The sequence below is a fragment of the Ceratosolen solmsi genome, unplaced genomic scaffold (assembly GCF_000503995.2).
Source record: "Ceratosolen solmsi marchali unplaced genomic scaffold, CerSol_1.0 scaffold19, whole genome shotgun sequence".
In the NCBI taxonomy this organism is placed as follows: Eukaryota; Metazoa; Arthropoda; class Insecta; order Hymenoptera; family Agaonidae; genus Ceratosolen; species Ceratosolen solmsi.
In genome coordinates this window covers 1,715,832-1,841,309 of record NW_011948443.1, presented here as the reverse complement: position 1 = coordinate 1,841,309, position 125,478 = coordinate 1,715,832, and the positions used below count along the sequence as shown (strand labels likewise).

General features: G+C 27.5%; 4 protein-coding genes and 1 long non-coding RNA gene across 6 annotated transcripts in view; 1 reads left to right on the top strand and 4 right to left on the bottom strand.

Moving 5' to 3' along the window:
* Window positions 1–18,798: 18,798 nt before the first annotated feature.
* Mob4 (MOB kinase activator 4) lies at window positions 18,799–20,181 on the bottom strand. Of its 2 annotated transcripts, none has more exons than XM_011504237.1 (4): window positions 19,988–20,181; window positions 19,276–19,649; window positions 19,077–19,211; window positions 18,799–18,969 (listed from the first exon to the last, which is right to left on the bottom strand). In XM_011504237.1, exons 1-4 carry the CDS (start codon window positions 20,120–20,122, stop codon window positions 18,867–18,869), a joined length of 747 nt encoding a protein of 248 aa, XP_011502539.1. In that variant the 5' UTR covers window positions 20,123–20,181; the 3' UTR covers window positions 18,799–18,866. The 2 variants fall into 2 exon arrangements, with proteins under 2 accessions (XP_011502539.1, XP_011502540.1); XM_011504238.1 differs by having other exon boundaries at window positions 18,937–18,969; window positions 19,081–19,211.
* Window positions 20,182–25,318: 5,137 nt separating this feature from the next.
* LOC105365942 (uncharacterized) lies at window positions 25,319–36,885 on the bottom strand. Its single transcript, XR_912988.1, has 3 exons — window positions 36,777–36,885; window positions 31,419–31,583; window positions 25,319–25,534 (listed from the first exon to the last, which is right to left on the bottom strand). It is a non-coding gene; the product is annotated as an uncharacterized LOC105365942 (long non-coding RNA).
* Window positions 36,886–41,069: 4,184 nt separating this feature from the next.
* Window positions 41,070–74,696, bottom strand: LOC105365981 (monocarboxylate transporter 10). The gene is made up of 7 exons (XM_011504281.1): window positions 74,656–74,696; window positions 60,860–61,090; window positions 54,781–54,888; window positions 52,051–52,224; window positions 45,527–45,695; window positions 45,172–45,336; window positions 41,070–41,364 (listed from the first exon to the last, which is right to left on the bottom strand). The coding sequence occupies exons 2-7, from the start codon at window positions 61,002–61,004 to the stop codon at window positions 41,070–41,072; spliced, it is 1,056 nt and encodes a 351-aa protein (XP_011502583.1). The 5' UTR covers window positions 61,005–61,090; window positions 74,656–74,696.
* Window positions 74,697–88,217: 13,521 nt separating this feature from the next.
* Window positions 88,218–103,365, bottom strand: LOC105365980 (cytochrome b5 reductase 4). Its single transcript, XM_011504280.1, has 11 exons — window positions 103,219–103,365; window positions 101,245–101,544; window positions 100,066–100,236; window positions 95,461–95,561; window positions 95,287–95,395; window positions 94,928–95,187; window positions 94,270–94,492; window positions 91,717–92,014; window positions 90,516–90,602; window positions 89,399–89,557; window positions 88,218–88,330 (listed from the first exon to the last, which is right to left on the bottom strand). Exons 2-11 carry the CDS (start codon window positions 101,528–101,530, stop codon window positions 88,276–88,278), a joined length of 1,749 nt encoding a protein of 582 aa, XP_011502582.1. The 5' UTR covers window positions 101,531–101,544; window positions 103,219–103,365; the 3' UTR covers window positions 88,218–88,275.
* A 16,619-nt stretch (window positions 103,366–119,984) lies between these two features.
* Window positions 119,985–125,478, top strand: part of LOC105365979 (androgen-dependent TFPI-regulating protein) — a 6,524-nt gene continuing 1,030 nt past the window's right edge. Inside the window, exons 1-2 of the mRNA XM_011504279.1 lie at window positions 119,985–120,147; window positions 122,215–122,352. Of these exons, the coding sequence (XP_011502581.1) occupies window positions 119,986–120,147; window positions 122,215–122,352 (300 nt within the window). The 5' untranslated portion in view covers window position 119,985. The remainder of the gene's footprint in view (window positions 120,148–122,214; window positions 122,353–125,478) is intronic.

The following is a 125,478-nucleotide window of genomic DNA, read 5'->3' as shown; positions in this document are numbered from 1 at the left end:
CCACTGAACTATTGAATGGGTAGTTCGAGCCATAAGCTAACCCCTTTAAAATCGAACACTTGTTTGTGTCGTAATCTTAACACGTGTTGCAATTGCCTCTGAATAGTGGGCCGTATGAGTAAACACGTTCCTAAGATAGTGGTTAGAAGAAATGTGTGCCACTGTATGGCGCGAATTGCTGGTCTTGAGTAGTGAGCATGCGCAGGAAGCTTCTGTGGTCGGATAGCTTGCGCTCCGTTTTTATAGTAAACCGTGAGGTGAAGAATCAACATTAGTGTTAAGGATTACTTGGAAATTGTAGTGTGATAATTTCGGTTTCTCCTCACAGGCTTGATAAAAAGTATTCATGCACGAACTGATTGCACTTGAACTTTTCCTTGTTCCTTTTGCTGAGATGACGAGAATCTCAGTACATGTGTTATTAGAGCTCGATGAGACTAAAGGTTACTGGATATCGAATCACAACGGTAGAAAGATATTTTACAAGACTCAGCTGATCGACTTTCCTCTGGTCCTCTCCATGAGAATAAGTCGTGACTTATCTGATAAGAATAAATGGTGGTACATTTCAATTAACCTTCTTAAATAGATTACTGACTCTGTTCCCTTCTTCTTTCTTGTATCCAATTAGAGTGCGACTTTGGGCGGCATGATTAATCATGCACGCCTTCATTTCCACTTCCTTCCGGGTTTAGTTTTGAATGTGCTAGAATCGGGAAAGTACCTAAAGGGGGAGGGGCGTCTTCTATTCGTCTTCTCTCCCTTCTCTGGGTAGTATCGATAAGGGAGGTCCTCTGGGAGCGCTGTTGATGGGCTAGCGCGATCGGCAAGATTCGGCGTGTTTGAGAACAATGAAAGTATTATCTTAAAATGCCGATGCGCTCATTCGCCGATTGCCCGATATTGCACGTGCTGGGGTTTTGGGTTGCAGTGAAATTTAGGAAACGTTTTTTATGGTCAAGAGTTTACGTACATCTGATACTTCCAATTGTTCTAGTACAAGCAGAGCCGATGCGTTCGTACCAGTAAACAGTTAGGTTATAAACGCGTCAGACAATGAACGTATTGGCAATACGAAGTAACTAGTATGACTCATTTTCCAGGTTTTCCAGATGTACTGACATTTCCGTGTCTCCGCTGTCAATGAGAATATTTTATTTAGGCTTTATGATTGAGTGCAATAAGTTTAATGACATTCTAGATTGATACAATGAGCAGGAATTTTACCGAAGACTAACTATAATTTAATGATGTTTTGCCAGATGTTTTATTGCATTGAAAAAGGTCTCGCAATCTCGAATATATATATATATATATATATATATATATATATATATATTATCACCATCTACAAAGATATTTTTAATATATTTTATTAATATCCATTGTCCAGAGTATTAGAAAATCAGCACTATATGAAAATAAATGATTAGATATGTAGCTATATTCACTTTAGTACATTTGATTGTTAAAAGTCCAAATTTAGAGTTAAAAATATGAAATATGTTTGGCATAGAGTTAATTTCTTTTATTTTACTGATAATATATTACATTGAATTAAATGTGCTATTAAATATATAACAATACAATGTAAATTAGATTTTCCATGCTGAGATTTAAATTCAACAAAGTGACATGGCGTAAAATCAGATTATTTTTATCTTTTCTGATCAAACGAATACTGATTGACGAATTTATATTGATTTTCAAAAAGTCAGTTGTAATTTTTTATTACACAATTTAATGAATATATTATATATTTTTATATAGATTTCTATCAGAAAATGTATACTTAATAATATTTCAAGTATGTACATATATTCCTTTTATGATCTTTTTATTGTATATATCGTAAATAGTTTCGTCTTTTGTAGCTATATAATTGTTTTTTTTATTAACTAATAAATTTATAAGTTTATTGTTTATGATAACATGTAATCGTGGTATTTAATACAATTAAGTTAATTAATTATAGCACATACTATTAATAACAGTTTGTTCAGAATTGGAACATTGTCCAAGATCGTAGGCTATCAGAAATGTATAAGCGTTCTAACTCTCTAATTTTGTAAACATTTGATTCCGAGAATTCTCGAATATTCCAAAGCTTTACCTTCGACAGTTCTATAATGTTTATCTGGTCTCCGCATAGGAACGTCGGTTGGAATTCTCCTACCTTCTAAAGTTTTAGTTTCCCGGAATTCTTGAAACTTCTGAAGCATTAGACTCGAACGTTCAATAATGTTTTCTGCATAGCAACACCTATACATTGTTGCCAGCTAAGTAAGCTGCCGTGTGGATATTTAAAGCAAGCACACTACGAAGCGGCGCTTATAATTACTCAGCCAGTAATCCAGTCAGTCATACTAGTCAGCCAGCAAGCTATTATCCATACACTCTCAAATTACTTACTCAAGGTGAGGCCACCGAGGAAGGAAGATGTGTTTATTCTCCTGTGCTGCAAGGTAAAGGTGTTGACATTCCCTCTCTTCAAATCAAGAAAGTATCAGATTACAACCACAGTTAATTCATCCACACGGATCTGAAATGGTGAAACTAATCATCTACACAGAGTATTCGGGATGGTAAAACAATTCATCCACACGGAGCATCCAGCATGGTGAAAGATTCAACACAGAACAGGTCAAGGCTACTGTTTCTCTCTGAGTAAACCAAGTCTAAGCTATAAATAATTGCTAATCCACACAAAATTAACACGATGCTATTATTAATATATTAATAATATATATAACCATACTCACTAATAAGAGTATGCATAATTTGTTGCTGATTTTTACAAAATGAACAACATCATCAAGGGACATCTCGTGCAGGTAAAGTATTCGCTACAGAGTCATTTCAAGCAACTGAATTATCGTGATTGAACACAGTATATACCCTTCAACTACATAATTCCAACACAACAATAATGTAATTGTACATACACTTTAATAAATCATATTAAACGAAGAAGCGCAGACTGTATTAATGTAGACCCCTTCCACTTGACTCCTTCCCAAGCATCCGCAAGGGCGGGTGGCAAATCGTAATAAGCTATCAAACTTGGCAGTTTGAGCATGAAAATCACACACCTTCGAACATTTGATCCTTCAGCCAGATCAGTACAATTTTCTAACACTTTATATCGAACACGCATCTTTTACTACTTTTTCTATTATAATTTTAATTTTTTTAATTTTAAACTGATTTTAAATTAAAAGGGAAGCTCTTTTAATGCTTTTAATTTTAGATTTACATTTAAACGTGTATCATACTATTTTTTAGTCATCTATTTTTTCATTGATTTTCTGAACTTATTTAAATATTACAAATTTGCATTCACCTTCGTGCTGTATTAATATCACGGTAATATTTGAGATTTAGTTCCTTCATAGTTATATTCTATCATGGGAGCTGATCCACAATACACTATTCCTTGACGTTATTTTACATGAAACAGTTTCGTTGATATTATATTAAATATTCTAACGGTTTAATTTTTTTATGTTTTTATAAATTTTGTATGTTTAATAGAAATTACTTACTTTGCATGGAGTACTTTATTATAATTATTTCTTTTTTTTACTTTTATTCAATATTAGAATCACTTGAAAAGACTTGTGATTCATTCGCAATTTATCTCTTTTCATTAATTGCCTCGAATATAGAATCTACATGGATTAATTCGTTTAATATAATTAGTTTTCGTCTTCTTAAATAAATAGATGAAAGAACATCACCGTTGATACTTTTTGTGTCTAGTACTTGTATTTATAAAATAATTACGAATAAAATGAATATTATTTATTATACTATTTACTATATATGCCAATAATTTTGTTTTAAGTTCACCATCATTTGAAAATAAATTCGTTATTTCTAACATTCACATACAATTAGTAGATATTTATTACAGAGGTATAATTATGTTGTGATATTATTTCATCTAATTGACTCCTACAAAATACAACATTCAATTGGTAGATATTTATATGTTTTGACCTTGAAATAATTAATTAATTCTACGAATACCTTGAAATAGTTAAATAGACTGTATAAACATTATTTTTTAGATTTTGTAGAACAAAAAATATTTGTTATTGTAATTTTTTATTCAACAGAATTCATATTTGTATACTGGAGTTCTTACTTCAAAATTTTTTAAACTTTTATATAATTATGAACATATATGAATTTTATCTCTAAGTTTTTAATATTAAATATTAAATAAGATAAATATTTGAAATTAAAAGATTACGTATATATAAATTTCAAATATTTACATAATTCTGAGAAAGTATATTATTTGTCACATTTATATTTTTGAAAATATGCTACAAATATAATAGATATCTGGGATCAGGCTAAAAACCCTCCCTTTGACGGTGGGTGGATGGGTTGCTGTTAAGTAGAAGGGGCAATGCATTTATTCAATACTACAAGCAGTCGTTTTTGTCTTTCCTTTATTAAATATAATAATATAATAGATAATTAATTATCATAAGCGTATGAATGAGGGTGTGAATTAATAAATTGGGAAAGTTCTTCAATTGTGTTACGTGCTGAGGAGAGTGTGTGTACTCTCCTTGGTGTGTGGAATGACTCCTTCCTTGTCGAGAAATGCCGCTGTAGTATACATGAGAGTCGCCGCTGTCGTATCGAAGCTTTCTAAAGCGGACCGGTTTGCTGCTGCCTTAGTCGTCGGTGTGATTTGTTAATATGTATAGAATGATTTCGATTATTCACTCTCAATTATGTTAGCACTAGCACTTTATTAGTTTAAGTTTGGTTAACGGATACGGATAATGCGACGTCACTATTATATTGTTAGATTGCTTATTGTTTGAGTATTACATACGTGTATCGCTACAGTGAGTGATGACTGTAGAGAGGAAGTTTGAAGATTGAATAGTGAGCCCGTCGTTTTGACTGCGTAATTGTTACGCAGTAACAACAGTAACAGTGTTCTGTACCTACTTTTTTTTTCATTAAATATTTATAAATTACTAAGATGTAAATTGATATACAGGGTTTCATCACATAATTTAAATGCGTGGACTTCTTTATTAATTTAAGCAAGTTCACGTCATTTTTCTTATAAATAAGAGCACATGGCATAATTAAAAAAATTTATGTTATACAAATTATACCATATTTGTCTAGTCAATTTAAGTTTCATCATCTGTTCTTATTTAAATTTGTTTTATTCTTATATTTTTCATTTATAATATTAATTTTAAAATCTAATGTTTTTGTTAAAATTTTAATATAAATTAAAGTTATTATTATATACTGATATTCTTTCTTTTCCGATCTGAACAGTTTTAATATATATATGTGCCGTGAATGAATGTATTTGAATTTTTTCACCATTTTATTAAAACTTCAATTACTAATATTGACAAATAAATACAACCCATTCATTTTTTATTTCTAGTTAAATGCTGAAATTATTTTATGACTTTTTGTAACTTTTAATGTGAAATTATCTAAAAATTGAGTTTTTGCATTAAAACGTTTTTAAAATATTGCATTTTGGTGTTTTATATATATGATTTTTTTTTAATGCGTCTTTCAATAAATTTTAAGTTTTGAAAATTTACAATATTTCACATATAATCTGTTTTTTAAACTATATTATCTAATAAATTTAATCTGTTGATAAAAAATTTATTAAAATAATTTTCATGATTACTTTTAATATTAAAATTTTATTTTATACGTTGCCATTCTATAGAATAATTGTATTTAGCATCTACCTACATTACACATAAACATACTAAATTGTCCTTAGAGTCACTTATGAGAATATTGATTTATTCCAAAATTGGTTTACCTGATTTACTCATTGACTCTTCAATACTTTAATTTAAATGACTTTTTTTTATAAAATCCTAGCTTACTCGCATTATCTTTTTGCTTAAATAACAGAATTGAATGCTTTATAAAATTTTGTATTCACTTACATTTTTATACTATTACATATCGTTAAATTATATACATTTGAAACTATATATGTAAAGACGTCGAACAAAATTATAACAAAATTATATGAATTTTATTGATAAATTAATATTTAAAAAACTGTAGTAATATTTTATCACATAAGATAATACCAAATTTAATACATAAATTAATTATAAAAATATATTTTAATGCCTGATATTTTTATTTGTGTATCAGTAAGAAAAGCACTTCTGATTTTATAGAAAACGAAATTTTAATTATAACATCTATGAAATAGATGTTTGTTCGAAATATATAGTGTGTAATTCTTGGCTCGAACTGCCAATGCTTCAATAGCTTAATTTGCCGCCTGCCCTAGCAGACGCCCGAAAAAGAGTTAGGTGGAAGGGCTGTACAAGAGTTGTGAGAGTTATTTAATTATACATTTATTATATAATTTATTACATAATTTACATATGGGTGGTTTTGAATCTTCTTGAATCTAATGTGAAGATACGCTTCTTGAACGGCTTCTTGTTTAGGAGGTGTCACTACACAAGATGCTCTTGAAATCGTTTAATTATGACGTTGTGCCGATCATTGCCATTGGCGAGCAAGAATAATGAAGTTGCGCAGACAATATCACAGTGATGCAGTATCTTGATCTGATCCTGGGTTGAGTAATTTACCACAAAGCACGCAGCAAACACAAACGTGCGTGGTCGTTCTTCCCTTCGACGGTTTATCACAAAACACGCGGCAAACACAAATGTGCATGATCGACCTTCCGTCAGCGATTGAAGACTGCGGTTGATGTATCTTTTTATTGTCAGTGGATCTCCGCAAGTACTTGGTTACTAGTTTACCAATTCGTACGGGTGCGTAAAGTTCCCTGCTGACCTGCCTTCTCTTCCGGATAGCCCTTTTCTATTGACTTTTCTTTCGAAACAGTCCTTGGCTGCCCACGCGGTCAGCGTGTTCCAATTGTCCCCCGCGAACAGCGACTTTTCGCTGCCTTGTTTTCACCTTTAAGGCCTCTTGCCATGAGTCCCCACTCAAGGAGCTTCTGGTCTTAGTTTTCCAATCAGGGCGCGCCGCTTTTCGGCGGCATGATGAATGTGCACGCGCTTTTCCATTTCATAAGAAATTAGATTTAGACAATGAGAATATCGAAGGAGTATCTCTGGCGACAGTGTGTAAAGTGGAAGATTTGCACCTCTCCCGGAACTCATCGTGGTGGGGGTGAATTTTGGTCAAGAGCTTGGCCTATGCGAGCAAGCAATATTTGCCGAGGTCTTGGAAAGGAATAAGGCCATAAAAGTAGGGCCAAGAAAGCGGAGGAAACTGTCCGCAGAGATAAATAAAAAAAAGGCTCGAGTGAGCAGTATAGGGCTATCTTAAGAAAAGTCAAGTAATAGAAATTAATTGTCCATAGAAGCCAAGTCTAAAAATCACTCAACGCAGAAATAAGTGTTAGTAATTCAGAGCAAGGCTACTGCATCCTGGTGAGTATAAGTCACGCCGCACGCGCTAGGTTTGCCGCACGCGCTAGGTTTGCCGCACGCAATTGTGTCCAACGCACCGTCGGATCAGATCAAGATTATTGCATCCTTGTGAGTATAAGAGTCACACCGCACGCAGTTGCTTTGCCGCGCGCAATTGTGCCCAACTCACCGCCAGATCAGATCAAGATTATTGCATCATTGTAAGTATAAGAGTCACGCCGCACGTGCTAGCTATGCCGCGTGCAATTGTGTCCAAATCACCGCGGGATCAGATTTACGCTAATACACTTTATCTATTCAATTATTGTCAGCCGGCAACAGAACCGGCATAAGACAACCATCAACATTATCTCACACTCTCTGACAAGAAGCGTGCAGTAATTATTTACCTGTGCAATTTTCATCAATTCAACGAATTCAAAGCATCTTGTGTAGTGATTCATCCTATATAAGAAGCCGTTCAAGAAATCGTATCTTCATATAAGATTTAAGAAGATTCGACACACCCATATGTAAATTGTGTAATAAATTGTATAATAAATATAAAATTAACCAATTCTCACAACTCTTTTACAGCCCCTACATCTCATCACTTTCCGAGCGTCTGCTAGGGCGGCCGGCAAACTAAGCTATTGAAGCATTGGCAGTACGAGCCAAGAATTACATCACTATAATTTCGAACAAATTTGATTAATAAAATGATAGTAGATTATTTCAGTATTGATACTTTGATCTGATGTTCAATCTTCAAATCCAAAATTATTATCTTTGAAACATTCTATCGCTTTGAATGATTTTATATAATATAATATTCATGTTTTTTCTTAAGACGTTATAAAAATTTTAAATTAAAACTTAAAAATACTAGATTTCCTTGAAAATAAAATTTTGTTAAATAGTCATAAAAATATTATATCGTAGTTGTTCGGATTTAAAGGGTTAGCTTATGGATTCAATAGTTCAGTGGATTAGTCTCTCGGCAGGGTAATTTTTAAGGAAATCAATAACGGACAAGGCTGAAAAATATAATATATTTATTAAAAACAAGGTTAATGATTGTAAACAATTATTATAATATTGCACTGTTGTGTAGAAATAAATAATTCTGTTGGATTATTCAAAATATGTGTTCTTGTGATTTTTCTGCTATAAAGGCTTCTTTGGATATTGCTGTGTTGCTTTGAGGTTATGCTGATGTTGTCAATGTCAGCTGATGTCGTCAGTCAATCATGCTTGTGAGGCAGCATGAGAAGATGGTAGTTGAATCTAGTATGCTTGATTGATGAATAGCTATACTTGATGAGTTGTTAGATCTTAAATGGAATTTATTATGTAATCAATTATGTCTTTAATTATGTAAAGGGGGCAGCAGTAGAATCTAGTCACAGGAAAAACAATTAGAAGTAGTATTTCTAATTCGTGGAGGATTTGATAATCCGTATCTGTAGAGTCTATTAGTCGATCTGTGTTGGTCTTGTGTAACCAATGTGTGTGAACCACAGTGACTCTTGCGTCAGCTGTTCAGGGCCTGCACGGCTCCGAAGTGTTCTTCGGACGAGTGCTCGTGTGCCCTGTTTGTGCTAGCGGGCCTGTACGATGTCGAACGGTTAGTTCGAGAGAGCGTAAGTGTGCCCGATCGACAATAGCGAGAGATGTGACTTGTTTATTTATTAATATAAAGATGTACCTGGTGAACTGCAGGTTGGATGTATTCGATGCTGTGTATGTAATGGTCCCCTTGATTACAATTCCATTGGCTTCACTGTAATCACTTATTAAAGAATTGCCGATTATCTTTTCTATTCACGCGGGTACTCTTTACTATGCTGCCGAAAATGTGGCCACGCGGCGTCTTTACAGTATACTTGCACTGACCGGCAGTTACGCTTGATGGAGAGCGAAGTGATTGTACGAATGAGCCTATGTTGCCGAAAATGTGGCCACGCGGCGTCTTTACAGTATACTTGCACTGACCGGCGGGTTACGCTTGATGAAGAGCGAAGTGATTTTACGAATGAGCGTCGCCTCATGGCGCGTTGCGTTTAAATGTGCATGCGGCGTCTTCAACGCCGGCAACAGTGTCGATGCGCGTCCCTTCCAGAAATTTTCCTTTGGCGTGAGAAAACGAAGCTTCTAGAAGTTACGCAGGCGTCCCTTTTTTGTGAGTGCTGACAGTAAATTATATTTCAAATCGTAAACTTGTTCGGACTTGCCGAGTTTTGTTTGTAAACATTTTCTCGAGTGCCCGCCTCGGTCCGCATGTGCGGATCAGCCTAGGCGCACGTGGTGGCCAGCCTTGCTGCACGCGCGGTCAGTCTAGGCGCACATGCGGTACGCCGGGCTGCGTAAATGACCTTTCTTTTGTTTGAAATTCATGGGACTGCTTCAATCCCGAACAGTAGCACTATATAGTTATTTAATATACAATTCATTATTACATTATTTCATTATTCAAATATAATCACTGCAACTATTATTTGCAACTATCAATGTGTTGATTAATAATTTAAGTTTGATAACGGAGAACAATAGAGTTCTACATGTTTCTAGATCACTCAAACGTAGTACAATAAAAAATATATTTTATTTTTTCAGATAATTGTTTGTTTTTTTATTTTGTCAAAAACTTTTAAAGGTAATTCCAATTAAAATATTCAAAAAATTCTTAACATTTAAAATGAACACTAGATTAGATCAATCAGTAACTGAGTCAAATTTATTCTAAAATACTGTTAAATAATTTAAACTTATAAATATTTCAATAAAATATTTAACTTTGGGAAATTTTTGCTTTACTATGAAAATACAAGTTATACAGATTATTAATATCTAATAATTTTTAGGAATAAGCATAAATAGTATCAAAAATACAGTAAGAAAACTTAAAATATATACAGTATTTTGAAATAACTAATTTTTCGAGATTCAGAGAATATGGTTTTAATGTTATCTTCTGTTAGTTTCTGGCTCGAACTGCCAAATTAAATTGTTTAGTCTCTCGCTATAGCGATGCTTAAGAAATGACAGACCTGTTATTTTGCTCCTATGCTCAGTTCTTGTAGGAGAGAAGGAACTATTCTATTACAATGATGTGGTTGCTCGTTAGTGATGGTGGTAATGTCGTTGATGATGTTATGGGGATCAGCAATGGATTTTGGATTTTCCCTGAAGGGGAATATGGCTTGTTGGGTTCTATGCTAGCGTAAGGATCGGCAAGAACAGTCGACCATCCTCATCAGGTAAGCATGGGAAGGTGATAGTAGTAAGTATCAAGGACAGTCGGCGATACTCATAAGAGAAGCATGGGAGTATCTGTGTGCTACTTATTCTCAATAAAGACAGATGATATACCTTCGAGTGTAGAAGGGCCAGATACTAAGCTTTGTGTAGTCGACTATTTTCTAGAACAGCAATCAGCCCTTGGCGGATTATAGTCTGTGTGCACTGGAGAAGTGAACCATCGTTCCTTGTAATTGCTGCTCTGAGAGAACGTATGTTGCGAGACCTTCTCCTTGTTGTAAACTCCGTGTGATAGCGTGGCTTGTGCGTATATGACTGGCTATACTAGAAAGTGATCACCAAATGTCTTTAATCGCAAATTCACTATCATCAGGAAATAGTGTAAGCCGAAATTGTATTACTGTTCCGCAATCAACTCACACTACAGTTCCAAGGTTTGGTATAAATACATCAGCTTCACAGCCTGGTACATCTTTACAGCATAAACTATTATCTAAAAAGCATGGTCAACATCCTTATCAATTAGTTGGAATACATAAACCTAAACCAACCAAAAATAGCTTGCCGAGTAATCACTCAAATCCAATTAAAAGCGTTTCTACACCTTATAAAACTACAAACTCCTCCATTGCTTCGTTCGATCCAACAACTTTACATTCAACAAAATGTATAAAATTACATCCTTGTTTAGAAAAATCTATAAATACAAATGTTGCTGAGGTACCTATTTTGACGAATAGTTTTAAAAATACTATCAAAGATAGTAATACATTATCTACTCTTTCTCAATTACAACAATTGACAACAATGTATGCGTTATGTCTCGTGCAATTGAAGGCACACGTGTGCAGATATTGCTCGATGTCGCATGAACTGGGTTTCTAGCTACAATGATTTTTAGGAAGTGTTTTCGACTCGATTGTTTTCATATGTCTGACACACAAACAGCCCCGCGGCGTCCTTAGTAGGTGATAACAAAGGACCGTTTATTGAGCTAGAAACAATGAGCGCGTCTGTAGTGCGAAGAATAATAGAAGTGATTGTCCACGTGTGGCATTTCAAAAGTACTGACCTTTCTAAACCTCCAACGATCGTTGGAGAGTTTTCTTAGAAATTATGACCGATGAGTAATTTCCTTAAAGTGATAGCCTTTGGTAGTTTTAACCAAAATAATCATATACGAGATATTCTCTCAAACTTACAGTTTCGTAATCATACTGACTCGTAGCTTTCATTTTAATTCCAATCATAACAATTGCAAGTTTCACAATATTTTTATTTAAGAAACCTGTTATTTTATCTTTATTGTTATATAATTTCACTAACGTAGTCCGTAATAATTGAACTTAATATACAACTGAATTTATAAATTAAAAATACGTTGAAATTATTTAAATTGATAAAATAACTCACATGAATTAAGTATTTATACTTTTGTTTTGATTAATATTTAGGTTTTTATATACATTGTAGTTTCAATAAATATCAGTTAGAATTTTTTATTTATAAATAAAAAATTCTAACTGATATTTATTGAAACTACAATGTATATAAAAACCTAAATATTAATCAAAACAAAAGTATAAATACTTAATTCATGTGAGTTATTTTATCAATTTAAATAATTTCAACGTATTTTTAATTTATAAATTCAGTTGTATATTAAGTTCAATTATTACGGACTACGTTAGTGAAATTATATAACAATAAAGATAAAATAACAGGTTTCTTAAATAAAAATATTGTGAAACTTGCAATTGTTATGATTGGAATTAAAATGAAAGCTACGAGTCAGTATGATTACGAAACTGTAAGTTTGAGAGAATATCTCGTATATGATTATTTTGGTTAAAACTACCAAAGGCTATCACTTTAAGGAAATTACTCATCGGTCATAATTTCTAAGAAAACTCTCCAACGATCGTTGGAGGTTTAGAAAGGTCAGTACTTTTGAAATGCCACACGTGGACAATCACTTCTATTATTCTTCGCACTACAGACGCGCTCATTGTTTCTAGCTCAATAAACGGTCCTTTGTTATCACCTACTAAGGACGCCGCGGGGCTGTTTGTGTGTCAGACATATGAAAACAATCGAGTCGAAAACACTTCCTAAAAATCATTGTAGCTAGAAACCCAGTTCATGCGACATCGAGCAATATCTGCACACGTGTGCCTTCAATTGCACGAGACATAACGCATACATTGTTGTCAAGTACGCCACATGTTGCCGCTTGTACAAGCCAAGCGGCAACACTTGATCAGCTCCCCGCATCGCGAAGTCCAGGAGAAGGATGAGTCTCCCAATTAAAGGCGATGCCGTCAGAGGCGCTCCTTTCGATGTTGTCATTGTCAAAACCTAATTCCTTCTGAAGTGGGAAAAGAGGCGTGCACGCTCAGTCGTGCTGCCCAGCGCGGCGCACTCTAATTGGAAAAACTAAAGCATAGGAGCTCCTTGAATGGGGATTCATTGCGAGAGACCTTAAAAGTGGGAACGACGTAGATACAAGACGCTGTCTAAGGAGAGAAGCCAAGAACAAGGTATCAGTAGTTAACTTACTAGAAAATGCGGTTACGATAAGGAAATACGAATGAACACCACATTGCCATCTCCAGCCCTTTCGAGACAGAGATGCCACAAGACGACGAATAATATACGATATTCTCATCACCAGCCCTTTTGAGACTGAGAGTCGCAAGACGACACATAAGACCTACATCACTGTGAGTACATAATTTCGTATTGCCATAGCCAGTCCGTGTGACACTGGGATGACGCAATCATTAAACGATATAGAACACTCGCCGAAGGGAAGTGTGTCACTCAATTGCTGATCCTTACAAAATCAATAGTAAATCATAGAATACAAGAAGCATCTTATATAGTGAAACATCCATTACAAAAAACGTTCCAAGAAATCGAATATTTATAATTATATAACAAAAATGTAATTGTATATAAATTGTAAAATAAACCATATATTCCTCAAAACGCACGATATTTCTACAGCCCTTCCACTTAACTCCTTCCCGAACATTTGCTAGGGCGAGCGTTAAATATAAGCTATTGAAGCATTGGCAGTTCGAGCCAGTAAACTACAACTTTCGAACAGTAAGTAATACTGTAATGGATTAAATAAATGTCTATTACATTAAAAAAAATATTAATTATAATTTTAAGTTTGCTAACATAGATGGGACAACAGCATTCAGTAAAAAAGTTTGTTTATTTATATAATATTTCTAAAACTTATGTTTCAATATTATTTTTTTATTAATATTTTTGTATCCATATACAATTTTATTTATACTTTATGATAAATATTACTTACTTCTTTTATTACATGTCAATTTTATCATTTAATATAATTTGCCATATAACCTAAAACTCTATAAAACTGTTATGTTACACTTTAACATTAAAATCTATAAGAATGTATTTATTTATCACACAATTTATAAATTCTTTAAAATTTTATACATAAGTAAATCAGTGGTAAATATGTGAATTTGTGTATATGCATTAACAATAAGTGAATTTTGTATATTTAAATTTATTAGTTTTCTAAAAAATAACTACATCTATATGCATTCATTCTTTTACTATTATCCTTATTTACAAACATCAATTGTTACAAATTACCTATACTCATTAGATGAATGTATTATACGTTATACTAATATTTTTAATTATAACTAATTATATACCAATAAATCGTTTGATTTTTAAATTCTAAACAGTTTTATAAGATCATCAAATAAACAACCTTTCGATATTTTAGTGATTTATATTATTAATATCAGTAAAATTATTATTAATTAGAAATATATTTTTTTAACTTACGTTCTAGACTAAATTAGTATCACTCTTTGTTGATTACGTATTGTAACTTCGTGAACTCATTAAAAAATTTTTAAATTATTTTTGTAAAAATATCGATAAAAATTAACAATATATTTCATACAATATTAGTCGTTTATATTTGTTTGGAATTCCAGCCACCAGATTGACCGCAGAGCAAGGTGGATGGATTAGACCCCACTACCGGTTTAATGGCGATGGGTGGGGGGAATGAGTGAGAGGTTAATGCATGAATTTAGTGTAAACACAATTATTTCTAGTGACTTTTATCTAAAGTTATATTACAGTGTTAGTTGGTGTTAGCGATCTTAGTTGAGAAGTTTTGAGCTCGTCGTGATTAGACAGTTGACCATGAGTTATAAAGCGTCGTCCACAGGCTAGAGGTGTGTTGGTAGTACTGGGCACGCAGTTTAGTCCCTACCTTGAAGGAGCATCTTCGACTTGCGAATCCGTAGGCAATTGATTCGGCAATGGCACAAGGCAAGAGCCTTGTCGGGTTTGCGACCAAGTCGCAGAGGCGTGACCGATAATATCGACGCTGTGCCGCAGTAATTAGTGTGTCGCGGGAGCCACCAGATAGTATCGGCGCCCTCTTTAGCGATCTGATAATAATCAAGTTGCAAGGGCCTGACTGATAGTGTTAGCGCTGAGCCGCAAAGTATAATATGTAATATCGAGAAATGGCTGGAGATGCCAGTCTATGTCGTCACCCTTAATGCGATATGACTATTGTCCCGTAGCACCAATAGCTGGCCAGCAATGTAGAATAAATAATGTAAATAATGAGTATATCTTGCACGGATTCCCTTAGACGTGTATAACTTTCACTGCTATGACTGGCACTAATTTCACTTGATTTACTCAACAAGACTGATTTTCTTCGTCGTCTCGTGCTCCTTATATATTATAGCGTTGTAATTCTTGGAAGCTCTGATGAATTCTCAGAAAGCAAGCTTCAGTAGATTCGAGATTCTTCCTTTGCTGCTATCCGAATATAGCAAGAGGCTTAAATTTACATCGAGAATTTTCGTAACGAATAATTTAAATATTACGCCTTAATATAGATATAATGTATCAGAATCATATTATAATAAACAACAAATTTTTTATTGTTGGGTAGTTCAATCCTGAACAATATTATATACCAATTTTGTTAATAATTTAATATTTATTGTAATATTTTTAAATAACTACCGTTTATAATTCTTTTAATTTTGTGTAGCCTTTAAATAAGTACATTTTTCTTATTAGAATTTACACCAACAATTAAGGTAATATTAAGTTTTTATCTTAATATTGATGAATGAACATTTGCTAGGACGGGCGGCAAATATAAGCTATTGAAGCATTGGTGGTTCGAGCCAAGAAAATTACAACTTTCGAAGACTAGTTTATCAAGATTTCTATTAATTAGATTTATGTTTATATACAAATGTATTCATGAATTAGAACTTAATTTAAATACTCAGATGTAAAAAATTGACATTAACAATTAAGTTTTATTTAATACTTTTAATGTTCTTTTGTTAAATATTGGACATTAAAGTCGAAATTTCTTAAATCTTTATTCCTTCCAACAATGTCTATATCAAGTATATCATGTATGTCAAGTATCTATTACACTATATAAATAATCGATCCACTCTTTAGTTATATCAATAAATAAATATTTGTTACACATAAACAAATCAAGTTATAATAAAAAAAATTGAAAACAATTTATTTGAAAGGTTAATATAAAAGGTTGAATTTTCTTTTCTTTGAAATGTAATTTTTAATTAATAGTTCATGATGCATAATAAATTTTATATCAATACTCAAACAAAGAAAATACAGTACTTTTCATAAATTAACACTCATCGAAAAAATATAGAAGACTGTATTAGTATAAAGTCACTGTTACACAAAGCATTAGTTTAATAATTTCAAGTGATATATCTAAATTTACGAAAATGTTACTGTTTGAGAATGCGAGACCCTTTTTCAATACAATAAAACATCTGGCAAGCAACATCGTAAAATTCATATTAGGACTTCAAAACTTTCCTGCTCATAATTATTTCGCACTCGTGTCATAAAACATCTGGAAAACTCCAGTGAAACGTGCCTTTGCTTTCCAACACAGTGGAACTAATGGGTATATTACCGGGAAAAACCCTAAAGTAGATTCCGAACGAATATCAACCGATACATGAAGTATCGAGTACAAAACATTTCTTAAATTCATTGCAACCCAAAAATCTCGCACGTGCTACAACTTGCAATAGCCACACATCCGCTTACACCCTTCAAGACAATTCTTCTTGCATTGTTTTCTGTTTGAGTCACATCTGGTCGGTCGCGTCCGAAAATGACCACGCCCAAGAGGACCCTTCATCTATCCAAGTCCTAGAGAAGGGATAAGCGATCAAGAAGAGGTGACCAATAGCAAAAACTCCCGACTTCCGACACTTCTCTGATTAGCATATTTGGAAATAAGCTCGGAAGGAAGTGGAGATGAAGGTGTGCATAATCTATTGTGCTGCCTTAGAACGACCTCTGATTGGTTAATTAATAGAAGAAGGAGTTCCTAGCGGAGTGGGACCAGTGAAGCGTTTAAAATAGAAAAATGTAATGTACCACCACTTATTCTTTTCTAACACTTCGCGCACAATTGAAGGAAAAGTCACGACTTACTCTCACGGAGGAGGACCGGAGACACAAGTCGTTTAGCTGAATTTTAATAAGAAGTTCTTTCTAGGAGAGAAGATGCTCTAGGACAAGACCAGCTACAGACGGCACAGTGGCTTTTCAATCCCTCCAACTATAAGTTGTTCCCGCCACAGGTGGCGCACAACTTCGCATAACCTCTATTTAGGCTCTCTTACGACCTATATTTAGAGGCAACTGCAGTGTTGAGATAAAACACAATAATATTGCAGTGTTCAATCAGAGCACTACAATAACCATAACCTCAAGTGATAATATTCAATACATTATAACCTACTTCTTTTTATAGTAAAGCATAATCTCACCAGTTAGATGCAGCAAATAAGAAATTAATTATCCTCTAGTTCTCCAATAAATAGATATATATTAACACCACAAGATTATCAAGAAATATAAAAGTTTGTTTGTAATTTCACCTTAGTTAATTATTCCCACTTAAAAATGAAGTAAAATAATTGAAATAAACAGCAATAATAACGATATGTGTTAATTATTAAATCAGTGCATTAACCCTTTACTTGCCCAGCAACCCCACACATCCAGTGGATTTTTGTTCTAAGTTGATTTTTGCACGTTTGGCTGACGATTCAGATTGTGGAATTATTTTCTGAACAGTTACATTAAATACAAAACTAAAGATAATAAATATGAATATATTCTACCGTTTCTATTAAATAAAAACTAATGAATAATTAGTAACATTCATTTTTAATTACTAATAACAAAAATATAATAAAATTATTTAACACAATAAGATATTAATATATAAATTACAAAGTATGGTTAATTTTTAAAAAGTTTATATGTAAAAATGAATAGAATTTATCATATAGTTACTTAGAAATGCTTAATTTTTCCAAATATAAATCAACTAATTAAAAAGTAAACAAAATTATTAAGTATCAGAGAAAAAATTTTAATTTCTTAGTATTATTTATTTCTGTAATAGTTATCAATTATTGTACATATAATTTAGTGTAGTTTTTTTTAGTATTTTTCTTAAATATTAAATGGTATGATGGATTTCTCAATAACTCAACCTAATGCAAGAATAGCTGGTACCCTTAAAACTGCTACTTTAAATAATATAATCTTGTATATGCAGTTTTTTTTCATTTTATATCTAATTATATCTATATTTAACTGCTTTAACACATTTATTATCATTTAATTATTTGTAAATCTTTAAATATAGATAAATGTATAAATATTTTCAATACATGTATAAGTATTAAATAAATTTATAATAGTGAAAAAAAAATTAATATACAAATTAAGAATTTATTAATTATTAGAAACTAAATTGTTTCCATATGAAATTAAAAATAAATGTATTCTTTTATTTAAATCACACATAAAATGTAAACTAAATTGAAATATTAATTTAGTAGTGGTAATCATAAATTAAATGCTTTCTATGTAAATACATATACACAATTAATTCATATTTTTATAATTGTAAAAAATAATGGCACATTTTTACCATTTTATTGAAAATTTGAATATTTTATAAATTTGGTAATGTTATACATTAATTTTTTAATCTAACATTTAATTGTTGTTAATTCATTTGTAATTATAGTTACGTGTTTAAGAACTTATCATTTAATCAAAAATTAAATCTTCAAAATTTCCTTCTAATTCTATAATTGGTACTATTAAATTATCTTTTGACATTAGGCTATATTTTGTTACAAAAGCTGTAAATCTGAAAATTATAGTAATGTAAATAAATTTTTTTCGAAGGTTGTAAATCTGTAAATTATAGTCATGTAAATAAATTGCATAAATAATTAATTTAGAATTTATAGCTACCTACGACAGAGACGAGTTTCATGTTCAAATTCGTCAAATATTGCTCGATGATGAAAAAAAGTATGTGAAAAAATCCTATATACTCTTCTACAAACTGATCCAAGCTTTGCAACTGATGATTCTTTAATACTAACCCTATAAATATTTACATTAATATAAATATACAAAAATCAATTTTCATAAATACTTAAATAATTACCTGCTTGGAAAATATTTATTGCTATTTAATAAACACGCAGCACCATCTAACGTATGTCTAGTATAATCAATAGCAGGACATTCTTTTGGAGTTTTGTGTGCAGCACATAAAAAAATCCATTGTTCCGTTGCTGTCATCTGTGAGCATGTTTCAGGATGACATTCATCTTGCAATCGTACTGCTAAACCATTTAATTCCATACAAAATTGTCTAAGATGTTCATACTTCCAAACACCTTCATCCTGTCCTTCTGGCATATTCAGTATAAGTTTAACATTTGCTGCATCACTTCTAATTGTTTGTTGAATATACTGTTGAACAACTAAAACACTTTCCATTTGCTCGAAGGGTTCATCCGGCCATCTATTAAAATCCTACAAGTTATTATTTCTATTAAATATACATAATATATTTCATTAAATAAAAACTTTATAATTTTCAAATATTAATATCATTAATATTTTTTAATTGCTTAATTGAAATTTTCATTTATTTAAAACATATGTACATATATACATTATGTTCTAATGTAGCAATAAATACTTATGTTATTACTCTTATTTAATAATTTTTATCATAATTGTCTTATTATTACTCGAATCAATGTTCATTCTATGTATTTGGCATAATGTATATCGTTATAATGTTTTAATTTATAATTAATTTATACTGAATTTTAAAAGACGTTTAATTATTAATTATATTTAACAACCTCTGCTTTTGTTCCAGGTCTAGTTCTTCTTACAATCATATCTTCTGCCAACTTCATTTTTTGAAGTACATCTAAATCCACCACATTAATAAGAACAAACCATAAAGCATAAATGTCAAAAAGCCATGCATACATTTTTTTAGATTCTGCGTACTAATAATTTCATGATGATTGGTTATAAAATATGCAGCATTATTATTCTATTCTTATTTTAGGATAATAAATAATTTTTAAAAAATGATGACCAATCAAAACATAGCTCTGTGCAGATATTAGCAAACTTATTAATTTAGTATAATTCTGAAATGGTGTATTTAATTGTAAATAAAATGTAATTTGTAAAAAAACCGTTCATTTAATTTTTTCAAACTCATTTTTCAAACTTATATAATAGCAAAATCAAATAAAAAATCAATAATATTACATTAACAAAATATATTGTATATATATATATATATATATATATATATAGTTATAGATTTTTGTATTGGCGCGAACAATTTAAATTATAATATATATATATATTATGCGCGCGCAATATATATAATAATATATATATATATATATATATATATATATATATATATATATATATATATATATAGCTTATGTAGTATAGTATATGTTATAATAAATTTTGTTTATTTTTGCTTAATATATATTTTCCTGTATAATCTACACAACATATATATTATATATATTCTATATTAAAATATTGTGATATATTATTTTATATTACTAATAAATTTATTTATATTCAGGGAATATTAATATTTTTTTAATTATTATTATTAATTCTTTTTCATTGTATATAGTTTACGTATTATACTGAATCACCAGTGCATTCTACTGTATTTATTATTTTTTGTATGTTTTTTAGTTATAAATTAATTTAGATATTAGATTTTAATATCTACTATTATTATATTTCTATTAAGCAAATTCGTTATTATATTACACATTATTTCATTTTATTTATTATTTTCATAAATTTTTTTAAATACGTTATTTCAATTAAAATTATTTGTATTATATACAATTTTACCATGCATATTTTTTTTTTTATATTTAATGTTAGCGTGATCTCCAAATATATTATTTGTTTTATTTCTTTTTCTGTCTTATAGTGGTTATTTTTAATTTTAATGTAATATTACTTTTTTTAACATTTTTAACATCAGTTTCAACATACTGATATGTATAATTTTAATTTATTCTTTATTATTTTTGTTATTACAATTTTCATTATTATTTTCATTTTTTCTCATTATTTTTCAGAAATTTTTGATTATTCTCTAAGTGGTAATAATCATCCAAACTGGGTGCATTTTTGGATTCATTTTTCTCTTTTGATAAATTTTGATAATAGTTTTATTACTTTACTTTTTTACAAATTTACCATTTTGTTTTGTATTGTTCTCTTAATAGGTAAATGTTTATTAAGTTGTATAGTTTTGCATTAAGACCTACGTCATATATTTTATTATGTAATAATTAACCGAGTACCAAAAATTCCAGATGATTTTTATATTTCATATATTTTCTTCTATTTATATAAACACAATTGTATTATTTATTAGGTACTTATAAATACATAATTATGAATATAGATAATCATATATACATAATTGTAAAAAAATATTAGAAATATTTATTAATCTTTTATTTTTGCATTAACTTTAATAAACCTCAGTTATTTTAATGTTGCTTAAACTATAGATTTACAAATAAAGGTCACGAAAGGAATGCATCGAGTTTAAAATTTTCGTTCTAGTAATTTATATGATTGATTTCGTTTAGAAGTTTCTAAATATTTTTTTGTTATGTAATAGATTTAATATGTTATATATTTTGATGGATTGTGAGAAAATTATATTCAATTTATTATTATTTACCATTATTGAATACTATTATTTAATATTATTCATATATATATAACGAACAATAATGAAATAGTAAGATTTTTTATAACATGATATTCTAGCGAATTTATATATATATATATATATATATATTTAATTAATAAAGTTTTGTGAATGCATGTTTCATACTTATATTTTAGTTCATAAGTTTCTATTAATTTTTTTATCTTGCTGGCAAATTAATAGTCACGTTTTAATTGAAATATCATTTCTATTTGTGTTTCTTTAAGTTGGAAATAAATATTTATAATTTAATCGAAAAATTGGAAAAGATGATTCGGTGGATAAAATATAAGCTAAAGTATTTTACATTAATAATGAAACAAATCTTTAACGTAGATATTATATAACAATTAAAAAAAAGAATTAAAATACATGTATATATCATATCTACTGTGATACATGATTTTGATAAAAACAATATTTTTATAGAAATAGTTACTTTTATAGTTATTTTTATATGATGTATAGTGTACAATTTATGTATTCATGTAGTACATAGGGAAAGGATTAACATATAACTAAAAAGAATAAATTCTTAAATACATAAATTTGATTGTAAAATTTAAAATCTTAATTTTTATATATAAATATAATTTTTTAGTACTGCTTCGAATAAGTCAATCAATGGAAAATACATGTAAATACGTAAATGTTTTAATTGATAGAAATTATTACTTCAGTTTTATGACAAATCTTCTCAAATGATAAGCCTTATAAACAAATTCCACTATTATAAAAGACAATCATATACTGTAATATCAATTGCTGTATTTAAATAATATATTCCTTGAAAATTTATACATATGATTATTACGTATATTTTACACTATTAAATAATTTTTATTAAGATTAAATGCAAATATTAATATTTTAAATATTTATAACACTGTATTAAAATAATTCAAGTTATTTTCCAAAATAACTTTAAGGTTATATTTGATATAACCTATATATATAAATATGATTTAATATCATATAGTGCACTGAAGACTCAAATATTAATAATACAATATTTGACACAATCTTATTCCTCAAGATGAAATATAAATAAAATATTTTCATTTATAATCGATAAAATAAAAGATTTTAAAGTTTAATATCAAACCAATAATCAATTAAGATTCTTATGTAGATTTATTTATGTAGCTAATAAAAATTTTCTTGATGAAATAGTTTTATTTATATTTTGATCATACCGTTAATGCTATATAAATCAATTTATTAATGAAGTCTAGTTTACTAAATTGTTAATCTAGGCGGTAGGTCTTCACTCTTATATAAAAAATTAAAAATAATCAGTATAACTGATTATATCGACATTATCTTGTAGTAAGAATGAATTCAAATGTTGTATAAACTCCATGTGAAAGGAGCTATAATTATGCTTAAACTGTAATAAAATAAATTTTCATAAAAATAAACTTATTTGAAAAAGTTTTCTGTTAAAAAATTACAATTTGTTATAAATAAAGTAATTTTGTACGAATACATCTATGACTTTTCACATATATATATTTTTTATCAATTCAACTTACATTAAAATATCGTTCATTTTAAAGTTTATTAATTCAACATAAAAAATATTGATAATGTTGAATGTTTCTACAAATCTACAGGAGTATCTTAAAATAGTAGATAGTGATTTGAATAATAGTCTTATACTTTATAATTTTAATAACATTATGAATTGAAATTTGGTCTTGCTATTTTTAACGGTAAAAGGAGATATTTTTATTAATGAGTGTAAACACAACATATTTATTCCATTACAAATGAAGAATTTATTTATCAATCGTAGATTAAAAATATTGCCTTCATTTATTAAGAATTTGTGGATGCGGCGATGTTGATAGTAATTTTAACCACGTCTATCTCTTATTTATTAATTATTTATTATCGTAACGAAACATACTTTCTGAATATTCTTATGTTGGAAATAAATTTGAACATGCAATTTCTTACTGTTTCAATCCATACATTTTATAATTCTAAATTAATGCTTTTGTGATTAAAAAAATTACATTGATCATTATTAAGTCTACTTCTCCATTTACATTTTTTCATGTTAGGCCTTGTTAATTCATATATTAGTTGTTAATAAGTTAATCATATTCTTGGCATAAATAATGTTACTTGAGAAATAGATTGCTTACCAAACTACAATACTTACTTTTTAACAGAAATACTAAATATTATAAATCACTGATATCGAGTACTATTGAATTATTATTCATATGCTTATCAAATATTTAATACGATTATTTTGAATATATGCACAAATAAATAATTTCTCTTGATAAAATAAAAATATTGAGTTTTATTCCTTCAGTCTTGAAACTATGTGCAATAAGTTAAATTAAAAAAAAAAGTATATTTCATAGAATAGCTAGTCTTATTATTATTTACTTTAGAATTACATTTATTATTTTCCTTACCTTGTTTGCTCACAACAAATTTTCGTGATTCTAAACTGCCATTTATAGCAACTAAAATAACGTAGAACTAATAATGAATTAAAAGCATATAATCTATATTAATGGTAACAAATTTTAGTACTTGTGCCTTAATAAAAACAGTAAAAATAGAAACTATCTCAATTACTGTTTCAGACTTCTTTAAAAAAATGATTATTTATAAGGTAACTAAATGTAATTAAAATTATATATATATAGTATGAACAACTGAAAAATCAATAAATCAAAGAAAAAATGTTGTATTAACACTTAATAAATATACCTAAAATGGCACTTTACTTAATGTTATTTATTTATGATATATCCCCTTATTTAATGATTTGTAATATGTATTAAAATATATTAATAATAATGTTACATATTTTTAAACACATGTCAATATTTTATTACTGTACTAAAGTTATATTTCCTTTTTCATCCAATTTTTTTTATAAAAGAACTAAAAATTGATACTATATTGTTCACGTGAGATTTATATCTCGACACATTTTAAAAAATCTGCTTATATAATAGAAATATAGAAAAATTTTAATTATATATAGCGTATTAACGAATATAAAGTGATAACAGTGAAAAATTTAAGATATATATTAAAGATAAATAATTATCAGTTTTATTGCATCGAAAATTTCATTAATATATATTAATAAATTTTACTTTGTGGATACAATGTACATTAAGCTACAGTCAAAACCTTAATATCATTTTAAACTAGACTTTTCAAATACTACAAATACAAAAAATTATATACTTATTAAAAATTATTAAAACAAAACATCGATATTTTTAATTGTAGAAAACGTAAATAATATTATACAAAATTATCAATTATTATAATTTATTTCAATTGTAATCTATTAATTATAATTGGTTTTGGCCTTATACGAAAAATTATTTTTTGTCTAATTATTGTACTTAAAATATAGTATGGTTTATCACTGGAGAAATCATTGATTTTTTTTTGTAATATCACTATTGGTTTATCTAATAATATTTGTCGTCCTTCTAAAATGTTACTGCCAATTATTAAAATTACTTCATTATTATTTTTAAAGCACATTTCACCAATTGTGAAAGTTTTAATATTCTTTACGGATTGTAATTTTCCATGAAGTTCAATGGCTACCAAATTTATTGCTCCGTTCGACCTATAAAACCATTTATTAATATTGTAATAATATAAACAATTTTATATTTAAAACATTCATTTGTAAAATAAAAATATTTATTTATTTCATTGTTGCATCAGTTATGAAAATTAGTATTTCTTTACAATTTATTTTTTAATAGTTTTCTTAAATCATTTTAAATATTTGATGATTATTATATTAAATGTTGAAATAAAAATAATTTGTTTTATGCAATATACAAATAAAATATTCATTATTATTATCTATATATTTTCAGTTAAAATGGGAATTTTAATTAATGTATTTACCATTTTTATATGCAAATTGATAGATTACTATAATTTAAAAATTCTGATGACGATAAGCAATTAAATATAAAAGGCAATTATATATAATAATTGAATGGATGATTACATGAACAATAAGAATATAAATGTTTGTTTATTAAAAACAGGACTATTGATTTACCTGGTAAACTGTTTTTGGTAATCTTTTGGGAAGTTTGTATGTAGTGTAAAAAGTATAAACTGGAAAACATTTAATTTAGAAATTTTTAGAATGAAATATTTACTTTAATAAATTATTAAAAAATTGGTTTATGTGATTCGCTCTAGTGTATAAGGCTAACATTGATTATAATAATGATTATGGTATAAGTGTACTTGAGATACATAACAAGGATTTAAATAACAAATAAGGACAATATATAGATGGAATTGATGTTGATATACTATTCGAATAATTACATATAAATAAAATGAGAAATTACCACATTGGATAAACATTTGTTAGCAATATAAATTAAAAAAATTGGATGCAACGCTTAAATTCATTTATAATGATGCATCTAAATGTTTTGCTTCAAACTGAAAATATTTCTTGATTATATTATAGGTATACAAATTTTAGATAAGAACTCATTCTCAAAAAATATTTCAATATTTATAAAAAGGTATCTGATTACTTATATATTACTATTATGTTCAAATAAAATTTATTTTATATAATTCATTGCTTTTAAATTATTACACTATGAGAAAAAATAATTAAAATAGAAAATTTAAAAAAGATTAGAATCCATTAGCAAAAATTTCACGACAAAAGTACTGCAAATGATTGTATTCAATTAATTTTAATTGTGTAACTATTAGCTGTTTATGCTTTATATGAAACTTTTTACTCAAATAATGAATCGTACCATTAAAACATTACAATTTATATTAGTAGAGCAATCAAATAACAAAATATAAAAGTATAATATTAAAAAAAAAACCAATACTTTAAATATTTAATGATTTACTGAATATATAAAAGGCAAACATGCAAAATATAGCATAATTTAATCAACTTTTACTTATAAATTATAAATACTTAAATAAAAATACTATACAAATTAGTAAAAGTGAAATACATAATTTTTTAATAAATAATATTTATAACAAAAATTATAAGAATTATAAGAAAAGAAAAGTAATAATAGGAATTTTTATTATAGTAAAATATTATTTTAGTATTAATAATGATTTGTTTGGAATTATTAAAATTCTTTTCAAGATTAATTTTAAATAACTATTAATCTATCATATTTCTATCAAACTGAAAATGTTATTTTATAAAAAAAATACAATATACCAAGGAAACTATAATTTAATGAATTTAATTTAAAAAAATGTATACAATTCATAATATCGACACCAACAATTATTAAATATAATAATATAAATTTCTATATCACAAAAAGTATATGAAGTAGAAATTATCACAATTTTGTTATTATTTATAACTTTTAATATAATTTCAACATTTGTAATTATGTTAAGTTATATTGGATATCATAATAATTCTAAAATTTCTCACATTTACAAAAAAAATATTAAAACATTATTAATATGATATCAAATTAGAAATACCCAATATTTTTACCAACATTTTAAAATTTATAATCATTGTAAAATCCAATCCATTAACTTGTTTTTCACTTAGTATAGGTTTAGTTGTAAATAATATTCATTTACTATTTACAGTATACAGAATTGACTATCTTTACGAAATATAATTTATGAAATGTTTTCAAAATTAAATTTAATATGCTTCATAATAAAATGTGATAATATTTATAAATTTTTATAATTAATACAAAAATCGATTCCAGCCGTAAATATTTTGCACATGCGTAAATAACTGGGATCTATATACTTCTTAAATAATAAAATCATAAACAATTAATAAGCAATATTACATTCAATTTAGGTCTAGTATATTAAGCTCATATTTATTTTAATTTAATTTTAATTCTAATAATTAATTTTTATCATTTATTTACAAAGCTTTAATATGACATTATACTTAAATTCGTTTTTATAAAAATATATGTTTTAATCTTCAGAAAAGGTAGTACTGTTTTAATAAGATTTTTTCTAAATAAATTTTTTACTATTAACTTTTACAAAATATTTTGCATTATATTAAAATCTACCTACTATGTGCAAAATAATAGAAATTCCAACGATTAGTAAAATATAATAAACTTTATAAATTTTAATTTAATTAATTTTTCTCCTGAAGCAAAGTAAATATTTCCATGGTTGTAATTCAATTTAGATTTTATGCTCAGTCCAATTATTTACCAATGCCATTAATTATGAGAAGAAAGAATAACAATTATGGACTGGTGAAGTACTGGAGTTCTGCTTCTGTTATCTGAAAGACATTTAGTAACCAACATTCTTCATTTATAAAAATTATAAATAATTTAAAAAATGACTATACGTTGTATAAAATTCATAATTCGAATTAAAATTAATAACTTAGTTTATCTAATGTTTTAAACTAAAATTACTGCTAACTTATATGATACTGTTACTCTTTCCGCTCTTAATTAAAATCTATGATTTAACAGTTAAGTTTACATATTTTTTAAAAATTAAAGAAATTTAATATACATCATTTTCTATTCTTATTTTGTCAAAGAATTCTACTACCAAATCGATAATTTTTATTATTTTAAATAAGTTTACAAATTTGCTGATTCGCGATAAACAGAATTAAAAACTAAATCAATAATTTCTTAATTGTACCTAGATTTTGAATTAGCGAATTTATGCTTTAGCTACTCTTTATACATGATAGTTAGTTGGAAACTGAAAATAGATTTATACTTAATACTGAAATTCATTCAAATCGCACACAATTATGTATTATTTAAAACACAGAGTTTAATTATCGATTACTAAAAAACTCCATTTGCCTGTATTATTTAATTTAAATATATAATTGTGTTGTCAAACTTGCCTCAATAAATTTTTTATTTCTAAGAAATAAAATAAAAATTCCAGCTGTTGAATTTTAGTTATCAAAGAAAGTAAATATTTTCAATATTTCAAAAAGATATATTTGAATTAAAACAATGAATAGTTTAATAATTAATAATTAATACATAGTATACATTGTTTCCATAATCATTAGATCAAAAATATTTGTATGTAGTTTATATTTCAAGGTACAAATTAGAATTAAGCTATTTTAACTCATATTTGAGACACCTAAATGGGATTAAAATCTCGTAACCAATTTTTCTTAAGAATTTGAAGTCGGTTATGGATTTCAGACAACAGACTTGTAAGTTCTTCAAACGTAATCAGCATTTCTCCAATTGTGCGTCTCAAATGGAATTTCGTAGACTTCACTACTGCTTCCCATTTTACCCCCATGTGGGGTGCAGCTGGTGGGTTAAATTCCCATCGAACATTGTCTTGTGTTATCAGTGCTGCAAATTTATAACGTTCCTCTGAGCTTTGGGAGATTAATCTTTTTAGTTCCTTGTTCGCTCCTGCAAAGGTGGTACCACAATTTGAATGCAATGTGTGGCGGATGCCTATGCGGGAAGAGAATCTCTGATAAGTGGTGATGAATCCTTCTGTTAAGTAGTCGCTGGCCACGTCAAGGTGTACAGCAGATGTGGCAAAACATACAAAAACACAAATCCCAGTCTTTTGGGTCTTTACACCTCAGCTCTTCCATGTTTTCAATGTTAGAGGACCAGCATAATCTATACCCGTGTATGCAAATGGTTTTGATGGTGTTACTCGCAACACCGGTAATTGTCCCATCAACTGTTGAGCACGGATTCCCTTTTGTCGTGCATATGTAGTGTATCACAGAATGTGAGATTTTACAGCTTGTCGTTCTCCGATGTTGTTTTGCCAGATGTTTTATTGGCAAGAACCGTTCGTACAATCTCGAACAAATATACTTCCATAATTAAAGACTTTCCAATATTCAAATTCTAAAATAGTTTTACTATAGGTTAAAGAACATATTTTTTACTGTATTGAATATTGTATGAATATTATATAAATTGATATATAATTGAATCTCGGTCAATTACTTTATCACCAAAATAATGATATATAGAGTATCTTTTAAATAAACAGTAATAAAGTACGACTGAATTAAATCAAAATTTTATTTCATTTCAAAATAGTAAAAAGATTTGATATTAGTGTTTCTGTGCTTAACTGCTATAGTTTTTATTAATAATTATTCTTATTTAAGCAATAATGAAAAGTATAGAGCTTTTCAATTAGTCAAAGAATCAGATATTTTATATTTATGATTAATTAAAATGCTTTAACCTGGTCATATTGATCGTAAAACTACATTTCTAATATTTGTTATTTAAATTAATTATACGTTTTTGTTCGATTTTAAAGGTTTAGTTTATGGCTCGAACTGCCAATTGAATAGTTCAGTGAATTAGTTTTTCTTTAAGATAGCTTAAAAGGAAATAACAATTGGAAGGGTTGAAAAATATTATGTATTATGTAAAAATAATGTTTATTATTTGTTAACTTTAATAATATTGCAATGTTGTTGAGAGAGAAGATTATTTTATTGCAGTAATGCGGGTGTTTCTTTGTGTTCTTGATTATTGTAGATTATATGGATATTACTGTGTATCTTGAAAGTGGAGGTTATGTTGATGTAAACATTAGCCTATGTAGTTAATCATGCTTCTGAAGTAGCATGAGAAGATAGTGTTTGAATCAAGAATGCTTGATAGATGGACTCGTTGAGTTGTGTTTATAAACATTTGCCCGAGCGCGCGTGCCGTGCGCCGTACAGCGCGTGTGCCCTTCTTTGTCTTAAATTTGTGGAAACTGTGGCAATTCCGAACAGTTTTTAAAAAAGTTATCCAGATTCTGTTAAAACTCAGATAATCATAAACTTAGACAAATTAATATTATCAACACGATCACAATTCTCCTAAAAATGCGTTGTAGCATTATATTCTATGTAACTCACAATATAATTAAATATAAAGAATATTATTTATTACAAATTATATGTAATATAACTTATTTACGACAAACTACATGCATAAGAAATTATTTCATAAAAGTTTAATGTTCACGTCAAGTTGAAATGGCTAATAACATTATTAATTATAAGAACACTCATTTTACATGTAAAATATTTAAATTATTAGTCACAATATTGTTATGAATATTAGAAAAAAAAAATATGTGTATATATATGCATTGTGATGTATTTTGTCCATTAAGTAATTAATTTTTTTATGTATAGAATATTTATTTTTTATTTAAAGTTTTTAAATCTAAAAGATCCGAAGAGTTTTTTTTTATTTAATATTCAGAATATATACAATTAAATTGCTTTCAATATTATACATTATTTTCATCACCTATATATATTTCAATATTTTAATTACTTTCATGAGAGAATATTCAATTAATCTTGAATGAACTTCTATGATTGTATTTACAAAATTCATAGAAATTATTGATAAATAAAATTAGTTATAGGATAATTTTAATCATTTATATCATTTCATTATGGATATTCGTTATTTAGTATGTCTATTAATTTATCATCGACTTACCTAAAAATGTTGTACATGGGGAACTGTATATTAAATAATCCTTATTGGAACACCAAGCTGGAAATTCATTTTGTTGTAATGCTTTGGTAGAATGGTTGTCTTCCTCTCTTTTCCATGGTAAAACTGTTTCTGTGGCAGTAGGTGTTGAAACTTTACTCACTTCACCTGTAAAGAAATAAATATGAGTTGTTAAAGTTTTAATATAAAACTATTAAAATATTTTTTCTGAATGTGATGAGCATGTATTTTTATAACCCGTATATTAGACAATAATTAATAAATAAGTATTTACAAATGTATAAAAGAAATGTGAAAGAAGGTGAAAGGAGTTAATATTTGATGCATAAAATAAATAAATATTACGTAATATAAAAATTGGTTATGAAACGTAAACATTGAGATGAATTACTATCCCATGATTATTTTTAGATCGTAGATGTAATTAATATGGGTATATTACTAAATGTATGACATAAACAATAATTACAACAAAAAATAAAACTATTTGTCAAAAAAAAATGTATACATTATTTTTCAATTAGAAAGTTTATACATTAAATACAACCTTTTAATTTTAGGTATTTTTTTTAATTCCTTTTTTACAATTTTTAAGATAATAAATTTTGGAAAAAAAATAATTAAGAAATTCATTTTACATACAGTAACTACAAATTGAAGGAAACGGTACGATCAGACATGTTAATTGTATCCAAAATGAATTAAAATAGACAAAATTAAAATAACTGGACTAAAAAAACAATTCATCTAATTTTAGTTTTAATACTTAGTATAATCGTAGGTGTATATATTTGTGAAATACTCTTACTGTCTGGGATCAGACTAAAGGCTTCCCTGAGATGATGAAGGGAGGCTTACTGGCAAGTGGAATGGACAAGCAATAATTCAATACTGCCTTTGTATGAGTTGGTTTTCCTTTTATTGAATATAATGATATAATAAATAATCAGTGGTCGATTGAGGTGAGATTGAATGAATGATACACTGAATAGGTGAGAGTTTCTTCAAGTAGTATGAGTGATAATAATCTTGTAAGTGTATTCTTTATGTGACGCGTAATTATCCTACTCGTGGTTAGGACTCGTAGTGGTAGTGGGAGATGCGCTGATGAAGGGTAATGATGCCGTGAAGAGTGTCACGGTGTGAAAGGGGAGTGTTGACGCCGCCGATTGCCGCTACCGATAAGCTGGAGAGGCCTAAGTGGGGCACTGGTGCGTGACGTCACTGTTGAGGAGAATTGATGCTGCCGTGGTGGCGTTGATGTGTGACGTCAATGATGAAGGGCAATGATGATGCCGTGGTCTTGGTATTGCTGCTTATTTAACTCACAGAGCCGTGTGTTATTGATTCGTAAGAACGTGTGTAATAGCGTGACTTACGTGTAGTGAGGTCGATCTGTGTGGTGGTAGTAAGCTGAATGTGTATAGCTTACATGTTAGTTGGAGACAATCTGTGTGTATTGGAGGTGATTTCTGTGTAAGTGGTGTTGACTTGTAGGACGGCGATCCGATCTTGATGACTGCTTGATTGAACTAATAAGAGGACGAGGGCGTCAAGTACAGCTCCTTAAATATTCTCGTACGAACTTGCTGCGCCGATAGCACATCGGTGGCTGTTGCTATGCCGATATTTGTCGTGACGTCAACAGGGCATAGCATTGTAGGGTTCATTTGTTATTACTTTTCGGAATTATAGTCGTATATTCGAGTTTTTCGGTTAGAAGCATTCTTCGAGTCCGTTAGCCATTTGTTTACAAAACAAATGTTCGCGCGCTCATACCTCTCCCACTTTTATTCTGCTTAAAAATGCTGCAATCCGTAACACTTACACAACGGTATTCGTGAAATAATCTAAATAATATTTAATTAAACATGTTTTTCTGTATAAGTTTGTGGCCAGTATATTTAAATAAACCAGCTCTCTGATTATTCAAATTCAGAATTATAAGTATTATGATAGCTAGACTTATAAAATGTTAACATTTTAAAAATATTTTATATACACAGATATGATACAGAAATTATATGTTTATATGTAAGATTTTTCAATAAGATAACGCCTAAATTTTCTAAATATTCATTAGAATATTCTTTTAAGTATAAATGTTGAGAATTCCAGTCATCCAGTAGTCGAAGGACCAGGATGGTTATATTAGACTATGACCACTAGTTGTCTGATGGGGGAAAGAAGTGCGGGCAAATTGAAAAGATAGCACATTTATTTAAGAATTACATACATTTGCCTATCGTGCTGTTTATTGTATTTTATTTTTCAAACCACATAATAATGATTCTAAGATGGCGTTAAGAATCGTTGAGATCTTGCAGTTCCGTTCTAGCTGCCACGTGGCGTTAACACACACTACATGTAGATGTAGATAGTTCGAAATTCAGATCCTCTTGATGTAGTGTCCTTGGTGGTAAATTATTATTATACTGAAAAGTAAGAGGTCGTAAATCTCTGGTACTTCTGCATGTAGTACTACGTGATGGTAAGGCGTTGAGATCTCCTCACAGGAAAAACTTGGTTGGCTACATGTGATGTCTTATTTCCTTATAAAAGGGCCTTGTTGGCCTTTCTTGGTCGCACGTTGTGTCTTATTGCCATGTGCTAGTTGCACATTAGTAGGAGGGCTGGATCCTGTTTTGAGTGCCTAGATATTGAGCTTCTTGTAGTTGTGTCCGTTCTTGTAATGCAGTCAACACTCTTGACAGCTATTAATTATTGCGCACTTGAGAATTGAACGTGTATTGAACATAATGACTTCACTGTATTGGCGTAACTGAGTAACTAGCTGATGTAATTATAATAAGCCTGCAAGTCTGTTGAATACGCACACAAAACTGAAGGCTTGCTTGTTCTGAGCAGCTCTGCTGAGCGATCCCGACTGTTACATGGCGGTCCTGCTAAGAAAAACCGTGATCCGTGTCATGGAATCTTCACTGTGAAAGCAAGGCTCGACGTGTGCTTACTTTAAATATCCGCGCGGCAGTTTACTTAGCTGGCAACAATACATAGGTATTGCTATGTCGAAAGTCTTGCATGACGTTAGAGACTGAAGTTCTAGAACTTTCGAGAATTCCAGAAAAGCAAAGCTTTAGAGGTAGGACAATTCCAGCCGACGTAGCTATGCGGAAAATATTGTGAACAGTCGAAAATAAAGCTTAGAATATTCGAGAATTCGCGAAGTAAATGATTACAAACACGAGAATTAGAAGGCTTATATTTCTCCAATTTTCAGCCTTGAAAAATGCTCAAATTCCGAATAATAAATATGATATATAATTAAATATATTTAAATAGTTAGATGGTTATCATATAATATTAAGTAAATATGTTTATTTAATATAAAACTGTTATTATGCCAAATTTTAAATATTTATAAATGCTTTGGCAGCTGTATACATTTAAAGCTATCTCTTACTAGGAACGCCGTAGAGAACAAGCTCAGGATCAGTATCAGTAAACAAAGTCATAAACATTGCTAATCCTTACAAAACTAGGGAAAGCTATTATTAACATAGCCCAAGCCATACTCCTTACCAATGAGTGTGCACAATTCATTGCTGATCCTTACAAGATCAGCAACATCTTCGTTATCAAAAAGAGCATCTCGCGTTGGTGAACTATTCACCACAGAATCGGTTTATAGCAACTACATCGTTGTGATTGAACATAATATACACTCTTCCATCACGTAAATCCAACATATTAATAATGTAATTGTAAATAAACTATTATAAACCATACTTATCGAAGAAGCACATACTCTATTTCTACAGCCCTTACGCTTGACTCCTTCCCAAATATCTGCTAGGGCGGGCAGCAATTCTTGTAAAGCTATCGAAGCATTGGCAGTTTAAGCTACGAAATCAAAAATTTCCAAACACTATTCATTATGAATATTGTCAACTATAACATTTGTATACTCCAAATGTATAAAATAACTTAATTAATATCTTTAAGTAATTAAATTAACAGTTACTTGAAGTTGTCGTATGATGCTCCCAGTTTCTCCTCACAGGTTTGATGAGAAGTTTCCATACACTAATTGCTGCACTTGAACTCTTCCTTGTCCCTTTTGCTGAGATGACGAGAATCTCAGTACATATGCTATTAGAGCTTGATGAGACTAAGGGTAACTGGATATTGAATCACAGCCGTAGTAAGATATTTTACAAGGCTCAGCTGATCGACCTTTTCCTTGCTCCTCCTTCTCGGGAGTAGTCGTGACTTTTCTGACGAGAATAAGAATAAGTTTGACTTATCTGTGAGACTAAGTATAAGTTTCACTTATCTGTTAGATTAAGAATATGTGTCGGTACATTGCATTGTGCTTCTTAAATAGTTCACTGACTCGGTTCCACTAGGGACCCGGGACTTCTTCTTTCCTGTATCCAATCAGAGCTTGACTTTGGCAGCATGATGGATCATGCACACATTCATTTCCACTTCCTTCCGGGTTTTAGTCTAGAAAGTGCTAAATCAGGATAGTGTCGGAAAGGGGAGAGCTTTTACTATTGGTCGTCTCTCCCTCCTCTGGAACTTAGCGATATGAGGGATCCTCTTGGGCGTGGTTGGTTATCTAAGGCGATCGACAAGATGCAGCGTAGTTAAGAATAATTTAAACATTGTCTTAAGATGTCGAGTGTGCACGTACGCCTATTGCTTGTTGTCGCACGTGCAGAATTTGGATTGCAGTGAAATTTAGGAAATGTTGAACTTGATAGTTTATGTATATCTGATACTCTTTCAGAATCTACGTCTTCTTGGCAGTAAACAACAAGATCGTTTAACTGCACCGAAAAATCATGAGCATGTTTTTTGATAAGCGAGAATAAACTATAAGCTAACTATTCACGGGTGTTTTCCAGATGTATTGACCGTTTCGATTGTGCAACGACCGTGGGAAGTCGTGGCAATAAATGGTTTTCGCAATCTCGAACAGTATGTATATGATAAAACAATCATTGCATATTACATTATCATTTTACCAATTGTTATATTCTCTTAGCATATATAGAATATATAATTGTGTAGACTTCGCATAATTTAGTATTTTTTATAATCGATGTGTTGTAGATGGTTTTTATTGAATTTATTGAGTTTAAACGCTTGAATTTCATTATTTATTAATTTTTATATGACAATAAATGAAATCGTACTTATTGTAGGTAGGTAAACTAATGTATAATTTAACATATATTTACTTTTTATGATGGCATTTTTAAAATTCATAATACATTGCTATAAATCATTAAATAGGATATTGAAAAAAAATTAATCTAAAAGAATTAATCTAAAATTATACAAAATATTTATATTTATACATGATGTTACCTGTAGTTCGTGCAGTAAAAGTTATTCCAGTATCCCAATCATCTTTATTGGGAAAAAGAAATCTATCTTCAATATCAGAATCTGATTCGACGTAATTGAAGACATCTATAATAATATATTTTTAATTTGTAATAAATACATTATATTATAAATAATTTAAAAATTTTATTAAAATATTCATAACTATAACGGCAAAAATTTGTATGTAACATGTAATATTACAATGTAATATGTACATTTTATGTTAATTAAAAAAGAAAGGATAAAGATAAATATTTTTATACCAAATAAAATAGACTATCATTATAAATTAAATTCTGAACTATTCTTATTTATAAATTCTCTATATTTTAGCAAATATTTTGTTCTTCCTAAATAATGTCTATCAATATAATTTCATTTTTTCAAAGATTTTAATCGACCCTTTATAAAATCAAAATAAAAGCATGATTCTAAATATGTTACAGCATTACAAACAATTGAAGTTAATTTTATGGATATAAGCTTCTTATAAAAAACTAATTTCTGGAATAGAAATTATTGTTCCTTTGATAGTTAAAAAATGTGTTTTTAGCAAATAAATTATCCTTTTACCTTACGTAATCCTTCTTCACTATAACTATTATTACATAAAAAATGTTAATCATAAAAATTCATATTACATATTATAAATAAAGTTTCTTATCTATATAGTTATTTATATTTAGAAATTAATTATATTATATTATATTATCAAACTGTATTTAATTGTCATTTATTTATTTAACAGGCACCTTCAATTAATGATTTTATCATGTTATTAAATTAGTTTTGTTATTAATACATTTTTCAGCTTATATAAATTAGCATCTGTTCGAGAATGCGAGAACATTTTTTCCTTTTTTCTTTTTTGTCAGTGCAATAAAACATCTGGCAAGTAATATCGTAAAATTTTTATTTGGATTTCAAACTTCACTTGCTCAAATTTTCTCACGCATTAGTGTCATAAAACATCTAGAAAAACAATATCATAAACACGGAAAAACCTATAGTTTTTACATCTGCATTTTCGTTCCGCTCGGCAACTACATTAAGCATTACTGCGAGCGGACCCTCCTTCCCCTTCCCACTGTCAAGAAGTTGCTTGCTGTCACCAGATGTGTCAGCGAACCCCCCCTCGCCGCGGCCTACATGTTTTTGTCAGTGCAATAAAACATCTGGCAAGTAATATCGTAAAATTTTTATTTGGATTTCAAACTTCACTTGCTCAAATTTTCTCACGCATTAGTGTCATAAAACATCTAGAAAAACAATATCATAAACACGGAAAAACCTATAGTTTTTACATCTGCATTTTCGTTCCGCTCGGCAACTACATTAAGCATTACTGCGAGCGGACCCTCCTTCCCCTTCCCACTGTCAAGAAGTTGCTTGCTGTCACCAGATGTGTCAGCGAATCCCCCCCTCGCCGCGGCCTACATGCTGTCGCATGCGGCAGCGGCAACGAGAGATCTGCGTATCATGAAGACCCAGAGACGACTAGGCCCTTAATTAACTCCGAACCCAAAAGAGGCGCTGCCCTCGCACTATAAGGGAGGATTCTCTGATAGGACAGACAATAAGGGAAGGGGTTCAAGAAAAATTCATGGTCAGAAAATGTATTTAAGGGGCGCAATTTTCAATACTCATTTACTCTCGATACTTAACTCTCTTAACCCTTATCACTCGTGATATTTAACTCGTTTCGAAGTGTCTCAGTTTTTTGATATCTCTCTTTAGTAATACTCTCTCAATATATTGAACCCTTGAGACATTTCATACTCAGTTAAGTTTAGTGAAGGTCTATTTAGCACTATTGCCAGAACGACTTATACTTCATCGGATTGTCCATTAACACTGTTGCTGGAACAGTAGTTACCGCTTTGGAAGAACTACGACATAAACCCCTATGTCCACTAACGCAGTTCAAGAAACCGTAGGTACTTGTTCCAAGGGAGCTACGATAATCCGCCTATCAGAGTCCGAAGATGAGTCAACGATTAGTCTTTGTAAGTAGTATCTACTACAATAATTATATATATATATATATATATATATTGAGATTCAGAGTATTACATCGACAAGTACTAAGAACGAGGAAGCTACTCTTAAAACGACAGTGCGGAATAAATTCCAGTACGCGTCGTCAAGTTTCGTAACCCTCACCTTAGTTCAAGTTCGAAAGCTTACGAAAGTAAGCAAAACCCAGCGCAAGTGTCGACAATCTAGTTTCGCGCCACTTTGCGATATCTTTCAATCATAAAGCTGCATTCATAACCTCAACCACACACGTGCTCGTTCAAAAGGCGCTAGTGTCGACGAACGAAACTTCGCGCCATTCGCCATTCGTATTCAACAATCAAGCTGCATAGATTATTATACAGTTGTCTCCGCAACACATCACTTCAATCCAAGAATTTAGTTCTACAAGTAATAATAGTAATACTAGTCAACCTTGTCATTAGTAAATAACAGAATAAATAGCATACTTCAGTCATATCTTTATTGTATTATTATAATATCCCTTCCACTTGTGACCTGTCATCGCTACCACACAACACCCGTGATCTCTGAGTAGTCAACGGTATCAATATGTATCCTTCGCACCGGCCTTGGTAAAACAAGCCGGAACGGTGAATACATTTTGTACATAAATTATTTTATTGATAGTGAAAGAATTGAATTTATTATTAAAATGAATACTCTTTTAATTTTATTTGATTGTTCTATGACATAATAAATTAAATGTTGATATAAATAAACATTCATACTTGATATTTTATATAAAAGTACTCACAGCATAGGTTTCATATAAGGCGTGTGCAATACATGTATATTAACCGTGTCCATACATAGGTTGTTATCTACAAATTACACCGATTACAATTGTTATAATTTTGTGAATTGATAATAGAAACAAGATATTGCGTTGTATCAAAAGTATTGTAAAAGTATTTTTTTAAAAACAGGAAACTACTTCAAGCTTTTTTCTACAGTTATCACTCACTGTAGCGGTATACATACGTAATAATTAATTAAGTAAATAATCTAAGAAAGAAATAATGACGCTATATTCCTAAATTCATTAAACTAATCATAAATTAATTACGCGCTAGTGCTAATATAAAACAAGAGTGAAAACAAAAATCATATTACATATTCTCACGGATAAGACCGACGCATACTACTACTGAAGCAGCTCATAGATTAGACCGATGCATATATCGGCGGCGGAACCAACGCATACTACTATTATATATGCTCACGGATTAGACCGACGCATATACAGGCGACGGGACCAATGCATACTATTATTATATATGCTCACGGATTAGACCAACGCATATTACAACGAAAAGGATATACACTCATCAAAACGTAACAATATAAAATAAACATCACATATTTAATTCAATCATACCATTATTCATATACTTCATGGTCATTCATTATTTATTATATTATTATATTTAATAAAGGGAAAGACAAATAAATACTACAAGTAGTCTTGAATAATTGCACTGTCCCTTCCACTTGCCAGCAATATCTCCACCCAACATCTATAAGTTTTCAGTCTGTTCCCAGACAAGTATAAATTCACAAAAATTCATTTATATGAAATTAAGATGTATTGTTAAATTTGGTGTATAAATTATAAAAAAATTATTATATGTTAACAAGACTTTACATTTAACCGTTTCTAAGTTTAATATATAAAAAATTAATTTATCTTGTCTTATAGTTTATAATTGTAACAATTTCTACCTTTTTATAGAAAAATTCACTATCGATAATAAACTTGGAGGCTTTTATTCCATTTTTAATTCTGTTTAATAATTCATTAATTAATATGCAGAAAATAATTCATTTTAGAAATATCATAACCTAATTACCTGCCGAATTTATCATAATTTGAATATTTTTTATCCATATTATTATTTTTTTCAATCCATCTATATCATAGGAACTGAAACATATATCAGAGTACTTGAATTTTTTAAAATGGATTTGATTTTCTAGCGAATAATAAAGTGATAAAATTGATACGTAGAATTACGAAAATCTGAATTTGAATATAAATGATTGTGTGCAATAATTTAAAGTATTAAAGAACACCATTATGCAGTTGCAAAACAGATATATTTACATTTACATGAATAAATCCATTTAAACTATTTTCAATATTACACTCGATATTTATTCAATTAATAAAAAGCAATTCATTTAATGTTGATTAAAATCATCTATTAATACATTAGAGTATAGACAAACAAATTAACTCACAATGTAGAAAGCTGGTGTGTAGAGACCGAAAGAGGCGGTGCCAGCAGCGAACATTAACATTCGTACTGGTCGACAGTTAACAGGGCTGAAATCTATGAAAGGTTGTTGAAAAGCCTTCTGTGCAGATTTAGATTTCGGTTTAAGTTTGTTCTGTTGGTTCTTTAGATGTAAAATTGCATGACGTTGAGGGTGATAAAGTGAGGCATTACGATAAACTAATCCCAAAAAAATGGCCAAGAACAATATGCCAGTAATAGTTTGAAGACCAAGCCTCCAACCAAGTTTTCTGTGAAGTACATTCATTTCTTATTCATAGGTTTTATATTATTTATAAATACATATTTCTATGTATATTGTATTTAATTTGTACAATGTTAAACTATTATTGGATTATAAATTTGTATGTAATTTACTTTTTATTATAATTAATTAAAATATTTGGACTTATTTTAACGAGGGTTCAAAATGATTAGTTATTTTTCAAAATTTTGTCAAGGTAGTTGGGCTGTTAAAATCACGTGAAAACGTATTGATCATACAAGCTTGTTTTTTGCATCTTTTTAAAGAAGTTAATTACTTTTACTAAATTTTATTGATTTTCGTTTATCTTTAATGTCAAATTCTGTAGTACTAATAGAGAATCTGATTAAAAAGAAAAATAGTATTTCATTATTCCTCAATAATACACATTTGTATATGTTTAGGATTGGTACACCTAACATAAAAATTTCAATTTCCACAAAATTAAAATCATTATAACTCGCAATGTCATAAAAATTTGCTACGAAAATTCTTGGTAAAATTTAAAGCCTTTGCCTAAGAAAGTCCTACAATTTACCTGCATTGCAATTACGGAGAAGTCTCCAACCGGCAAAGGCTTGCCCTTCAACAATTGACAGAAATTTCTGGAACTGAAAATCTAACGGCACACAGGAATTTTCAACATAGCAACACTAAAGGTATTACGGATAGGCTCGACGACAAGCGCTCGCATATATTAAGGCAACGCGCATCGAAGCAAATGAGTCTTGTTGAGTGAGTCTAGAAGAAATAGTGCAAGTCACATCTAAGTGAAGTTCTACACGTCTGTCTACGGGGATCCATGCAAGGTATATCATTTATTAATTATCAATTTATTGCTGTCCGGTGCAAATCGCTCGCGGTGAGCCCTCTGCAACTTGATTCTTATCAGACCGCTACGAGGGCGCCGCCATTAGCCGTACGTCTCTCGTAATTAATTACCATTCGATTGCTACAAGGCGCATACGCTCGTGATGCGCCTTTAGCGATATTGATTCTCATTCATATCGCTACGGGGCGTCGCCATTTGCCATGCGTCTCAGTCAGACTACTTACCATCATTGTTACCAGTCGCGAGTCGCTCGCGGTAAGCTCTCTGCAAGTTGGTTCTCATAAGACCGCTACGAGGGCGTCGTCATTGACTTGCGCCGCTAGAAAGATAATTACTATTATTGCCAGCAGGCGCAAATTGCTCCTGGTAAGCCTTCAGCGACTTCGAATCTTATTCAGACTGCTATGAAGGCGCCGCCATTTGCCATGCGCCTTTAGCATGGATAATTATCATTTACCTACAAGACGCAATATCGTACCATTTATGTTACGGACTAAAACGGTTGAAAAGTGAAATACAAAAGTGGGAGAGGTATGAACGCGCCATTCAGTTATTTAAACAGAACAATAGCAACGAACGATCCAGGCTATGCTCTGTTGACGTCGCGGCCAATGTCGTCATGGCAACAAAACATCGGCGTTGTAAACAATAGTGCAATAATATTTAAGGACTGCGCTTCACACGTAGCAGCTAGTCTTTGACTCAGTCTAGTCTAGTAACAATTACGCAGTCATCATAACGGGAGTACTATTCGATTTTCAAGCTTCTGTCTACAGTCATCATTACTATACGTTTAAACATCTATTCAGTTACTTCACATCAGTGTCACTTGCGCCTAGACGAACTGCAATTAAAAATTCAGATAATCAAGAACACAAGAAAGAACTCACACTACTACAATAGAATAATTATCTATCTCATTAGAAGTAACCAACAATGCTACAATATTATAATTTTATAAGCAGAATAAATTAATAATCGAACTTAAATATATTACATTATACTTTTATCATTTCATTTGTGCCTTTTTTCTCTTAATTCATTATGGGGAGAGATTAATCCACTGAACTATTTATATATGGCTATTTATATAAATGGCAGTTCGACCCATAAAAACAAAACGTTAAAAATCGAACAATTTACCTACAACGAAACTGGTCCAATTATATCGCTAAGGAGTTACGTCACTGGCCACGCGTCTCTAGCGAACTTAATTCTCATATTTACTACGGAGAGGCGCTGCTACTAATAACACGCTTACAGAGAGAGAGAGAGAGAAAGAGTGCGAAAGTTACGTAATACTGCCATAAGAGCGCTTCGACTTGTAACACGCCCGCAGATAAGATCAGTCTCACCTTGCACACCGGGACGACACCCTGTAGTTTCTCTGCCAACCGTAAGGATCACGACGAGCTCAACAATACTAACAATTAACGTTGAATCATTGATCAATGGTAACAGAAACTTAAATAAAATCACGAAAACCAATTGTGCTTATACTGAATCGATTGTGTCATTAACCTCTCACTCATCCCCTCCATTTTTCCACCGTTAAAATGTCGGTATGGTCTAATTAACCACGTTGGTCTCCTGACCATACCGGGTAGCTGGAATTCCAAACAGTATATTTCTTGTCATAATTTTAACTTTAAATATGCAGTTTTCAACATTTTTTAATACACACATTTTCGTTAATTATTAGAGATATTATACAGATTTTATTAGCCTATTATGTTCCCCAGAAACGCGGATTTCGAAGGCGGTTGACGCTGAAAAACAATACAAAGAATAGAGTAAGAAAACTATGTTCAGTTTAGGTTTCGATAATAGCAATTAACCAATTGTATAGTTCAATTAATATTCGCAGATTAAGAATAAGAAAGAAGCTTAGATTCTCGAACGTTCTGCAAGTTGGCTTGTTTCCCCATAGCAGCACCTAAGCATTGTTGTCAGCTTTTTGTTGCCGCGCTGATACTTAAGAAAGTTATCACTCAGCAGTCACTCAGTACGCAGTGCTAGTTATTTCTCCGAGTCAGTCACTCGTCCTAGCCACGCCATTAAACGGAGTCTAGAGCAGAGAGAAAGTCACGCAACATACGCTCTCTCAGTGCAGCCATTGTAAGGAACTCATGCTCAATTCTCAAGTGCGCAACGGTTAACAACCAGTCAAGAGCCGACTGCAGCTCTAGACAATAGTTGACTACACAAAGCATGGTATCGGGCCCTTCTTAACTCGAAGGTATACCATCAGTCTTAATTGAGAATAACTACCACAGGAACATTCTCACACTCCCCTTATGAGTATGGTCGACTCTCCTTGCTAACCTTTACAATGTTAGCATAGACCTCAACCAAGCCATATTCCCCTTCAGGAAATATACAAAATCGATTACTGATCCTCATAACATCATCGAAGACATCGTCACCATTACCAAGGAGCAACTACATCATTGTGATAGAACATAATTCACTTTTCACTACGAGAAGTGAATACAGAATAATAATAGTGTAATTGTCAATAAAATCAAATAAATGATGTCCTTAACGAAGTTTACACATACTGTACATATTTATAGCCCTTCCACGTACGTTCTTTCTTAAGCATCGCTAAGGCGGGTGAGAAATAAACTGAACTATTGAAATTGGCAGTTCGAGCCAGAAAACTAAATTCATTTGATCCTTCGAATCGGATCAAAATAAACAAACATTATCGAACAGTAATTATTAAATGTATTTTTATAAAGTGGACAAAATCGATAAATATTTTTATTATATAATTTTATGAAAATCTGTTCATTTATTAATTATGAAATTTTTTAATATATATATCTTGAATGGATATATGTAGACTATTTATCTTAGAAAAATAATTAAATATAATTTGCCATTCAATTATATATACATTTATATATATTTATATTTTATAAGTTTATAAAATCATATATATGCCTTATATCTTACCCAACAGCTTCTTTGTAACAAACGCTGAAAACTGCTATACCAATACCGGTACCAGTTTGGACAATCATTTCCACAAATTCTCGACGTTTCTTAAAATAATGTCCTAATATAAGCCCAGCAGTTTCACGTACCAACCCAGCTCCAACACCAAGCACTAGTCCATAGCTGCATTACCACATATATTTCAAGTTATGTTACATTAGATTATAGGATCCATTTATTGATAGACTCATTGTAGTTATTTTTGTTTATTCTACCTTGTGTATGAGTAAGATTAGAAGAATGGCAATAAGAAAAATCAAATGAAGTAGCACACAAAGATTGAAACATATTTGACTTATAAATATTATTATACCTGAGAAGTACTTGATGCGGTTTAACTGAGAAGGACATGAAAAGTGATGCTAAAGCTAGAACAAGACCACCCATGAAAGCTGTAAATCTAATGCTGCTACGACGACATGTACCGAGAACAATAGGTGCTGTGACGCGCGATATTGCAGCACTCAATGAACCGATCCACACTACACATTAAATACAAATATTTTAGCTTGTTTTGAAAATATTTTATAAAAAAATGAAATGGTATTTATTTAAAATTGAAATTTTCGATTTATTTTTGAGCAAATATAAAATTTACAAGTACATATGTGTACTTCATTTAATATAAGTATTAAGAATTATAATCAAAAGTTATTTGCTCAATATGAATCATAATACTACAAATTGCACATTCAAAAATGTATAATATTGAAATGTGATAAAAAATCTTAGTTAAATATTGTGTCAGCATATTTTTAATATAACTTCCATAACTTTATGTATATATAACAATTATATATATAAATAGATTTAATTTTTAATTTAGAATTATATAAAAATTACAATAATAAATTTATTTAATGAATTTTGTTATAGCTTTTCTACACTTATTTTGATATAGATATTATTGTATTGTTTCTCATTTATAATAACGTGTATAATACTATATATAGCTGGTATTAATAACAATTGATAGTTCATTTCTAAGTATTGATAGATGTTTCTTCAAAGCTACTCAAAGTTTAATTAATAATGTAACTTTTTAAAACATTATTTCATAAAATTAAAATAATAAAAATGTAATATTATAGATACAATATAGGACCATCTAATAATTGAAGACTAAACAATCGTTCATCTTAAATTATTTTGTTAATTAGAAATTTTAAATAAATAATTTAAAAGAAATGTTTTATTCAACACGTGTAAAAACTTCATTTATATTAAAAAGAGGCAGACTATGTATAAGCTATGAATATATTTGATAATCAACTTATTATAAATAGACATAAACTAATTATAAAATAGACTGTAGAAGATTTATTCATCTAATCTAAAAAGAAGAAATTTTAATGGAAAATCACAATAAGCAACGAGACTGTTGCATATACATAAAAATCACTATGAACTTTAATTGCAAGATTATTTTATTTGTAAATTTTTATGTTTGTTGTGATCTTCAAAATCTAGTAAGTATATAAAAGTAGACATTAAATCTGATAATATTATAGCGACGCAATAAAATACATATTTGAATTGATAAAATACAGCATAATTTAATTGAATAAGTCATATAAAAACACAATTTCTAAGTCGAAAATTCGACAATTACATTTCAAATTTCTTTAATTTTATGATGCAATAAAAAATAATCCACAGAAAACATAATGACAAATTAAGTAAGCAAATAGTTGAATACAAATTTAAGATATTAGCAGTATAAGACGGTAAAGGCTAAGAAAGAGTAAATTGTAGACAAAAAATACAAAAATTAATTTTTATGTTAGATACGAATAACAAATATATAAACAATAAAATTCCTAACAAAAATAGATATTAGATCGCTGTTCCGAATTGGACCATTTATTTGAGACCTTCGGTTTTCGGAAACTTTACATTTTCTCACGCCGATTTCCCGATTACCTAAAAGCTTAGAATTCTCGAACGTTCTACAAGACTGCTTAGCCTTCGCGTAGCAACGACGACCGAATTATTGAATCTTCCAAGGCTTTTGTATAAAAAGTATCCACCGTTCCGGCTCGTTCTACCAAGACCGATTCGAGGGACACAAATTGTTGCTGTTGACGACTCAGAGACCACGGGATGTTGTGTGGTAGCGATGTTAGGTCAATTGGAAGGGATAGTATAATAAATTCAATATTAATATATCTTGTTGTTACTCTGTTGATTCTGTTATTTCCAAATACAGGGATGATTATTATTACTGTTACCAATTGTGGAACTATAGTTGTGTATATTACGTTTGCGGTGGCAAGCGTACACATTTTATTGTAAAACTGCGTGTTGTTTCTACTATGAGCGCGAATGACGCAAAGACTGGTTGAGGTTGTGGTCCTCAATCCTGAGGTAATTGGATGTTATACTTTCCTCTCTTGGCGTAGTGCACTAGTGTTATTCCTTGGGAAGTAAGAGGTCGTAACGCTCTTACCACCTTATAGAGAATTCCACGTGTGGTGAATATAAGCGCTGAATGGCGGGAAGATCGGCAAGATCAGCAAAATGGCTCGAAGACTTGGTGACACGTGCTGTTCTTAATGGGCACTGGCTTCTCCTGTGAGAAGGCCTCAATTCCTTTTGTATGCTCGATGACCGGGCTTCTTTACTCCGAATCTTATATGTTGGTTATGATAATTGAAGTAGTTTTTTTTAATGAGGACTTCAACTGGTATTTGTCTTTGGACTCTGATAACGGAAATTTACGTCTCCTTTCTTTCAGGACTTGTAACGAATGTTGTTTGAATTACTTTAAGGGACTTTCCACTTCGAATAAGGACTTTGTACGAGAGAAATTAAATCTTGAAATTGTCTCTCTTAAAAACATTCACTGACGATGGTTTTCACTTGGGATCCCTTCCCCTTTTTTGTGTTCAATCAGAGCGCGGTTTTTGGGCAGCATGATTGAGTATGCACGCCTCTTTCCCACTTCTGAAGAATTTATGCTTTGACAATGATAACATCGAAAAGTGTCTTCGGTGGCACCGCTTACAATTGGAAAGCTCACCCCTCTCTTCGATTTAGCAAAGTGGGGGTTCTTGGTCAAACGTCGTCGCTCGGCTCGTGCGAGAGGCAACATTCGTCGTACTTTACAACAATGTATGCGTTGTGTCTCGTGGGATTGAGAGCGCACATGTACCAAGGATGGCTTGTTATCATACGTGCAGGGTTTTAGGTTGCAATGAATTTTTAGAAATGTTTTTCTACTCAATAGTTTCTGTATATCTAACACTCTCAAAATGTTCTAGCATAAACAGACTCGTCGCGTTCTTGCCAGTAAACAACAAGATCGCTTAACGCGATGAAAAACAATAAGCGAGTTTGAAATGCGAAAATATATAGCAATGACTATTCACGAGTGTTTTCCAGATGTACCAACCTTTTCGAGCCTCCAACGACCGTGGGGGAAATTCTTAGAAGTTATGTCCGTTCATTATTTCTCTTGAAATAATAGTTGTTGGGATTTTTCCAGGCAAAGAAAGGGTTCTCACAATCTCGAACAGCTTTGCTTTCGAAAGTCTAGTTTTCGATCGTTTCCGAAGGCTGCTTAGCCTCGAACGATTACGTTTGCTTTCGCCGAATTCTTGATCGTTTACGAAGGCTGCTTTGTCTCGAACGGTTACATTTGTTTTCACCGAATTCTCGAATAGCCGGAACTTGGATTCCCGATCGTTCTTGAAGGCTGCTAGCCTTGAACGATTATGTTGCTTTCGCCGAATTCTTGAATAGCTGAAAGCTTGTTTCGTACTAGTGTTAGTTGTCGCGCTGATACTTAGGGAAGCGTGCGTCAAGACTCCACGTAGTTAACATGAAGCAGTTATTCAATACGTAGTGTCGGTACTTATAAAGTTTACAGTGTCAGTTATTCCCTACAATCAGTCACTCTTCCTAGCCAGTCATCTACGCCCAAACCACGCTATCGCACGGAGTTAACACCAAGGAGAAGGCCACGCAACACACGTTCTCTCAATAAAGACTTTGCAAGGAACGCTCGTTTACTTCTCCGGTGCACACAGACAACAATTCGTCAAGGGCTGACTGCTGTTCTAAAAAAATAGTCGATCTACACTCAAAAGTATATCATCTGTCTTTATTGAGAATAACTAGCACACACATAGTCACATACTTCTCTTATGAGCGTGGACCACTCTTCTTGCTGACCTTTACAACGTCAGCACAGAACCCAACAAGCTATATTCCCCTTCAGGGAATACACAAAATCTATTGCTGATTCCCATAACATCATCAACGACATCGTCACCATCACCAAGGAGCAATCACATCATTATAATAGAATAATTCCCTCGCTTCCACAATAGAACTACAATAATGTAATTTTTAATAAAAATAAAATTAACGATGGCCTAAACGAAGTTACACTCTGTACATATTTACAGCCCTTACACACGTCTCCTTTCCTAAACATCGCTACGGCGAGAGACTAATAAACTGAACTATTGAATTTGGGAGTTCGAGCCAGAAGCTAAACTTTCTAATGCACGCTTATTACATTTATACATCTATTTAACAAATAAATATTTTATAACTTACGTTAAATAGAAGAAAAAAAATTAAAAAAAGAATAAAATATAATTATGAAAAGCATATAGAACCAAACTGTTTCTAAAGTATATAATGATCTATATAATTCATATCAACACTTTTACTAACAAAGACTAATATAGAAAAATTGAAAAAATTGAATAAAATTACATTATTCCATTTAAAAATGTAAAAGAGTATCTATTTTGGTTGTTCATTACACATATATGTAATATATATATATATATATATATATATATATATATATATATGTACATTAACTTTAAAAAAACCAATTATATATTTATAGTAATAATATATTAAATAGTTGCGTTTTTTATTTTATTTATATCCGAAAGTATCCGAATTAAACAATTATTTATTGTAACAATCGTCACTCTTTTGGTACATAAAAATACATAAAATGTATGATTATGTAAAAAGCTTACTATTCGATTTTAAGAGTTGGTTTTATAGCTCGAACTGGCAATTCAATAGTTTAGTGAATTAGTCTCTCGTCATGATAACTTTATAGAAAATAATACGTGAAAGGGCTGAAAAATATTATGTATTATGTATTTTTGTAAAACAAAAATAAATATTATAATAATATTGCACTGTCGTTGAGAGAGAAGATTATTCTATTGTAGTGATGAGGGTGTTTCCTTGTGTTCTTGATTATTGTAAATTCTAAGATGGTGTTTGAATCAAGCATGCTTGGTAGATGGAATGACTATACTTAATAGAGTGTAAGAATTCTTGATGGAAATTAGTGCGTAATCAATTATTCTTTTAATTATGACGGGAGCTGTTGAAAACTAGTCACACGCAAGTCATTAGTAGCATACCTTCGAGCTCTGATGGACTAGATTGTCGTGTATTTTTTTGTAGATTGTTTATGATTGACGTGTTGCGTCAATTGTGTCGATTCATTTGCGGGCCTGTACGGTGTCGAAGCGTTTGTTCAAGAGAGCGTAAGTTTTCCAATCGACTCTTGTGGGCCTGTATGATTTCGAAGTGTTAGTTCGAGAGAGCGTAAGTTTGCGCGTCTGTAACAAGCTTATTTAATATAAAGAGATGTACCTTGTAAACTGCCGACGAGTAGTGTCGATTTACTGCGTAGTTGATGCGCCCCTTTTGATTACTATTCCAATTGGCTTCACTGTAAAATCACTACTTAATCTGATGATTTCTTTTTAATAATGTACGTGTATTTTTAAATAGGCTGCCGAATATGTGGCCACGCGTCGTCGTCACAGTATATACTAAAACACTGAGCGGTAATAACTGTTAAGTGAACGAGAGGTAGAATTACAATGAGCGTATAAGCCTTTTGAATACGCGCACAAAGCCGAAGGCTTGATCATTCCGTGGTCGCTCTGCTGAAATTACCGACCGTTCCATGGCGGTCGTGCTGAGGGCAGACCGCGACCCATGTCGGCTTCTACTGGTAGAGGTTTAGATAGGTTCACTGCGGCCGGGTCACGGCAAGATGTTAGCCGAAAGCGCAGTTCAGTAAGAGGTAGCTTCAGTAAGGGTGGTTCGGCAAGAGATGTTTAGCAAGACAGCGAGGCATGCCGCGTGCTTGCCTTATAAATCCACGCGGCGACTCACTTGCACTGGAATCTTACATGAGGAGAAAGAAAAATCTATTAGTTCGACGAAAGAAAAAATAAGGCGTAATAACAATAGAAACTTCCGGGCGATGTTATTCCTCGAAGACCATATAAACATTACGGGCCACTTGAAACCAAAACATAACAAGTAGACGAAAAATTCTCGTCCAAGTGTTTACAGAAATCTGAGATCTAAAAGGCCATCGATGCCGACAATTGGCGGTCTTGAAACTGGCTTCAATCTAGAACACTTACTTATAACATCTTTGTAAAAGCTCAAGCATCGCGTATAAAAGTATAACATAACTTCAGATAAAAATCACATTATTCTTAATTGGATAGAATAACAGATATATATCAACTTTTTGTATCTAAATAATGATTGTAATAAACATTTGTTAATTGCTGAGTTTCAGATACATTGATCTAAAAAGTTATACTTATGTAAATATATAGTTTAATATAAAAAGGGTAAATATCCGATTAAAATCTTTTATGGTATTTATACGGTGATACTATGTAGTAATAATGAATTAATTAAAAATTAGTCTTAATTATTTTATTTTAAAAAGCTTAATTGAAATCAATATCAGATGAATTAAAGATTAAGTAATTCAAAGAGCTTCAATAGAAAACAATAATTATATATAATACTGAGATTTACCAATGTTCATTAAATATGATTGCCCAAGATGTTTGATAATATATATATATAATTGACCAAAAGCAAGCTGCATTCCGTTAGTTAACAATACAGCCAAAAAACCGGCTGTGCAGACAAGCCATCCCCAGCCGCCTTCTGGATAAAAATGCATACGAATTCTAGATATATTTACCCCTATAAAAGAATAATAATAAATTAAAAATTCCAGATTGATTATATTACATAAGATAAGAGTACATTTATTCAATACTATTGATTAACTAATCAAAATAAAATAATTTTTCATATACTTTTAGACCTTACATTTTTTATTATTTTGTAAATAGGGTACATATTTTTATGTGTATAAATCATTTAGATACCATTTACTCAAAAAATAATGTATTATTTTAATAACTATATATTACGTTTGCACAATATCGTTTAAAAATTGTAATTAAAATTACTGCATCGGTAATCGACATTTTCGCTATTACAATATAATTTTTTATCAAATATTTTAATTCTTTCTTTCTTATTTCTAGTTTTCGATTATATATAAATATCTATATTTACTTTTATATTTATAATAATTGAAAGATGCATTTTTTTCAAGATATATTTTTAATAATTTATATTTCTAAAATATGAAAACCATCTATATAGAACTATACATATTTACATAATTTGAACTGATTTTACTTTAACGAATATTTTATATTATTTAGAATTAGACTAAGTCCACCAGTTTACTGAAGGGAGAAAAGTGTGGATAAGTGGGAGGGGTAGCGCTTCTAGTCAATATTTAAGACATCTGCTTTTCGTGCTGTTTATTGTGTTTTAATTTACAACTACACTATAATTCTACGTTGATGATGAGAATCGTTGAGATCTTGCCATTCCTTGGTGGTTTCTACGTGATGGTAGCATGCACTAGAGATCGAGGTAGGAGGTCGTAATTCGCCGGCTCCTCTTGACGTGATGCACTTGGTGGTAGATGCTTACATGGAGAAGCGAGTTCGTAAATCTCTGGACATTCTTCGTGTAGTGTCACCTGGTGGTCACCGTCTTGCTGGTCTCCTCCGTGAGAAAATGTGCGATGGCACTGAGAGAAGTGGCGATGGCACCTTGAGCTACTGTACAATGGCAGAGAGTGTTGAGTGATAGGTGGCTATGGCACCTTGAGCTGCTGTGTAATGGAATTGATTTACTTGATTAACGACTCTACCGAGAGAGCTTCCTTCTTCCTGAGCGTCCCCACTATTAGAGCGCCTGTGTATTGTGGTCGTCTCCTTTAAGAGCGCGTGGGTATTGGCGTCCCCGCTAACAGGGAGCCTTTGTCTTGTGGCGTCCCCATTACGAGAGCGCCTCTATCTTGTGGGATCGCCGTTAAGAGGAAGCCATCTATCTTTCTGCTTTCCCGTTAAGAGGGTACCTCGAGTTGAAGCATCTTGCCTTAAATATCGAAACAACAGTATAGCTAAATTTGACAAGTGTATGCTATTGTGCACATTTAGATTTTTATTTTTTAGGTGTAACGACTTTTTCAAGATATTGAATGACTTGGGAAAGAAATCGTTATGCGCGAAAATCTAAAATCTAACGGTATGCACTGCCCCCCTCCTTTGTCGTTAAGTTGCCATGCGATCATCACAAGATTTAACCACTCTGGGTAAAGTCCTTATTCAAATAGGAAGTGGCAAGTCCCTCAAAACGTAGTCCAAAGACAAACTTTCGTTGAAATCCTCAATGAAAAGGGACGTATAAAATTGCCTTATCGGAGTCAGAAGACAAGTACCAGTTGAAGTCCTCATTGAATAAGGAAGCGAAGGAAGGAAAAAAATTGAATAAGGAATTGAAGTCCCTCAACTGAGTCCAAGATTAGTCTTCGTTTGTAGTATCATCTACTTTAGGCGTCATAGCCATCATCTAAGATTCGAAGTCTAAGAAGATAGATCATCGAGCATACATAAAGGATTGAGGCCATCTCACAGATACACGTAAAATTATCTTAATTAATTCTACTGTCTGTACTCAAGGAGAAGCATATGCTCCATACGCACGTAGCACGTGTCGACAAGTCTTTGCACCATTTACGCTCACCTTACCGACCTAACTTCATTTCTAGCTCGAGTCCTACGCACACGAAGCCAATCTTCGCACCATTCAGCGCTAATAGTAGAAATAACACGTGACCTTCTCGATGAAGTGGTAAGAGCTTTACAACCTCTTATTTTTCAGGGAAGAACAACAGTGCATTATGCCAAGAGAAGCAAAGTAGTACATCCAATGTGGTTAAAGTGCGCTTGCTATGGTCAGAAGTGTAATACGTTAGAATCAATCTTCGGGCCATTCAGCGCTTAAAGCATTAATAACACGCGGCTCTACTCGAAGAAGTGGCAAGATTATATAACTAATCACTTTCCCGGGAAGAGCATTAGTGTATTACGCCAAGAGAAGCAAAATACTGCATCCAATTACCTCTGGTGAAACTACGCTTGCCTTAACCAAGAGTTCAACAATTGATAACAGTAATAAGAACCATCCCTGTATCTGGAAATTATCGGAATAAACAGCATAACAAACAGATGTATTGATATAGAATTAATTACACTATCCCTTCCACTTGCCGCATATCGCTACCACATTAACATATCGTGGTTTCTGAGCTGTCTGCATAAACAACTTTGTGTCCTTCGAACCGATCTTGGTAAAACGAGCCGGCTCATCGGACACATTTTGTACAGTTACCTGTTCGCCGAAGTGCTGGAACACAACGATGCAGGCTATGCAAATCACTAAAAATCCAATTTCCATTACTAATTACAGTTTCGTCTATATCCTTACAAGCACGTAAATCTAAAACATACAGAAGAATTTATTGAATTCATAAAAATAGATAAAAATTATTAGTTTTAAATATAATAGTTAGTATAACATAACATTGAAGGATGTAGATAAGATGTATAAATACGTATATGAATATCTTTTTAATATTATATCAATTACAAAGGAAATTCTAATAAATTCCAAAATAATCAATTTTAAGTTATTAAACGAAATATTTGTAAAAATATTTATTTTATGGTTAATAAAAACACAGTAAAATATTTAGAAATTGAATAAATATTCGAGCTAATTTATACTATATGCACACATGCAAGCACACATTACACAAGTTAACACTTAAAAAAAACATACATATATATGTGTGTGCATGTGTATATATATTATAAGAAAATTAAGTTATAAACTAACGATCATTATAGTTTACTAAAATTCATTTCTGTATCAATTAACTATTTGTTTTGTAGGTCAATTATTAATGATATGAAAAAAATTCAAACTCATAATAGGCATATGAATATTTTATATGAATCGTCGTTTGAAAAAATTTGGCACAAGAAATAGTTTGGAATTAAGCTTTATACAAAATTTTAACTTGGGCAAAATAAAATTAATATGCGTATTATAAACTTTTCTATTCTCATAGATGTTTTTTTTTGTTTTGATAAAAATAAAACCTTGTTTCTTATCATCAACTAGAGGATATTATTCAATTATCATGTACACTTGTTTTTATATATAGCTTAAAATTGATATGATTCTTTTATTAAAGAATGAATGAATAGAAAATAAATGTATTAGTAAAACAATATATCAGTATCACATTTCTAAATAATCTGCTGATACCAACTCATATTGCACTAATTATTATTAATAATAAATAATTCAAACTTTGAATAATATTAGTTTATAATTATTTTATTTCTGTAAAGATTTAAATTCCTGTAGAAATGTAAACAACTAGGAACTGATATGATGAACTAGTGTTTCTTCAGATATCTTCGTATAAATATGATATAAAATTTAAATTTTAGATGCATTTTGGAAAATCAGTGTTTTTCAATCAGTAAGATTATTATCGAGTATCAAATTATTTCGAATCAAGTAATATTGTATTATTATCTACTATGGATTGAGTAGAGCATTATTTTTTATTACTCCTTCAAGTGCAATTTGACATAATTGACAATTGTTTGCTTAAATCAAGTAAAATAAAGAATAGATAAATCGCCTATCAGCACTATTATTGATATATCACCGCTTTTAAATACAAAAATGCATAAACTCATTCATTTAAACACTGTACCAGTTTTTATCAGAAATGATTGAATTTATATAAAATGATTAGTTTAAACCGTTGTTTCCTTGGAGTATTAATCACTATGATAAAATTCGAATAGCAATTTTATATTTAAATGATTAGAATAATATAAATTCATTATATATAATGAATTATGTGTTTATATTAATATAATTTTTTTCATTTTTTTGTCATTGGCAAAATTGTTAAGAACAACTAAAAATCTTATTTTACTTGCAGATGACATCATTCAAGTGTAATCTAAACATTATCATATAAAAATATTACCTATTTGATCCATTGGTTATTATCAACACTATTAACAAATTTAAATAACGCTACGTTTAATGAGAACTTGGTTTCAGTCAGCAGATCCTTAAATTCCAAATATTTAGAATATTTACTAATAAATTAAAATACATCCTGAGCAACAATAAATAGGAGCTTATAATTTTTAATTTTTTTATACTTTTTATCATAGATAAATTATATCTAGAATATTTATAAATCTACGTTTATTTATCACTAATTTCAAAATCAATGACTTATTCGATATCATTACTAATGATAACGGTCATTATTAAATTGAGTTTGGAAAATGACATTAAATATTGTATTCGTATATATGTATGCGATGCTAATTATAGAATAGTTTATTTAATAGCCTTAGGTTCTACGCAGAAAGTATTCTGAAATGAATACTTTAAATTTATAAGTTTATCCCAGTTGTTACAATCGAAATATTTTTTTACTGCAAAATAGCTTACAAACATTTGAGCGAGTACAGAAATTTGGCTATTTCGCAACATTATAGCAATAATGACATTGTCTAATGTCATTTATGACATTATCATGACATCCCATACAATCAAAATCTATTTATGAAAAGCATATGTCATATAACCATCTGCCGGTAAGAGCTCAAATTTTTAGTATCTTTTACATAATTGGATGATACATTGGATCACATACAGACATAATTCAAAGTATACTAAATCTACATTTTAGTATCATGCAGAAGTGAATCTAAATATCATCGTTTTATTTATATGATATAAAAGAAACAAAGCATATTCCACATATTCTTGTTCTATTTTTCCTCAGTTTCCTCTTATATCTTTTGTAGTTATCTGTTTAATATTCGAGAAAAATATATTAAAATTGTATTTTTTTACTTTTTTTTTTTCATTTTGCTTCATAAAATTATTAATTGTTATTGCATCCTTAAATTACCTTATTGTCTGAGATCAGACTAAAAACGCTTCCCTGAGATCGTGAAGGGAGGCTTGCTGGCAAGTGGAATGGACAATGCAATAATTCAATACTGCTTTTATACGAGTTGATTTTTCCTTCTATTGAATATAAAAAATAATGAATAGTTAATATCTATGAATATCGAATAAGTGTATGATAGAATAAATAAGTGAGAGTTTCTTCAGGTAATATGAGTGATGATAATCTTATAAGTGTATTCTTGTCGTATGGTGCGTGATTGACGCCACCGATTGCCTATACCGATGAGCTGGAGAGGCCTGTGTGGGGCGCTGGTGTATGACGTCACTGTTGAGAATTGATGCCGCCGTTGCCGCTACCGATGAGTTGGAGAGGCTTGAGAGGGGCGCTGGTGTATGACATCACTGATGAATGGCAATGATGCCTTGGTTTTGGTATTGCTGCTTACTTAGTTCACGGAGTCGTGTTTTAATGATTCGTAAGAACATGTGTAATAGCGTAGCTTACGTGTGTGGAGTCGATTTCAGTTGTATTGGTGGTACGTAAGGACGTGTGTAATAGCGCAGCTTACGTGTGTGGAGTCGCTTTCAGTTGTTTTGATGGTACGTAAGTACGTGTGTAATACTGTAACTTACGTGTGTGGAGTCAATCTCAGTTGTACTGATGGTAACCTCTATATAAGTAGTATTTGACTTGTAAGAAAATGATTGTTTTCTTTTTTTTTTCTTTTCTTAGATTTTTTCTGTGTAAATGGCGTTAACTTGTAGAATAAGAATTTGATCTTGATGATTGCTTGATTGAACTAGTAAGAGGATGAGACCGTCATATGCAGCTCCTTAAATATTCTTGTATAAACAAGCTGCGTTGAAATTGTATAGGTGATCGTTGCTATGCCGATATTTGTCGTGACATCAACAGGGCATAGACTCGTAGAGTTCATTTGTTATTACATTTGGAATTATAGTAGTATATTCGAGTTTTTCTGTTATAAGCATTCTTTGAGTCCGTTAGTCAGTGTTTACAAAACAAATGCTCGCGCGCTCATACCTCTCCCACTTTTTATTTTGCTTAGAAATTACTGCAATCCGTAACACATATTAAAACTACCAGTTTTCAGGTTCAGTTTTATAATCGCGATTCCACATATTCTTGTTCTATTTTTCCCTTATGTTTCAATATTTTCATATTTTTGTTGTATTGAGTTTAGTATTTAAGAAAAATATATTGAAATCATATATCTTTTTTTTTTATATCTATACATTATCTTAGTTTACTAGAACATAAACTCAACTGAAAATTAGTTTTATTAAGTTGTACTTCATATCTATTTCTTATCATGTATTTAAAGAGTTATATCAAAGTTCTTCTCTTACAGTTCCATATTACATGTTTATTCTTTTATTTTTTATTTATAAAACTATAAGCATCAATTTTCTTTAGTAAATGATTGTATTCAAAATTTTAGATGTTTAAAAATAGTGTACCGGGCGAGGAGGGCCAAGTAACTAAGATTAGATGTGAGCTCCCCATGTTGATAGGAGGATTGCAGGCTAGTGGACAAGATAGTACATGTATTCAATAAAGAGTAGTTTTGTTATTTAGTTTGTTTTACTTATGATTGCACTAATTGAATTATAATTAGTTGTATAATTGATTTTTGCTTTTCTTGATTTGTACGTTTATTGCCACTGAGCTACCGCGTAAGTCGCATACACAGAAAGAAGTTGATGCCTTGCTGGTCCTCTATATGTAACACACGTGTAGATAAAATAATACACACAGAAGAGGGAGGTCGTAAACCCCCGCACTTCCTTGTATATGAGCACGTGGCGTCGCTTGAATTGCTTGTATTATGTTTTGCAGATAGCTTTACGTGTCTGCAGATTGGCGTGTATAGCTTGATATAGTTATGTATTAATTAGGAATGAAACGTTACCTCGTAAGTCTGCACGTTGTGTATAGCCATGTTTTGTCTTGTTCTTTGAGTTTCCTCGTATGGCTCCTTGCAGTTTGATTGTGTATACTATGCGGACTGATATTCGTAGTTCTCGATTCCCTATTTTTACTTGTATCGCACTGCTGCGAGTGTATGATTTGATTATCTAGTACTTGTGTTGAATAGATTAACCTTGTGTAAGTAACTTGGACTTTTGAATTGTTTGACTGCGTTTAATTGACTTGTTCTTTTTCTGATAGATAAGATAAGATTAGTGATTGTGCCGTGCCGACGTGGCTTTTTTTAAAGCCTTCTCTCGACCACGCGGTGGTCAGTGAGAATTCCCACTCTATTGGTGTCGCTAATCAGAGCTGTCTTGTCGATCATGGCGTTGCCAATGAGATTTAGTCTTATTAGTGTGCCCAATCAGAATTCTTCTTTAGTTTATGGTAATTCTAATCACGGCGCCTTTCGAGTGGTGGGGTCTCCCACCAGTGAGTCTTTCCAAGATGGAGGCTCCAATGAGAGCGGGTCTTGCTCAACTCCCTTCCTTGATGGGGGGTCTTGATGCCGCGCTTTTCTCTCTCCATCCTAGCATTGTCGCATGCATTTCTTATAATCATACGCGTTGCGATCGGTCAGTGTTGTGAAGGTTAGGTGTAGGATTGTTTTTGAGTGTATCATCTGGCTTGTGTCATCGATAGATGCTTTATGGCGAGGCCGTGTCAAATGTCTCGTAGCATTAGTTTTATGACTTGTTTTGCTGGACACTTGGAGCCTTGTTCTCGTCAGATGTGTTTATGAAGTTTATTTTCTTAAGATATTCGAAGTTTTGCTGAATTGTTTAGATTTAGTTAATCCGAGGTGCGTTTTGAATGTTATTACTCGCGTAGCCCAGAGTTGCTTTTTTCGGAACTCTTATTTTGATTTTTCCAGATGTTTAATCAGCTGGGAGGTTTCTTACATTCTTGAACATTACACAACTCTAATCCAATGACGTATATAGGAATTTTACGATCATTAAATTCATGTATTATTCATCTTAGAATTTAATTTCTGCAATATATCGTAAATAATCCGATTGTCCAGATGGATAGGTGATATAAATAACTATTTTAATAATGCTGTAGCTTATCTCTATTGCAAACTAATTATAATACATCAGTAAAGATCATATACTCAATGAAGTAAATTAACCTTAACGATAGCTTATTGTGTAGAGTAGGTGTTCTGCATGTCAAACCAACATTAATTCAATCTATCTATTACATGTATTACATTTTATAAACAATATAATAAAAAATTGGTTATAATTAAAATGAACTACATGCGATTAATATTATTAGTATTGTCAGATTATATAAAATCATACTTTATAAACAAAATTTTAATGAAATACTTATATATTCGCAGTTGTATTTTGAAATTCATTAAGCTTTGAAACAAATTTTATTTAAATTTATATATGTACGAATAAAGATAATCTTAATACATATGAAATTATTATTACAGACCAGAGCTGCACTCATTGTCATATGATGATGTTGATTGACATTTTATTGTTACGCATATATCATTACGAGTCCTAATATTACAGTGACTGCAGTTGTAATATTGGATTGAATTATTTTGCTTTTCTTGATTGTGGTGCAAATACATTGAATGCTGTAAAATATTATTTTTGAAGTTCTTTAATTGAGCAATGGAATTGCAGTAAGTAAAATCATGGATTTATAATTTAGTACCTAAAAAATGAAAAAATTCTTTGATAAATATTTGCATTGAAAAATACAATTTATTTTATACACAAATACACATTTATTTTTTAGATTTATAAATCATATTTAGTTACATAGCATATATTTCAAAGATATCAATAAATATGTAAGGAAAAATTAATATTAAACTTAAAAATAACATTTTATTAAAAATAAAATTAATTAGATGATTTTCTTTTCGATTCCTAATTTAGTATCTTAATAAAATTATAATTCTTCTATTTCATAAAATTATTATCACAAAGCTTATTGTATATTTTAAATAATCATTGAATTCTTATACTAAATAGTTTTTAAATAGAGAATTTATGTTTTTACATACTTTGTCTATTGATACTTTTATAAAAATTTATTAAAATTTTAAATACTATTTTTATCATTTATAATCCCAATTATTTATCCCAATAACCGTTTTAATACATTCTTTGATTAATATTAATTAGTTAAAGATTTTTCTTAAAAAAATAAGTTGTTTTTCATAGTTTATTTAAATTAAATAACATTTTCTAATTTTTAAAGTATTTAGCATAATATAAAAGTTAATGTATTATAGATAAATATTATTTAATCTTTACACCCATAAAGTGTAAAGTAAATTTTTCAATTTTTATATTCAAAATTTTAAAACTCGATAACAAAATTTTTTTAATAATATGCGTTACATTAAATTACATAAGATTTAGAACCTATTTGAGAAAATGGTAATTGTCAAATTCGTTAGATTATTCATTAGTATTTTGTATTTCAATTCATTCAAATAAATTATTAATTATTCATTGGTAATTTATATTTCATCTGGTTAACATAGACTGATATAAATTTAATGCCTTACTAATTTCGAGAATAGATATTTTTTATCGTTGTTGTAAATTATTTGGATCTCAATTCACTAATATTTTATCAACGATTAATTTTATTTCATTTTCTATTATCATTTTTTAGTTATGCATGTACAAAAATTTTGATTTCAACGAAAACAATTTAGGAATTTGAGTATTATTTCGTAACAAAACTATATTACTACATAATATTGCTTTATAACATTATTTAAAGTGACAAATTTTTATGTTAAATATATATTAAAATACATTATTTAAAGTATTTTATTAATTATTAGATACATCATTAATATAATCTTCAATTCAAATCAAGTATCAATTTAAAATAAAAATCTGTCTTTAATAGCAAATTTTAGAATTGGATTAAATTCCGTATTCATTTTACAAATTGTAAATTTCTACTAAAATCGCCTTTGTTCAAGTTATTACTAAAATTAATTATTTATGAATAATTACATTTTTTATATTTTTCTTAGGTTTCGTAATTCATTAATAAAATCAGTATTACCAAATCATTTTTCAATATTGTCATTGTTCGATTATTAAACGGTTGTTTTATGGCTCGAAATGCTAATTCAATAGTTCCGTGGATTGGTCTCTCGTCATGATGGCTGTTGAGGAAATAACAAGTGGAAGGGCTGAAATTAAGTACAATATATATTTATTGTGTTAAGATATCGTTTATTTTTGTTGTCGATTATTATAATATTGCAGTTGTGACTGCAGTTTGGACTGGTGAGGTTATTTCTTCAGAGTAATGGTAATGTCGTTAATACAATGGAGATTACTGTGAATCTTGAATGTCGGTTTTATGCTGACGTTATGCTCATGAATGAGCATGAGAAGATGGTGATTGGAATCAAGTATGCTTGGTAGAAAGAATGATCATACTTGATTGAGGATAAAAAACGTCTTGATGAAAATTGGTATGTAATCAATTATGTCTTTACTTATGATAAGAGCAGTTGCAAACTAGTCAAACGCAAGAATCATAAATGACGAGCCTTCGAGATCTGAAGGACTTGATGAAAATATATTTATAGTCGATTATTCTATAATATTAACGTGTTAATTCGAGAGAGCGTACTCTTCCCCCTATCGACTGTTTGAGGGACTGCACGGCCTTCGAAATGTTAGTTCGAGAGAGCGTACGCTTTCCCCTATCGACTCTTTGAAGAGAAGTTTTATGAAACTTGATTTGCACGTGTGCGACTAGTTTATTTAAAAATAATATAAAGAGATGTACTTTGTAAACTACCGACAAGGTATGTTGATTTGCTGCGTGGTTGGTGTACCCCTTTTTGATTACGATTCCATTGGCTTCACTGTTAAATCACTACTTGTGCTTGCTGACTTTTTAATATGCACATGTATCTTTAGGTTGGTTGCCGAACATGTGGCCACGTGTCGTAGTCGCAGTATATATTAAAATACACTTAGTAGTAATATCAGAAGAGTAAGCGAGAGGTAGAATTACAATGAGCCTATAAGCCTTTTGAATACGCGCACAAAAACCGAAGGCTTGATCATTCCTTGGCGGCTCTGCTGAAAATACTGACCGTTCCATGGCGGTTCTACTGCGGGCAGATCGAGACCCGTGCCATGGCTTCTACTGGTAGAGGATTAGATCGGTTCAATGCGGCTGGGTCACAGTCATTAAGTGTCCAGAGATTCGAAAATTTTTTATTCTCCGTAAAAATATCCGCCAGCAAGCGTATCACGCCAAGAAGATCCAGAGATTTACGACCTCCTACCACTACATGTTCCATCTTGGAAAGACTCACTGGTGGGAGATCCCACCACTAGAAAGGCGCCGTGATTCGAATTACCATAAACTAAAGAAGAATTCTAATTGGGCACACTAATAAGACTAAATCTCATTGGCAACGTCATGATCAACAAGACAGCTCTGATTGGCGACACCAAAAGAGAGGGAATGCTCACCGACCACTGCGTGGTCGAGAGAAGGCTTTAAAAAAAGCCACGTCGGCACGGCACAATCACTAATCTTATCTTATCTATCAGAAAAAGAACAAGTCAATTAAACGCAGTCAAACAATTCAAAAGTCCAAGTTACTTACACAAGGTTAATCTATTCAACACAAGTACTAGATAATCAAATCATACACTCGCAGCAGTGCGATACAAGTAAAAATAGGGAATCGAGAACTACGAATATCAGTCCGCATAGTATACACAATCAAACTGCAAGGAGCCATACGAGGAAACTCAAAGAACAAGACAAAACATGGCTATACACAACGTGCAGACTTACGAGGTAACGTTTCATTCCTAATTAATACATAACTATATCAAGCTATACACGCCAATCTGCAGACACGTAAAGCTATCTGCAAAACATAATACAAGCAATTCAAGCGACGCCACGTGCTCATATACAAGGAAGTGCGGGGGTTTACGACCTCCCTCTTCTGTGTGTATTATTTTATCTACACGTGTGTTACATATAGAGGACCAGCAAGGCATCAACTTCTTTCTGTGTATGCGACTTACGCGGTAGCTCAGTGGCAATAAACGTACAAATCAAGAAAAGCAAAAATCAATTATACAACTAATTATAATTCAATTAGTGCAATCATAAGTAAAACAAACTAAATAACAAAACTACTCTTTATTGAATACATGTACTATCTTGTCCACTAGCCTGCAATCCTCCTATCAACATGGGGAGCTCACATCTAATCTTAGTTACTTGGCCCTCCTCGCCCGGTACACTATTTTTAAACAATTATTGATTGAATAGCACGGTATGATATTAGGAAGTAGCAGCGCATTTTATATTATTATAACATTTAACAGTTTATTTCATTACTTAATTTTATGAAAAGATATAAATATTGCATCATGTAAAAAATAGTTATGAATTTTTATTAATTTTAATTTTTATAAAATTATGTAATAAAATGATATATACTAATATTAAAGTAAATAAAAAAAAATTCTTTAAAAAATCCTATTTTATTATATTATAATATATTAAAACATCAATGTCAAAATATTAACAAAGCAAGTAAAAAACACAATTTATTGTTTTATAAACATATTTTGGGTAATGAATGATGTTATAAAATGCCACCATAAACGTATTTAATAATAAATATAATTTGTTCGTGCTCATAAAGTAATATATTAATTTTACGATTAAATTTATATTATAAATCGAAACTTCTAAATTTTGCTTTGAATAAAATTTCAAAAAAAAATTATGAGTATTTTAAAAATTAATTCTATTTCTTGAAATTATTTCAATTTAATCAATATACATCGATTATTTTATATTGCATAAATAATGTTTCTTTTTTTCATCGCGTTCATTATTTCATTAAATGTTGTATTGGTTGAAAATACAATATGGTCATGTGCCGAACTTTGTAATAGTAAGATATTTATTTATTATTATTATATAATATTATAAAACTTATTATTAAAAAAAATATTTAAATAATGTTTACGTTCCTTATAAGTGGAATTAAAATTTATATTTCTTTGATATTTATATAATATTAAATTGTTTTATCAATAATTTATTTTTAAAAATAATTTAAATATAAAATTTTATGATTGATTATTAACATATATTTATCATATATAAAGTTATATAACAAAGGTTAAATATATTAACATATATTTAATGCTTGTAACAAAGGTTATATAACTTTATATGATATTTTATTATTATATATCAACATGTATAGATTATTCGAATCAATACAAAATTATGTATTCTAGTTGAACAGTACAAATTAATGATAAAAATGATACTCTGTAAAATTTATTTACTTATTTATAAGCATATATGAATTATTTATATGCTTATTTGTAAGCATTGATATGAAAAAGTTCAGTGATAATTTAATTTATATAAATTGTCAAGTACTTCATATATGATAATATTAATCCAATTTGTACATTAAATTTTAATTTGTGTATATGAGAATAAGATGTATTTATAGAGTAGGGGATGAAGTGATTAAATCAGGATTGGAAGTGTCTCGTATATGTAGACTATATGAACATTTAAATTTATTTTACACAATTATTTTAATTGCGATTTACAATTTTCCATAAAAAATCGCCTGTAATTTGAAATTATGGTGAATTTAATAATATATGTTTTTAAATACCGACTAATAATATAAATCTATGTAAAATTGATAGGTACCTAATTATTTGTTATCGCTACAAAGGCATTTTTAAATCATATTTCTATAATACTTAATGATGTTTAGGCACTTTTAAGATTAAATGACTAATGTATGCCTAACTATATGCCTAAGTAGAAACTCCATTCAACATATTATATAATTGTTAAAATATAAAATATAATATACTATATAGTTCTGTTTTGCAATAAACTTTGATATATTCCGGAAAGTGTATTTATTTTAGTTTCGATTTGCCTCTATTATTTAGAATCTCATTTACTTCGGTCGTTTTGGTACACAGTTGGGTATATTATGCATCTGTAAAATTTAAAAGTGAAAATGACCAAAATAAAATATATATTGGCAAATCTTACGTGTATTAAATGTTTGCTATCAATTAACGAACAGATCACTGTGTGAATACATATTTAAATTAATTTTATAAGGGGTTTAAACATAATTTTTTAAAAATATCTTTAAAATGTTCTAAGTAATATGTGAAATGCTTTCTTAGGCTATATATAAGTATGTATCAGACTTTTTGAAAAAATCTAGTTCTTATTAAAAGTTTGTTACCTATTGTTGAAGCCCTGGTCTAAACACATAATTTAATTTTTGTCCTTAGTAGCTACTGTAAAACAAATTATGTAATAGCCAATAATATTTAAGCCACATATCGTGAAATTGCTTTTATTGGATACAGAATAGTTGTAATTGTTATTTTTTTTATATGAAATGTCTTCGATTACCTTTATTTTTTTTGTATATTGAACTTTACAAATACTACATATTATAGTAATATCACTTGTTTGAGAAAACAATTTTTTAAATGTTATACTGAATATTATATACTTATACTGACTGTATGTTTTTATTGTTTATTAAATTTAAAAAATTACTTAATATATTTAAAATTTTTCAAAATAGATAGAAAATAAATTATTTATATAAAATTGAAATTTCATTAGTATGATTGCATCAACACAGATATTTGGGCATGTGGTAAATACCTAATAATTATTGCACCATCACTACATTAAGCGTATTAAAATGAAAAATTATTATACTTGAATTTTTATAAAACTATTCTTCGTTTCATTATTTCTATTTAAAATATAAAGATGAATTATTTTTTAGAGATTAAAAAATCATTACTCGTGTATTTTTTGTAATAATTTTGAGGCAGATAGTTGTAGTCAAGACAACAATTAAATTTTTCATTAAAGTAAATATTATTGTTTAAATATATAATTAATTCTTCACAGACAATAATTTAAATTTTTTTAATATATTAATGCAAATATATTTGGTATTTAAACTTTTTTTAATATTTGATACATTTTTTATTAGAATCTAAGATTATTATATATTAATATCTTTCTTATACATTTTATGGATCATGTAAAGAAAATAATAAAATAGATAAACAATATTTTAAATAAGAATAAAATAATGTTGATAACAACGATTAATATAATAATTTTATTAAGTGTTTTAATTATGTACTTATATATTATTAATATATAAGGTTGATAGTTAAAATAGATATAAACATGGCTTACATTATTACATTGCTTAAATGTAAGCCCAAATTACAATAATATCAACTAAATCAACAAGCGTCCTGAATAACAACCGCCAATTTACATTGATAAATCTGTAAACAATTTTCTTATTAAAAATTTAATGAATTTTATTCTTTTAAAATACAAGGTTTATGCTTCATCTTCAAAAATGTTTATTACACATAGTTCACAATTACATAAAATGTACTAAGCTTTAAATACATACATTTTGTAAAAAAGTAATACAATATTAAATATATTTCCTATTAAGTATTAGTTCATTATAAATTTTTTAAAGGAATAATTTATTATATATTTATGATTATTTCAGTCATTTTTTTTTACAAATCATATTTATTTTCCATATGGTTGCATTAAAATGTATGGAAATATCGGTATATAAATACCTAAAAAATATAAGATATTCTATATAATATTAAATTGAATTTAAATGAATGAATTTAAACTAATAATTTATAATAAAAGAAATTTTCATAAAATTTCTATTTTATTTTTAGTTTTAACTTTAGTTAAAACTTTAATTGTGGCACAGTATATTGACAAGCGTAAAAAATAAGTGAGAAAATTTTAAAGAAAGATTTAAAAATTATTTTTAAATAATTATAGCATACGGTATAAATAATAGTAAAACTATAGAAATTAGAAAAATATTATTTTAATTATGCAGACTATTCATTGCCAAATATAATCAAATAACTTTGAATAGTAACAAAATTGTCAATTTTTATATCAAATAATAATGAAGGGAATTGAAATTTACCTGTTTTTGATTTACTTATGTAAAAAAATATAAGTCGGTGAAAAAACTCGATGAAATTATTACAACGATTTACTTATTAGTATTTCAATCAAATTATCCAGTTAGCGATGAATGTATAAAAATTAAAATATATGGCGAAGGGAATGCTTACAATAATCAATAAAATATTGACCTAAATTAATCGAGTGAGCCCATATGTAATATTATTGCTAATAAAAATATGAAGATTTACAAAAATTCAAAGTTTTTAAAATAGAATATGTTGGAAAATGAAATTTTCGTTTAAAAAGTTTTATTCGAGAATAATATACTAAAATGGTGGAATAAGATATTTCTCTAGATTTCTAAATACAAAAGGATGAAAAACCTTCATTAAAAAGTGATAAAGGTTTATACAAATCATAAGACAATAATTGCTAGTAATGTAAAAAATGATTCTAATCTTTTTAATAATTAAAATCCTACATGGATATTTTTAATTTATAAAAAATACTGTATTTCACCAATTATTTAAATAGTATTAGATAATATACACACGTAGAATGTATATATGATCTACACATTGTGACTCATAATATCGACAATAGTGTTTTAATACATTTCTGAGAATTGTACTACAAAAATAATTATTTATTTGTGTAAATGTAAATATTATTTGAAATTCATACATCATTAAGGAAGACGAAGCAGACAGTTTTTCAATAGCATATGTCACGAAACAATATTATGACCCACTAATTTATGATATAACATTATTCGACTGATAAATACTTCAAAATGTTTAAAAAATCGAAATAATCCATTAATTTCCATTATTCTTAATATTATTCAGAATGAAAAGTAAAATTGCTAATGTTATTGAAAGTATGAAGAAAATTGCAAATATTTATACAAAAAATAAACAAAACAATTGAACTTTTCATTTTCATAGCAATGAAGTAGATATTTTATACTACATATTCCACTCAAACTTACTCAGTTTATTTTATTTAAAAAAAATTAAAATGTACAACAGTGTTATATAATCAGCCTTAAATTTGCAAAAATATTAAATGTGTCTGCTCGTTTGGTTTCAAATTATATATTTATGTTTACATATTCGAATACGTTAAGGTAGAAAATGTCAATTAAGAGGCTGATTCACGATTTAGAAAAGCAAATATAAACTAAATATAATCCTAAGTAACATATTAAAATAACTATGACAATTTAAAGTAACTATATGGTATAAAATAGATAATTATTAAAAATATGAAAAATTACAGTCTTGCGAATTCATATAAGATGAGAATGTAACGTGGATATACATATACATAAAATATTATAATCAATTCTATAAATCATTTAATAATTCTCTGCAATCATCAGAAGTAATTTAATAGATAATTAGGATAATAAAACGTGAACGAATGTAAAGATCAAAATTTATAAATAAGAATTTTCAATAAATTATTAAAAGATATCTATCGAACTATCGATTTCTATGGCCTTCAAAATGGACTTATATACATATTGAAACTACTATAAATATTTATATATTTAAGATGAACAGTAGATTCCTTTTCTGCTCGGGATACAATTAATTAATATTTTTGCACTACTGTGGTATATTTATAAATATTCACCATTATATTGATTCATTCTTCCTTCGAAATGCTTCAAATTTTTAGCGTAACTAGTTTTTTAACAACTAACGAAATATATTTTTAATAAAATCATAACTTTCTTTATACTAATTTGATGTAAAATAAGATATTCGACTAGTATTCTACTTTCAATCTATCTAATCATTTAGTGTTTATAAGTATTATGCTTGATAAATATAGATATTTTTAATAATAGTATGCATAATCTAAACTATGCAACATTATAAATTAAGAAGAAAAAATTACTTAATATAATTTTTGTATATTTCAATACAATTTTAATGAATACAAACTACTAATTTTAGTTGTTTTCTATATTTTTAATTAACAAATTGTAATATATATGTATTGAATTTTATATATTTAAACAATTTTTAATTAACATTTACTAATACGGTTTAGCAATAAAAATATTTTTTATTTAACTATCTATATATTATCTATATATTCATAATTATAGTATAATTTTAATAAAAATACAATATTTATCAATTTTTAAAATAATATATCAAAATATTATAATTTTATATTCAGAGTTACCGCAAGAAAATCGTAGAAATTGTATTCTGACTTGTTCTTCAACGGCATTTACGAAGATCATGTGTTTTCATCTCTGCGATAGTGAGATTTTACGAATTATATTTAAATATACTTTTATATTTTATTTAAATTATAATTTATTTTCAAAAAATAAAAACTTTATCTTACAAGGTTATTTATCATATAAATTGTCATAAATTATATCCAAAAAATAAATTTTTTTTTATCAATCATAATAAATTATGTTCTACATATTTAATCTAATAATAAATATATATATTAAGCACATTAATTTTTAGAAACTGTTTTTAATATTAGTATATATAATTTAAAAATTTGTTTTTTAAATTTGCATAAAATACGATCATGCACATTCAATAAAAGTAGTTATACAGTCTAAAATTTCTATGTTAATAAATTTTATATTCATACTACAAATAATAAAATTATTTTGATAAAAAATAGGTTCTATTATATAAACACTGAATAAGATAAATAATTTGTAAATGCTATGTAGTTAAATGCTGAGTTAACAAATATTAAACAATATATTTTACTTATTATTGAATCTAATGCATTTTGTCTAAATATATGATATAATATTAATTGAATAACTTTTTAAGTTATCAGTCGCTAATGAATTACGTTTACATATAATTTAAAAATAAAATTAATTTTGTATAAAATTTTTGATGACATACTTTTTCAGCACTTCAACTTATTTATCAAATACCCTGCATCAAATTTTGTGATAAAAAATTTAAATTTAATAAGGATACAGATAATACGGTACTTATCATTAATAACAATTTTATGCTTATAATTTTATTAGTGAGTAATTACAATAAATATTTCAGAATAGTTCTCATAAAACTGCAGCTAAAGGTAAGTGAAAATTAATAAAAAAGATTATATTATAATGTAACTATATATTTTTAGTAACACTATATATATAGTTAGTAATATATTATTTACATAAATAGATATATAATTTATAATTTAATTTTTATTTTCTATTTTATAGTATCACAATCAAAACACAGAAATCGAAGAAATTAATCTATTTTAGTACTATTAAGAATAAAAAATAAATATATAAAAGATTCAATTACTTTTCTTTGAATTTTATCGTAGCAATATATCAAATATTTGTCATAATTTGAATTTACATTTAGTTTACATACCCTTCTTTTTTTCGCAATTGCACTTTCCATTATCTACAAATAAATCCATAAACTATAATTATATATATATATATAATGTAAGCAATTTTTATTGCCATTTTTATTAATATATTATAATGAAATCTTCTTTATGCTGAGTTTCTTGTCTAAATATAAATAATTACTTAAATTATATTTGCGAAGTTGCTTTCATTTTAAAAGTAAAAGCAATTTCTAAATTGTTATATGTAATATAAATTTTCATTAAGATTTCTAGGTATATTATATATAAAGGGTTTTGTTTTGTTTTTAATATATATTACACTATGCCTAATGTAGACATTAATTTATAATTTATATAATAATGTATTAAAAAGAATATTGATTTCATTTTTTCTATTTTATCACTCCCTAATTAATGTATATTTATTGGAGAAATTCTAAGTTATTTTTAACTAATTCCTAATTAGTTTTTTTAAACATTGAGTTATTTATTAATAATTTTTATGTAAAAGTAGAATAGTAATAAGTGTTATTTCTAAATTATTGTTTATATCCTTATCACTTACTACTATTACTATTAATACTATTTTAATATTTATTTTTATTCTGAATAATTTTACTAGTGAGAAAAGTATATTATAATACATTTGTGATAAGGCTATTTATTAATTTACTTTAAGTTCTGAATTCTGGCATTTAAAGAATTTCATTTGGGAATAAGATAAGATTCTTCAGTTTAAATCAAATGGCAATGGAAGAAAAAAATGAGAAATTGAAAAAGATAAATTAAATATTATGTAATTTATTGAAAGTGATTGATTTATTACATGGATTCCTAATGTTAAAGACTTAAAAAAAATTATCCTCTTAATAAGGAAAATACAAAAAATTAAAGAGACTCTGAATTGCTATTTAAAGATTTGAATGCACCAAAAGCAATGATCCTTCACAGTACCTATATATATATATTTAAACACACTGTTATTTTTGCACAACAGTTATAAAAGAATTATAGATTTGAAACAGCCGTAAGTAAATTCTTCAATTCATTTTATTTTTTAAATATATGAATTGATATTAAAATTTTTCAATTTTTTTTATTTTAATTTTTTACACATTAAACAATATCTAATATTTTTATGATACTTATAATTAATAATACACAAGTCATATATCTATATCTATTCTAAGTATTATTCTTATGTCAATTGAAATTACTATTGTATGTAATTTGTAAGAATTACAATAATTATAAATTATTTCAAATAAATCAACATTCTATTTAATATCAATGATGTATATACTTTTGAATTAATTTATTTTTTTATTTATTTATAAAATTATTTAATAATATTGGATTATAACAACTTACACTTAGATAATAGTTTCACAATGCATCGATAATATTACTCAGAATGTAATCAAGTATAAAATTGTATAATATGCATAAACGTATTTATTAAATAATTTAAAATATTTTCTTGATGGTTATATGATTATATAATGAAAACTTTTCTAAAGTACATTATAATATAATCATACAATAACTAAATATCGTATTTTTAAAGGCTATTTATCTTCTTCGTATACTACCATCGTTTGCAATTCTAATTTTATATTAAAGAATATTGTACAATATATTTTTATTATTTATAACCTGTTAATTCAAATAGAATTGTTATCTTTGTGAATAATTATTTGAATTTAATTTTTATACTAAAATGTAATAAATTTTTTTAAAAAAGTAATTGGTTCATATACTGTCACTTGTCCTTAGTTAAACACATAATTTAGTTTGTTCTTACATTTTAAAAATATTATTTTTATCAAATACATTGAAAGTTTTTATATCTATTTGTTTTGCACATCAATAAACTTCGTTATTTACTTATATCAGAATTGACCATATCCATTCATATATATTTTAAAAATTTTATTATGTATAATAGAACATATTTGAATGATACTTCAGAAAACTTTTAATCATATTTATATCTGCTAAGCATAACATGAACCATATATCAATTTGTTAATATATATACAAATAGTTACTAAATATGTTAATATAAAAATATTTTTGGTTAATACATCAATAATAGTTTTACTTTTATTTGTAATTTTTTTTTAAACGAAATATATTTAAATTTATACTACAGAAAAAAGTAAAAATTAGTATTAATACTTAATACTTAAATATTTGTATTTAAAATAATTATAGAAGCATCTATTTATTCATAAAAAATAATAATATTCATTTAATACATGACACTTTAGAATTTAAAAAAATATATATTTCATAATGCACTATAATTCAAATAATAAAATGGTATAAATATACAAATTATGTGTAATCTGCCGATCAATTTTTACATCAAATGTTAAAATATATTGCAATGTACATTGATTTTTTAATTTATTGTCAAACTATATAAATGTTTATACACATTATCTTTATTCAATTAGATTTTTATATCGACAAATTATTTTTGTATCCAAGAAATATGAATAAAGTTTATGCAATCATATGAGTGGAAAATAAAGCAATCATTGATAACTGTATTGCTATGGTGCTCAAATTTTGATTTAAAAAAATCGATTACTTTTAAAAATATCTGCAAATTATTGAATCTAATAAAATCTTTTAATTCATTTAATAAATAATTAATTATTGTACACTTCAATGCATTATAACGTATAACTTAAATTATACAAATAAATTATTCTTTTTATGAATAGAATCAATAAATAGTAATTATATTACAACTAACATGATTTAATAAATGGATACGTAATAAATATAATAAATAAATAAATAAATACATTACTTATATGCCAAAAGGTTAAAACTGTGTACCGACTTGAAAAAAAGTTATTCAATAATAAATTTACAAGAAATTTACAGAGGGCTTTTTGAATCATGCGCAATTAAGATCTCAAGTGTATCAGCTTTGAAGGACATACTGAGTTCAGTACGAAATTTTGAAATTGAAATAAATAGAAATAATCGTACTGATTTAATGTGGTTTTTAAAAAAGTGCAGAGCATTAGTTTGGGGATGTAGCAAATTTTTATGTTTGTTAGTCTTAATACATTATATATTATCTATTTAATTATAATATTATTTTTTTCTCATGTTTTTATAATATATACATTGTTTGGTAGAAATTATGAACATTTATTGTCTTATAATAAGTAATTATTTTATAATATACGTAAACAAAAAAGTCAATTTTTTATTATATTGAATAACATAAATATTATACAATTACATGGGATTCATTGATTTATAACAATTATATCATATTTAATCATATGTAACTATATCATATTTAATTATATCATAATTAACAATTATAACATAATTAAAAATAATTCGAAAACTTATCATGAAAAATATTATATTTTATATCATTAATAATAAATTGATTTTAAATGTAACTCAGAATTATTGTAAATAATGTATATTAGTTTCTTAACGATTAAATACATTTTTAATATACTGTGCGATTTATAAATATAAATTTGTAATATTAAAACAAATGTAATTAATTACTTTTTACAATTAATTACTACATAAGAGCGAAGAGATTTTTTGTTTTTAATTATGTTAGATGGATGTGGCAGAATATTATATTGAAAATTATTAGCGTAATAATAGGAAAATATAAATAAAGTTATTGTCTTATTTATTAAATTTCAGAAATATAATCCGTAAATTGAATGCAAGCACAATCTATTAAAAATATATGAATATTAATAGAATATTAAAAATAGACATTTTTATGACAAAACAAAATTATACATTTTTTTTATATAAAGTTTGTTATTCAATTATTTTTAATTTGGAACAATGCAATTCAATAATATTGCAAGTATTCACATAATTTTTATATTGAAAAATTAAAAATTAAAAAAACAACTGTTGAAATACATTTGTAAGAAAATAGTAAATCAATTAATTTTATTTTGTAATATTTTTAAAACAGCAATTTTATTATTATCAATTTCATGAAACATAATGAATAATACTCAATTGTAATAATAAATTTTAATGAAAAGACAATAGTTTATTTAAAGTTTTTATTAATTAAAATATGTATTTAAATTAAGTGTGATCTACTAATTGCATAATGTCTTGAATTCAACATATTATTTTTATTTAATAAGAGATAAATATAAGATGAGAGAAATATAGATCTAACAAAAATTACAATAATGTGAAACAGAAAATTATGGGTTCTAAACCCAAAGCCATAACTTTACGGTTGAATAAAAACAAAATATCAATATATGTTAACACGTGGATTTATAAATATTCTTCTTTCTTAAAATTTTACACATTTTAAAAACACTTTGTTGATATTAGAAAATAAAAAATATATCACATTTAATCTAAAGCAAAGGATGAGAAAAATAATTAAAAGTTTGTATGGACTTAGATTTAAGTAACTTCTACTTTTTAAAATCTATTCTGAATATATGGTAACTATTGGAGAGGTGTCTAATATTAAAAAATAGTAAACCTCTTGTATTTTATATATAAATAATTAAAAATAATAAATGTATAAAATATAGTTTAAAATCAAAATAAAAATAAATCAGAATTCGTTACATATGCATTACTATCATAGTGCATTTAGTTAATTTAATTATATTAATCACGTAAAAATAAAGTTTTTAAAAAACTATGAGCAAGTCCATTAAATAACTGACATTAAAAAACATTTGATAAGGAAACATTAAAAAAGCACTGCCAAAACTATGACGAATGAAAATAAATTTACTTTTTTAAATGTCTTTTTAAAATCTATTCTATTCTCTCTTTACAATTATTTAATAACTAAACAATTTTTTTTATTATTAATGCAAATTTTTAATTTTTTTATTAATAATATTCAATTTTGATATTATTAATGCAATTTTTTATTTTTTTTTAATAATAATATTCAATTATGATATTATTAATGCAATTTTTTTATTTTTTTTAATAATAATATTAATGTATAAAAAATTGAAACAGGTACAAAATTTTTAAAATATATTTAACTTGGTGAATAAACTATTTCAAAGTCGTATTAACATATTTAATTTCTATTTTTCAATTTTATCTCAAAATCGTTTTTTTATTTAATTATGTTTATTTATAATATATTATAAGGTTAAATTAACTTTCATATTATTTGATAAAAGTTATGTTAATAAATGTAAACGTATTTTTCGTAAATGCGTTTGAAGTATTTTAATCTGATATTTTATAAAATATATCATTTCGAAACCAACTGATTATTTTATATCTAAATACTATTATTATTTTATCGAACATATGTAATTTTTAATATAAAATTTATTGAACTAATGTATGCATTTAATAAAATCGTTATAATATGGTCTGTAATTTTTATCATTTTTTTTATCATTTTTTAAATATTTAAAAAATGAAAATACAAAAAGTGATCATTCATAAAAAATGATGGTTAATATACATATATATGTTTCGGTGCTTATTTACACTACGTTCACACCTTTTAATTGCATATATTACGTCATTAATATTATACAATATTTATTTATAAACTTCCTTTCTAAAGCTGTTTTTGAAATTCGAGCATAATATTTATATGTATGCAAAATAAAAGTAATCGATTTTTAATATCGCACTAATAGCTCACTGGTAATTGTATAACAATAACAATGAATTATATGAATAAATTATATCATACTACGTTAGTAGTTTTGTTTTAATTTTTTTTATTTTATTTTATTTTAATTTTTTAATTTCTAGATGTCAATATAAAAACATTATTATGGGAGAAACAAAAATATATTGAAGCATATAATAATAAAAGTCATGAAGGCATCATAAGTACACATTCATATTTATCAAATTTAAAGTATTCTATATATTTTTTTCGTTTTCTAAGACTAGAATAATTAATAGATTTAATGGATTATGTAATGTTAAGTATAATTGTCTGGGATCTGACTAAAAAAACCTTTTGATGGTGGGTGGAGGTGTTGCTGGCAAGTGGAAGGGGCAATGCAATTATTCAATACTACATGTAGTGTTTCGTGTCTTTCCTTTTATTAAATATAATAATATAATAAATGGTTAATAATCATGAAGTATATGAATGAAGGTGTGAGTGAATAAAATAAAGTAAGTTTCTTCAATTGTGTTATGTGCTGAGGAGAGTGTGTATCATTTCCGTGGTGTGAGGAGTCGATGCAGTCGTAGTATACGTAAGAGCACCCATTGTTGTACCTTAGTCGTCTAAGCGAAAGTGGATAGCTGCTCCTTCAGTGTAAGTGCGTAAGAGCTGCTTCTGTCGTATTGAAGATTTCTAAAGGGGACCGTTTTCTCCTGCCTTAGTCGTCGGTGTAATCCGTTAATATGTGTAGTATGATTTAGATATTTTCACTCTTGATTTATGTTAGCACTAGCGTGTTATTAGTTTAAGTTTAGTTAACGGATTTTGATAATGTGTGTACGTTTGTGTACTGCTACGGTGAGTGATGATTGTAGAAATAAAGTTGAAGATTGAATAGTGAGCCAGTTATAATGATTGCGTAATTGTTACTAGACTAGACTGAGACAAAGACTGATTGCTGAGTGTGAAGCACAGCCCTTAAATATTATTGCACTATTGCTCAAAACGCCGGTGTTTTGTTGCCATGACGACACTGGTCGTGACGTCAACAGGGCACAGTCTGGAAGGTTCGTTGGTTATTGTTTTTTTAAACAACTGAATAGCGCGTTCATACCTCTTCCACTTTTGTTTTCCGCTTTTCAACTTTTCAATCCGTAACATTCCGCCCGCCATCATTAATTCATTGATGATTAAATTTTGTATCTTCTATGGGAACTGGCAGTACTGATAGAATGTGGATTGTGGATAAGGTGACACGGGTTAGCAGTATGGAGATTTCATCAAATGTGAATTATCCAATGGTATTCCTCCTGTAACTTGGCGGTGCTTACCACTGCTTCCCATTTTTATCGTGTGAGGTGAAATGCATTCATCTTCTTTTCAGACTTGGAGGATTCCTGGAAAGAGGGTTCTCGGGTGATTGCGAGCAAGTTCCGATGACGTAACAAATTATTACGTATGTATACCGCTACAGTGAGTGATAACTGTAGAAAAAAGCTTGAAGTAGTTTCCTGTTTTTAAAAAAATACTTTTACAATACTTTTGATACAACGCAATATCTTGTTTCTATTATCAATTCACAAAATTATAACAATTGTAATCGGTGTAATTTGTAGATAACAACCTATGTATGGACACGGTTAATATACATGTATTGCACACGCCTTATATGAAACCTATGCTGTGAGTACTTTTATATAAAATATCAAGTATGAATGTTTATTTATATCAACATTTAATTTATTATGTCATAGAACAATCAAATAAAATTAAAAGAGTATTCATTTTAATAATAAATTCAATTCTTTCACTATCAATAAAATAATTTATGTACAAAATGTATTCACCGTTCCGGCTTGTTTTACCAAGGCCGGTGCGAAGGATACATATTGATACCGTTGACTACTCAGAGATCACGGGTGTTGTGTGGTAGCGATGACAGGTCACAAGTGGAAGGGATATTATAATAATACAATAAAGATATGACTGAAGTATGCTATTTATTCTGTTATTTACTAATGACAAGGTTGACTAGTATTACTATTATTACTTGTAGAACTAAATTCTTGGATTGAAGTGATGTGTTGCGGAGACAACTGTATAATAATCTATGCAGCTTGATTGTTGAATACGAATGGCGAATGGCGCGAAGTTTCGTTCGTCGACACTAGCGCCTTTTGAACGAGCACGTGTGTGGTTGAGGTTATGAATGCAGCTTTATGATTGAAAGATATCGCAAAGTGGCGCGAAACTAGATTGTCGACACTTGCGCTGGGTTTTGCTTACTTTCGTAAGCTTTCGAACTTGAACTAAGGTGAGGGTTACGAAACTTGACGACGCGTACTGGAATTTATTCCGCACTGTCGTTTTAAGAGTAGCTTCCTCGTTCTTAGTACTTGTCGATGTAATACTCTGAATCTCAATATATATATATATATATATATATAATTATTGTAGTAGATACTACTTACAAAGACTAATCGTTGACTCATCTTCGGACTCTGATAGGCGGATTATCGTAGCTCCCTTGGAACAAGTACCTACGGTTTCTTGAACTGCGTTAGTGGACATAGGGGTTTATGTCGTAGTTCTTCCAAAGCGGTAACTACTGTTCCAGCAACAGTGTTAATGGACAATCCGATGAAGTATAAGTCGTTCTGGCAATAGTGCTAAATAGACCTTCACTAAACTTAACTGAGTATGAAATGTCTCAAGGGTTCAATATATTGAGAGAGTATTACTAAAGAGAGATATCAAAAAACTGAGACACTTCGAAACGAGTTAAATATCACGAGTGATAAGGGTTAAGAGAGTTAAGTATCGAGAGTAAATGAGTATTGAAAATTGCGCCCCTTAAATACATTTTCTGACCATGAATTTTTCTTGAACCCCTTCCCTTATTGTCTGTCCAATCAGAGACTCCTCCCTTATAGTGCGAGGGCAGCGCCTCTTTTGGGTTCAGAGTTAATTAAGGGCCTAGTCGTCTCTGGGTCTTCATGATGCGCAGATCTCTTATTGCCGCTGCCGCATGCGACAGCATGTAGGCCGCGGCGAGGGGGGGTTCGCTGACACATCTGGTGACAGCAAGCAACTTCTTGACAGTGGGAAGGGGAAGGAGGGTCCGCTCGCAGTAATGCTTAATGTAGTTGCCGAGCGGAACGAAAATGCAGATGTAAAAACTATAGGTTTTTCCGTGTTTATGATATTGTTTTTCTAGATGTTTTATGACACTAATGCGTGAGAAAATTTGAGCAAGTGAAGTTTGAAATCCAAATAAAAATTTTACGATATTACTTGCCAGATGTTTTATTGCACTGACAAAAAAGAAAAAAGGAAAAAATGTTCTCGCATTCTCGAACAGATGACCTACAGTTGCTTGGGTTGTACTCGAGTACTGTGCGTCATGTAGTGGTGTATGATGCCGCCCATAGTATTTGTTACAGTTTCTGGGGGTGGTACACTTGTAAGTGGTGTGAGGCACAAAGTTGAATTTACGTGGGATTGTACAACTTTTCAATCCGTAACAATAATATATTGCATTATTTTGAAATAATTTTATGAGTGTCAATAATTGTTGAAAATAAATTTTCTAATAATATTTAATATAATTCTAAGATGTTCCAAAGAATTATAATATATCAATAAGCATTTATATCAAGATCCAAAAATCCTGGAATAATTCTATTCTAATTTCAGAATTAGGTTATTTTTTTAAGTAATATTTGACTAAAAATGTTTATATCTATTTTTTAATTTCAAAATTTACAATTTTTTTTACATAAATCGAATATCCTCACTTGCATAACATATTGGTGTAATGCCGCGTGAGATATCTGAAGTTGATCTCCTTTTTCTCTCCTTTCATATGAAAGACCATGCGTTAAACTTCATTCTTTATTTTTGACAATTTAACAAAAAGTGAAACTGTATTTCACATGACGGAAGGATAAAAAGTGCCACCTTATTAATAATATCATTTTTTATTTTTTAATGTAGTCACATTTATAGATTTGCTAATTTATTAATAACTCCTTAAAAGTTAATAGTTTCTTAAGAATGAAATACAGTTGATTATTCAGACTGCATCAAGTAGTCAGACGTATATTCTCTACTTTATCATTTATTTAATTGTAAATAGTTCTTTATAATTACATGTTATGACTGTATTTGGTAATTTTTTGTTTTTCCGTTAAACATACACTTACCGAGCCTGTAGAAATTGTGATTTTTACGCTAGTATAATTTGATTTATTATTAAGTATTATTATAATTAATAATTCCTAAGTTTCTTTTAATTTAATTTATAATCTAGGCATTCAATATTTATCATACTTTACAACTATATTTTTTTATTTCATTTTGTTCAGTTTAATTTTCGATTTTGCAATTGTTCACGAGCTTGAAAAACATTTTACTAAAAACGTATAGAGTTAATACAATAAAAAAATAAAAGGAATAATATACATTTGTATTAAAAATAAATAGTATTGGGCACTTTCAAATTACTTATTTACTGTTGATCAATTTAAATTATCTGTATTATCATCATCATTATTTAAAACTAATCAAATGATTAAGAAATTTATTTGGATTGCTTTGAATATTCTTTTCAACGTATGTTTATACATTTGTATGTGAATTACTATTCTATAAATATTATTTATATCTAATTATTAACTGTCATATAAACAATATTGAAAATTAATTTATAATTATATTACTATGATTACTATTTTATTTTTATCCGATATGGCTACTAATGATATATTTTTTATTAAACGTAATACATTCAATACATGTTCCAAATCTTTTTCGTTTACTAATTATATTAAATATCGATATGTATGACTAATAGTATTATCTTCGTATAATTTTTAAATTATATTTATATTTTACGTGATAACATAATTTTTTTTATTACTTCTCTTAAATATCATTTTTATATTGTTATTAATTCAAGGATCCATTCAAATATTTTAATATACTTTTTTTTAAAGTACGTGCATACATTTTTTTTAGCATTTTCACTTATTTAGACTTGTTATAATATATTATTGTTATGTTTAAATTAATTTATTTTCGTAGTTCATTAACAGTTTAATAGTTATGCTCTTTCCCGAGCGTCTGCTAGGGCGGGCAGCAAATTAAAATATTGAAGCATTGGTAGTTCGAGCCAAGAATTACATCACTATAATTTCGAACAACTACGAAATGGAGTTATGATTTTTATTATTGATTTAATAAATTTTAATTAAAATTTTAAATAATAATCATATAGTTTGAGTACTTAATTATCCGAGTGAATTGATATTATTCTTAAATATAATTACTATACTAATACGATTAAAAATGAACATGAGTTAATATACTACATAATAGTTATAATTATAAAATGAATTTTAAATATTTAGGAATGTTTTTTAAATTAAAAAATTTCATATATGATTATATAGGATTACAGATAACCCAAATTAAAAATTTAAAATTATTAGTTTCAAATAATAAAACACTGCTAATAATGGAATTATTATTTTACAATGGAATAATGGAATACCATATATTTAAAAAAAAAAGTACTTAGTGAACATCTTTAATAATTACAATAATATAGAAAAGTATAATTTTATTTTTATAAATGCGTAGGTACTTTATAGAAATTTCTATCAAATAAAACATTAACATGATCAAATATTGAATTGTTATTAAAAAGTTGTAATTTTCTACGTGTTTATTATTTTTTTTAATAATATTTATATATATTCGGAATTGAAGCAGTTAAAGGCCGAATACAAAAGTGGAAGAGGTTTAAACACTTGGACATTTACGTTATAAATACATTTCAGCGAATTCAGGAAATCTCACTACGCAGAATACTCGAATATTAGATTCTAATTTCGAATAGCAATGCCGATGAACTCTCCAAGCTATATCCTAGTGACGTCGCCATAAGGATCGGCATAGCAACAGGCACCTCTGCGCTACCGGCGTCGCAAGCTTCTACGTGAATATTTAAGAGCAACCCTTGACGCGCTCCACACTGTACGTTTAACATCTAGTCAGTCACTACACATCTGGCTCACAGTATTTTTCTACGATAAATTCAGTTTAGTGCTCATTGTAATTCTATACTTAGTATTATTATTAAGTAGTGCATCTCACATCAGTGTCGCTTACACCAGCACGAACTGCAATCAAAATCTCAGACAATCAAGAATACATGATAGAACTCATACAAAAGGTGAAAACTTGAATATATATCAATAAAATTTTATTCGGGTTAATTCGTTCAATCATTGTACAATATGTATTTGCCGTTACTTGTCGTAACTTCCTTAACAGTTATTTCAGTAATCGATGGCTTTCTCTAATGCTGGGGATTTAGAGAAAGTCACTGAGATGAGATTGTAGTATTCTGCAAGTGTCCTCAAACTTTTCAGATGGGGCTTGCCAGGGTGAAACGAATCGTTTTGTAATTATAAGTGTTGGACAGTCTTGGCAGCAACACCTGTTATTGATTTTATTAGATAATAGTTTGTTGTACCTTACTATAGTTTTGTGTTGTTAGTAACTGTTGATATAAACAAATCCTGGAACATGGACCATTTGTAGTAATTAACTGTGAATTTTGACTGGGGATATCTGGCAGCAGATCATGTCTATTTCTGTTTTTATCCCGGTGACCTTTAGAACTACGTGTTTTATTCCTTGCATTTCTCAGTTTGGACATCAATTTATATAATTTTACGTTCACATCTAAAAACACAGCGTATGCACTATACTCAGTTGAATCCATGATTATTATTGGCCACGTTAACATAAGATAATGTTATTCCTTAACAAATGTTTGGTGTACTGTGTTAATTAATTCCTATAGACCCGTTATTTCCTCTAATGTTGTGTCATATGAGTTGTAGGGACTAGTTGTGCTAAACCTTTAATAAGTTTATTCGAAAGCGCTGAGCTTCCGTCTTAATGATAAACTTGAACGGATATCTGTTGTTAGCACTACTAAGAGTTACACGTGGGTTCGTATCCCAATTGATGAATATGTTAATATTGGCTTTAGTGGATTAACCTTTATCATGGTGTGACATTTTCCTGTAATAATACAGAGTTAGAAGAAACAAAGGTTGTTGAGTATTTACGTGTCCTGAAGATTTCACGAGTATTCCTTTGATATTTTTGTAATTATAAAGTCTTCCTTATATAACAGTCTTCTTGTATTAATACTGATTACACTTTACTAACTTCCACTTATCAGAGTCCGTTTCTCTGGCTATCCGGCTCGAAGAACCAAAAAATTGACAAAATGTATTCGACGTTTCGGCTTGTTTTACCAAGGCCGGTTCGAAGGATACAGATTGATGCCGTTGACAACTCAGAAACCACGGGTGTTGTGTGGTAGCGATGAAAGGTCACAAGTGGAAGGGATATTATAATAATACAATATAAATACGGCTGATGTATATGCTGTTTATTGTTATTTATTGATGACAAGGTTGACTAGTATTACTATTATTAATTATGGAAATAATTCTTGGGTTGAAGTGATGTGTTTGCGATGGCAAACGTCGTCTCTTGGTCTTCATGGCAAGAAGAGCTCTCGTTGCCGCTGACGCATCTGGCGACAGCATGACAACTTTGATAGCGGGTGGGAGGGGGTCCGCTAGTACATACTGCTTGAAGTAATTACCGAGCGGAGCGAATCCGTATGCCTAACTGAGTGGGTTTTCCCGTGTTTATTATATTGTTTTTCCAGATATTTTATGACACTTGCTAGAAGGTTGCCAGCAAGAAAGTTTTGAAATCTAAACACAAATTTTACGATGTTGTTTTGCCAGATGTTATATTGCATTGAAAAAAAGTCTCGCAATCTCGAACAATTTACTTTAATATTATATAATTATATATTATAACACTTCAAAATTTATGATACCGAACTGTTTAAAAGGGTGACCTTTATTAATGTTGTTACTATATCTCTGATGTCCGTGTGACGTCACAGCTTGTGTCTGTGAGCTCCAAGGTAGCGGTAGTGTTGGTGCACGTTCGTGTACTCGATGCGAGCGTAACTCGCGGTGTACAGGTAAAGGTAAGAAGTAGGTTCGACGTTACTTATTTATTGTTATTTATTGATGACAAGGTTGATTAGTATTACTATTATTAATTATGGAAATAATTCTTGGGTTGAAGTGATGTGTTTGCGATGGCAAACGTCGTCTCTTGGTCTTCATGGCAAGAAGAGCTCTCGTTGCCGCTGACGCATCTGGCGACAGTATGACAACTTGTAGATAGTGGGAAGAGGGGGGCGTAGGTCCGCTCGACATAAGGCCTGAAGTAATTACCGAGCGAAGCGAATTCGTACATATGCCTGAGTGGGTTTTTCCGTGTTTATTGTATAGTTTTCCAGAAGTTTTATGACACTATTGCTAGATAATTGCGAGCAAGGTTTTGAAATCTAAACACAAATTTTTCTATGTCATTTTGCCAGATGTTATATTGCATTGAAAAAGGTCTTGAATTCTCGAACAATCATACTTATTGAACAAATTTTAATAGACACATACCGAGATTGATAGTTTGTTAATATTTCAAAGAATTTATAATAATAAAACAATCAAATAAGCTATAAATAATTAAAAGCAAGAAAAGCAATACAGTATCCAGTTAAATTATGAGCATTTGATGAAAATTAAAATAAAATCTTGATGTAATAAATATTACATTAAACATTTTTATTTTCAATACCAATTTTAACTAATGTTATATCGCTGTAGTAAAACTCCATTAAAGTATAATGAAATAAATTATGTTAAATTTAAAATTTTAATAAAATACATTTAATCAGATTATAATTCATTTTAATAACTAATATATTTCTAAATTTATTCAAAAAATTAAATCAACTATGATATCAACACTAATTTTAATTTAAAAAAATGAAATATATTTATTATTCTTTATAATATTAATTTTAAATAACACGAAGAAAGTAATTTCGAATTTAATGATATACAGTTATCATTAACTTCCCAAACCTGTTGAATGTCTCCTATAAACACGACAAAGCTTAAAAGGGTTCAAATACCTTAAAACTACAAGTTTCCGTATTGTTGTAATTTGATTATGCATATGTGTATAAGAAAATTTGTTTGAAAATATTTGAAAATCGAATAAATATACAAGTAATGACACTCATTAAGACGATATGAACTTTTTAAAAAAAATTTATAATTGTCAATGTTTCGCAATAAAATAATTAATTTATTTTTATAAAAATTCCCAACACTTTTTTAAGTTGCATTTCCTTATGTATTAACTGGTAGAAATACTTTTTTTATTCATCAATGCTGGTGTACTAGTCTCATGTTCTACTAAATCAACGATTGGTAATCACGTTCTCTTTTTCTCTGTAGCACTAAACCTAGTTATATATTCTTTATTTTCGTTGTAGTACTAGATCCAACTTTGCATATTATTATCTCGTTTGCACTGAAAATATTAGTCACGTGCAGTTTATTATATAACATGTCATTTTCTTTCCATCAATTTGTTCGGGCACGCATAATCCCCTATTCTCTCACCAGCATGGAAAATATTGAGGGTTAGAGCCAAAAATTTTAATGAAAAAAAATCGAGATTGGTCTATTTCAGTCTATTTAGATAACTTCAACTTTATCAATTCTAGTAATTGTATAAATATTAGACATAATCGTAAATATAAGTTTAATTAGTTAGTATAAATCATAAACTTTATCACATTGCGTTTATGAATGCTTTATGAATTTAAGTATAAATTTAGTTTAAAAGTTAATTAAATCTAAGTGTTCTTAATTTAAATTTAGAAATGTTAGTAATTAAATTATAATTTTATCAATGGATATAAACTTGATAGAACATATAAGATTGTTATGAAAATATTATAGTATATAAAATATATCTTTTAAACAAAAAATGGTAAATCTTTTGTCATCTCCTATCTCTTAGTTTTATAGATCTGGGGAGCTACAGAGAAAAAGGAATTTCAACGAAGTCCACTAATCGAAAATGAACATCACAGTATCATGTTATGTTTTCATAAAATTCAAATAACTCTATGTGAATAAGGAGTAAAGTATAAAATCTTATTTAAAAATTATAAATAATGCAAATAACAGGAAATACTATATAGTTTAATGCTAATAGTTTCATAAGTAATTGTGTAGAATGCAAATTTCTCGCCTACTATTTTTAGAGGACCTATTTTCCCATATTCTCATATAGAATTAAAATTCCATTAACAGTAACAAGGTGATATAGGCTTTTTTATAATCTATCATTATTTAAGATTTTAAAAAGCGCTATAGTTTTCGTTTCTTTTTCTTAGTGACAGCTACCTGAAAAATATACGTTGATTAAAATTAGGTTGTAAAATTTAAATCCATGAAACATATACTCAAATATATTTTTTGATGAAAGGTCGAGTGAGTGAGTGTATGTGTGTCTGAGAGAGAATTTCCAGTAAGAAAATTAATTTTATGATTAATGTGCAGAATGTTGTCTAATAATAAAAATAAATTATATTTTAAAGTTACACAAAAGAGGTATGAATTTATAAATTTTAAATCTCAAAACAAAATATAATATTCTAAATAATGAAATACAGTTAACGTATTAAATTTAATATATTGAAGTATTTGAAAGAGACGATGTATTATTTCAATAATTAAATAATATTTACCATTTAAATATTAGTTTTTGATTTATAATATAAAAATGTTTTTATCTTTATTACTAGTCCCATATTTTTGCAAAATATTACTTAGCCATTGAATTCGTGAACTTGAGATGACTGCCAACCGAGGTTCCTTAACAATCTGCAAATCAGGCAGTGTTACTTTATAACTTATATTTGTTGATAATTATTGAAATTATGATATATATTATTTTAGTTTGAGGAAACATATGTTCATTACACACTAAATGAAAAATTCGTATAGTTTGACGTTTCGAATTTTTATAATAAACATCAACTATACATTTGACAAAATTTTTATTGACTTTATCAAATTACTAAGTTATTATTTTTAATTTTTATTTCTTTAAATGCATAAATATAATTATTTATAAGGTATAGTGAGATATAGCATAAAATATTTTTAATATCCTATTAGCTCTTACATATTAATTTTCTAATAGAAGTAACATAATAACGGTATATGTAATTGATAGTTCTTATTTTTATTTCGTTCTAATAAATACATATAACTAAAGGAGTAGGTAATGAAATATATGAAAATTATTGCAAAAATATAACGTCGTTATCGTGGCCGACAATTGATTATTTTAAGATAAATATATTAATTTAAATACGAAATGATAAGTATTTCTTATACAAACAAAATTTTAAATTTTAAATTTTTATTTTCTCTAATACACCTAAGATAGACTTATTTAATTGCTTAAATTTAGCTGTTTTAGAGCAAAGTATAAAATATTCAAAGCATGAAAAGTATTTAAATTATTCTACTGAAAACTATATTATAATAAATTCTTGATATATCACCATATTTATAACTCTAGCATTCTTTGTTTTTACATTTCTAGTTATCATTGTTGTCAATATTATATTGTGTTTTTATTTTTAAATACTGCCATTTAATATATATCTATATTTCTATTATAAATAAAAAAATTCTATCTTGAGGCGAAAGTAACTTTATTTAATTAAATTAAATAACGAAATTGCATTTCGTAATAATTAAATTATACGCAAATTATTTATATTTATAAATGTTTTGTTAAATAGTCATGTAGTTGTAGTTTTCTGGTAAATCTTATTTTCAAATATATAAAAGAAAATTCTTGAAATCCGTTTTATATTCCAATTTATATAATATTAAATATTTAAGATTTTATACCACTTTATATTAGTGAATACTCACTCTTTTGTAATTTTCATGAAACCTATTGGACCACAAGTAAACACGCAGGCTTTGTTTGAATGCTTGCCTATTAAGTCATTCAATAATTCATTAGATATAATACCACTTCTTCCTTTCCATGTACTGCTTGCTGCTGATAATACGTGCGTTACTCTTAATCTACAAATGGAAAATTAAAAGAAATACTGTTATAAATATATCGCAATAATTTTATTTTATTTATAATTCATTTTAAATTTAATACAATTTTTAATATGTAAAATTGTTTGATTTCATTTTTTGTATGTTTTTCATATAACTTCTTTTGCTATTTTTTAAAACAAATTATTTAACAATTATTCAACAATTTAACTCGTGAATTTTTTTCATAAACTAATTTTCCCACAAATAATTCAATTTGTTAAACATGGGCTGAATTTTGAGTATGAAAGTATTTGAAGTGAGTGCTGAGTATAGATTCAGTGTCTTAATAATTGTTACAGAAAATACTTTTATTGAGACAAACATAAATATTTCAGTAATTCAAGATGAAGCAAAAGTAATTTGCAAGCTCCATAAGTCAACGTTAGATGAATCTCTCTAAGGATTGTAATAAAGCTTGTAATAAAGATTGTAACTGAATATAATAAAGCATAGCCTGATCTTAAAGCTATACAAATAACATTGGTATGTATTAATTCGTACAAATTTAAAGTGTATAAAAATCGATACAAAAGTGATTATTGGAAAATTCAGATAGGATATATTTCTAAAATGTAATTTCTTATGATTCTTGTAAATAAATTTGCCTAATTATTGAACATATTAACTATATATATATATATATATTTATATGTATATATAATTTAATAAGATTTATATTGATCTAATTTAATGTACAGCATTAAATGATATACTATTAAAAAAAAATTTTTTGATTGTAGTAGTTTGAGTTTTATACAAATACAAAAGAACACAATTATATTTTTATACATACACATGAAATGATTAATTACCGTTTAGTTACATACACTTATTTCAGAATCAATGTTTGGGTATTTTAAAAATGAGTGCCTAAATACTTTTCATCAAGGCCAATTGTATAATAATGTTACCATATATTTAATGACAGACTTACTTGTATTTCTCAGAAATATGATCTAGTTGCTCAGCGTAAAAAATATTTCCTTCATTGGTATTGAAAATAATTAAATTCATATATGGTCTATAATAAAAAATAAAATTAATTAATTATTGAATAAATCACAATTATAAAAACATTAAATACTAGTAGATAAAATAAAATCTAGAAAATAAATAAAATAAGCAATTTCCAAAATTCTTATAAACATAAAGATATAAATAATAAAGATAAAAGAAATTAAATATATATATATATGTGTGTGTGTGTGTGTGTGTGTGTGTGATAAAGAATATAATACAGATATAATTAAACATAATATAGTGTGAGATAAAGATTGAAACAAATTGTAAATGGAAACAATAATTCTTTATTAGTTATTTAATATTTATAAATATTCTCTAATTATGTTCTAATTATATTAGTAATATTATTACATAATTTGATATATGAATAAAAATGTTTTTTTTTATCACCAATTTTTTCTTAATTACGTCAGATGAAAAGTCTTATAATAGATGTTGGATTGTTTTTTTTCACCAAAATTTATTTAGGTAGCACAATTTTTCATAAATATTTAAGTACCTTATTTCTATAATTTTTTGCGTATTTTATAATATGCATTAGTTTTATATTCAATATTTTCATTAAATGCAAATTTTCATATAAAATTGTGCATTTTCAAATATTTTAATGTTGTCAACTCTTTATCTGCAAGGAATTCCAGAATATCTGGAAGCAATTGGAAGAGTTATTTGTTATTAATTTAAATTAAATTATCTGAAATAATAGATTTATTTTGTTTTCTTCAATTTAATACTTAAATCGAAATTTTAACTGGTAAATCATTCTTGATATTTTTACACATTGATTACTTTTTGATCATTTGCTTTCTAATGATGTTCACATCTCATTATTTTACAATAGCAACAATGTAACATACGTGACATACGTGACGTTCTATTAAAGGAACTAATAATTATAAAGATTTTCATCCGCATGTTTTTTTTTTAAATTAAATTAAATTTTTTTTGGTAATGTAATTTTTGTATGAGTATTTAAATGAAAATATATCACATTTAGCTTCTATTATAAAAACTGAAAAACAACCGATATCGGAAACAGTATGTTTATATATATATATACATTTCTTAGCATTCGCTATAATAAATATAATTACATATAAATTGTGACTCACGTATTACGTTTGGATAGAGTTCGCTTAATAATAGATAACATAGTTGTTAATCCTGTGCCAGCGGCAAGCAAATGTATTGTTGTATACTGATCATATGCTTCCAGATAAAAATTACCGAGCGTATTACTGAGTTCAAGAACTTGCCCAGGCTGTAATGACGTGAGATTTGGTGTCATTTTTCCACTCTTGTAATGCTTTACTATAAGACAAATATAATCGTCACAATTATTGGAAGCAAGACGTACGTCAGAGTGTAGGTAGCGTGGTACTGGTGTATATAAACGTGAAACTTCAGTACCTAGGGAAATGATTAATACAAAAATAATTTTAGAAGTTAATGTTTTATTTATATCAAAGTTCTTTTATTTCTTTGTTTAGATTTTTCAATTTATATTTTTTGTACAATTTTTAAAATATTAATGTAATTTATCAATAGTTTGTTAATAATTTATAAAAATTTTGCAGTATTTACTATTGGATTCGAATCTTAAAAATAAATTGTAAAAAATCGTTAGAATAATATTAATAATTAATAGAATCTTTATCATAGTTAAAATTAATGCGGAAATAAGTCGTATGTATTTTTATTAAACACTAACAGTGTTTTAAAGTAAATTTTGTATTGAATTGCTACAATCTCAGATGATATAATTTAAAAATATTAATTTCTAATTCAGGATATAATCCTCGGACTATAATTTGTAAGTTGCATTGCTATTGAATTTGTCTGATAAAGTTGTAATTATATTTTCAGAACTGAAATTGTTGACAATTGTACGCGTCATTGAAAAAATATTTATATTCTATTTATGTATTCCTGCACATCTACACCATTTTATATTCGTTCATTCATCTTGAGCGTTCTTTTGTTATAGGAATTCATTTATATGAATTCTGCTGTCTCATGAATATGATTATAATATATGAAGGTATCTATTTATTTGGTCTAAATAATTTCTATTTATATCAATGTCAACTTTTCAAGATGTGAATTTGCCTTGCTAATTAACATAATACATTTTTACGTATAAAATTTATAATACTTATTGTATTAGAAGATCATAAATATTAGTATCTGTTCGAAATTGTGAGAACCTTTTCCCATGCCATAAAACATCTGGCAACACCTGTCGTTATGACTCGGTCAAATACAACTCATTAGGCAGCTGGAAATAATCGCTATACTCAAAAATCTAAAATATAATGGTATGCACTAGTCCCCCCCTCTTGTTGTCAAGTCGTCATGTCCATCGACAGAGGCGCGTCGAGGGCAATGAGAACGAGAATTGTTTACGTGTTGATGAATGTATATTCTTTTGTATGAATAATGAGTATGTGCTATCTTAGTATACGTTAAACCGACAATGTTTGTATTATGCGTTGGTGCCGCGCTTGTGTATGCGTCGGTTTTATCCGTGAGCATATATAATATGATTTTTAAGTTTTCACTGTTGTTTTATCTTATCACTAATGCGTTATTAATTTAAGTTTAGTTTAATGAATTTTAGAATATAGTGTCACTATTTCTTTCTTAGATTATTTATTTGATTGATTATTACGTATGTATACCGCTACAGTGAATGATAACTGTATAGAAAGCTTGAAGATGAATAGTGCACTTGTTATAATGACTGTGTAATTGTTACTAGACTGAGGCAAGACTGAATTGTTGCGCGTGAAGCGCAGCCCTTAAATATTATCGCACTATTCCTTAAACGCCGATGTTTGTTGCCATGACGATATTGGTCGTGACGTCAACAGGGCACATCCTGGATCGTTCGTTGTTTTTGTTTTGTTTAAATAACTGAATTGCGCATTCATACCTCTCCCACTTTCGTCTTTCAACTTTTCAATCCGTAACAATTACTATGATCAATATTATGGAATTAAAAACTTTATTTTATTGTTTATGGAAAATATCTAATAACAACTCAATCTCATTAATTTTGTCCTGAATATAAACTAAAAAATCGGTTTAAGAATATATAAGAAACATACAAACTGATTACTAAAAATCAAAATATTTTAGAAAGAGATAAAGAGAGGAAGGTATTTTGTAATTTATACATATCTGCCAGTCATATATTTTATATTGCGATAGTTCTGTATGATTTCAATAGATTAAGTTAAATTCGACATTTGTGACTATCTTGCTCATAATCAAAATGTTATGAATTAAATGTATTCTGAAATGTATCTATTTTACTGTTCCAGAAGGTTTGATAGGGAACGGGTGATGGAACACATATTGGTGAGTCTGGATACTAACTGTATCTAACACCAATTATTGTTTGGATATATTTATAGAATATTCATTTTCCAAAGTCTCGAATTCTTCGTGTTAACTTAAAATTACTGGTACAAAAGCTAAAGATTAGTGTAATCGAAATATGTATTCGTTCCTACCTTTTTACTTGACATATGCGATAATAGTAATATTTTAAGGTTATTCAATTTTTAATATTTTTTGGTATAAAAAGTAAAATTCATTGTTTGAAATCAATTAAATGAGTATTTAGTTATTTATTAAAAAAAATTTATTTTTATGCTTACCCATAATATTCAGTTTAACTTCGACATGCCTGCCAGGTGGAATTACTTGAATATAATTCTGGGCACGTAAAATTAAAAGATGAATTATTTTGCAAAGTAATGTATTTTCTAGCACTTCATATTTATTATACATTCGCGTTGACAAGTTCCTCTTTTCATTAGATATTATAGATATGTCTTGCATTTTCCAAATACCTTTATCTTTCTTCTTAAATACAATTTCCTTTTTTAATCATAATTAGTATAAATAAATCATTATAAAATATAATCGTTATAAATTTTAATTATTTTTAAAATAATTATACTTAGATTAATATTTTATGTATTACTCGATTTTTAAATATCGAAAAAATTGGCTAAAAATAAAAATTTTGTATGAAACTGATCACTTTCAATTATAATACAATAATTCCATATATTTAATACATTTGAATTCATGTATTTTTTTATTTTATTTATGTTAATAATGATATTTAAGCCATTGATTAAAGTCAATTTTAATTAATGACATCGCAATTTTAAAATTTTATAATGTATATATATTGGTTTTTATTTTACATTTTTTTCAAGAATATAATAGAGTTTTTAAAATATATTATTCTCGAATGTGTTAAATATAAAATTACTATGGTAAAATTAAGAGATAAAAAATAAATACCTCTGAAATTTCACTACGTTCTTGAAATGTAGGTGGCCACTCTACATCCTTGGCAAGTTTCACATTGTACGATATATTTTGAGTTTTTGCATAATAAATGTGTAATGCCAATTCTGAGTTCTCTAATTTTTTAATATGAACTTCATCTAGTGGATTATTAGATGGTATTGTATAAAAAAGAGATATACTACTCGCAGTCTGGGTATAATACATTTTAATAATGGGCAAATCATCTATGCATTCAATATTTTCTTGATTTATTTCTGATATATAAAAAAAAAGTTTATCATTAGTAACGCATAGCATGTATATTATGCTAAAAGAAAATATATTTTTGGTTTTCTTGACTGTCTACTTACCAGAATTATTTATATTTTTTTCAAAATTATATTCTGTATTTATGGAATTCTGTAGTCTACCAATAATGCACTTTTGGAGTATACTCTGATAATTTACCCAAGCGTGTATCTAAAAATAATTAAAAATATAATTATAAGAAAACACAGCTATAAAACATTTTATTTTTAACTTACTTCTTCAAATAACTTAGTGGAATCTTTCCCTGCACCTTTCATTAATTCAGATATACCACCAGGATGAAAATCCATATACAATGATATATTAAAAACTATACCTAGGAATAATCTAAATTATAATTACTATAATAAAGCTAATTTATAATTACTAACTCTATAAAATTTAAGTTAATTTATCATTTTAGTTGAAAATTAAAGCATTGATATATTATATTAATGATTTTTAATATTGTAATATAATTACAATATATTATTAATGTTATAACAATTACAGCAGATTATTAATAAGATTTGAAAATAACTTCTACCATTTTTTCGATTTCAGTTCCTGATGTTGGAAAGTCTTTTATTTAATAACATACAAGAACAAAAATACAGCACTGACAATATTAAATTTAAAAAGTACAACAAAAAATGAGCTAATTGTTTGAAACCTAAATAGTAATTTATTTTATTGTTATTCTATACATTTTTTAAATATTTGAATTTCGTAGTTATAGGAAATTGGTTGGATAATGGCGTAAATTAATGTATAGAGAAAGCTATTCAATGATTGAATAGACGAAATAATATGATAAAATTAAATAATAAAATTAACACAAGCAATTTTTTTCTGATATATTATTAATATTATACAAAAGATATTATTGTAAGTGCAATATTGGAATATCGATAAAGGTTATAGTGGTTTCAGCATGAATCATAGCGAATGATAAGTGTTCGGGATCGAAGCAGTTTAAGCAGAATTTAAAATTGGGAAAGTTACAAGCCCTCGAACATTCATGTTTGTAAACATGACTCAGCGAATTCGGGAATTCTTCTACGCCTTAAATTCGAATATAAAAGAATATTTCCGTATAGCAACGCCGATGAAGCTTCTAGAACCTCCCAAGGCTATGTCCTTCGACGCTTCTAGAACATTCCAGAGCTTCATTCTCTGACGTCTCGACAATTTGCGGCATAGCAACAGGCATCGGCGCTGTTGCCGGCGTCGCAAACTGCTACGCGAATATTTAAGAGCAGCCCGCCATGCGTCGCACACTGTACTTTTAACACCCACACAGTCGCCACGCACATGGCTCACGGTGTTTTTACTATCTACTCAGATATCAATTATAGCTCACTGTAATTCTACCATTCGCCCACTCATCTGTTATTATTAATTAGTGTACTTTAACCTATATAGTATCAGTTATCTCTTGCGACTACGAATCTTAACCGCACGCTCGATAATCAGCCTAAAAAATATACGTGCGTTATTATAAAAATCTGCAATAACAGGTTAGCAATTTAATAGTTAAGCCAAGTGGAATTGTAATCAATCAAGCCAGACACGCAGTCAAACAGCATACCCTGACGATAGTTCATAAGGTGCATCCTCTTTATTATTTGTACAAATTAGTCATCCACGCTCGAATTACGTTTCACATAAAGTCTGCCACGAAGGGTGGTGCAACACGCTCTCTCAGGCCGACCAGGCCAGAGAACGTTCTTTCACGCAGCTACAATCGAGACAGATGGAGTGTTACGGATTCAGCAGTTTTAAGCGGTATACAAAGTGGGAGAGGTAAAGACACCTGTGCTTAGTTAGAAACATATGCGCACAGAGTCATAAACACAATTTTGTGAAATCGGGAAGCTTCACTACGCAAAATATTCGAATATTACATTATAATTCCGACTAACAAGGCCGACGAACTTCCCAAGGCTAGACTTTAGTGACGTCACTCTAACAATCGGCATGGCAAGAGTGAGCCGGTAATCACTAGTTGCGCAAGCTTGTGCTAGGATATTTAAAGAACTACGCTTGACGCTCTCGTCCTCTTACTAGTTCAATCAAACACTCATCACGACAGGCTCGCCATTCTAGAGATCGGCTCCAGCCCGCACGTAAACTACGTCATCACGCTCGTTCTTACGTCTTACTAATACAACGGTTCCTGTCAACTACGTAAGCAGCAACACACTACGAACGTAGACCAATACCATCACTACATCTAATCTCACGTACACATACGCTGCAGCGCATTACGAGCGCCAATCACCACTATAGGTATAAGAGCGGTCCTCGCGCTCACTCAAGCACCGTACGCTATCTATATCGCGTTACACCGATACGAGTGAATCTCCCATTCAGTCAAGCAGTTACGTAAGACGGACATTCTACCACCACCTGACCACGACAGCGCTCATCCTACGCCAGCGGCTAAAGCGGCCCCAACTTGCTGCCCCTACAGCACGAGTCTCCCACTACTACTACTCAATCATAAGGAGAAGGGGACCCAAGCTCCAGGCTATCAAGAATACACTTACAGACTTATCGCCACTAACGTTGATTGAAGAAACTCTCATCTATTCATTGTCACATACACTCATTTTGATATCCATAGATCATTGACTATTTATTATATTTAATATATTCAATAAAGGGAAAGACAATAAACTCTAAATGCAGTATTGAATTATTGCATTACCCCTTCCACTTGCCAGCAAGCCTCCACCCGCCATCACAGGGAGGCTTTTAGTCTGATTCCAAACATGGAGCAACACGCTCTCTCAAGCTGACCAGGCCGAAGAACGTTCTTTTACTCAGCTAAAATCGAGACAGATGGAGCAACACGTTCTCTCAGGCCGACCAGCGTTCTTTCACCCAGATAATCCGTTTAATTACATAATCAGGTTCAGACTACCGTTTCTCAAGTAGTCGACTATAACTACCTATTATTAAGTCCTTCCGTCCTCGAAGGACCTGTTTATCATTTATTGTTCTTGCGTGTGACTAACTCTCCAATACTACTATACTCCCTTTGGAGTATGATCGATTTACGTAACAACTACGCAGAGAATAACATATTCTCTCCTTTTAAGTATGCATACTCTCCCTATTAAACATTATTGATTACCATCACCATCTTCCCATGCTCATTAATGAGCATGGTCGATTTCTCATACCGATCTTTACATCAGCATAGATGTAATACTCAACATCCACAGTAATTTCCATAGCATCAACGACAACCAAGGACACAAGGAAGCACCCTCACCACTGCAATAGAATACATTTCTCTCTCTCTCTTACTTGAAGCAATCAACAAAATGCAATATTATAATAATTCATAAAACAGAATAAAACAATATCTTTATTCAAAATATATATTTCATAATATATTCAGCCCTTCCACTTATGCCTTTTCCTCCTAATCGCTACGGCGAGAGACTAATCCACTGAATTATTGAATTGATAGTTCGAGCCACATAACAAACACTCAATTTCGAACAATGAGCCAGCATAAATAATTTAATGCAAATTACTTCTTTATATCCATTTCAAAGCTTTTTTTATGGATTACAGCAGTTTTAAGCGGAATGCAAAGTGAGAGAGGTGTGAGCGTGCGAACATTTGTTTTGTAAACATTGGCCAACGGACTCAAAGAATGCTTCTAGCCGAAAAACTCGAATATACAACTATAATTCCGAGAAATAATAACAAATGAACCCTACGAAGCTATGTCCTATTGACGTCACGACAAATAGCGACATGGTAACACCCACCGATGCGCTATCGGCGCAGCCAGTTCGTACGAGAATATGTAAGGTGCTGCACGTGTCGCGATTGCTTCTTGCTAGTACCAATCCCGCACTATCGACATCGGGCTCGCTATCCAACCCTGCAATCGCCATTATGAGAGCATGGCAAGAATCAAGCAACCTAAGGAACTAATAGCGATGCCACAACTATATTGGCACCCACGCCTCCGTAAGCAACGCAGACGCACGTTCCTTACTACTTCTTACTAGTTAACAAGCACCCATCACGACAGGACCGCCACTCTACACTCGCGGTTTACGCCCGCATGTAAGTAACGCCGACGCTCGTTCTTACGACTTACAACATTAATGAAAAATACTCATCTATTCATTCTGTCATACACTCATTTCGATATTCATAGATTATTAACTATTCATTATTTATTATATTCAATAAAGGGAAAGACAATAAACTCTAAATGCAGTATTGAATTATTGCATTGCCCCTTCCACTTGCCAGGAAGCCTCCACCCACCATCATAAGGAGCTTTTTAGTCTGATCCCAAGCAGCTTTGATGATAAAAAATATTGTTATAATTTTCATTGCAACTATGCTATATTCTTCTTGTTAAACAGAGGTTTAAAATAAGACAGACTATCAACACTTCAATAACAATTTTCATATTATAGTATTTTTTATTCCAATTAATATACTGCTGTTACTTATAATTTGTAATAAAAATTTAGTAAATATTAATTTTAGAAATTTGAATTATTTTACTTAGAATAAATTTAAGTTAATAAAACTATGTATAAATGCATTCTTTCTATAGATTTATTTTAATTCACATAAAAAATTTATTACAAATAAAAGTAAAATGTATAAATATGAAATTATTAAAGATTTTTTCATAGAAAAAATAGACAATTATTATTAATACATAATACATAAAACTCAAATATATATTAACATATAGAATAGGAATATATGAACATTTTGATAAATTTAAATTCAAATTTTATAAAAAGAATATTTAATTCATTAAAATAAAAAACTGAAATTTGCTTACTTACCTCGTATTGCAATCCATGCATCATTCTGTTTATTATGTTTAGCCAATTCAGAGGGTGTAACTACAAGAAACTGACTACCCACTCCTGAAAGATCTTGGCCAGATGCCCCTAATCGCATCCAATCCATTAGGCTGTGACCACGAGCTAGGGCTATTTTATTCCGTGGAATTTCTATAAAAGAAGGACAATTAGGAAAAATTTTAGTAATATTAATAATTCAGAATACTATCATGAAATACAATTATGAGTAATTATATTGACTGTTATTCCAAATATAATATATAATTTATAATCCAAATTATAAAAGTGGCTTAAATTTATTGAACTGTTTTTTTTCTATTCTGGTTCACTGTAAACAACTGCAACTTAATGAAAAAGGATAAATGTACTTGACCCAATTAGAAAGCTCTGTTCTTTTAAATAGAAAAACATTATTTCACTTATTAAATACACGTCTATCTTATATGGCTCATTTACATCCGTATGTACTCTGAATCAATATCTTTATAGTCTCTAATAATATAGCAATGCAATATTGTTTCTCTTGGTAAGCTAATAATATGATAATGATTTATTATTACTAAACTTGCTAATTCGATGGTGTTGGTATGGCTTAGTGATGGCTAATTAACGATCTTACTAATATGAATTTCTAATTACTTAATTAGAATAGATATATCTTAAATATTGTAGATTCAGTATTTCTCAAAGAATTGCAGTTGAAACAACAGAGTTAAGAATTCCAAATTACCAAGATGAATAATTAATTGAAGTGAAAATTCACTATCAAACAATAGTTAAAATTTTAATATTTCTATACATCACATTTATTAGTTAAAATAACGAAAATATGTAGACTGTGTTGAAGTTATACTCGCGAATTAAAAATTGCGAAATTATAAAAATCATAAGTTTACTATCAATTATCACAAATTAAAAAATGATTTAATATTTATAATGCGAAGAGGAAACTGCTTGTTATCACTTTATTTTTTGTTCTCTTCACATTCATACATCCTATTTTAGTTTCAATTAAGTAATTATTTTTTAAATAGATAAATCTATTTTCAATCTAGAAGATTAAATTTAATTTAAAAGAAGATTTATAAATAAAAATAATTTTTAAATATTACAATAGAAATAAAATAACGAGTATTTATATAAATTATCAAAAATTACCCGTAGAAGAAGCAGAAGAGCTTGTCGAAGGCGCTTGAATTAAAACTGTATCTTGTAACTTTGCATGTATTATTTCACTAGGTAAGAGTAATGTATTTGTCGCCAAAAGATTTACAGCTGATGAATTTGATGACTTTGTGTTTAGATTTTTTATTCTATCTCGAAATTCCAACGTTGTAAGTGTTGTAGTTGCACCTACATTGGTTGGTTTATCGTCGACTTTATTTAAACATTGAAAAAGAGATGCCTCGATGCTATCTTGTTGAGAGTTTTGACCACTCTCCATGGCAAATATATGTCCTAAAAAAAAAAAAGAAAAATATTTGTGGACAAATTTAGTACTATTACTTATTGAACATAATAAATATTTAAAGTGTTTTCTTTGAAATAAATTTATATTTTCTACTTTTAAAATAGTTTATATATAATTATATTACTTTTTTAATTATAAAAAATCATAATAATCTGTATGTAATAAGTGACTACGTTGTTGATAGTAGTTCATACTTTCAAAATAAATACCATATTGTTTCTATTTTTATATAGTGTTTTCTTATTTACATTTATTTCTAATTATAACTTTGCTAACAACTCACTATTGAAATGACAGTATATACTGGCAATATACATATAATTGTAAAATAACAGTAAACTTAATGAATAATAGAACTCAAATAGTTTTGATGGAGATAAATTAAAAATTAAAATCTTAAATACTATTCTATAAACACGGAAATTGTTTTAAATAAATAATTACCTATAAACATCACAAATATTACCTATAATCAAGAGAATAGATTACCTATATTATCTGTGTAATCAAATAATAATAACAGGTCTATTATATAATTTACATTTATTATCAATAAATATTTAAACAATACATTTATAATATTAGAATAAATATATTAATATATATATAGATAATATATATATTAATATATATATTAATAAATATAGAATGAATATAATATTAGAACAAAATCAATGGATATAAAATGGGAAAATTATAAAAATTAATATAAAAAAATGATAGAAACATAAAAAATTCATAATTATTATCTTATATTAATGTTTATTATTTCAAATATTAAGTATTATCTATAATATGTAAATTATGATTCCAGTGAAAGTATTTGCATGATAAATGAAGGAAATAATAAAAAATTCATTAATTAATTTTAATATTAATAGTATTTTAAAATCTATTATATAATAATTCATCATTATTAATAAAAGGTAAGTATTATATTTTACTCTTACTTTCAATTTAAAAATATGAAATATTTTAAAACAATTTGTATTAATCTTGTAGTTTCAGTCGTTATTTATATAAAATATCCAAGACAAAATACATTAAATATATATAATCTTTTAATAATAGAAATAAAAATATACTTATTAAATTCATGTATTAATTGTTGTACAATAAATTATATATAACACAAATATATTAATTTAAAGAATAAAACAATTTAAATCAATATTAGATAATTTATTTGAATTTTCTATGTATACAAAAGCTAAAGTTAAACAGAACTATGTTATATATAAATGCTTAATATTCTTGTCAAATATCTGTAAAGAAGTCACTATATTTTGTGACATATTAACTGCATAGTATGATACTGGTGATAATTATAGGTTAATTTATATTAAATCAATTATCATTTTATTTATAATTCTAATAACTTCACAAAATCTACGTATACCATAAACAAGTAATATTATTTTTAAATATGTTTAATTCCATTAAATTTGTTATGTATATATTTCAAATATATCAATCTTCTAATAATTTTATAAAGTTAAATTTCTTTTTTTATTTATCTAGTCTGATTTTAAAAATAATAAAAAATCGTAAAATAAGAAAAAAAATTAATAATAAATATCTGTATATTATTAAATACTACATATTCAACAACAATAAACTTAATAAAAATTGGATTTTATTTGCTAAACAAATGCAATTACCTTTATTCAACTATTTGATTCGATCATATAAAAATCTTAAAATTGTCTAATCAAGGGCAGCATGAACTTATTAACTAAAGTTTCTTTTAATAAAATTTGTTTCCTTTATTTCCTATGCACAATAGAAATTTAGGTATTTATTGCATAAGCGCGTAATCTAAAATTGAAATTTAGAATGTATTCCAAATACTATAATCATAGCTAATTAATTTTATTATTAGAATATGAAATATTGTATTCGAAGTGTATATTATAATATAGTATCATATAAATATAATACATTAAAAAAATTGTTAATTTAAAAAAAATGAATGAAATTTAATCATTTTAATTTTTAATTATGGCATAAAATTAAAAATATATATTACAGACTTGAACCTCATATAACAAAATTAAATATGTATTCTTTTTCATCTACAGTCGAATGTAATTTTAAAATAATTTAGTTATTTTATTAAATTTTATATTAATCTTTTTTAATTAGGACCAATGGAAAATTATATTATTTGAATAGATTTTCAAATAAAATTAATAAAGATATGTTTGCAAGTAGCATAGCAATATTACATTACTTTTTGAATGCCGTGTACAATTAGTAAATCAATCGACTTTGGGTTTTGTTGCAACGAAACTAACGTTAGAAAAAAGAGGTAAAGTATAATATTAAAAGACACAATCAAATTTAGAATTATTTTTCATTATATTGGTCTCCCTTATTGAAGCTGTGTATCTATATTATTCATATAATTACTTAAAAAATTAAAGCTAATATTTTTTACAGAACTTATAATTATATAATATTATATTTAATATTATATTCTGTAGTGATGAGAAATTAAATTAATTAGAAATTGCACGGAAACTTATTAGAATACGACCCTTATTTGAATTGGAATATTTACTTACTTTTATTCACATATTTAATTATTAATGTATAGTTGATAACTAAAGATTGTTAAAAATTAAATTTGTAAGTTAATGGTAAAAATACCACCAGGTGATGAGCGCGTGGTCGCGCATTCTTTAAATAGTCAACTCAATGACGCAGTAAGTCAAAGCCAGACTTCAATATATCGACTGATCAACAGTAAGGACATTTTCCAGAAATCCTGAAGATTTCTAAGGTTTATAATCAATGATACCTGTGTGTGACTAGCTCTTCTACCGTTCCCATAAATAAATAAAGATACAATTGATTACTCAACATATTCCATTAAACATCTTACACCATATCAAGTATAGTTATTCATACATCAAACATACTTGATTCAACTACCATCTTCTCATGCTACCTCACAAGCATGATTGACTGACGACATCAGCTGATATTTACAACATCAGCATTACTTCAACTTCAAGATACTTACTTATATCCATAGAACTACAATAATTTAAGAATACAAGAACACACCCTCATTACTTCGATAGAATTATCTCTCTCTACACAACAGTGCAATATTATTATAATCATTTACAAATAATAAACATTGTTTTTACTAAATACATAATATTTTTCAGCCTTGTCTGTTATTGTTTCCTTTAAAATTATCCTGCCGAGAGACTAATCCACTGAACTATTGAATTGGCAGTTCGAGCCATAAACTAACCCTTTAAAATCGAACAAATAGTTAGAAGGTTTATACTTTTTATATAGACATATATATAAATACAGGAGAGAAATAGATATAGAAAATAGGAACATATAGAAATATTTATTTACATAAAAAAATTTAGATAGTTTTGTTTGTTAATTGGTAATATGCTTCAGATTTTATTTTAAAGAATTTATTGAATAATATTCATTATGAAAATATGAAATGAAATGAAATTATTTACCATAAATCTTATTGTTTTATCTGCTTCAATAGATATAGAATTTAAACATCAAATCAAATCACTAATGCGTGGTGGAATAATATAAGTTTCTTAAAAATTGAAAATTTCTGAATTATAATATTCTTTTATAGCGTAAAATATCTAGAATTTAACTAAAAGATATACGTTAACTCATTTTTAAATTCAAAATAACATTTAATAAATAAAAATAAAATAACCATTTATTTTAATTATTAGATCAAAGTAGTTTGTATGTGTTCGAGATTGCGAGAAAAGTTTCTTGCCACGACTTCCCACGGTCGTTGGACACTCTAGACATACATCTGGAAAACACCAATGAATTTATTCTTGCTTATCTAAAAACGTGCTCATGCTTTTCCGGAGCAGTTAAACTATTTTTTTGCAACCGAAAACCCCGCACGTGCCACAACAAGCAATAGGCGTACGTGCGCACACGGCATCTTAAGACAATGCCTACATTGTTGTTCGAAATTAGTGATGTAATTCTTGGCTCGAACTGCCAATGCTTCAATAGCTAAGTTTGCCGCCCGCCCTAGCAGACGCCTGAGAAAGAGATAGGTGGAAGGGCTTGTACAAGAGTCGTAGGTGTTGATTAATTATACATTTATTATACAATTTATTACACAATTTATATATGGGTGTTGTAGAATCTTCTTGAGTCTAATGTGAAGATACGAGTTCTTGAACGGTTTCTTATATGGGATGTTTCACTACACAAGATGCTCTTGAGATCGTTTATGTGATGTTAAATTGAAAGATTGTAAAGACAAATTATTACTGCACACTCCTTGTTAGAGAGTGTGAGATAATGTTAATGGTCGTGTTATGCCGGTTTTGCAGCCAATAATTGAGTAGATAGCGCGGATATGTGTTCTCACAGCGATACCGTAGTCTTGATCTAATCCAGGGGTGAGTGGTTCACCACGGCACGTGGCAAAGCAAGTGCGTGCAGGATGATCCTTGTACACACAGGGATGCAGTAATCTTGATCTAATCCAGGGGTGAGTGGTTCACCAGGGCACGCGGCAAAGCGAGAGCGTGCGGGATGATCCTTGTACTCACAGGGATACAGTATTCTTGGTCTGGTCAGTGGGTCATCGCAATATACTTGTCTCTAATTTATTAATGCGTACTACTGCGTTGCGTTCTCCTCGGACTGGGCTTCTCTAGGCGAATAGCCCTTTTTACTTGACTTTTCCTTCGATACAGCCTTTGGCTTGCCCACGCCAGCAACTTGTTCGAATTTTACCCGCAGACAGCTGCCCTCGACTGTATTGTCCCTACCTTTAAGGCCTCTTGCCATGAGTCCCCAATCAAAGAACTTCTGGTCTTAGTTTTCCAATCAGGGCTCTCCGCTTTTTGCTGCATGATGAATGTGCACATCCTTTTCCCACTTCAGAAGAAATTAGGCTTAGACAATGAGAATATCGAAGGAGTATCTCTGGCGGGAGCGCATATTATGAAAATTGCCCCTCTCTGGGCCTCAGCGTGGTGGGGGTTGATTCTTGGTCAAGCGTCTTCGCTTGGCCTATGCAAGCGGCAACATTTGGTGTACTTGACAACAATGCATGCTTGCTGGTGGCATTGAAGGCACACGTCTGGCGCAGATTGCCGAACGTCGCACGTGCCGAATTTCGGGTTGCAATGAATTTTAGGAAATGTTTTACACTCGATTGTTTTCATATATCTTAAGCCTCAAATTATTCTCGCGTAAACAAGCTAGTCGGGTTTTGATGGTAAATAGCAAGGGTCGTTTATTGCATTAAAAACAATGACTAAATCTGTGGCGCGAAGCATAATAGAAGTGGATGTTTACGAGTATTTTTCAGATGTACTAAGTCGAATCTTGTCGATCGCGTTAACCAACCGACAACGCCCTAGAAGCCCCCAAATCGCGAAGTCCCAGAGAAGGGAAAGACAACCAATGGTAGTAGTTTTCCCCTTTACGGTACTTTCTAGACTAAAACCCGGAAAGAAGTGGATAATGAAGTCTTGCATGATTCATCATGCTGCCCAAAGTCAAACTCTAATTGGATAAAGGAAAGAAGAAGGGGTCCCTAGTGGAACCGGGTCAGTGAACTATTTAAGATGGACAATGCAATGTACCACCACTTATTCTCACCACAGATAAGTCACGACTGCTCCCGAGTAGGAGGAACACGGAAAAAGTCGATCAGCTGAGTCTTGTAAAATATCTTTCTGCGGCTATGATTCAATGTCCAGTTACATTTAGTCTCATCAAGCTCTAATAGCACATGTACTGAGATCCTCGTCATCTCAGCAAAAGGGACAAAAAAAAGTGCAAGTGCAAGCAGTTCGTGAATGGAAACTTCTCGTCAAGCCTGTGAAGAAAAGCTGAAAATATCGTACTACAACTTCCAAGTCCTTACCTCTAGTGTTGAATCTTCACTTCACGGTTTACTAAGGAAACGGACCGCAAGCCGTCCGACCACAGAAGCTTCCCGCGCATGCTCACTACGCAAGACCAGCAATTCGCGCCATACAGTAAACGCGCATTTCCTCTAACCTCTATCTTAGGTACGTACTCACTCACACGGCCCACTATTCAGAGGCAACTGCAACACATATCAAGATCACGACACAAACAAGAATTGTAGTGTTCGTTCAAAGCACAACAAACAATCATAACCTCTCAAGTGTTCTCCAATAGAAGTATATCACAACGCCACATTATTATTGAGAAACAAAAGGTTATTTATACTCATCAAAATTAATCATCCCTAAATTGGAAATAAACTGAAAATAAATGGAATAAACAGCAATAAGAATTATATGTGTTAAGTATTGAATCAGTGCATTAACCCCTCCACTTGCCCACGCATTCTCCCACACAACATCTAGTGGTTTTATCAGTTAATTCTACACGTTTGGTTCCTGAGAATTTCTTAAAAATTAATTTATTTAAATTTTTACTCTGCAAATTTTGACGTTAACTATATGATTGCATATATTTCTGTATTATTTAAAATTAAGAATTTACTAAACAAATAAATCCCTAGTTCCGACTAATTATTTTTCAATCATATGGACATTAATCTATAAATAGCTAATATTTGATTCATAATGTATTTTAACAAACAAATATTGAAGAATCATGTCTTTGAAAACAGTTATTTATTTTAATATTCTTAAATTAAATTTTCGATCTATCTTATTAAATAAATTGTATCATTTATGAATTTGAAATATATTTACATTCATAAATACAGGATATACGTTCAAAATGGATCTTGAAAAAACAATCAAAAAGATCAAAAATACCGTTTGCTAGTTTACTGATCACTGATCCACTCAAATCGAAGTTTGAAGTTTCCACAAATCAGTAATTGTTACACTTTATATTGTCTAAAATGGTGATAATTATGTGCAACATTGAATACTACTGACAAAATGTATATTTGGTTGTTCTTTACCAAATAATAATGTCTACCGTTGAAATTGTGAATGGCTATCATTTCAACAATTATAACTAATGAAAAATTTTAGAAAAAAAAGATTAGATAGCAAATAAAGGAATGTATTTAGAGCAATGTATTTAAACAATTTTAAACATTTAGATTATTTATCGTAAAATATAATCCACGTATTGGGTAGTTTATTTAAAGATAGTTGATAGTCCTTTGTAATTATTTTATTCTTGTAATATTCTTATATTTAAAATTTATTCATTTTTTACAGATTTTAAATTTCATCTAAAAATATGCAATAATAATAGATTATTTTTTCGTACTTATTATATTTTTTTATTTAATAGATAAATATTTAATATATTTGCAAAAGATAAATTCTGTAATTTAAAGTATAATTGTTTCAAAATAGTTTATTTACATTTATAATAATAGAAATATTTAGATTATTATGAAATTAATTGAATGTTAAGTTTTCATACAGATGCTTAATATTTCTTGTACATTTAATATTGTAATTCTTGTGTTTAATATTTTATTTTGTAGGCATTTGTACTATACTTAAATAAACATAGAAATATCCTGTGTATATTAAATAATATTGAATTGTATGGTGAATAAAAAGAATAATTTTTAATTTTGATTCATAAAATATTTGGTAAAAAAATGGTGATTTATAGTACCGAGTGAAATAAGTATAATTTGTAACGTAGAGAAATACTCATCATTTAATATACTTTACATTATGGAAAAGTATTATTTAATAGTTGATATACGTAGTTCGTTGTAATAATTGTTAAAAAATGAATACTCATAATAAAAATGCTTATGAAATCAGAATTTTTAGATGAAAACTATATAATTTTGATGAATATAAAAGATTTTATTTATATCATATAAATTTTAGGAATATACCTAAAATAACTAGATAATACAGTTAATAGAAAATAAAAATTTTATTACTCACGACTTACACTTTATTGATTATAAATTTTATTTTTGTATTCAATTATTTTTATCTTCAAAAACACAAATTTGTATTTTATTTGTTTTAAAAATTAAACATAAAATACATTAAAAACGTAATTTAATGCTTTTATATAATATATATACTTTTATATAAATATATACTAAGATATATTATATTAGTACAATTCTAGAATAATTTTCCAGTTAGAATTAGAATAAAATAATTTTCTTATATCATTTATATTATAAAGAATTATTAGTAATGAAGCTAAATTATGTACAATATATTTAATTTTCTAATAATGTTGACAAATCATATAACTAAAAAACATTAAATATATGGAGAACAAATAGAAAAATTAATATGGTAAGGGCAATAATCTAAAATCAATCACTTTTATTTTAAAATCTACCTAATATAATCCAAAATAATTAATAAAATTTGTTTTAAAAGGTATATTTGTTTAGAATATTTGTGTATAAAACATATCCAAAGAGACAATAATAGGAAATTGAAAAAAACCTATTTTTCTATTTCCTTTCAATTTTTATTCAATATATTATTATTATCTTATTTTTAGTTAGTATTTGTTCTTATTATGAAATTATTATATAATTTACTCATTTTTATAATTAACTTCATTAAAACATAAGAATTACTCTATACTTAAAGTATTGTTTTTTTTTAATGAATGTATATATATATATATATATATATATATATATATATCATATTTTATGTATATAAGAGTAAATTCTGCAATTTAAAAAATATATTTGAACAGTATATGCAATCCTTCAAGATTTTTAGCAGAAGTGATTTCCAAAAACAATTCAGTTAAAAATAGATCCCTTTTGTTTAATATTATTTGTTCCTAACTTTCTACTAAAAGTTTATTTTCTATTAAATTTTAAATTCTACTAAATCTTAAAAACTGCAATACTTTATACTCCTATATGACTTTATGTTTAGCAGTTTATCGAGAATGTTAAATCATATTATTATTTGTAATTAGGTATCCGTATACACCACTCATTAAAAATAAATAATGAATATCCAAAAATTAAATATTTAATATTTAAATAAAACCTTATGAGACTGAAACCATTATTACTCAAATCACAACATGTTTTGCGCTTTCTTGCAAAGTTTTTTTTTTAATTTGCCTATAACTTTCAAAAAATAAATGATATTATTAAGGTTGTGTTATTTGCTTAACATCTCAAATTAATGAAAAGTATATAAAATTATATTGTTCTTAAACATCCTTCGTCATCTGGGAAAAATACCATTTTGTATATCCTATCAAATGGAATAGGTTTTATACGTTGTTACGGATGAAGTTGTTTTCATACTTGTTTTCAACGACGTAAAATCCTAATTACTTGCAGAGATTCATATTTGACCTTCATGAAATGTACCTCAGACCCATATATAAAAAACATTCTTTATACCATTATACAGAAATTATAATATTATATATTATAATGTAAATACAATATTATAGAATGTAAAAAAATAAAATATAATATCTTAAATGAGTTACTTAAAAATGCAATTAATATCTGTAAATTAAAATACAATATTAATTTTTATAAAGTTAAATAAATGTATATATTATCATAAAATTCTTTCCTGAAGCATCTGAATAATCAATTAACTAAATTTTTAACTACTTTAAATTATTCATTTTAATATTGGTTATCGAACTTTGATTTATGTAATACATTTTTGAAATTTTATTCTAGACAATCAAAATATTATTTATTATTAATCAATGTAACATCAGTTTATTTAAAAATATTAAATTATTTCCATATTATTTTAGTATCAATGCTTTTATTCTTGGATGGTTTAAAGATTAATAAAAGATAACATGAGAAATGAAATTCTACTACATTTAAGAAACTAGTAAAATAGTTAGAATTGTTGTTTTTTACAAGTAGTATTTATTAAGTATGCTAAAATTACTTTGAGAAGTTCTGTATGTAATCAATTATATCGAATTAGTTTTAATTACTTTATTACGTGTAGAAACATATTTCTCTTCATTTAAGTAATCTCTACGTCGTTTAAACATGTCCCTTAATATTTTATTTAATTAAGAATTAGTAAAGAAACCTATTACAAATCAAGTTACCATCATTGGGAATCATTATTTGCTCAAATATGATACATTTTATAAAGAAAAACCTAGAAAATAAATATACATTCGACGTTGTAATTGACCTATTAACTATTATCAAAATATTATAACTACTCACATATATGAAGAGAAAACATAAAAAAATTACCATACAGAATGAGATAAGAAATGTATCAATATATTTCTAAAATCTATGAAAAAAACGTGATTACAATTTAATAAATGATTGAGATCAAATATACTTGATACAGTAAATAAAACAAGCGAACAAAAGAAGCAACAACAGCAAGTTATTCTTTATAGAAAATCAGCGACTAAAAGATATATTCTTAAAATGATACCGTATAAGTATCAAGAATCCCCGTATAAATTCATATCTTATTTTAAAAAATTATTATTTTTATCTTTAAAGAATCTTTTGTATATTAACTGAAATATAAATACATACAAACTATTTATTATACATTGATATGATAACTATATTATATTATTTAATCAGTGAAAATATTTGACAGTCATTAAATAGAATTTGAAATGCATTAGATAGAAATGTTTTGAAGGTCTGAGACAGAGCGTATTCTTTCCATTGTGTCTCCACAAAGAGAGCTTGTTTTCTCCATGGCGGCTCTACTAAGAGAACGTGTAGCTCCTGAATGACTAGCTCATGGCTGCATACCACCTCTCTCATGGTGTGCTTGTCTGTGACAACTTATACCAATGGATACGATTGTGGTGCTAGAAGCAATGGATGCGACTGTGCACTTTAGATTTTTTTTTATGTAACGACTTTTTCCTGATGTCCAACGACTGTTGGGGTTTTTCCTAGATGGCTAATGCTCTTCAGTTTTCCCCAGACGTCTAACACTCGCGAGAGGTTTTCCGAATCTCGAACATTATATATAACATTTATATTACTAGTAGGTTAAAATATAAAGTTAATAATAAAATATAAGTTAATAAGTTTCTGATATTTACAAAATATAATTTTGCATCTTGTAACATTTTTTTATTAAAATTTTAAAAATAAATAATAAGAATAATAAACTGACTTATTTTCCAGATTTAACTTAAATCGATATTTAAAATATTTATCTCTTTTATATATTTGTTACTTAAAATTAAATTAAAATAATTAAATAATAAAATATTTAAATATATTTATTGATTTTATATATTTTGTTTTTAAATTTAAAAATCTATGACTAATATTTTTATTTGTAATATTATAATTAAAATAACCAAAATAAAAATAAATAATTTTCTAAGAAACAATTTTTTGTATGATTAGAAATATTGTTGGTTCATATAAATATAATTCAAAATCCATACATAGTTTGCTTTTAAAAACTAACAATCTTAGACGTTTCGTTCACTAGTTGAATATATACCAAGGAATATTGTAATCGACTTTGCGGTTGCATAATAAAGAATAAAAAGAACAATTTTTTAATAAAATTGTGATAAAAAAATTATATTGCTGTGGCGTAATCATACACTTATCTTAGAGAGCAAATGAAATATTAATATCATCATTGCAAAAACTTTGATTTTAAAACTAACTTTGATTAAAACTACTAGTATTTACGTATTTAGTAAGAGTTTATCCAGATTTATTTTAATGTTTTAAACTACAACAAAGTCATCTTATTTCAATTCTTATCGTGTTTCTTATTTATTTCAACTAAATTTTTATTCTTGGTTAAACGTGGATTTTTAAATTTATTGGATCAGAGGCAAATATATTAATTAGCAATTCCAATAAAATTAATTGATAAATTATAAGATAATGAAATGTAATAAAATTATATAATAATAGAATAAAAACTAAATTATTACTAATTGTACAATTATATCGAGGAATAACAATAATGCATTGCCAATGAAAATATCATATTCAGTATATCAATAAATGCTACCATTTTATATCTGTATTCTTTAATTATCTTGCTTATTTCTTATTTCTTACAATTACAAATCTACTAGTTAATCAACTTTTAAATTTTTGAAACAAATAGAAACTTATTAATTTTTGTAGAAATAGATGCTCTATTTTCGTCAAATTTTTTAAGTTCCATTTTTTAAAAACCTTAGATATTGATATTTATAAATTACAAATTAAATAAATCTCGATTACATTAATTTTTTAATAAAACGATGTAATTTAAATTTAGTAATATGTTAAAATATAAAAAATATCAATTCACATAAAAAATTTTAAATGATGTATAAATATTTTCATGTTTATTCTTGCTTCTATGGAAAAACATCTATTAATTTAATTTTTTTTAGTTTACATTTGAATAATATAAATTTTCAAATTCTCCTGAGACATTAATTTAAATCTCATAGATAATGAAAATTATTGTAAATTATATAACGACAGAATTTATGATCAACCCTGTAGGAATACTCTGTAGGGTACTGATTTTGAAATATACATTACGAATTATTGTATTACATATTTCGAAAGCCAATAAGCTTTCAATTTTCCTACGCATGCGGAAAAAGTACAGTAATCTACTTTTATTGACTGAATCAAGATAATGAGAGTCTTGATCATTTTTAATCTGCATTTGCAGATCCTTGAATACTTTTGGGTTGTTAAATAAGATAAGTTATAAACTCAGATATAAACTGAAATAAATTGATAGAAATAGTGAAACTGTTGCGTGTTAATAATATTTAGTAACGAGTGAGTGTATGTTTTGTTTGTATATTTATTTATGTAAAAGTTCTTGAAATTTTTTAATATAGTCAAACTATACTAGTGAATGTATGAATATTAATTTTAATGTATAGTTTATTTCTTAGTTTTTAAAATAATTTTTTTCAATTCATTGGCTTTATTTACATCTTAAACTCTTTAAAATCTTAAATTATCGAAACAATAATACTAACATTGAGTTATTATTTATGATTTAATATTTTCAAATATATTTTTAATATTCATTCTTATTAGTTATTGCTTACATTTTTTTATATATTTGATTTAATAATTAATGTTTAATACACCATAATATTTTATATAATTAAAGAAAAATATTATTTGAATTTTTAATTATTAATTTAATTTATTTAAGAAATGAATTTATTTCTAATAAATTTTGTATGAAACTATTAAGCGCCTAATTAAAAGTGCACAAATAAATTAAAAGAATTTAATTATATTTAAGAAAAATTTATAATATTCTTGATTATTATTTTGATATCAATTTGAAGCGATTTTATATATTTGATATATGAATTTTTAAATAATTATTAAGAAAATAAAACATGTTATTTATACAAATATAAGCATAAAAATGTTCTTAAAAAACAAATGATTTAGGTATTTAGTAATTTAGGTAGTTTTAAGAAATGTTTGTTACTTATTTAAAAAATATAATTTATTTTTATTTAACTTTATTTTAACCAAAACTTAGATATTTTGGTAAAAGTACAAATTCTTTTTTAGTTATTTTAAATCAGTGAAATTAAAATATAAGATTTTATAATCTTTTAATTGATTATTTACTCAAACTGTTCAAATTCATATTTCATTTATATTATGAGTTCAAGTCGAATTATATCTTAAAATTAACTTATAAATATGATAAATACCTCACCGACTATTTTTTTAGTTAAAAATCATCTTATGTAACCTATATAAGAGAATATTTTCTTTAAACTTTTACAAAAATATATTTATGAATTAATAAAATTAAAATAAATACCATTATATAATGTATAGATCAAGTAATATAAAAGTATATAAATTATATATGTTTAAAAATATTTTACTTATAAAAATGTACATGAATATATGTATATTTAAGCACTTCTTACTAATAGAATAAAAGTTCATGTGAGAAAGTTATATATATTTTTAAGTAAAAAATTGAAAAGAAAAAGTAAACATTGTTTTAATTCAATGTCATCAAATGATTTCATTGTACAGGCAACAAAATGTTTATATGATTCTTTGAACAAAAAGATTTTTAGTTTATTAATATTAAATGAAAATAATTATTTTAAATCCAATGATGTTCCCTTCAAATATCCATATTATTTAATTTTTGTAATTAAAACTAGATCATTTAAAATTAATTTAATAATTATATGCTTAATTCTTAACTGTAAAAAACGTATTTTACATTAATTTTTAAGCCATAAAGTTTTAACTATAAATATTTGACTAAATATACTTATTTTATGTTATACTTAAAAAAGAGTTGGTTATTTTAAAATTGTATGTAAACTACAATGTCCCACAATGACTACAACTTAGTTAAATAAAATGTATTTTTTTAATTTATATAATACAATAATATAATATTTATATAATGATTATCAATAAATATTAAATAATACAATCAAAATTTTTATTTTAGAAACTTTAATTATTTATAATAATAATTTATAAAAACTATTAGTAATTTTTAAATATATTTGCACTAATTTACAGATAAAAGAACATAAACACCAAATATACTGAACCTAGAGTAAATATAAATAATTATATATTAAATGTAAAATATTTTATTTTAAACATAACTCAAAATTTTATTTTTTAAATATGTACATAAGAAGCTACATGCATATGCACATTTTATTTTAATAAAATTAATGTGTAACTCTACTTTAGCTATTTAAAAATGTTTTTAATTATAAACAATGATTAATATGATATAATAAATGAAAATTAAAAATATTTTATTATTACAATTATTTTGAACTTATTTCAAATTTGTTTAAAAAAAGTTAAGAATGAATGGACAATAGTTTAAAATAAAGAATATTGAAGTAAAATAAAAATCTGCTTGTTCCTAAATATTAAATATCACATTTTCAAAGAAATATTTTTACAGTATAATTTCATGAATACTGTTTTAAAAATACAAAGTAATAGATACAAAATTTGTATACTCATTATAAATTTTAATTTTATATTGCACTTTCATTCGTTTTTCGATTAATTTTATATTAATACAATTTATAAAGTTTTTCAAAAAAATTTATATTTAAAAAAAAACTTTCAATTTTTAAGTAATTTTATAAAATAATTCGTAAATATCTTATCTTAAATTATTTCATAGATAGTAATTTATACTGTCATTTTTAAATTGTGTTATAGATTTCTTTTACAAATGTTAATAATTGTGAAACTTATCGAAAGTATTTGTACTATATTTTTTTATACGCACAATAATTTGCGAATGAAAATTTCTGATATTCTAAATTTTTACTTTTTAATAAAATATGAAATACAAATTTTTATTTAATATATTTTGTATTTCTTTCACTACTTTATAAACAGAATTGCATATTTGTAGAAAATCAATTAATAAATTTAATTCTCAATTTGTTTCCTATTCAAATATTTTTTCTAAGTTTAAAACGAACAGTCCATTCGCTTTTGTAAATAGATATTTTATATTTACTTTGCTTATAAAATTCAGAGCACACTTTATTACAAAACTTCACAATTATCATATCAGACACCACTGATTATATGGAAAGTAGATAATTTAAGAAATATGTCCTAATTTGAAATCAATTATTTATTTAAAATTGAAAAATAAATATTTTTATAATTTTAAAATTCTAAATTCGTCAATAAATTTTTTTTTAAAGATGTTAATATTTGAATAAATTTATATAATAAAATTGAATCGTTAGATATAGTTTATTATATAATAGTAAGAATAACCTGAGATAATGTACTAATTGACAAATTTTATAAAACTTTAATTTAAATAAATAATTTTCGTCTTCTGATATAAAAGCTTGAAAATTAAATTCTTTGCTACAATAAATAATTAATAAGTAATTAAAAATTTTAAATAAGTATTCCTACAGGTTAAAAATAGAATTAATACTGTAATGTGACATATACATTTGAAGACAGTGAATCATTATTGTAATTTTTCTATATATTTATCAGACGTGATTATATAAAAACTAATTGACCTTTTAAATTAGTTCAAATTTTATTTACCAATAATTTCCTATATATTTTTTAAAGAGAATACTTAAATGTTTCTAATAATTTAAAAACTTCACTTTTCTCTTGTTTTTTATTTAAAATTAATATCACTTTGAAATATAATCAAACAAAATCCAAAGCCAGAAAATATATATGCTATCAGAAGTATTAGTCTTTTTTATAATTTATATTTGTTTGTGAAAAAACGATAATAATTAAATTTATTAATTTAATCAAATATTGTAAAAATTATAATATTATCACTAAAAAAATTATATAGATTATAAATTTTTAATGATTAATATTTTATAATTTAAACATTTTAATTAAAATTAAATTAGAAACATGCAAATTTTAAATGATATTACTTTATACTAATAAGAAATTATATTATAATGATCAAATATTAAAAACTTTCTTATTTAATATTATTAATTAAATTATTTACATAGAACATTGTTACTTTTCCACACGAATTTTGGGAATAGTGATTATAAATTTTATCAATTTCTAACTTTTTTTATGAATGCCAAACGATATAAATTGCATATGAATAACAGAAAAATTTAATAAAAAATAATTGAACCGATTATATTTAAAAAATTATATAAAAAAATCGATTCGTAACTATTATCAGTGTTTATACATATGTATATAAACCATATTAATCTCTCATTGATAATCGTTTTTATAGTTCAAATGTTACTTATTATCATTGGCAATTAATATAGTATAGTATTTAAATTTTGCATACTACATTTTATTTATTTCAGAAGTAGAATGGTTTTTACCAGAACTTATATTTGAAGAGTTTTAATAACAATTCGAAGAACTTGTAGCTTGATATCTGATAATAATTTGAAGAACCTGTAACATAAATTTTTAATAATTATTTTTAAAAAATACAAAAAGAATTACATTAAAAAGTATTGATAAGACATATTTTATTATTTTATATAAATTTATAAAAAATTTATAAAATACGTATACAGTACACGATAAACCGAACAAAGCTAAAATTAAATATTTAAATTAAAATATGAAAATTAATAAGCCATGATTATATCGTATAATACATATACAATATAAAGATTATATTTTACAAGAAATTTAGCAATATAAATTAGTTTAATAAATTTTCTTTTATGTTATTCATATTTATTCTAAAATGTAAATATACAATATTTATAAAAAGAAGTATAAATATTATACACTAATTAATGGGATTTTTATATTATTACAAATTATTTGTATATTATAATTAAATGTATTTGGTAATATTAGCAAACTTCACAAAAGCAAACTTCGTTACAAAAATTCTAATAATATAAAAATATAGAATTTCAAATAATATTTCATTGATATAGATGAATTTTTTTAAGATTTCTTTTATTGTTCTCTACAAAACATTTTTTATTTATTTGTATCAATTGCAAGAAAAGTTTATTTAATTATATTGAATTATTTGTATTTTAAAAATTTAATTATCTGTAGTAATTTCTTAGTTGAATTAATGAAATTCTATTTTAAAAATTTGGTAAATAATATTCAATTAAGTTATGTATGAACGAATATTTATTTAGTAACGTATTTATTATGCTGTCATTTCCAAGTGATGGCTATCCAAATTATTTTACTAATAAAAAATTGTTTAATAATAACTTACTGTTATGTTTTCCATACAAGGTGATATCCTTTATTATTTTCATCAAGCGTTACTGTTCATTGCCTTATTGTTTTTGACAAATGTATTTTTCATTATAGGGAAAAAAAAATTTGGATTTCTTATTGCTACATCATAATCTATTGTATATTTATGTATATCATAAATGTCACGTGCAATTATGCTTGAGTAATTTCTATTACTTATATTATCTGGAAAACCAGTATAACCATTTACATTTTTATAGGTGTGCCTTACATAATCTTCTAATAAATTTTCTATTGCGCAAACATAATTGCTTGCATTTTAAAAATAAGTTAAATTATTTACAAAACATTGAGAACTTTATAATAATAGAAATAAATTATATATACATAGAGATATTTTTAAATAAATGTATCTAGTCATCATTTTTTAATAATATTTATTTAAAATACTTAATGGCTCTAACATTTAGTTTGTGTTTTATTTATCTCTAATATTATGATATATATTTTTCAGTACTACAGATTCAATGATATCTAAATACATTTAATTTACGATGATAAGATTAATCAATAATGACATACATTAAAAAAATTATAATTAAAATACATAATTATTAATATAAATATCTTTAAAATAGTGAATTAAGATAGTATTATTTAATAGTATATAATTTATTATTTATTTAATACGAATATTATAAGGACGATAATTTCGAATCTATATATTTATATTTTTTTCTTTCAGAATAAAATGGCAAAATTATTAATAGTAGCTATAACGCATACTGTAATATTAGCATTATACGTTTTTACTATTTACTGCACTTTTTCAGTGCTGAAATTACCAAACTTTGATAAACAACAAAATAACTTTAATGTTGGTCAACTAAAATTTCTTACGGTATGGAATGTGGTATGTATTTTTTTAATATATCAATTAAAAATTATAAACAATATTAAAAAAAACAATAGCTATAACATTTGGTTACAAATCCATTGAAAATATCTCCATTTTTATTCAACTTTTAATATAAATATATTTATAAATTTTAATCATTAATATTCAAATTGGAAAGAAACTTTTTCAAATATTAGTCTCCAAAGAAAGTTCAGAATTACTTATTTTTCCGTTACGACTGAAAATAAAAATGTTGTAAAGAATTAATACTTATTAAATTAACTTTTCAGTTATTAATATTTTATAAGATTCGTTTGTTTTGTTTTGTTGCATAAAAAAGTTTTACGACTGTTTATTATAATGTATAATTAAATTATATATTTGTAATAGTTGTAATATATAACGTATATTATATAATATACAAATAATTGAAATGATGTAATTTGCCTAATAAAATAATTTAATGTTACTTTTTAATATATTTTTAGGGGGATTTTAAAAACTGTATATAAACTAACGTGTTAAAATTAATTATGCTATTCAATTGTTAATATGCATTTTCTTTTATATTACAATATTTTACAATATACTTTATATTAATATATCAACTAATAAATAATATATAAATAATATTAATAAAGAAATAAATAATATATTAATATTTTATATATTACAATATTTTTAAACTAAGCTATTTTGTTTTTGTTTGGTATAATTTTATAAAATATAAGAATTAGATATGAATTAATTTAGAAATATTTCTAATTATAGTATTTCTTAAAATTTATATTTATAGAAATTTACTTGTAAACGGTATTATTACAAGTTTTGACATTTATTTATGATAATTATTAAATATTAAAAATTGAAAATTAATATAATTTTAATATATAATGTTGATTGATTGATAAATGTTGATTAATAACTTGTATACTTGTAAATATACAAATATAAGATATAATACTTTAAGTAGTACTTTCTGATACATTTAGTAATAATAATTATCAAGATGACAAGTGATTGTTATTTAAATGTTAAGGAAGAAATCGGAAGAAACGAAAAAAAAATATATTAAATGTATATATTTTATGAATATTTGACCTAAAATAGCTATTTCAAAAACCTGATAATTTTGCATATTAAAAATAATACGGGAGTTCTTAAAACCACTCAAACTCTGATTATCTGTCTTATTAATTCTAAAGGTTTGTTATACTTGGACTCAGATATTCAAGTAAGCAGAATAATCTACTTTTGTGTAAATCGGTAAAAATTATGTTTGGTAAAATGTAAGTGATTCTTCCTTAATATTGGATAGATTATAAATAATTTATGAACACAGATTATGAATACTTTTTAAATTTAATTCTGTTTGATACTTAATGATTTAATTTTTTTTACTATTATTTATTATTTATTATTTATTTATTATATTTATTAGTTAGTTTTTTTAATTTATTGCATTCATGAAATTAAATATAACCTATTAATTATTTTTACCAAAAAAAGTTGCATATTATAGTCACCTTTATAAAAGTAATTAATGTTATCAAATGAAAGCTGTGACGAGAAGAAAGTAAATAATATATTAGTTTTGGTATATCATTAGTTATCATTATAAAGTTAATATGACATTTATTAATCTTCTAAACTTATCTATAGTTCAACTACGGTCAATTTATCATAATTTTATTTTAACATAACTAATTAAGTTGAAGAGTGTTGATAAAATTAGAAATAGTAACTAAAATTTTAAAGGTATAAATATATAAAAATCACATAATGAATAGAAAGAAAGTCCGTATTCTTCGAAATTTATATATTAATTAATTTAGGTTTATAATAGGAACTAATTTTAGTTCAATGAACCATCGTGTCGTTAATATTTTTTTTAATTTTAATTAATAAATGTTTGACTTTTCTGTATGAAACTCAAAATGTTGCAATTCAATAATTCGATATACCTATAAAAAAAAATTACCGTTTTATGAGTAATTATAAAATTTCAAAAATTAAAAACATATGTACAAGTTTATAATTTTAACGTATTTAATAATGGAATACTTTTCTTATTTTTAATAGATTGCACAAACATTATTTTTCTTTACGAGTCTACTCAATGATATTTTTGGAACAAATAGTAATATTCCAAAAAAGATGCCATTTATACGAAGATATAAAGACTTCTACCATGCAAGTGTTGGATTTCCAGTGGCTATAGTAAATAATACAGATTTGTACAACTTAATTAGTCATTTTGTTCCATTTGCACGCCATATCTTCTTAAAAAATATTTAATTAAGTGTTAACTTAATTGTATAATAATATTCTAATTTATATTGTTCTCTGAGTATTGTACATGAAGAGAAATTTCTCTTATAATTAAGTTTCTCAGTAAATAACAATTTTTTCTTACACAAGAATATTCTAAAATATTTTAGCTATGGAAAATTTTTATTTATATAAAAATATTAATGTATATTATTTGTGTGTATTGGTTTTTTATTCTTAGTTTTAACACTTGGTTAAAGTAATACTGTCAGGCTTAAAGATTTTCTTTAAATCATTACATTTTTATTTAATAACATTACGTATATATAATAACACTACATTTTTATATAAAACAAAAAGAATTGCAGTTTTTACTTTGGAACTCATTTTCGATTACAATGATTTTCTATTACTGTTAGCAACGCTATGTTATGCAATTATATCTTTGTATCTATTACTCTATTAACAGTTCGAAAACTTAATTTTATTTTATCTATAGCGTCATTCAAAAGTGTAATTATTCCAATTTTGGGAAAAAAAGTCAAAATTTACATTCATATAAATTTCTTCTTTTCTACTATCACAAGAATACATCTATTCAATTAGTTGAGGACAAATATAGTGGAATATAGATATTATCAATGAAGTATCTGTTTTTATACAATAAATTTTGCAATTTTTTACACTTTCAGAAATCAAGTATCTTAAAAAAGTGCTGAAGAATGTAAACTATCTTTGAAATCGTAGATTTCTCAATTGAATGTGAAAGAATAGTTTGATTTACTTTATTGTAATAAGATTAAGATATAGTAAATTAATGTTCTCCGTACATTAGTATCAAGTATATTTAATTCTTCTATAAATTGTAAAAATTTTATTTTAGCATTTGAAATTACGTAAATTTTAAAAATAATCGAATTAATTGATCTTTGGTTGACATCGATTTAAATATATCAATTTTTATAAATGTTTTAATTTCAAATTGATCTGCACTTTCAGTTCGTTATAATAATTATTTAGCATGGAATTTGTGATTCTTTATCGAAACGAATCTTTCCAATAGGAAATTATTATCAAGATAATTGTTTTATCAATAAAAATTGTCAGCATTCAAAAATTAGAATTTTTTATTGATAATCTAATATTGAATTAAAAAATTTGTTCTTGTTTGTATTAAAAATCTAAAGCAATTTGTAAAAATTTTGAATTATATTATCTTATTTTTAGACTATTGTCTGGTGTCTTTGTTAATGGTTTAATTCTCAAAATTATGTACAGAAACATGTACATAACTTACGAGAAATAACAAACATTTTCTTGTAACCAAAACAATTTCTAGAATAGTTTTTGAATTCAAAAATGCGTTACCGCAAGGTATTAAATGAGTAAAATTTATTTATGTTTTTCGAGTACCGAATTTGTATCAGGTCAAACATAAATACCTGCGGTAAATTTTTATTAGTGTTAAATAGATTGATGAGTTTTGTTACTGTACAAATTTATGCATTATTAATATTTTATTATTGTTTATTATTGTAAATTTATAATACGTATAGGCGATTTTATATTATTTGTTAATATTAACTTCAAATTTATATTGTAATCAATAAGTATAAGTCTTTCTTCTAGTAAAATTCATTATAATTTCAGTAATTTAAATTACTAGAATAAAGCGTAAAATTTAAAATCATATAATTTAAAAGTAAACAAAGCTTAACCAATCACATTACAAATATTTTATGTATATGTTAAGATTTATAAAACTCTTTAATATTAGCTTACAACTATAAACAACTGAATTACAAAAAGTTATTTGAAACAAAAAGTATGAAAAATAAAATAACCATGAAGCAAGTCTATAATAAATTAATTAAAATAACAATAAAATTGGAGGTACACATATATTATTCAATATCGTAAGAATTTGAAGAAAATGCATGTGACTAGCATACTAAGATTCCTTGAATGCGTTAATTTGTGTTATATAGAATACAATTAGAAATGTATAGAATGTTTTAATTGTGTTTGTTACCCAATTACGGTTACTAAAACATTGGCAATAAATAAATCAGGTGAGGATATAATATTTTATTTAAAAAATTTAGACACTATTTTATGATATAAAGATTATAGCGGTCAAGTTGAGATTTTTTAAAAATGTTACTTTACATTCATTTGCTCTTATAATTTTGCGAAATAAAATTAATAAAAAAACAATGGCACATAATATGTAAAAAATTAATTTTTTTTAAATGCCGTGACATTAAGTTAATATTTCTCATATTTTTATACCATATAAAATTCTTATTGATTCATATGTTTTACAGACATTGTCGAATACGTAGCAAATACATATGTTTAAAAAAAAAACAGGTTTAAAAAAAAAACAGGTTTAAAAAAACTATTTTATATATAAATATTTTTTTAGAGGTATGACTTGGATTTGATTTATAATAAATATTATAAATATTTAATATACGAAATTAATATTTGATAGATGTTTATTATATCTAAAACTTGTCTACAATATATATTTTTATTAATTTATATAGCTATTTATATAATAATTTATTTTATATAAATTTGGAGATTTAAAAAATAATTTCATAACTGTTGTGAAGAATTGTTTGAATTGTTATTTTAATTGTCTCCTCGTTTCATAATTAAAATATGATTAATAAACAATTGATATGTACCGTATATATTTAATATATGAATATATCATCTATACATAAAAATATAAATAAGTGCATGAAATAAATAAATACATACCACTTGAAGACAAATCTATAGTTCGATTTATGTAATAAAAATTTTGTTTGGTTTAATAATTTGCATTTTAAAAATTAGGTTAAAAAGTATCTGTTCAATTTATATAAGTATAGCAAGTTTATTGATCTTACTATTATAAACAAAATTCAACAATGATACTGAAATGTCGAGTAATCAATCGAAAAATCAAATATAACTATATTACAAATTTAGTTGTGTTACGGAATACAAAAATATTGTTTATTACTATAAATACGTTAAATATGTATTTTCAAAGACCCTCAAATAGTTGTTTAACTGTAT

Coding starts and splice junctions, on each gene's coding strand:
- Mob4 (XM_011504237.1), bottom strand. CDS start 20,122: ATGTATGCATGGCTTTTTGACATTTATGCTTTATGGTTTGTTCTTATT. Junction 19,212..19,275: donor AATAAATATTTTCCAAGCAG/GTAATTATTTAA, acceptor AAATATTTATAG/GGTTAGTATTAAAGAATCAT. Junction 18,970..19,076: donor GAAACTCGTCTCTGTCGTAG/GTAGCTATAAAT, acceptor TATAATTTTCAG/ATTTACAGCTTTTGTAACAA.
- LOC105365981 (XM_011504281.1), bottom strand. CDS start 61,004: ATGTATTTGCACCACAATCAAGAAAAGCAAAATAATTCAATCCAATAT. Junction 52,225..54,780: donor TCCAGCACTTCGGCGAACAG/GTAACTGTACAA, acceptor ATTCTTTTATAG/GGGTAAATATATCTAGAATT. Junction 41,365..45,171: donor TGTTACAAAGAAGCTGTTGG/GTAAGATATAAG, acceptor TGTACTTCACAG/AAAACTTGGTTGGAGGCTTG.
- LOC105365980 (XM_011504280.1), bottom strand. CDS start 101,530: ATGGAGAGTGGTCAAAACTCTCAACAAGATAGCATCGAGGCATCTCTT. Junction 92,015..94,269: donor AGTTAAACTGAATATTATGG/GTAAGCATAAAA, acceptor TCATTTCCCTAG/GTACTGAAGTTTCACGTTTA. Junction 89,558..90,515: donor CATATTTCTGAGAAATACAA/GTAAGTCTGTCA, acceptor TTCCATTTGTAG/ATTAAGAGTAACGCACGTAT.